The sequence below is a fragment of the Strongylocentrotus purpuratus genome, unplaced genomic scaffold (genome assembly GCF_000002235.5).
Source record: "Strongylocentrotus purpuratus isolate Spur 01 unplaced genomic scaffold, Spur_5.0 spur5_scaffold_19, whole genome shotgun sequence".
NCBI lineage: Eukaryota > Metazoa > Echinodermata > Echinoidea > Camarodonta > Strongylocentrotidae > Strongylocentrotus > Strongylocentrotus purpuratus.
In genome coordinates, this window is record NW_022145604.1 from 28,407,055 (window position 1) to 28,551,233 (window position 144,179).

The 144,179-nt window shown below is 37.6% G+C and overlaps 3 protein-coding genes across 3 annotated transcripts; all 3 read right to left on the reverse strand.

Moving 5' to 3' along the window:
* Nucleotides 1-1,711: 1,711 nt before the first annotated feature.
* LOC115926190 (fibropellin-1-like) lies at nt 1,712-30,429 on the reverse strand. The gene is made up of 25 exons (XM_030990790.1): nt 30,257-30,429; nt 28,632-29,333; nt 28,242-28,472; nt 27,489-27,642; nt 24,220-24,375; nt 23,738-24,017; nt 22,470-22,757; nt 21,616-21,760; nt 20,621-20,741; nt 18,410-18,543; nt 17,851-18,061; nt 17,100-17,296; nt 15,809-15,982; nt 15,118-15,354; nt 14,687-14,857; nt 13,455-13,661; nt 12,546-12,712; nt 12,026-12,122; nt 11,462-11,638; nt 9,788-9,961; nt 8,237-8,410; nt 7,450-7,626; nt 6,234-6,395; nt 4,511-4,649; nt 1,712-3,795 (listed from the first exon to the last, which is right to left on the reverse strand). Exons 1-25 carry the CDS (start codon nt 30,276-30,278, stop codon nt 3,567-3,569), a joined length of 4,926 nt encoding a protein of 1,641 aa, XP_030846650.1. The 5' UTR covers nt 30,279-30,429; the 3' UTR covers nt 1,712-3,566.
* LOC105440758 (sushi, von Willebrand factor type A, EGF and pentraxin domain-containing protein 1-like) lies at nt 30,380-64,412 on the reverse strand. The gene is made up of 13 exons (XM_030989884.1): nt 64,218-64,412; nt 63,493-63,696; nt 62,721-62,960; nt 61,331-61,519; nt 57,808-58,020; nt 47,487-47,738; nt 46,028-46,276; nt 34,646-34,967; nt 33,991-34,241; nt 32,601-32,762; nt 31,866-32,027; nt 31,015-31,172; nt 30,380-30,466 (listed from the first exon to the last, which is right to left on the reverse strand). Exons 2-13 carry the CDS (start codon nt 63,632-63,634, stop codon nt 30,380-30,382), a joined length of 2,427 nt encoding a protein of 808 aa, XP_030845744.1. The 5' UTR covers nt 63,635-63,696; nt 64,218-64,412.
* Nucleotides 64,413-65,793: 1,381 nt separating this feature from the next.
* LOC105444655 (P-selectin-like) lies at nt 65,794-91,043 on the reverse strand. The gene is made up of 14 exons (XM_030989885.1): nt 90,852-91,043; nt 89,397-89,508; nt 87,961-88,152; nt 87,121-87,321; nt 85,890-86,099; nt 84,626-84,832; nt 84,336-84,439; nt 74,762-74,921; nt 72,298-72,528; nt 68,718-68,903; nt 68,210-68,407; nt 67,570-67,714; nt 66,381-66,496; nt 65,794-65,993 (listed from the first exon to the last, which is right to left on the reverse strand). The coding sequence occupies exons 1-14, from the start codon at nt 91,041-91,043 to the stop codon at nt 65,794-65,796; spliced, it is 2,454 nt and encodes an 817-aa protein (XP_030845745.1).
* Nucleotides 91,044-144,179: the final 53,136 nt, after the last annotated feature.

Here is a 144,179-nt window from a genome sequence, read left to right on the forward strand (position 1 = left end):
ACAATTCGAAAGATGACAACAACAAAACTGGTCTCTTTACCTTTAGTTGCTTGTTGTAAGGTTTTCTTTTGATTATGCCATTCTGATAATTGCTATATGCTGGAGCTTCAAAACTGTTTACAACTATCCCTTTTTGCTAGTACCCAATCGTTTTTCTAAGAGTAATTTAACAATTGTAAAGAAATTAGCCTTGTTGAGAGAATAATGACGAAAATAATAATAATAACGAATATAATAATAATAATAATTATAGTATCAAAATAATTAAAAATGATATGCATAACACCAATAGTACTACTACTAATAAAACAAATTATAATAATTGTAGTTATAATTACAATAAAAATAATAGCAGTAATAATAATTATAATAGTAGTTCTTTTCGACAACTACTTCTACAAATATTACAACTTTAAATAATATGAAAAAACATTAAACTCTCTCTTACACATACACACACAGTAGTAATAGCAATATAACAACAAAAAAATCAACGTGAACATGTAGTATATACAGAGGCGTACGCAAGGGCGGTGTTGTTGTTTTTTTTTTTTTTTTTTTTTTTTTTTTTTTTTTTTTTTGGGGGGGGGGGGGGGGGGTACTGAGTAAAAAAATAAAATAATGTTCCTTAAACCCCCACCCCCCCCCCCCCTCAATGAGCGTAATATTGGTCAGCATGATTTTTTTTTTGGGGGGGGGGGGAGGGAGGAGGGGGAGGGGGGCACAAAAGAAGAACAAAATATTGGGCAAAAAATGTTGGGATTGGGGGGAGATGGAAATTGTCTCTTTGTCTTGTGGGATAAGAGTGAATACAGGGAAAATTATCATTATGTAAATATCACAAAACTGCAATCACAGCCCTTCCACCATATGCACTTCAAAAGACAGCAGTCGCAAAATACATGTAGGCCTAGTTTGATGATTAATGACTTTAAAAAGCACTCATCAGTATTAACAGCAAAGTGTATATCTCTGTGTACATAATATACCACTACCTAACATTATAACAGTATAACATTCAAGAAGTATTTTATACATAATTCATAATCATAAAATCAAGGAAATGATATTACAACCCATTACAAAAGACAATCACTGTCTCTCTCATATACCTACACCCACGCCCACACAAACACAAACGGCCAAACAAACCGAACTTCATCCCACTATAACAATACAGCATTGTTAACTTGTAGAAATAGGAAATATAACGATATCAACCTGATCAAGATGAACACAGGAATACTATTCATATACAAAGATGCAAGAAATTCAAATTGAAACTATTCCACATAGCAATTATTCCTCTTTGCTAGAACCTAATCGTTTTACTAAAATTCATCAAACAATTTTATACGATTAGCCTCCATGACAGAATTATTGAAAATAATTTTAAAAAAAAATAATAATAATAATTATAGTAGTAGTGATGATAATAATAATAATAAAACAAATGAATATAGTAATACTACTACTAAAAACAAAAATAATTATAGCAGTAGTGACGATAATAATAATAATAATAATGATATTTATAATGATAATCAATATATTTCTACTACCAAAACTACTACTACAAATAATATACAAAAATTACTGGCACTACCAGTAATACATGTACTAACAAAGATTTGATATAACAGCCCCTTTTTGTGTGTGAATATTATTCATTGCCTTCCTTTCAACATATTCATAGGAAACTAAATTACATTTTATAGAAAATATAAAAAACAAGCTCATACGTTTCAATGATATGACAAATAATGACAGAATGGAAACAATATAACATAAAATACCTCCCCCCCCCCCACCCCCAGAAAAAAAAACACCCTAAGTATATTTCTGTTTTGTTCTTAATACAGTTTGTTTATATCTCATTAAACAATTCCATAGAGAAAAAACAAAACAAACAATCCATTCTATAACGGTGAATGGAAACATAGGGATACTAATAATAAACAAATAATCAAGGAATGGAACAATATAACATGAAATTAAAGAAAACATTAAATATAAACACACGCACATCCTGCTCACTGGAAGAAAAAAACTCCAGTCAGTTTTAATATTTCTACCACTTCTGCCCACTTCTGCAAATGTAAACTTAGTTTAAGACCTTGTGTTGCTATCTCCTTTTTTTCATCCCTATATATTATGTACTTCAACTGGCAGAGGTATTATTAAGTTTGCTCTAGCCCGATAAATCATTTTTTTAATCAAGAAAATAACTGGTCTTAAAGCATCTAACTATTTGGGAGTTTCCTAAAATTCCGACATGGATATCCTACCAATCTGCATTTCTAAGTTCCACTAATTCTTACATCTTGATAGTATCATGACATCAAAACTGTACATAAAGGTCGGGTGACATCCAAATATAAGTTGATTCCTGTTGATGTGCAGGGCTTCATACAACTGATATTTTGTTATTCAAACATCTAAATATATTTCATTCATTTTTTGATATTTCTAAAAATAATTTTCTCAGACCTGCTAAGCTCCACCCTAAAAAAATGCTCTAGATCTGATTAATCTTGTGACATCATCTGTCAATCATTAGTGGGCTCACAAGAGACAGTTGTATGTAATTTCTCCCAGCTCAGCACATCCATGCTCACAAAAGAATTGCATTCTTTCATACAATCCCTTCACATTAACTTTCTTTTCCTGGTCATGATACAGCTCGTCTGACATAGCAACTCCTATGTTGGTATTGTATGCTCGATTGTACAAAATATGATTTGTATGCAGCCCTGCACATCAACAGGAATCTACTTATATTTGGATGTCACAGTTCCAAAACAAATGCGAATATATTTCTGCACTTTGTTCACAGAGAGAACACTTGTCATCACCAACAAAACCAATCTTAAATAAATACTCCTTTGTGTACATCGCCCCACAAAGTAATTTGTATTGAAATTCTCTTAGTTCCCTAATAAGACTGTCGTGACTCTAGGCCTCACAAAAATATCTCATATATTCTTGTTTGTGAAGTCAAAATCATTGTGGCCATCTCATATCTGTAAGCTATATAAATGTTGTAGATTTGTTACAAAATATTCCTTAATAAACACAATGACTCTCTCTCTCTCTCACACACACACTCACACAAGCACACACGCCAATACAATTGTAATAGCATCCCACTATACACATACATACAGCAGTAGATGCATACATATGTATGTGTGTTGAATTTTTATGGTAACTTTATGTTCGAGTTATCTATGGTAGGTTAGCCAAATGTAGTGGCATGAAAAGATGCATCCAGAGCACAAAATGCATAACTGTTGGAAATCGTAGTTTTTTCACACAGACGTAGGACCCCATTTTAAGAATATGCAGCTGGTAACTGCAGAAACCATCTGGATGTGGCTATACTGTATACAATCAGATATTTAAAAAAAATAGAATTAACAAACATCACTAACTAGTATGTCTTTTGCTCTCTGGACGCATATTTTGGTGCCACAGTTTGCTTAGTTACCTAAGTTTTGTGATCAATAGATATATTGTTTCACATAATTGTTGAAAATTCTGACTATCATGATGACATTAATTGTTTATTCGTCAACCTCAAAGTTTGTTCTGAAATTCTCAACTGGGGTCTGACAGTAGGGCGCTGATTCGTTATCAACTTGATCACAAGAGCTAGACATGAAGCCATGTTGTTCAGTATATACATTGTCCTGACCAATGCCTACATGGGGGTTGGAACTCTCCCTAGAATCTTCAATTTCATACATGGGAAGATGTGGTGTAGGGGTAATAGACGAAGACCTTTTGGTGTATCTGAAAATAGAATCATTCAAAATTAATTACATGTACTTAATCGATCATTTTAAACAGTGTAGATTTTAAAAGACATTCATAAATTCTGAGTAATAGACTACGAAAGCTTTATGCTACTATGTGCACATGCCATTAAAAAGTACTGCAAATGTATATACATGTGAAGGGTCTTGTCTCCATAATAACACATGTATTTCCTCAGACCTGTTTTGGTATATATTGTGTAATTGCATACAATTGCCGGTTCACAGGTATAAACATATAATTGTTGAAAGCTGGTCACACCAGCAGCCCCTGCAAGGAGAGCCCCAAATAGACCAATCAAAATGGTTCGCTGCTGCTCAGATGATGTAATGTATCACTAATCTATTACAAAAACAAAAGTAATTGGGCATTTCTATTAAACACATGTAACATAACAAATTTGAGAAAGACACAATAATAATAATATTCCGCTAAATACATTGATATAACGATGTGCCTAAGCGCTTTACAGATATAGTATTACCCCTGTCATTGGATTCAGGCTTACCCGCACACAATGTGTGCACATTTTCCACTCCCTGGGGAGCATTCCAGCCAGTTGCCATTTTACAAGCGCACACTTGCTCGTCCAACCACATGAACTTTTACATCCTACAAGGTAATGGTATGGAATTTTCTGAATCATTAACATTTCAAATTTCCTTCAAAATACATTAAACATCACATGTACCTATTATTTTTCTTTTTGTAGTAAGAAGCAACTGCAAGAGAAATGACCAAGAGGACTAAGATGACAACAACAACAATCACAACAATTGTGACTAAGTTGTTCCGGCCTGTAATAAATGGACTACCTCGTTCCTGTGGATCTGAAAGTAAAAAAAGAAAATATATAGCATTTATAGATTCATCAAAAGTATTGAATAGTATATGTACTTGTCTTCAATGAATTGTTGCAACAATCATGTTAAAGAGAAGGTTGAGTTCTGGGAAGAGGTGAAAAATAATTTGTGAGCATTACTCATTCTTATTATGCAAGTGTGGAAGAACATCAGTTAAGACATGTTCCCTGAAAAGCATGGCTCTTCAAATGCCTTCATATTCTAAATATGCATGTAACATCGTAAAAGTCCCATATACATCTTTCTGTGCAAGTGTTTGTAACTTTACCAAGATTTGGCCAAATTTCTTATCATTTTGATGATTCCAGAACCTTGCAATACACACAAATGCTAGATGATCAACCTTTTCTGGTCGGTTCCCCACCGTTTCTTTCACAATGCAATCGCATGACTAGAACTCAACTTCATCTTTAATGCCACATTTATGAATACTGGTATATAACATCTACATGTATACATGTATCATATTGTACAATATGTTCTTGGAACTTAGTACAACTACATATAAATAACCATAAAGAACTACCTGTAATCCCTTTATCATGTTTATACTCTCAATCAATTCAATTTAGTTTATTTGTTTAATATATGGAAATGTTACATGGGATTTTGTTGGCAAGCAATACAAATACATATATGAACAACAAAAACGGTAATAACCAAATATTAGTGAAAAATGTACATAGGCGTTGACATCTTAGACATTTAAGTAAAATTACCCATAGAATGAGCACTAAGAAAGAGTAAAATGAGAAAGAAGCTGATAGAGGAAGAAGGAAACGAACCAGAAGAAGGGGAAGGATATCTAGAGAAAGGGAAAGAGAGCTTATGTGAAGTAAAGAACAGAGAAGTAGGGACAGTTGTAAGAAGAAAGAGAGAATATCACGGAATGATAAAGGTATTGAACAAGACGATTATGAATTCCCACTATCAAATAAGTTAACACTTTCTTATATTGACATAAAAGTGCAACAGAAGACAATGAAGAAAAAGATGTGATAAGAAAGAACCAGGAAAGAAGGGGAAAAAAAAAAGGAAAATTGACATAGAAAGTATAAGAATGTATACATTTTTATATAGCAACATCATAAGCAGCATTAGCGTTCTATTGAAACATGACAAAACAACAGTATTATCCCTTTGCATAGTTAATGTACAATATCAGCAGAGGTACATGTACCAATTAAAGTACTCATCTCCAATCGATTCTATGTAGTGCATTTTGTCTGTTGTGGGGCTTGGAGCATCTCCAAACTTCCTCAATAAGAAGACAATTCAGTTTACTATAATCATAATAAACTAGAATGAACACAAACAATGGCTAAACTGTGTGTGCACCTACCTTGTACAACTTAAAATGAGGCAAAATATGTACGGCTTGAGATAAAAATGCATAGTACTGTGAATTTCTTTTTTAATCTACAATTTCTTTTGAGACAGCACAATATTCATTGTTAGTCATCGATTTGATGCCATGGTTAGGACTTCGGGTGTATGTTTTACCAGTCATAAATTATTGAAAGAAAATCTTTAAAGACTGCTTGTATATACCTGTACAGTTTGCAAGACTGTCTGAACTTTCATTAAGAGTAATCAGGTTGCTAGGACATAGGATGCAGGATTCCTCACGATGATTGGTCTGGTCTTGATAGGTGTTTAGAGGACATGGAGTACATGATGAACTTTCCAGATAGCTCCCTGGCATGCATGACACTGCACAAATAAATCAATTACATGACAAATGAATATACATTAGTTTACAAGTTGTTCACGGGTAACTTTCAAGATTATCTGCGACCTGATTGGTACAAAGCCACTGACATCTTTAAAATCCCTCATGAAAATGTGGTCCGCCAGACTTGTCAAGAAGCTTTGCTGCCCGTTACTGATATTCTAAACGCATCTTTTAGTCAGTCCCTTGTACCAGAGTGGTGGAAGAGAGTGCATGTTGTTCCTATTCCTAAGACATCTCAAGCATCAATCAATAACCTCAGACCAGTATCTTTGACTGATCATTTTGCCAAGATAGCCGAAATATTCATTGCTAAATGGACTTTCAGCAACATGGAGAGCACCATAGACCCAGCACAATTCGGGAACATGAGGGCTATATCCACCTCTCACTACTTGATTGATCTCATACAAATGATTCACAGCAATGCTGACCAGCCTAAAATCATTACTACAATGGTGACAACAAACTTCAGTAAAGCGTTAGATAGGATAGACCACAGTATAGCTGTCCTCAAACTGCTCCAGATGAACGTCTGTCCTGGTGCTGTAGCATAGATAGCGAACTTTCTCACCAAACGACAACAGAGGATGAAATATCAAACAACGCTCTCTGATTCGCTGAAAGTTTCTGCAGGGGCTCCACAAGGGACTATACTTGGACCTATTATTTTCCTGGCAATCATCAACGAGGCATGTAGGGAGCCACCGTCGTCTTACTGGAATGATCTGTGGATGACCCAACAATGCTAGAATGCAGATAATCCCCATCGCCACCTAATATCCAGTCAAGTGTGAACACATTCCACACAAAAGTGATACTAAATGATTCAGGATAAAACACTCTTTCATAAGATGTATAATACTTTACTGTTCATAGATGATTGTTAAAATAATTAGCAATTTTCTAGGTGTAAACTTTTTTTTTGACTCACACTGTATACACCCAAGCCCTGATTATCAACTCAGCATCAAAATAATAATCCCATACATAATGTCAAAAATCTATGATTGAATATATTTTTTGTCTCCTTACCAAGACAGTCAGTACTTTGTGAAGATCCATTCTGGATGGTAATCATTCCTGGAGCACATGGAATACATTCTTGTTCTTGGTGCACATCAAGATCTAAGAATGTGTTGAGTAGACACGGTGGGCATTGTGGATTGGTCTTGTTTGACAGATCCACGTAATGCCCTGCATTACACACCGCTAAAAAGATACATGAAATGTAAAATACATAAATGTACCTCTCTAATAGCATTTGATGACAACAGATTTTTCATTATGTTTTCAACGTAATTTGAACATATATGTAGGCTTACAATGGGCATTGGCACTCACTTATCAATCATTAGCCTGTTCGTTTCCCCTTGCAATGATACACCATTATCTGTTGGTTCTTGGTTCTCAACACTGGAAATAGATGCTTACATTAATAATTCATGCTTCCATTACCCAGGCAAAACAATATACACAAAATATTGGGTTTAAATCATACTTTTTGTACTCTTTCTTCAATGAAAAACCAATGAAAATGTCATCACATGTCCCAAAAATTGCATGTGATGCATTATTGATAATAATAATAATAATAAAAACGTTACTTATAAAGCGCTTACCACCGAAGTCTCTAATTATTTTTTATTAAAGCAAACCCATTCCATTACAAAATACTAATAGTAATCAGTGTGAAAGTGACAAATCCAGGTAGAGAGGATGAATATTCAGTGGGCTAACTTTTCATAAAAGACAACAGAAAAAAGAACAAGGTTAATTAGGCGGGAATGGGGACAACAGAATAAAGGTCAGAGAGACTCACCAACACAGTCAGAAGCATTTGTTGCACCTGGTTCCAGAGTTATGTATCCAGTGGGACAAGGGAAACAGCTTTCTTGTCCAGTTTCGTTTTGGTAAGTATCGAGAGGGCACTGAATACATGTAGTGTTACTAGGATCTGACCAAACATCTTGGTAATGACCAAGTGGACATGGTTCTGTATATTAAGAAAATAAGAAAGGAAGGAAGTGATTACAATCAGATTAAAAATCTTTAAGGAAATAGCATGCATTAATTAAGGTGACTTACAGAATGATCCAGAATGATTCGGACTCAAGTTTACACTTACATGCACATAGTTATGTACATTTACATGCCTGTTACTAATTATAGCTTATTGAGAAAGCCTTAACTTATACATGTATGTATGCTGACCTTTTTTTGGTCAATTGTTAACTTTGGTGAGAAGTTAAACGGTAAAGCCTGCTTATATGAATGTATATAGCAGGATTTTACTTCGGAGTCATTCCCTTATTCAGGCAAGCAATCACTGCATCTGTCTGAATCTAGAGTAGTGCTTTTTTCAGAACTGTGACAGTGTTTGTACGCTGACTGTTATGAATCTGCATGTTCAGTATCCTTGATGTACTCGACAAGACGTCTGAGCATCAGTCGCTCTTTGATCTTAGCATGAAACTGTACAGGTACAGGTAGAGGTGTTGTGGTCGAGTGGATATGTCACTGGAACGTGTCTCACATGGTCCGCGATTCCGAGTCTCACATGGTCTGCAGTTCCCAGTCTCGCTGCAGCACTAATGTCCTTTGGCAAGATATTAATCTAATTTTGCCACACTTGACTCAGATGAGGTAAATGGATACCTGGCAGGAATTAATTTCCTGAAATGCTACAGTACCATATTGGCAGCCATGCTAACACCTTGTTAATAATTGTGGAGGGCCAGGAGTGTCAAGTCTGACAGACATGAGTGCTATACAAGATCCCTCTTTTATCATTATTATTATAACAATTGAAATAGGATGATCTATAGCTTTGCAAACTTCTGTCCAATGATGCTTTATTGATGGCATCACAACTGTTTCTATTGGCAAATAATAGAATGATGGAATAATGTCCGTCTCTGATGGGTGCTCATGGCACTTGCTCTCTAACGACTCACAAATTCAATGTTTTGAATTAAGGTTATTTTCCAATAGTTTTTGTTGTCAATGGTATTATATTCTTGAGATGATGTTGTAGCTGGGAACAGGAAAGTCTTGAGGGATGACATGAACGTTGAAATACTCCTGATAGATTGTTGGAAGGTTATTCCATAGCTTAGGTCCAGAGAAGTAGAAGGCTCTGTCACCCCATGTTGTGCAACCTACTATCTAATTATTCTTAGTGATTTACTCGCGGGGAAGCACAAATGGCAAAATGATCAGAGATCTGATTACTGCGAAATTCTCAGTTGATCAAATCTGCGTCATCTACATGAGTGATCTTGGACTTAAGCATGAGGCCTAGCCTAAGCGTAGGCTTTGAAATATGCTGCATGAGATCATTTTAGGACAATGAAGCAGGCAGGGTACTTACCTATGCAGTAACTGATATCATCAGCTCCAGGATCATTTGTTATTAAGCCTGCAGGACATGGAGTGCATTCTGCTTGTCCTTCTTGATCTTGGTATGTATGTAGCAGGCAGGGTATACACAGGACAGCAGTGGTATTGGGCACAATGTAGGCGAAATTTCCAACAGAGCAGGTAACTGGAAAAAAATATTACGATAAATATTTAAAAATTATGATAATAATAATAATAATAAATTTAATTTATATAGCGCTTAATACAAATGTCTCCAAGCGCTTTACAAAGATATTATTACCCCGGTCATTGGATTCAGTGCTTACCCGCACACAATGTGTGCACAATCTCCACTCCCTGGGGAGCATTCCAGCCAGGCGTTACATGACGCTCAAAAACTGTTTGACCAACAATGACGGTCGCATCCTACCGGGTACCCATTTAACACCTGGGTGGAGAGTAGCAAGTGCAGGTTAATATCTTGCCAAAGGATATTAGTGCCGTGTCGGGAGTCGAACCCCCGACCTTCGCATCTCCAAGTCAAGCGCCTTAAACCACTCGACCACGACACTCCTGATACCGCTGAATCCAACAAACTGACCGGGAGTGCTGCAAAATGTCAAATATCCTGTATCTTTATGTAACTCCTCTTTCTACCCACTTGATGTGCCATAATACTGACTAAGATAATTGATTACCAATAATATTAAGACTATTAATTTTGCCTAAGTTCAAGGAGAATAAGATTGCAAGGTTTGATTAACAGCCCAAATAAAAAAAAAGCATGTTTGGCAGGTATACATGTACTTGTGATACATGTTATATATGCATTATATATATACTTGTGAAGGGACTGTAAAAGCTTACTGTAAAACTGCCCTTTGAAATTCAAATGCAGTGTAAATGTGTAAAAACATTTTGTTTGATAATGTCATGGTCAACAAAGTTAGCGTTCCACCAAAATTGTGTGTCCATTCCAGGTTCGAATTAAATATGTACATGTGTATTCATCCATTTTTCACTTCCAACAGGGTCTTTATACTGCATGTACATGTGTCTCAGAAAATTTGTTGTTGTAACAACAAATTTTCTGAGACACATGTACATGTAGTTTAAAGACCCTGTCGGAAGTGAAAAATGGATGAATTATATATCAACGGAAAGCTTATGAGCCATACATTACAATAATATAAATTATATGCTATTCACAGGAGTAACAGGTCTCTCTCAAAAAAACTTGAAATCTACAACTTTGAAAATCTGAACGTAATACTAAAAATAGTTAGCGACTTGACATCATCCACAATAACTTCACTTACATCAATTAAGTATGGTTCAATGCCTCAGCTACATAGGTGAGCCGATCGGGTCAGCATGTCATGTTGTCATCATAACTGCAGCAATTTGACCCCTCTTTACCCGTAATTTGGAGGGGTGCGGAAAACGAGGTTTTAATTTGTTTTTGTGCAATATTGAAAGGGTACTACTTTTTACATGACTCAAGCATAATTGCAGATCTTCTTATGTATGGTTACAAATTTCACAAATGCTAATAATAATGTTGTTGTACTCTTTCTACTCATTTCGCCGAGGTATGTTTACGGCTTCTACTTAAAGAACTCATTTTGTTTAGCATTGATTTTCCATGCAATTCTGGCATATCCCTGTAACCTGATTGACTTACCACAATTTGCATTATCAGACAAACCGGATCCTTGTGGGCAAGTAATACTGACATCTCCAGTACTTTGATTCAGGTCAACGCTAATGAGCTCACCATTTACCATCAATGAAAAGGATCCGTTTTCCAAAAGGTTCTCAAAACCGGTGTCTAATGCATCAAACGATTCTGCCACCGTAGCTAATAAAACAAGATAAAATACAAAAAAGCAATTATAGCATCTACACACGTTGTTTAATGGAAGTTAACTTTAATTGCTTTCCCTGATCATAACCGTAAAATGGATTGCATGTAAAAAAAAAAAAAAAAAGCAGTAAACAAAATATGTTGCATCCTTGCTTTTAAACTTTTTGTTTGTCCTCATTGTGTACTTTGAGTCTATGCTATATATCTAAATATGTACCTGTCCTGTATATAAATGCTATATTGGTTTATTCAATTTAAGATTGGGAAATTAAATACTAATTTTGTTCTCCAAAGGTAACATGCATCACTGGTAATCTACATTTTAAGATTTTTAACATCAACTCAACTTGACAAATCAAAGAAAGTACATTTCTGACTTACTATTGCTGTCTGTGTCATTGATATTGACAGTGAATGAGATGGTGATTGGTAGGTCTTCCGATGCTCGTTTTTTCCTTGATGAACCACAATTATTGACCTTGATGGTATTGCAACAGAGAAAGACGTGATAATCAATTGTTCTTGAGGGGAAAAAAGGTTTTTCAAAGAAAATTAGAAAATTGAAATAATTCAAACGAAAATGTATTCTTTAAACTGCACCACTTGAGGTAATAAGACCAAATACTTTACCTGTATGCCTCCATTTTTGTAAAATTACAAAATAGATACTCTGATCATCTTCATCAAAAAATGGGCTGTAAATGCCAAGTGGAAACTAGAAGATCTTGAACAAATGGTTCAAATGCTTGATGATGGAACTGTTGTTGCATGGCTTCAAGAAAGCTTGAAAATATAAAATTAATTCAAGTACTTTTTCACATCAAGAATACTTGTATTTTACAGTAGCATTGACCACATAGATTGTATCTGATTGAGAACAGCATTACATACACATACTTACCTGTACATTTGAGAGAGCACATTTCTTGCAGCCAATGCCATTACTGTTGGCCGAATAAGTAGATTTGAAGGACTCCATTAGATTTTCTTGATCTTCATCTGAATCACAGTTAGCACCTGGATAAGCGAATGTGCCTTTTGCCTCCACAGCATCGGGAGACATTGTCTCTTTAATGATAGCATTGAAATATCACACTGAATTGCAAATATCTGAAAGAGTTTTCCTTTCCTATCAAGTACTAAATCCCACAAGTTGTTGGGTTGCTCAATGAATCTAAACTTCTATGACTGCGTATTTATTATCGTTTCATTATGCTCTCTTTCTCCCTTTATTAAAAGCTCTTCCTTTCTTTCTCCTTTTCTCTCCCCCTTTGTTCTCTCTCTCTCTCTCTCTCTTTCTCTCCCCTCTCTCTTGTACAAATCTTCTGTTCTCCTCCCTCTCTCTTCCTCCTCTCTTTTATCCTAGCTCTAAACTCTTTTTTCTTTCTCTTTTCCCCTTTACTCTGCTTCTGTAAAAGTGGATTCATTGCTGTTTGTCCTGGTTCAATACCAGACTAAGATATTGATTTTGTTCACAGACATGAATTTTAAATTACTTTTGTTACGTTAAAATAAGCATCTTAATTTGATTCTTCTCAAATTTCAATCTAATGACGCGGGACTTTTTTTGTATCCCCCCCCCCCCCTTGTATGCAGTTGTTCATGTGCATGTAGAAAATACAGAGATAGATCTTCAGTGTAAATTTACAGATAATTCTTTGAGATGATACTTGAAACAAGTACAATGTACAAGTATACACATGTCTATTTCAACAAACAAGAAGTTTAAAAAAATGACAACAGCTGTCAAAAAAAGAATACATGTATTAAAGAACCCAAAGGGCAGAATCTACTATCAAACATAACTTACCCTTGCAAGCAGGCAAACTTGCTCTGCGGTTGTACTCATTTTCATGATTCCATTTGTAATCTGATTCAGGGCTACAGGAATACTCCGATTCCACAGGGCGAAGAAAGCTCATATCAGGTGAATTACAACTGACTGTGCACTTTTTAGTTTCACCTTCACTCCAACAATTAAGTGTGGCATTCTCGGGAGCCTGCAGACGAATGCAACCTATAAAACAAAAGGTCAAATAATGTCTGTACTGTCATCCAAAATCGCAATGAAACAGCAAATGTATTGGCAAACTAATTCTAAAGTAAGGGACAATAATTACAAGATAAGGGACAATAATTACAAGGTAAACAAAAAACAAATGAGTCCTGTGCATAGCTGCAAGTACAGCTACAATAGATGCACGTTGGTTAAAGACTTTAAAGGGGAAGTCTACCCTGATACTAGGTTGGTTTTAATGGAAGCAGACAAAATCAAAGTAACAGGTCAGTTAAAGTTTGAACAAAAACTAATGAAAAGTAAGAAAGTTATGATTTTTTGAAGGTGCAATCAATGAAACATGTATTGGCAACTCTGTGACGTATCTTGCGAGCTCCCCTCCCATTTGCCTTGCACTATGAAACTTCAAAATACTATATTTTCCTTGAAGACAATTTTCAATCATACCTTCACCCTAAATACAATTATTGCAAATATGTTTTCATACCTTTTCATACTTTCTGTTTCACTGATGACAACTTCAAAAGTACATTACTTTCTTATTTTTACTCGGATTTGCTCAAATTTCTGCTTTTATCAAAACCAGATTTACATCAGGGTGGACTTCCCCTTTAAAGGGATCCGGTAACTTTGTCTTAGATCCTTTAAAAAAAATCCTTGATTTAGCTCGTGCTGCAATTATAATTATAAACATTTAGGTCAGTCAGGAACCCCATGACTTTTACAAGCCGATCGCCTCTCTGATTATCAAGATATTAATGATTGAAAATCAAAATCAAATTTTGCGTTTGCCAAATGGTTTTCATAACACAGCAGTCTTTTGGGGGAAAACAAGTATGGTAAAAGCAGTCATTCAAACGTTTTTAATTTTTTGAGGCACTTCTTGATCATTTGGAAGCGCAATTTTTAGGGCTTCAATATAATTCCATATCACAGACACTGATAACACGTAGGGCAGTGCATCTCAGATTTAACATTGTTAAACGATCCCTTTAGACATAGAGAGCACAAGAGAGTATACGTACCTGGACAATCCTGAATATTACATGGTTCTTGTTTTGTATTTTCTCCATGACAAGGTTGTCCATAATCATTAGGTGGTGGGTTGGTACATTCCCTTGAAGTATTTCGAGTTCCACCTTCACACGGTACACTGCATGGACTCCACGGCAACCAATTACTCCAACCACCATTGACTGTAGAAAGAGAAATTTCAACAATAAATGATGAGAAATGCCAAAGTAATCAAAATAGAGTTTAGAAGATTTTGTAAACTATTCCTAATGAACTATTAAGGATTCTTTACATACGCTGAGGGTAAATTGGTGTGGTTTACTGTTGGGGTTCGTTAAAGCATAACTAAGCATACTGCACTTACATTTTCTTTTTATTCCGCATGGATAACTTATAAATAAGCAAATACTTGTAGGACTATTGTCCACTTATTTGTACTTACTGATTTCCAGCTCACAAAACTCTCCAAAGAATCTATCAGGACATGAACAGTGAGTTGTTCTATTCATGGTTGCACAGGATCCTCCATTCTCACAGCTCTCATTGTTGCACAGGTCGATAAACTTTTCGCAGTTTATTCCTTCATAATCTTCAAGACACAGGCAGGTATAGGAGCGAAGTTTGTCCATGCAAGTACCTCCATTTTGGCAGGGGGTCAGGCTTTCACATTCGTCAGTATCTACAACAAACCATATACAGAATGTTTAAAAAGCGACATTCATAGTGTAGCCTTGTTGGGGTTGAAGAGCTGGTTATTTCATAATTTTAAAATATTCACCAGGTAATTCCTATGGAGCCTTAGAAATAGACCCATAGAAGGTTTTGCTTGTCTCATCATCTCAAGTTCCAATGATTTTTGTCTGGAGATCTACTACTTCCAGCCTATTAACCCCCATTTTATTATCAACCGTTAAAACGTCTTATAGTTTAACTGCCATGCGCATTATATCATTTTATGGATAATAAAAAAATGAGGTACATAATCTTTTCATTGGTACGTGTAGAATATGATGTATTTTTTGAAAGACACATATTGTCTGTTAGGCGCCACTTGGGCCAAAACTCATATACTCTAACACAGAGTGAACGCTCGTCTGGCTATGGACAGACGATATGTGAAATGCATATTTTACCATCACACATTGAGGGAGTAGAGGAGGTTGTAGGAAAAGCTTGGTGGGAGTCAAAGTCTGTCCATGAAATAATGTTCCCATATAGTTGTGGCAAGCACTCTGATGTGACTCTAGACAACACATCATCTGAAACATATCCATTCCAAACGTTGATGCCAGTCATGTAAATAGAATCTACAAACAAATGAAAAAAGCATGTGTATTACAGTAATGTAATCAATATTACAACTCATCGCGCAAACATGAGATAAATTAGAAGGAAAATTTAACATCTGCCAAGGATTCAAAATGATTATTTTTTATTTTATCATCCCAATTATATCTCCTTTACAATCTACAAAAAAGAAAAAAAAATAATGAAAAATAATCATGATGGTAAAATATCACCCCTGAAGAATAAAGAAAAATATGAACTTCATTATAAAGGACATGAAATATATCTAATGCAGAGAATGACATTTCATAGAGTACCTGCATTTTTGTAACATTATCAATTAGCATTATCTTGATCAAATGTACTATTGGTGGACAGTCCTTTTCAGGGCTCCCCAATCCTTCCCCCTTTCCCACATGGTGCAACCGTAAGCCTACTGTATATATTCAGAATTATCAGCATTATCAGTATGTGCTTTGTATTCAGTCAGATGCAAAATATTGCTACTACTACTACCACTGCTACTTCTTCTACTACTACTACTACTACTACTTCTACCACTTCTACTACTACTGCTACTACTACTACTACTTCTGCTACATTGTGCATGTTTACGTAATACGGTTTTATAAAATGGTGTGACATAGATCCTAATCAAATGATTGGCTGAGAGCATACACATGACCATGTATTTATTATTCTTAACACATAGTTTTGGTAGTGACCAGCCATCATGCCAGGTGCATAATCAGGTGTACATCAACATGCATTTTTTTCTTCATCTTGTTTAATTTCTCAAAAACATTTTACATTTGAACACAACTGTAGTAATTCCACAAACGATGTGTAGGTCTATCTACTCTGGGTTTGACTTTGACACTTTCTATGATAATCAATGTTTTGGAATGTTAGAGATAAAGGCAATTTCTAGCAAATGACAAGGACTTGCATTAAAATGTTATAAAACAAGAATAATACATATCACACAGTTCAGGCATAAGTGTAATTGTCCTCCCTCTGTTACTTAGAAACAGTTCATACACCCCCAGCTATCCCCTTGGGTTTATAAGACTTTGTGTGGATAATCCCTAACACTGTCACTTATGTTTATTATTTGTATACTCATTTTGCATGTACCTCCCTGTTCCAGCTCATCAGTTCCAAAATAGAGATGCATTGTTCCTGACAAATTATACTGGCGGGAGTCATCATCTTGACTCATAACATGGGAGCCATCAACCGCAGCAGACCACCTTCCAGAATCACGGAATACCAGCAGCATGTGATGCCAGCCATCATCGCATACAGACAACGTACTGGATGACGAATTTTCACTGAAATATAAAACATTTCTTGATTGTAATGAATGAGTGAACCGTTAATCGTATTCTGACTGGGATTTTTGTTGGGTGAAAACATGTATGTAAAAGGCCTACTGCAAATTTAGGAAAAGCAATACATGAATAGAAGATGGTGATCGTTGTTCAATTTGGCCCGACACGCAGTTATAAATTGTCATGCGACCAGGGGGGTGTTTCATAAAGCTGTTCGTAAATTTATGCATGACTTTACGAACAACTTGTATATGAAGTGCCAGATAGGATGCCCAAAGTTTTTTCTGATATTTTCAATACCCTCAATTAAATTATGGCAAAAAATATACTTTGCATTAAAAATGTTTGTTATAATAAGAATGTTAATCTACATCTGCACAGTTCAACTTTAGTTGATGCAGTTAATAATGATTGAGCATCCCATTTGGCTTTTCATATACAAGTTGTTCGTAAAGTCATGCGTAACTTTACGAACAGCTTTATGAAACACCCCCTGGCCAGGGATGGACTAGGACTGCCATTTTGGAGAAGTTGGATCACAAATATGTACTCACCCGGTTTGTATAAATGCAAGACCGCAAGGATTTTGGACACTGAACTTGAAGTTACCAATCCGCATGTCCAAAAGTTGTTTATTCGGATATGCCATCTGCACTTTCACCCAGAATGATAATGTCAGATTTGGAGACCCATCGACCACAGAAGCAGAAAAACTAATGGATGCCATCTGATCATTGAGTCTAAGATCATAATTGTCTGGAATAACTAGGGTAAAAATGACAGAAACATGTAATTGAAAGAAACTTTTGATTTCAACATCATTCATTTTGAAACAGGCTGTAGCTGTATTATGAGTTCATGCTGTAATTGCTACAGACAATTTATCATATCTTGATTCCTATTGCAATAATTGAATATTCATTCTTCTTTTTTATACTGGTGTAGCCCTCTAAAACATTATCTTAGTCATCATCCCATAGTGGAATATTCCAGTGCTTTAATTCACCCTTCTATTACACAAGAAATAAACTACAGTGTACAACATTATCTGATGTACAGTACACATTAAACAGAGGCTACCAACAGAAACATAAACCTAGTATATGTATATACCTGTCTCACATGTGTCTCCTGTATAACCTGCAGCACATGTACACATGTACTGCATGAAGCCATCTGTGCAGGTGCCATTATACTTGCATGGGTTGGACACGCACGAGCTAACAAATTCTTTACACGTTGTGCCCCTGAAAGGACACAAAATGAAACAAAAACAAATCATATCATTAAGTCTAAATTAATGTTTTTTTTTATATGATGTCATGGCTCTGTAAACACATAGCATAGCAATTCATTGTATCTATAACAATGGTGGCAACAACACCCAAATCAATAGGCATCTAGACTTTCCCATTAGGGCCATGAAACATATTCTTATACCAAACAAATATTAATTAAATTCAAAGATAAATAAGAAGTTACCATGTACACTAACATACAAGCACAAGTATATCCCTGCATAAGACCATGAAGCAGCAGCACCAAAAATGAGACGTGTCTACTGGACAAATGACAAATCACCATACCAAATTTGAACTAAATCTGTAGAGAAATGTGGCCTGTGTGTAGAGGGTACACAAGACACCCGCTCAAATACGAACCATGCCTTATAAAGGGTGGAACATTAAGGACAGCATCCACAAAACCCATTGGGGTCTAGATTGAACCATGATACACTTATGTTCACAACTAGAAATATACTTGTCAAGAAATGTGGCCAGTATATTTAAAGTGCACACAAGTGAAGTAAAGTGATGCAGCAGAGGTGTTACACTGTACTGTTGGATTCAACTATTCTCCCCAGGGGAATACAATAATAAGACTAGATGAAATTTTGACTGCGCGCAGTCGAAAATGATGCCTCCGCCATAGAGCAATTTAAAAAATTCAAGTTTGATTGTAATCCATCTGTCGGTTTTAGTGATAATGCACTCACAAGCTATTTATAGGCATACATCATGAGCCCTGTGACCTTTGACCCCAAAATCTAATCAGTTCATTGGCTCTGTTAATTACATACAAGACAAAAGTTAGGCAGGAATCCATTGATTGGTTCTTGAGATAATGCGATCACAGCTATTTTTGCATACATAATGAGCCCTGTAACCTTTGACCTTCAACCTTGTGACCCCAAAATCCAATCAGCTCATTGGCTCTGTAAGATATATACATGACCTGAGTTTGGCAGAAATCTATCAACCGGTTCTTGAGATAACGCGATCACAAGCTATTTTTGCATATATAATGAGCCCTGTGACCTTTGACCTTCAACCTTGTGACCCCAAAATCTAATCAGTTCATTGGCTCTGTTAGATACATACATGACCCAAGTTTATCAGGAATCCATTGACCGGTACTTGAGATAATATGATCAGTAGCTATTTTTGCATATATAATGAGCCCTGTGACCTTTGACCTTCAACCTTGTGACCCCAAAATCTAATCAGTTCATTGGCTCTGTTAGATACATACATGACCCAAGTTTGGCAGGAATCTATTGACCGGTACTTGAGATAATGTGATCACGAGCTATTTTTGCATACATAATGAGCCCTGTGACCTTTGACCTTCAACCTTGTGAACCCAAAATCTAATCAGTTCATTGGCTCTGTAAGATACATACATGACCAAAGTTTGGAGGGAATCCATCAATTGGTTCTTGAGATAACGCGATCACGAGAACGGGACGTACGTACGGACGGACAACCAGAAAACATAATGCCTCCGGCTACTTTGTAGCGGAGGCATAAAAATGGATATCTCATGATAGCACATTACAAGATCCTTTAGCACTTTCCATAATTTAACATAAAAGGTTTTTTTTACTCAACAGTTAAAAATGCTCAAGTACAAATATCCTGCATCCTCACAAATATTCTTCTTTGTCCAGGCAGGTCCACACACCGGAGTTATCTGGTCACTCCCTTCTCCCACCTTTCCTATCCTCAGCCTTCTTCTTCATGATGTCAAAAGGTGAGTCATACTTCATTTCATACACCATCATGCTTATAGGTCTGTCTCTTCCCCTTCTGCTATCCATCTTCACTTTCATCATGGCCATCTCAAAGCATATTATTCCCCCTTAAAATGTGTCCAATCAGGCATTAGTCTATCCTTTTTACATACATTCTCTCCATAAACACTATCCCATCACCAGGAAAATGAAAAGATTCTTTTTTGTAATAACTTTGATAATAATGTTAAAAAATTATTCTGATGAACCTAATTTGAAATCTGATTGATTTTTATTTGTATGAGACTTACCGATAACCTTCTGCACATTGGCAATCAAACCGATCAGTTCCTTCTATGCATGTACCAAAGTTGACACAAGGGTCTGAGGAGCATTCCATAATGTCGACCTCACAAAACTTTCCCATGAATCCTGAAATAAAGTGACAAAACTATAATCTCTCTCTGAAGATTTCAAATATAAACACCCAAAACAGGAAAAAAAAAAGAGATTACTGTTACAAGAATAAGATGATCATTGTGCGGGGAGCCAATGAGGCTACTAACGCCAGCACTAGATTTGTTACACACAAAAGTACAATGTACTGGGATATGAAAAGAGTATGTTGTGCAGCTGGCCGACCGGCTAGCTTTTCGCTAAAATGAATGTAACCATAATAGGTCTTCTTAAATTGTCAATGAGAGAATTCTAAATTTGATTTTAAATGAAACAATAAACTAGACCACCAAACTAACCTTGGTAGATCTCTAATAACCATACAAATGTGGGTTTATTTCTCCATTTCACATTATTTTTTCTTGATCCTTAATATGATCTGCTATCTGTGCATGTGAACCTGTGTATGGGCAGAGATTTCTAATTAAAGTTCGGCCCGGCTGCTTGAGCAATGGTACAAAAATATCTAAGCACAGGTATGAAATAGGGAAATTCAAATGTTTTGAGGTTGATTATTGAAAAACCTTGTGCCATTGCTTTGCAAACGTATTCAGTTATACTACTTCTAAATGTAGGAATATTATCTAAGGCAAGGTATCACTCTCCCTGAAACTGTACGCTAAGTCAGTTGTGACACATTTTCTGGCATTTTGAGCGAGATATTATTACGTCAGTGGCTCAATTTGCTATTCACATCTCTGACCAATTGGATCCTAGCTGCAACTAACCAGGCATACACCAAGACAAATTACATTCCCTTTTTTTATTTCCCTAAAATTTTCTAAACCATGGAAAATCTGTGTATCCACGGTGGAATCTCATGCCTGAAAAATTGATACTTGTCACTAACCACTTGTGCAGGTACATGTAATACTTGATCTTCCATCAATACACGTTGCTCCATGCTGACAAGGATCACAAAGGCAGTCATCTATTTCCTGATCACAAAGGTCTCCAGTTATACCTTGTGGACATATACAGCTGTAGCTATCCCACTTTATGACAAAAACAAATGAAATACAGTGTATAATCTCTTTAATTGTAAAGGCCTTGGAAAGAGACAGGCAATAAAAGGTGCAGTCTATATAAACAACTATTTCGGTTCCTTATTTTTGCTAGCTAACCATACAAAAATGTATTCAATATAATGGTAAACCATTGGGCGGTAAAATACTGGATAGTCTATGTAATAGTTATGTAGCAGGTATTGGGGAAACTACTGTGAGTTGTTGCTGAAGTAGCTGCCACATGGTGCCGGTAAGCCTATGATGTGCCACCGTCCACCGTGTGGTAAGTTTTGTGCTGACGGTGGACCGAGGTGAGGGTACACGGCGGGGCGTTGAGCCATCAAATAAACATGGTGGGGGGGGGGGGGCCGTTAGCAAGACCCGGCAAAAGTTTTGGTGTGGGTACAAGCAGTGGTACAAGTGAGAACCCGGTATGAGGACGGTACAAAGACAGTATAAGGACGATGGACCGATTCAAGGCCGTTATGGACCTGTTTGTGGGGCCATGAGAACGGTAACGACGTGCCATATTTTGTCATAATTTAAATCAAACGGTATGGGCCCCTTGGTATATAGCAGGTGTTATGTTACAGCACCACGTGATGGAAAAAAAACACGTCTGTCTGACAGGTTTAAACTGTCAGGTAGAGTTTACTTATATCTTAGCTACTTCATATTTGAAGTCACTTAGAAATACCTGGTCTTCACATGTCGAGCCACTAGCACAGCGATGATTGACACAGTCATCAATGTCGACTTCACAGGAAGGTCCTGTAAAACCAGACAGACATTCACAGAGGAAACCATCTCTATTAACAGTGCACACACCACCATTGTAGCAGGGGTTGTTATCACATGGTGTTAACTTCAGCTGGCACCATAACCCATATCTTCCTTCAGTACAAAGACAGCTGTAGCTATTGATTCCATCGACACAGGACGCCCCACTTTCACAGCCATGACTCACACAGTCATCAATGTTTATCTGTTGAAATGTTTTTTTTAATGGTACAGTGTATAAGTTTCTCTGTGGTAAGGGCAGGAGTAGAAGGCAGACTTACACAAAAAACAATTTAAAAGTTAAATTATGTAAATAGGCCCTGTATTAGGCACTACATGTCCTTTGATAATAAATAATATGTACCAGTGTCAACACAGATGTAATGCAACAAGTATCTGGTACTTTGGCATACATAGAAGCTTTATATTATAATGCGATATGGTCTACACAAATGCAAAAAAAAAAAAGCAGATTGTTGATATGGACTACATGGATACTGTTTACAAAATGATGTGAAATTCATGTACATGAACAATTTTAAAAAGAGAGGAGAGGGAATGGGTAGTGGCCCTTCTTTTGAGAAAATGAAAACATGCAAGAAAAATTTAAAAGGTCAAATACTAGTATATTTTTTAAAGGTTGGCAGCATCCAGTTTTAAGCTAGGATATTATATATCCCAGGAAAAGTTCTCTGAATCCGAGTCAAAAGGATTATTTCAAGGAGAATATTTTCTTTAGTGCCTTTTTCCTCCAACTTCAACAGGGTCTCAATATATTTCCTGTAAAAACATGTCTACTTATCATGTCTATGGAAAAAGGCATCACCCCGTTTCTGAACAATTATATGACTGCCCTCTGTATTGTCAACTTTTTTCATATGCCTCATATTAAATCTCCCAGTGCCACATTGAATTTTTCCTGGGATACACATTATACCAATGGCTTCAAAATTAGTTAACTGTTTCCTGTGCAAGATTAATCTGTACCAGAGTTAAAATGATTGTCATGGAGCTCATCAAGACTGGAAATGGGTAAGTTTGTAAAGCAACTGTGTTGCACAAAAGCAATCCTTCCCTCAATCAATGCCTTTTTGGGTGGCAAAGGAGTGACTCTGCAAAGAAGCACATAAAGCACCTGAATTGTTCAGTATCTTTGTAAAGATGAGTACACCTGGCTATACTTACATCACACAGGTTACCGGTGAAGCCTACTTGACACTGGCAGGTGAATGTTCCCCATTGGTTGATACACCTTCCATCATTCTTACATGGGGATGGTGACATCTCACATTCGTTGATCTCAGACTCACATTCTAATCCAGTGAATCCATCCTTGCACACACATGTGTAACTACCGATTACATTCTCACAGCCTACAGTATTTCCACTTGTGCATGGATTTCGACGACAGTAGTCTATTTGCCTGCTGCAAGTTCTTCCCCGAAATCCTGGAGCACACGAGCAACTGCAATGTAGAAAGGAATAGACAATTAATAAAACTATCAAATTAGATTTAAATCGCTTATTAGAACAAAGGCATCAGCAGTCGGATGTTCATAGAAATGGGGGCCACTCCCAACAATTTATATGGAAGAGGTTAAATTTATGAAAATTTTTTTAAACTCAGCTATACTATGCTAATAACCCTTGTTATATGTTTACATTACCGATATTTTGTGTTTAGGTTTTCACAAGATCCCCCGTTCTGACATGGGTTGGCATCACAAAACTTGTCTTCACTGCATGTATGGCCTGTGTATCCAGCTTCACAGTCACAGGAGAAAGAGTTGATTCCATCAATGCATGTTCCATGCTCACATGGCCTATTTAAGAAGAGAAAGAATATGCAAGAGATACAAATAAATGTAATGAAGTAACAAAGCAACATGAAGAAGATGATTGATTAATGCTGTGTTTTGTCTATATGTAACAACAAAAGTTATTATAAATCAACTTTATTGATTGAGAGGAAAGATGGGGATTATTTAATTTGTATGAAAGTGCATATATCTGATTATGGTAACATTCATATATATTATGCAATTATTGTATTCTTGCCTGACTGCACATGAGTGTATTTAACATTGCCTTGTACAAAATGTATATATATATATATATGAGATTAAATCTATAGGTCCAGTTCAAGCAAATACTAATTAAAGCAGCAACAAAAATTGAAAATAAAAGAACAAAAACAATAACATAATAACGAAATAAGAATTCGTCACTGAAGACGAATGAGGTGGTCTGGACATTTTTTAAAGGATCTCTTTTGAAGAGATGAAGAGAAAGAGAGATGTATGGCAGTAGATAGATATAGGGAAGGAGAGAGGGAGACGGTGTATAGTCATATAAAAATACATGAGCTGGACAGAGGGATAAAAGAGGAAGCAGAATGCACACACTTTGAAGAAGAGAGGTAAGTAAGAAAACATGGTTGGGGTAAAATAAGAATACAAAGGGCAAAGGAAAGAGCTAGAGAAGATTAAGGAATGTCCAAAGACATAAAAGAGGGATAGCCAGAGGTGAGAGAGTAGAGAAAAGGAGAGGCAGAGACAGAGGAAGACAGATCAAGAGAAGAACAGGGAGGCAGAGCAAGAGAGGGAGACACAGAGAGGGAGGCGGTGAAAGAGAGAGAAAGAGAGAGAGAGAGAGATGCAGAGACGGAGCAAGAGAAGGAGAGGGTGCAGAACAACAGAGGAGAAGGAAAACAAAGCAAGAGAGAGGAGAGAGAGAGAGAGATGCAATGGAGAATGATGCATTCAATATTTCCAGCATAATTTCTTTTAAATATTTACTATATAGAGAGAAGTTATAGACATGTAAACAATTTTATGTCCGTGGGAGAGACGTGAACATTGCATATACCTGGGCTGAATAACGGGAAAATATAAACATCTGGGAAGGAGACTAGCATCATAGAAATGGGACGATTTGATATCGTAGCATACTAGGGAGATTAACTCTTTTATACAGTTATTGACTGGCAGGGGCTGTAATATAACATTATTTGGACCGCTGAAGGGAGTTATATTTCCCCAAGTGGTTATATTTTCCCGAAGCACGCAGCGCTGAGGGAAAATATGTTCACAAGGGAAAATATAACTCCCTTCAGGTCCAAAGAATGTTATATACCCTCTGCCAGTTAATAACTGTTATATTAGATAGCCTTGGTTTGATTTTTTTTTTGGGGGGGTGGGGGGTTCATATTTTTTTTTTCCGAAATTTTTTTTGGGACTATCAAAAGTTTAGAAAAAAAAGGTTATAACAAAAAAATTGGGGAAAAAAAAAAAAAATTGAAAAAAATAAATTCTTACGGTACCCAAAAAAGCATTTTTCGGGAAAAAAAGAAAATGTGGAAAAAAATAATTTCAAGGGAAAAAAAAATTAATGAAAAAAAAAATGACCCTCGGTAATGGTGTAATGTGTGTAATTGGTGACATACAGTCCTCAAGAGGGCGACATGCATTGATTAAAAATATGTTCATTTCACCAGCTGGTAAAATATAGCCGGCCAGGAAAATATAACAATTTGGATCCTCGCAATTGATATCACGTGACGAGCTCTGGACCAATCACATCTCGGTATCTGTCTAAGCTATCTAATATATGGGTTTAATACACGACAAGGAATCAGATTTCCCATAGGGTTGTATACAAACTATTGACATTCATCTCCCAAAGAAATATCACACAAAATTAGGCATTCTATACATTGTTTGTGATTGTTTTATGTTATGATAGTCGAAGAAGGTGATAAAATCAAATGGAAAATGGAAGCAAAAAAAAATTGACCCAACGGGAATCGAACCTTCAACCAGGAATGACTGAATAGGGCAAATGCTTTAACTAATGGATTAAAATATTTCTCATAGACTTTACAGGCAAAGTTGACAAAAGGACTTGGCATAGTCGCAATTTCAACTTTAAATTGTAAATTTAGTCATGTTCCCAACATCAGATCAAAAATCAAAAGGAATGTCCCCTATAGCCCATACTCTCAGCTATATATAACAACATTTGGGAGAAACTGGAGCAAAATAATTAAGCGTGATACTGCTCAAAGAACAATGTCATGTTATGTAGATTTATGATGTGAACGAAATTCACCTTCCATAGGCATAACACATAAATTAAGAAAATTCTGACATGTCGCCTTCAATTGAAATTTTGCACTATTATGACAATAAATTGAATGGCCAAATGAGACATGAAATCATATTTCCGACTTATACTCTTATCTATCCAAATATGAAGAAAACAAAATTGGGGTTCCCAAGCATCCCAAAGAGCTATAATGGATCTTGTATAGGTATGTTTTTGCCCATATATGCTACGTATTACAAGAGCTCGCGCGCATGGACATTAATCGTTAATGGACGCTCATTTTGTTATTTATGGTCATAAAGAGAAAAATGCTTAACATGGCCTGAAACATATGCAAAATGAATTTGAGACAATTTTGAGCATTTTTAAATTTTGCACGCACACTGGTGCACGTTTTTTGACCTGATATTGACCGGCATAAAATTAACTTTGAACATAATAAATATGAATGAAAATTGACTTTCCGTTTCTTAATGATATGAACCAGAGCAATATAACACTGAGCTCCCATCAGGAATCTATTTATTCAGATGGTCATATATCAACCAATACTTAAGCCATTCAACTGGGCCAAATTTCTTATTATTTTGCTGACTCATATACTTCATGATCAACTTTTTCTGATCGATTGCACATGGTTTCTTTCACAATGCAATCGCATGACCAGAACTCAACTTTATCTTTAACAAGAACACATTTGTGCCCTTATACAGATACAAGTTATGTGAAACGCAAGCAATAATGTACAGGCTGCAGCATACATGTATGTAGGATTATGTGAGAGTGTTCTTTTAGTAGATCATTGTCCGGAATACTTGGATAAGCTTACTCGCTTGCACATTCATCCTGATCGCCTCCGCAGTGTATTCCTTCAAATCCTGCAGCACAGTTACACCGATAGGACACTAGATCCTTCACACAGGAACCTCCATTTAGACAGGGTGAAAAAGCACAAGGGTTGATCTCATGCTCGCATAACAACCCTGTGTTGAGGAAAGCAGAAACAAGGACATGAACCTCAAAATCCTAAAATATGGTGCTTATTTTGAAATACCCCCTTTGGGCTGCACATATATCGTGTGTCACTCAATGATTTGCTATACTACAGTAAGAAACTTCCCTTTTTGCAAGATCTCGGCTGTGACATGACCGATTGCCGCAAAACTTTGCACAGACCTCGAAAATGGCATAAAGGACACAGATTCGTCATAATGTTTGTATGTAATTCTTATTTTTTTCATGTTATATTAATAATATATACAAATATAAATATACATTTAAATTGATAATCAATTTTTTTGTTAAAGGTCTTGGAGATATGCAAGTTCTAAATGTACCTCAAAAGCATACCGTATTATTACAGAAAAAGAAATATCTAGTTTTACGAAATTCTTATATATTTCCTTGTTTTTTCAAACTTAATTTTTTCTCTTTTTTTTCGTGGTGTTTTAGATTGTTATCTGAACCAATAATCAGTTGGAATAGATGATCATTACAGCTTAAATTTCCATTAGTCAGCTTTGTCCATTATATTAACATTATTTTCTACCTCTCTGATAAACTCAATACTGATTAAAATCACCTTGATATGCTGGTGAGCACTGGCATTGAAATGTAAGAGAGTCTCCGCTACATGTAGCTCCATTGAGACAAGGGTCTTGGGCATCACAGACAGTCAACACCTCTTCACATCTCTCTCCAGAGTAACCTACATCGCACAGGCAAGTGAAGGAAAGAGGTTCTTCTATGCAGGTTGAGTTCAGTCCACATGGAATGTCATCACACCATCTTATCTCCTCAGCACAGGTTTCCCCTTAAAAAAAAAAAAACATGTACACACTTGTTGACATTAATGATAGTATCCCACAGCAAATCTACCTGGAATTTGGTTTTGTTTTCATCTTTTAACTCAAAGTAAACTAAGATTCAGCAAGTGTTAAAATGAACTCAACTGAAAGGCTAGTTTACTTACCTGTGAATCCATCAGGACAGTGGCAGATGTAAGTTATAGGTTGATCCTCACAAGTAGCTCCATTCCTACAAGGATCTGGCTGACAGAAGTTGACCTCTGTCTCACAGGTCTGTCCAATGTATCCCTCGGTACAGGTGCAGTCGAAGGCCAAGGTGGTATCATCAACAGCTGTACATGTGCCTCCATTTATGCAGGAAGAGTCACTGCATGCTGTCCTGACTTCATCACAGAACTGTCCAGCATAGGTTACATGACATGCACAGACTGCTCTGTCTCCCAGGTCTTCACAAGTGCCACCATTTTGGCAGGTGAAATTTGCACACATGTCAATGTCTTCATCACATGTCGGACCTCTGAATCCAGATGCACAGGAACAGGTGAAACTGTTGACGCTATCATTGCAACTACCGTCGTTTAAGCAAGGACTGCTCTTACAATCATCAATGTTAATAGAACAGTTCACTCCTTTATATCCCTCTGCACAAATACATTTGTAACCAGCTGCGGAGAGCTCAGACATTACACAGGATGCACTGTTTTGACAAGGAGTATCAACACAGTAATCTATTTCCTTTGAGCAGGTTTCACCATCAAATCCAAACGGGCAAAAGCACTCAAAATGGCCTTGGCTACTCTTGCAGGTTGCGTTGTTCTTGCATGGTCTTGGATCACAATAGTTGATTTCGGTCTCGCAAACCGAGCCTGTTGAATGAACACATGTATTATTTTTATGTACAATTCATATAAGTTTATACTGTACACCAATTATACAAACATGATCTATATATCACTATATTTCATCACGAGCATCCTAACCGGATAACAACATACAAATGATGCATGCGATTGAGTTCATTATACAATTTATCCGCACTCAAGTGTAGCTGTATGCATCAATCCTTCAAAGCCATTAGGGTTCATATGAAGCAGAAACAGCCTCAACAAGAGTGGATGGATCCTGTAATGAAGGAATGAAAACATGCATCATTTGTGTATACATGATACTCCCAGATCCTTGTTATTTGATGTAAAAAGAATTCATTTCAGGATTGTTTTGTTTCTTGAACTATAGGTCAAATTTAAAAAATGAATATGGCATGAAAATTCCTGCCAGTTATAACTTTAAGAGATATTTAATAAAAACTTTAAAAACATAAGTATCCTGAAAAAAAGTTACTATGCTTCTGATACACATACATTCACTAACTACACAGTGAATGAGCATTTCCCGAGCGTGGACATTTTGAATAATTTCCTATTATTATGGAAATGCAGATAAAGTACTAAACATTAATCAGTTCTATTGATTATGGCAATGTGATCAATGTCCTAACCGTTACAAAAATAAATGCATCATGTTTCTGTTTCCTTATAAAACATTTTAAAAGCCTATTTATAAAATCAATCATCTGAAATTATGAGTCAAAATAACCGGTATGTCAAGATCATATCATTAAATGTAATTTGTTATGAAGTTCAAGCCTGATTTTTGTCCAAATCAAAAGCATTGTCATTAAGGCCTGCTGTATAGTAGCTTCATCAGTTGAAGCTCCCTACCCGTATCATATTGTATTTCAAGTTTTAGGTCAAACGTATTTGGGGAAGCAAACAGTTCATGTTTATACCTGTATATCCTGGAGCACACATGCATGTAAACTGATTGACTTTATCCACACAAGATGCTCCATTGAGGCAGGGATCAGAGTCACACGGTAGAATCTGATCACCACACGTAGGCCCTGTATATCCTAATCCACAGATACATGTGAAGGAATTAGTTCCATCAAGGCAGCTTGCATCATGTAGGCATGGCTCGCTCTCACATTCATCAATATCTGTAAAAACCGATGCAGAATGTTAAGGAAATGGTAGATTGTATGATGTTAAAATGAAAACCTTTGACTATTTTATTTAGTGCGCCAATCACCTAAAAAAAAAAGTCAAAGCTAGAATATATGAAATAAGACTTTACTTTACTTCACATTAACTTAGCACTTATTCAGATGACAATGAATATAGAAGGCATGCATGGGCAATTACACAAGAAGTAACCTTCTAAGCAAATTCGCTAATTTTCAAGTACGTTAAAAAATAGAGCACCGCCAGCATTGAGGTTCAGATAGTTTAAGTATGTGCGGTGCATGAATCTAACATGATGCAAGAATGCACCACACGCTAGATGTACAGGGGTGTATCACTATTATCATAATACCACATGTACGTGCACTGCAGGTGACTGAGGATCCATTAGATTGAGGTCACTCAAATTGGTGTTTGGATAATCTTATGCCAAGGGGACCTTCCCTCTTTTGAAAATGAATTCCATTTAACATTCAATATGCATTCATTGCTTAGAAGATGTTTTCAGGCAATCCTTACCAACACACATGGATGCATCAGTAGAACCTTTCTGCAGTGTTGTAGTTTCACCAGGACATTGATGACATGCACTTCGCTGAATTCCACTCTGATAAGTACCAAGCGGACATGCCATGCAAGGCACGAAGCCTGAAGGAGAGTACTCTCCAGCTGCACAAAACTCTGCACAATGTATACAAAAGGAATCACACAAAAATAATTTGGCTTGTATGAGTGAGTGAGAATGCCACATGCATATGAAAATCATGCCATTTCAAGCTTTCACGAGTGCATGGTTCTGGCACTTTACACTAAGCAATAATAGTAATATGGCAAAGACATAATTCCAGGGAAATGGGAGAACGCTGTTTAAAAATGTTGTTAATACCATCTCAAATGTTACTCTTAAAATATTTAAGTAAGGAAACTAATGTTAGTAAAAATATTAAAAAATAAATAAAAATAAATAAATAAAATAAATTATTAAAAAAAAAAAAAAAAAAAAAAAAAAAAAAGAATTATATGCCTCTGCCTCAGACATATTATCGATCAAGTGTAATGCTTTTAATCTGGCATGACTGTTGACTTATTGACCCTAAACCACCTAGAGAATGTTCGTTCATCTACAGTTTGACCTTGGTCATATTAACCCATTTTCAAACTGGACCTGTGGCAGTCAGCCTGTGCCTTCAAGAGATGTACACATGGTTTGATTATGGTGGTTCCACCTCAAAGCTATAGAACGTAATTGTGAGTACAGCATGATTGTTGTAAGATTATCCAAAATAAATTTTTCAGAAATTTCAAAAAGCTAAGGCAGTGTTCTGTAAAAAAAAAAAAAGCAAATGGCCCTAAGCCAAAGATACATGTACTTACCAATACATTCAAGAGATGAAGTAGAGCCTTTATTTACAGTTGTCGTGCCAACAGGGCAGCTGGTACATTCTGTAGCAAAGAATTCCTCTTGATAGGTTCCTATCGGGCAATGGTTGCATGGTGCTAGACCGGTGAACGAGCTATAACCAGGCTGGCAGATGTCTTGATGTGAAAGGATGAAATGAGAAAATATATACCGGAGGGAGGGTATTGTAAAAAATGTGTTCTAGACAAAAATAAGTTTTAACAAATACTTGTACTAAGCACCCTACTTTTCTGATGAAACCAAGCAACTCCTCTCTCACAAAGTGTACACAAAAATATGATGAGGTACATTTAATTTGCTAGCATGAATCTGTATGCACAGTAAGTAGCATACAACTAATTTTTGCAACTATTTTCCTATTTTATGTAGATTTAATACAACTGTTTGGTGATTTCCTTGAAGCCCATGTATAGTTTTTTTGTCACTGGTTACTGGTCTTCTTTAAAATAGCAAGGGACTCTACTTATAATAAGGAAGTGTTTATTTCTCTCTCCAGTGTAACATTAAACAATTTAGAATTACAAAATAATAATATGTATCAATTTGAAAGGAAATATGTCATTAAAGACCCAAAGATTCCACTGATCCCTTTCAAATAATAAAGTGTAGTAAATCTATGCTTCATATTCAATGATTATTTTCCTTTGAAATAGGGCATTCACAATTACAAATTCAGTGAATGTTTGTACCTATGCACTGGGTCACATTCTCGGATCCGACTGCAATAGTAGATTGTCCTTCGGGGCACTGATGACATGAGAACTGTCCATGTGTGTCTTGATATGTCCCTATTTCACACTGGATACATTCCTGGGTTTCATTGCCATAGTAGAAACCACTTCCACATGGTACTACATAATTGAACAGAGAATAAATATGAATAGTAGTAAGCATATTACCAAGAATATATAAATGCAGTTAAATTTTAAAATTCATTTGTTGTCTTACTAAAATGTATAAATTATTATTAAGATTTGTTTATATTACAAATGTAACTATGTTTTGTATACATTTTACATTGTATTCGTTATTATGTATTATATTTTGTTGGAAATGAAAAAATAAAAATGAATGAATGAATGAAAAGAGAGATTACAGAATACTAAATACAGGTACCGGTATATTGATTAACTAGAATTAAAACCCATCCATATTCAAATCAAAGGCACATGAATTCTGGTTAAATGCAAAAAGATAGCACACCTGTTGTTTTTTTTTATCCACAGAAGAGAAAAAAAAGAAAATAATTGAAACGTAAGTATATCACGTGTACGCTGCTGTAGAAGTATCCCATAATCCGATCATGATGCTATCTCTGATGGAATATAAGCGTATCCATCTCCAGAGGTGGACTTTCCCAGGACCCTTGTCTTCTCAGTTCTTGAAACGTTTCCGTACAATATCGTTATTAAGTGTTCTTGCATGGTCAAGCCATGCTATGGAAGGTGTGTATATTAGTTCGTTGATAACTGTACATGTGCATGCACTGTATTTGAGAATGGGCATGTGATGATGGCCTATGTAGCCATAGAGACTAACCTAAGTGTATGAAATCATTACATGCATGTATACATGATGTTTACTGCATGAACAAGAGGATGGGGACTGGGGGAAGGAAACAAAATCCACCAAGCAAGCTTTCATGACTTTGTGCATGCATTCAGCTTTGATTAACAGATACTATCTACCGGTATTCATATGCAAAATTTATGAAACTTTAGCCAACAAGTACTGTGCAAAATAAGAACCGTGACATGGGCAGCCAAAATTTCTCTATACCTGTATGTATTGTATACAATGCAAAAAGGTCAATATATGTGTATACCGGTAATAAATTTGCGATAATTTCAAGACCGTGTCAGTCATAGATATTCTTCATGCAAAGCCCCATCTACACATGCATTTGTGTATATAGCCACGATCCTAGGGAGAAGGGAAAGCCCCATCCTACCACCTGAGGGAGCACCAAAATAACAAACAGTATTCCTGCCTTTCTAGGATTAAAGAGTGATGTTAACGGGATATAAAGTTGCATTTTCTTCCACGTTTGGCACATACAGTTGTTACATGACATCTTACCACAGCGATAGACATCGTTGTTAGCTGTATAGGGAGGGACGCAAACCAATTCAACATATTCATAGTTGAATGAGCTCTCATCCAGTACAGCAGTGAAACCGTCGACACTAGAGCTCAGGTCCAGCTGGCCATCCTCAATGAGAGTCTCCACGAGACCAATCATTTTATCCTCTGCATCTAGCGCTGCATCAAAGTCCGTCTGACCTTCGCCCACGATCAAATTAGTTTCAAGGGAAAATCCTATGACGATTCTGAAGGAAACAAATTCTAAGTGAAAATGTATAAAATCCACAATGCAACTCAAAAGACAATAAAACTATAAAGAGAAAAATTACAACTTTCTGAAGTCAATACCATTTTACAGGAATAATCCACTGACAGTATGATGGATCATAATTTACGATGTGAAAAATACTAAAAATAGAGATTTTCACAATTTCTTGTTTTTGAAAAGCGCTACGGTATTGTAACTTCTAACAGGTAACTCAAAATAAATTGAATCTGTTGGGACTGCAAAAAATAGATCAATTTATGTAAAATTGGCCTTAGGAAGTGTAAATGTCAATAGTACTTTTTTCCCTACCAAAAAAATGCCATGCTAACCCTCCAAAAAATTATTGCAAATTTTATAAACTGAAATAAGGAATTTACGCACTCAAAATTAAGAGCTGATCTCTTATGTATTTTGAAGAAAGGATGTTGTAGATACAAATGCTCCTCCCATATGCCAAGGTCTACAGGTGTGTCCATCTGCCTTCGTCTACTTCTACGTTTGCGCCTTCGACGGCCAGAAGGACCACATGTCACTTGAACATTATTCACTGTGCATTCTTCGGTGCAGATTTCATGAAAGCCTGAAGAGTTGAATGCGTTTAGGAATGCTGTAGCGATGGCTAACTGTGTTTCATTCGTGCCACATGAATCACTGAAGTAGAATAATTTACTTGGAAGATTCAAATTATCCGCACTATGTGATTCTTTTAAGATAAAAATGAAAAAAAGAAAAAGAGTAGTTAATAATCTCTCAAATTTAACCATTTGACGGTCTGAAAAATAAAATTGCAAAAGATAAGAGTAAGTAGATATTCAAATTTCAATGAAAATGTACGTCTCTAAGATATTCTTGTTCAACAATGAAAACACAGAATGAGAACCAATGAGGAGCTCTGAATGTCATGACATGTTTCTTGTGATATGCTCTCACTCATGCGTGAATGCTATGATTCAAATTGTATATATTCTTAACCCTATCTAGCCTGGGGAGGGGGGCTTTAGAAGCCCTCCCCCTGTATACATTTTTCGCGATAATTTTTTAACGTAAAACAATGTTCTGCTGGAATTTTATGACTTTTTTCTTTCGAGTCTTGTGCACCATTTTTCGAAAAATCAGACCTACCGTTACAAATTTACGTGACCTTGTGCCTTTGCATGTCAGCCCCAAAATCGCTCTTTTTTGTGATTTGTGTACAAAACATATGGAAATCTCTTTTTTCAAAAAAAGAGATAAAACATTGGTTATTTGGTCTTGTTTATAGTTAAAGTGTTTATTCTGGGGGTCAAAATATTTAAATTATAGTTAGAAATGAAATAAAACAACAAGTTAAAAAAACTAAGAAATAAAAAAGAAATTATAAAAACAATAGATAACATGAGGAGTAACCTGGCTCTTCCAATTTCTGTTTGTTGTATTATTTTCCCAAATGGTCTTAAGAATATATGTAGTGAAAAACTAATGTTTAAATATGAAGAATATATGATTAATGGGCAAAAATGTGAATTGTATTACCTTATTTGCATAATTTACCATAAATATTAAAATGAGTGCATTTTTCAAAAAAAATCAAATCACCATAGTAATCTTTATGCTTCACTTGACATGCATGCAAACTTTCACAAGCCGACTTTATGGCAAAAAAAACTATTGATAAACATTGTGACATCCCAGGGTCAATCAAAAGTAATGCAAAATTAATGTGTCGCAATAAATGCCTGCTGCAGCAATTGTGCGCAGGACATGATAATACTGCGTTAGATAAACAATATGCCTGCCAATCAAGGTTTCCAAAAAAGTAGCTAAAGAATGGTAGGGAGCTGTCTTAAATTTACGTTAAAGTACTTAGCAAAAGGTTTCAACTGAATACCAAAATTCGCTAAGTATTTTATCTAAGCCAAAAACTAAGTAAAATACTGGACATATTTTGAATACCCGCCCAGCTAGGGCTTCTCGAAGTCCAGACCGAGGGGCATGTCAGTCCGGACCGCCCGGGCGGCTCTGTTTTTTTGTTTCAACTTTAACCCTTTGAGAGCGAGCCCGCGCACGGCGATTGTTTCCCCTGTGACGGAGCGATTTCGGTTACGTCGCCAGTAATGGAAAATTTGGCGATGCTTTCTACTTTCATTGCCCATTGCGCCTCATTCAGTCATTTTCGTGTATTTTAGTAAATGTAAAAATGTAAGCTCAGACTTTTTTCTTTCTAAAAATATAAGTTTTGTTCCTCGATAAAGGAAACGCGGCGTATCACAAATTATATTTAAAAGGAATAGTCCTAGGTCTCTATGAATATATAGGCCTACTATAGGCCTAATAATATTATTATATGAATAACTACAATACATCTATCGAAATGTGAGGAAAACAACGCCCTCTCATATTGCCCAGCGAAAATCATCCAATCACCGATGGAAAATCGCCATGTAATCATCTTCATCAACAAAACCAATAATCCAAAGCCTTGAATTAAGGCAAGAATATAGAACGGATTGACGCGCGCGTACGCATCCGTCTCCAGCTGTACAGGTATTTTCGAGGGCCTTTTTTTATCTGAACATTAACTTGGGGTAAAGATGACATGATATCACCTTTTCTCGATTTTTTTTCCATGTAACTTTATTATTTTTTTAATAGATGAGATGAAAACAAATCTTCTAGTAGTGCTACTTTACGGACACAGAATACACAAATATCCAAAAGCTTCTGAAAACAAGGGCATCTTCAACAAAACTTTGAAGACATCAACAAATGAGGCTTTTCTTTTCTTTAATGGTAGGTTATTTCAAAGAGTTCGAACAGCGCAAATGAAAGCTCGACCTCTAAGAATTACTTTTGTTTGTATGCAATGTAGCTCTAGGTTCAGCTTATCTTGTGTACTCTGGAACTATTATGTGAATATGGATGTGATATAAAAGATAATCATTTCATGTTGAACACAGAAATATATTTCATTCACCAAATTACCATTTTGCCAATTTGATCTCACGTTTCAAGCACTAACTCTGTTTATCTTATTTTCTGCTATCATACAAACTAGCTTATTACAAAGGTTGGATTGTCCTTTAAATTGTAACAAATAATACAATTATTTTCATTCATTACATCCACTAAATTAGGGCCATATTTCTTCTTCAGAAATATATTTTAATACCAGTATGACAAACTCTAAATTACACTTACTAGTACAGCCACTTGTTTGGTCATGAGGACGCCACACTCCTGATGTTCCACACACATAGTGATCAGGGATTGTAACACGCGTTCTTGGAAGGTCAAAATTTTCATTGCAAAATATATTGCAAATTTTTCCACCAATCCACCCATCACAGGCCAGAGCTCCATTTTTGGGGGGCTTCAAGCCTTCGCAGGGAATACCTGGTAAAAGAAAAGGCTGGCAATTAATAGGATGAAGTTATGAAGATTTTTACTTCCCGTAACAGAGTTTGATAATATTTCTTTCCCTTAACCCTTACTGTACTGGGCTATTTTGAACACTTCACTGACTGGGGTGGGGGGGGGGGGCGCCCCCCCTATGATCTCAGCCGTTGAATGTCCGATGAACACAAAAATGTGCATGTTTGTAGATATTTACGTAAGGAACCTTATGGTATAATTAGTTTTTTTCCTAATATGCAAATTTTTGTTGTTATAGCCTAATTAATTATGCAAAATGCTAATTTTATGCATTTTACAGAAAACTCTTCATATTTGTCTGTAGACTTGTGAGGAATCTTGAAAATGTATTGAATAAATGTTTCCTTCATCTCAAATTCATGAGGTTTCATTATTTTTATGATATTTGAAAATGCATAGGTTAATTTGCATAAATTAAGAATACGAAAATTATGCATTCATGAATATCAAGTCTGGAAATATACAGGGAACTAGAATCATTACAAAAATTGTCAGACTCCACTTTTAGAATGTTTTCATATGAAACTTCTTTTCTAACACAAAATAGTTATTTTTATGTAATTAATAATGATAATTTATGCAAATTTGATGTGATTTTCAAATATCGTTTTTCTTATGTATTATATTGTGTTTTATTAGGTGGTCTGTCAACGACAGATCACCTATTGATTTTGTTAGAATTTTCTTTCTTTATTTTTATTTATTTATTTGTTTATCAGGTGGGCTGTATATCGTACAGACCACCTTATAATTTCGTTAGAATTGCCTTTATTATTTATTTATTTATTCTTTATTTTTCTTATTTCTAACCACTTTTTTGTGGACAAGATTACGTGAAAATGGCTCAATCAAATGCCTTGAAATTTGGCACACATATGTATAGGCATATGTACAAGGCACAAAAATGTTTTCAACCTTGACCTTTACTGATGACGTCATCTAGGCGCCATTTTGTAAAAATTTTGGAAAAACAACTCATGATCATATCTTCATAACCAAAAGCTATTTCTCATTCATATTTATCATGATCAAGGTCAATATCCGTCCGGTCAATTTCGGGTCAAAAAAGGCACGCGCGTACGTCCGCGCGTCAATAAGGCGCGCAAAATTTTTAAATTCTCAAAAACGTCTTAAAATCATTTTGCATACGTTTTAGGCCATTCTAAGCATTTTATAAAAAAATCGCGCACACGCGCATGTGTGCGCGTTTTTGCGCGTAAAACTATTACACAACATAGAATCGCCATTTTTTTTTCTTTCATGATATTTCAGATCTTTTTACAAACAAATTGATACCATGTTTGTCTCTTTATGACTATTGATAACGGAATGTTACCGTTTAACATAAATTTCCATGCGCGCGAGCTCTTGTAATACATAGCATATATGGGCAAAAACATGCCTATACAAAATCCATTGTAGCTCTTTAGGATGCAAGGTGACCCCAATTCTTTTTTCATATTGTGATAGTATATAAATTGGAGATATGATTTCATGTCTCATTTAACCCTCAATTTTCTTATGACGTCATCATAATGGCCTCCGAACTCATAATTTCAATTTGCATATTATGACGTCAGCATATTTTTGGAAAATTGATTGTATCTCTGTAAATATTGATGGATTGTTTTCCAAATTTTGATATGTTCTAGCTGAGACAATTTTTTACAAATGCTGTGGTCACAATTTTTCATTTTGACAAAAGCATCATGGCGTATTTTAGCGATTAAAGGAGGCATGTCAATTTTTCACCTTTTGCGTGTATTCTCTATAGGACATGATTTTTTCTCAAAACTGGATTCTACATTCCCGTCTTTCGCGAGCAATATCTCTGTCGTTTTAGTTTCGTTTACGCTGAACTTTGAGTATGTTGTAGCTGAGACAAAAATCTATTTCAAATGTACCCTTTATTTTGTCTCAATTTTTTGTTGGATCAGCCCACCTATACTTGTTCCAAACAAGTATTACAAATCTAGTTTATTTTTATTTCTTCTGTACACTTTATTGTGTACACGTTTACTCAAAATCGACTTGGTCAATTTTCTTCGAATTTCTGTCAGTCATCAGGCCCTATAATATCAAGTTCCTAAAACCTTTTTGAAGGTCATGGGATCATCGTGACGTCATCCAGGCGCCATTTTGTAAAAATCAGGTCATTATCATATCTCGATAACGAGTTATCAAAAATCAACTATATTTAGTATACATCAATTTCAGGTCAAAGGTCAACTAAAAATGTCAACAATTTTTGCGTGCGCACCTCGACGCGCACATACGCGCGCATCAAAATTTTAAAATGCTCCAATTCGTTCCAAAATTTTTTTGCACACGTTTCAGGCCATTGTAAGCATTTTCAAAATTTGCGCGAGCACTTATGTGTGCGCGTTTCCGCACGTACTGACATTTTGCAACATATAATCGCCAAATTTTCTCTATTATCATATTAACCACATTTTCCCAAGCATTTTGATACCTTGTTCACCGTTTTCTGACCAGTAATCACGCAATTAGCGTCCGTCAAAATTAACAGTACGCGCGGACCTTTGCTATCTATATCCACAATACATGTGCAAAAACATGCCTATACAAAATTAATTGTAACTTTTCAGAATGGATGGATACCCCCCCAATTTTTTTCATATTAAAAAAGATTATGAGTTGGAGATATGATTTCATGTCTCATTTGACCCTCAATTAACTCATGACGTCATCATAATGGCCTCCGAACTCAAAATTTCAATTTGCATATTATGACGTCAGCAGATTTTTGGAAAATTGATTGTTTCTCTGTAAATGTTGATCAATTTTCTTTCAAATTTTGATGAGTTCTAGCTGAGACAATTCTCTACAAATGAAGTAGCCACGATATTTCATTTTGACAATGGCATCACGGCATATTTTTGCGATTAAAGGAGGCATGTCAATTTTTCACATTTTGCGTGTATTCTCTATGGGACATGACTTTTTCTCAAAACTGGATTCTACATTCTCGTCTTACGCGAGCAATATCTCTGTCGTTTTATCTTCGTTTACGCTGAGCTTTGAGTATGTTGTAGCTGAGACAATAGGGACTTTTAGATTTGCACGTCGACAGCTTTGACTGCAACGTGTGACGTCATTTTAAGGCACTGCGCATGCGTCACGTCGTCTCAGTCGGCGATCGAGAATGCGTCAACCTTGATTTTCCTAAATCTAGTACGGTACTAACTGTATATGCCGCGAGCGCATAAAATATACAGTTCCTCAGGTAGACAAAGTAACATACCTTCCCTGCTATTATGTCAAAATGTGTAGAACAGGTGTCACATGCATATTCACCTGTTCTACACATTTTTACATAATAGCAGTGAAGGGATGTTCTACCACAGCAATAGGCCATTTTCGTAATGACTTGTAACCAAGTTTCATGCATAAGTCATTGTGAAGTGCCTCAATACAAATTATTTCATTCACCTGGTAAGAATAATAGTATTTCAATAGACATAATCCAAACTGCATATATTAGTTGTTGCCAGGTTGGACAAACATTATGGTCCGAATTCACAAAGGAGGTTTGTCGACAAACCTCCCTTTGTTTCGCCAAACCTCCTTTTGTTCTTTACAAATCAGGTTTGTAAAAAACGCGTAAAAACGCGTCATATGACGTACGAAAACCAAGGTTTGTCGACAAACCTCCTTTGTGAATTCGGGCCTATGGCTTGACCTACCTAGCAACACTTGATATATGCAGTTTGCATTCTGATTATTGAATTACTATTATTCTTATCAGGTGAATGAAATAATTTGTATTGAGGCACTTCACAAAGACTTGTGCATTAAATCTGGTTACATTACGAAAATGGTCTATTGTTGAGGGTAGAATGAGGAACTGTATATTTTGTCCTCTTTCTTTGTCCGTCATGTTCATTGTGTTACTTCCTGCATGCATGTATATCGTCGAGTGCAATCTAAAAGATTTCTAATTGTAGTCAACATGGGCAGTTGAGTACGTTGACACGCATGAACAATCGGCGTTCGTCGTGTTCTCGTCCACTCATTCTAAAAGTCCCTATTAAGCTATCACAAGTGTGCCCTTTATTTTTCGATCAGATGCCGGGATCATGCTCATATTTCACTTGCAAAGTGGGATTTGAGAATTCCATTTTCCGTTTACGTGGAATCTCTATGGGAAATGTTTTGGTATATCGGTAACGCACTTGACTTCCGACCTCGAGACCCCTGGTTCGAGTCCAGGCGTCTCCAACAATTTTTTTCTTCACTTTTTTTTGTCTTTTTGACCTTTCACTGTACCGTTTCCTTTGAATATTAAAAGAAGTAGAATCGCAAATAATGTAATAAACTAGATGGAATTTTGACTGCGCACAGTCGAAAATGATGCCTCCGCCATAGAGCAATTTAAACAAGTTTGGAGTTTAAATCTCCAGTGGTTCTTGAGATATCATGATAACAATCTCAATGTATGGAATTTCATAAGTTGACCTCTGTGACCCTTGACCTTTGACCTACGTGCTCCAAAATCTAATCAGATTGTCTTCCTATGGTGATACACATATCATTAAGTTTGAAGTTTAAATCTCCAGTGGTTCTTGAGATATTATGATAACAATCTCAATGTATGAAATTTCATAAGTTGACCTCTGTGACCCTTGACCTTTGACCTACGTGCTCCAAAATCTAATCAGATTGTCTTCCTATGGTGATACACATATCATTAAGTTTGAAGTTTAAATCTCCAGTGGTTCTTGAGATATTATGATAACAATCTCAATGTATGGAATTTCATAAGTTGACCTCTGTGACCCTTGACCTTTGACCTACGTGTTCCAAAATATAATCAGATCGTCTTGCTATGGTGATACATACTATCCTTAAGTTTGAAGTTTTTACATCTCATGTGGTTCTTGAGATATCATGATAACAATCTCAATGTATTGAATTTCATAAGTTGACCTCTATGACCCTTGACCTTTGACCTACGTGCTCCAAAATGTAATCAGATTGTTTTCCTATAGTGATACACACTATCACTAAGTTTGAAGTTTAAATCTCCAGTGGTTCTTGAGATATCATGATAACAATCTCAATGTATGGAATTTCATAAGTTGACCTCTGTGACCCTTGACCTTTGACATACGTGCTCCAAAATCTAATCAGATCGTCTTCCTATGGTGATACATACTATCCTTAAGTTTGAAGTTTAAATCTCAAATGGTTCTTGAGATATCGCGCTAACAAACTCAATACAAGGAATTTCATAAGTTGACCTCTGTGACCTGTGACCTTTGACCTACGTACTCCAAAATCTAATCAGATCGTCTTCCTATGGTGATAAATACTATTCCCGAGTCTTAAGTTTAAATCTTAAATGGTTCTTGAGATATTGTGATAACGGTCAAACGGGACGGACGTACGGACGTACGGACGGACGTACGGACGTACGGACGGACGTACGGACGTACGGACGGACAACCCGAAAACATGATGCCTCCGGCACCACCTTCGGTGGCGGAGGCATAACAACCATATTTACTTTATTATTACCCTATTATCACTTGATCCATTACTTTTTGCGTGTAGTCCTGGGAGATGACTTTTTCTCAAATCTGGATTCTACATTCCTGTCTTTTGCGAGCAATATCGCCGTTATTTCCGCTTGGTTTTTGTAGATTTTGGAGTATGTTGTAGCTGAGACTATATGCTATCTAAATGTTCCCTCATTTTTTTCAATCAGATGTCATCATGGTCTGTTGATGATGATCATCAACATCATCATCATCATCATCATCGTCATCACCATTACTATCAAGATCATCGTGACGTCCTCGTGACAAATTAAATTCTAGTTTCTTATTATATCTATTGTTTTATTTCTAATGTATTCTTTTGTTCTGGAATACATCAAGTTAAGCCTCGGTCACAAATGCCATTACGAACTGCTACGAACGCCATACGAACAATTTTCAGACAACGGAAATTCGGAAGACAATGGAAAAACAAGGAGATTCGTACGAAATTATCGTTCGTACGAACCTTTGTGACCGTAGCATTCCTTTGAGAAACATATAAAAGCAATTTGATATCAATTCATATCTCGCCCTTAAGAAGAAATACATCTACACCTGTATTTATACAGTGCGTCCCAGAAAAAACGAAACCAAGAATTATCGATGTTTTATCATAATGTAATCACAATTATAATTAATAAATGACACATATTTGGAAAGCTTAGATCTTCCTCTTTCATTTGATGCAACTCACATGACTCATATCTCACGCATGAGTGATTAAAAGCAATTTGAAGAGAGGAAACCAAGAAGTCATTTGGCGGGCGATATCTGAATTTTAAAAAGAAAATCATATTTCTAGAAAGTTCAATTTCTGCCCTTTCAAATGACACCTCAATCAGGAAAAATGAGCCAGGAATAACAAAGTTCTGTTTGTTTAAAGTAAGGCTTGCATTTCCATAATTTGATCAAACGAGTTCGTTTTCACTGGCTGCCTGCCGTACCAACGAACAGAGTTGACAAAAGACTTAACTCCATTTTGTTGAAGATCAGCCATGCATCAAGTCTTTCGTCTTCTTTGTGCATGGCTGATCTTCAACGAAACAGAGTTAAGTCTTTTGTCAACTCTCGTTTGTTGCTACGGCAGGTAGCCAGTGAAAACGAACTTGTTTGATCAAATTATGGAAATGCAAGCATTACTTTAAACAAACAGAACTTTGCTATTCCTGGCTCATTTTTCCTGATTGAGGTGTCATTTGAAAGGGCAGAAATTGAACTTTCTAGAAATATGATTTTCTCCTTGAAATTCAGATACCGCCCGCCAAATGACTTTTTGGTTTCCTCTCTTCAAATTGCTTTTAATCACTCATGCGTGAGATATGAGTCATTTGAGTTGCATCAAATGAAAGAGGAGGATATAAGCTTTCCAAATATGTGTCATTTATCAATTATAATTGTGATTAAGTTATGATAAAACATTGATAGTTCTCGGTTTCGTTTTTTCTGGGACGCACTGCATAGCACTTCTTGATGACATGCGCATACTAATTGTTATGTAACACCTTACAGGTATATCCGATTTCGACGAAAATTATATCAAAATGTGCGTAAGACTTGAGGGGAAAAAGTAATGAAATGACAATTCAAAATTCCAAGCGGTTGCAGCGCAATCTTCAGAAATGTCGAGTACAGTAATGTCGAGTACAGTAAGGGTTAAAAAAATAGTAAAAATTTAAACAACTATATTTCAGTTATAGTTTCAGTTTAGCCTATTTCACATTTCCACTTATTGTTTTAAACATTATGAAAAGGAGCTCTATATACTTTCATAGTGGAAGTCAATAACAAGCTGTACATTTGAATGTAACAATCATACAGAAATTCAGACTGTATACAGAAGGTAAAATAATAAAAGAGGAAATTTCTTTTTTTTAAAGCATGGCTTGTAAAAATAGATTTCCTAAATATCCTTATGAATAATATCCCCTAAATCCATTCACAATGCATCCATAATATCAGCAACATGTAGAATAGAAACCATCCAAAGGGCCCTATTTGTGAGTTTATTACATTATGAAATGAGACACGAGTTAAAATAACTCCCTCATTGTTTTATAGATTAATTCATAATCGTAAAACACCTAACAAGAACCAAGGAAAATCATAACAGCAATCTTATCAAAGTAAGAACAAACATAGGAAAACAGCCTGTATCATATTCTGATGCATGCATTTGGAATGCTCTGTCTAATGAAATTAAAAAATATTCATCAACAAAAACTTTTGCCAAACATTTAAGAAAGAACTTGTAAAATAATACAATTTTATAAAACTTAATCATTGATCCATCTGTTGTAAATGTTGTATAATATGAATAGAATCATTATGGCATATTTCAATCAAATTGAATAAATAGCTTTAATGACCATAGTGTATTTATGTTTGAGTTATGGAATTAGTTTGTGTTCTTTGGTGCTTGAGATAACGCGATCACAAACTATTTTTGCATACATAATGAGCCCTGTGACCTTTGACCTTGGATCTCGTGACTCCAAAATCTAATCAGTTCATTGGCTCTGCAAGATACATAAATGACCCAAGTTTGGGGGGAATCCATCAATCGGTTCTTGAGATAATGCGATCACGAGAACGGGAGGTAGGGAGGGACCGACGGACAACCCGAAAACATAATGCATAAAAAGTATATATATATTATTGCTAAAAGGATTGAGAAAATGACACACTGACCACTATCTAATACAAGGGCAAGTAAATGGTTGTATCATACACACTCAATGGAAACTAATAATTCAAGATAGGAGCGTACAAAAATCATTGAATAATTTACCTTTGACACTTATAATGAAGCTGCAAGTAGTCGTCTTGCTGTTGTCTTGGTTTGTAGCCCTGCATTCTATTAAGTGATCCTTGTCAACAGCTAAGGTGGCCATGCCGTTGTCATAGTTACATGAAATATCAAGTGGATCTCCCGTAGGTTCAAGGAATTCAGGTGGATCCCATGTGACCTCTTTTTCTTGTTGGCTGGTGGAGACTTCTGTGTTATTAGGACAGGACACCAGAACTGGGGAAAGCTCATCTGCATTTGTTTTATAAAGAAAGAAACTAGAGTTAAAAAGCGCATCTTTAATCCTTTTATTTTCAAGAGGTAAAATTTAAAGATACCAAAATTCCTTTTATACAATTAGTCATCCGATCAATCATTATGATACTGATGAAAGAGTACTATGAATATACAGTAGGCTTGCGGATGCACCATGTGAGAGAGAGGGTGGATTGAAGAGTCCTGAAAAGGACTCTCAGTAATCTTTCTTGAGGGTGTGCAGTCCTGAAAAGGACTGTTGGTGTAGTCTTGAAAAAGACTGTAGGTTATCTATCTTAGCTTATAGTTATAAGGAGAACTATGGAGAGGATGGGTGGTGGGAGTGCCTCGACCTTTCGAACAGGTTGACTATCCGTCGTCAGGAGGTAAAAAATTAAAGATACCAAAATTCTTTTTATACAATTAGTCTCCTGATGACGGATAGTCAACCTGTTTTAAACATCGAGCCACTCCCGCCACCCATCCTCTCCATAGTTCTCCTTATAACTATAAGCTAAGATAGATAACCAACAGTCTTTTTCAAGACTACACCAACAGTCCTTTTCAGGACTTCATACCCTCAAGAAAGATTACCAAGAGTCCTTTTCAGGACTCCTCAATCCTCCCTCTCTCTCATATGGTGCATCCGCAAGCCTACTGTATATCTACATCACCATGCAAGCCGATACTTACAAGCAGCATACTACAAATATGTAGATATAATGAGCAAGAGTGCCAAACACGCCGTATAGTATATTGTTTGTACCACAATTATAGGGATATCCAACCATTGAACTTCCTTTTGGGCATATGTTCTACTGAAGATAAGTCAGTTCGTAGGTACAATCTGCGCATAGTCAGATCAAAGGTCATTTGTACCAAAATTGTAAAACCCATTGAGATTAATACAGGATTATCGCTCACGAAAGTTACATGTATTTAGTCATTATTCATTTACACTGTATTCACAGAGTCCACATTCTCTGATACACAAGTGGAAGTATTCTTCTCAAACAAAAGGTATTCATAAAGTACCTCCATCACTTTGGCAGTGATTATTCTAATATGCTCAAAGTGGGATCTTACCATGTGTGAAAGATCTGTGAATATTTGGGGGTCATTTGTACCACAACCATCTACCTTACGAACGGGTCTATATCCATCAAGCAAAATATATTCATTAACTTACCTGTACATAATTATTTACCTTGAACATAAATGGGAAACGAGCAGTTGACAGGATTGCTTGCATTATCAGAGAATGTATAGATAAATGTAGTGTCTTGAGTCAGGTTGTATGGAGATGTCAGATCAGATGGTGACGTTGTGACAATGAGGCTGCTACCATCTAAAGAGTCAGTAGCAGTAGGCGGAGTAAACCACACTTGTACACCCCAAGCTTCAGTCCGAGTGACAGTGATGGGAGGCGGACACGATGTCAAGATTGGTGCTGTAATGTCTGCAGATTATCAAAAATAGTTTGATTTCTGTAAATTTAGTGGAATGAATTGAAAGCATTTACATACCTACCGTATGCAAAAACGATTAGACAGTCCAAAATTTTCAGATAGATGATTTAATGACAAACCTGATGAGAATTGCATTTTGGATCAAAACAGAAGTCAAAGAAACCTGTTAACTAGCAAGAGTGAATTGAAGTATCTAAGAACACTCGCAACAGATGAAGTTTACAAGTGGAAATCTAGCGAGAACTGCAAAGGCATCAACAGTTCTTTCAACCTTTTCACTACAGATGACTGAGGGACTAAAACGTCATATGCAGTTCTAAAGTTAGATTAATGAGCAAACTGGAGACATCTGTATTTCTGTTTATTTCAGACACCTGGACCCTCCCAGCAGAGCTGCAGTGGCGAATTCAAGCAATGTGGATACTACCGGAAGGTTTGTAACATTTCTTTAATACAGAAATCACTTAAGCAATGGACTATAGAATGTAGTGGATTCGAGGAGACTATTGGCAAATCTGAAGCCCTCTTGACAACATTTAATAAACGTACTGCAAAATGACATGGACATGTTACATGGGAAAATGGCATTGTAAAATACACCTTTTACAAAACTTTACGAGGGATTGGGAACTAGATGGGATAAGCAATCGAGCTTGTCTTCTCGAACACTTCAAAAAGTGGTGTCCCAATGACCACTAGGTTACATGCAGGGCTCAAATTAATTTTTTGCCCACGGGGGCTCTTCCAAAATAAAAAGAGCCCCCGTGAGCCTTCTCACGGGGGCGCTTTTAGTGCTGACGGGGGCTCTTATTTTAATACAAATTTCCATTGAATTGGTACCCGTGAAACTCCTTGGTATTTTATCATTATCATTTATCTAAGTCGGTATTTTTCCTCTTAGAAATTTACTTGTTACATAGCTGTTATTGACTTTTATCCCCGTGAGGACATTTTCTCCATTTCTTCCCGTTCTGCACATAATTTCCTCCTCATTATTCGGAGCAACCTTATTTACATTCTTTCTTTACTTTTAGTCTTTACCATATCCTTCCAAAACAGAGGGGCGGATCAAGCTTTTTGCTAAGGGTGGGGGGGGGTACCCAAAATACGATGTGGAGCATCGTCCACGAGCCGCGTAGCGGCGAGGCGATTTTTGTTGTTGCTATTTTGAACCCCCGTAAGTGGTGTTTTCCTGGCATCTACTAACATGCGGATCATCGTCCACGAGCCGCGAAGCGGCGAGGCGATTTTTGGGTGCTTTTTTGAACCCCCGTTAGTGATGTTTTCCTGGCATCTACTGACATCTACTAATACTGTGTAGGTCTGGACACATGATAGCATTTTTCTGTGCACATCACATTTTTCCTTGGCAGCGGAAGGGGGGGGGGGGTCAAACCCCCTAAACCGCCTAGATCCGCCCCTGCAACATCTTATGCCTTCTTCCTCTTCTCAATATTGATTTACTGGTCGGGTTACATTATTTGCTGGTCTTTAAGAATCACCAGATTTCAGAGGATTCAAACTTTCACAACGAAAAACTTCTCCATGTTTCAGTCCTTGCGCGATTGTCGATCACCAGCTCCAGCAGATATTGGGCGTCAGCGTGCACACCGGTACTACCAGCGCAGTATAGCCACTGTGCTGACGGCCGCACCGCGAGCTTCCGTTGTTTGTATCGGGAATACTCGTAGAGATGGTAGAGAAAGCGCCATCTAAGTTCTATTTCATTGGTTTAAGGTTTGAAAATTAATACTCAATATTGTGTTAAAGTTATATCAGAAAAGATAATCAGGTGGGCTGTATATAGTACAGACCACCTTATAATTTCGTTAGAATTGCCTTTATTTATTATTATTAAATATTTTTCTTATTTCTAACCACTTTTTTGTGAACAAAATAACACGAAAATGGCTCAATCAAATGCCTTGAAATTTGGCACACATATGTATAGGCATATGTACGAAGCACAATAACGTTTTCAACATTGACCTTCACTGATGACGTCATCTAGGCGCCATTTTGTAAAATTTTACGAAAATCAACTCATGATCATATCTTCATAACCAAAAAGTAATTCTCATTCATATTTATCATGATTAAGGTCAATATCCGTCCGGTTAATTTCAGCTCAAATAATGCGCGCGTGCGCGTACGTCCGCGCGTCAATGCGCGCGCAAAATTTTAAAATGCTCAAAATCGTCTCAAAATCATTTTGCATACGTTTTAGGCCATTCTAAGCATTTTATAAAAAATCGCGCACACGCCCATGCGCGCGCGTTTTCGCGCGTAAAACTATTACATAACATAGAATCACCATTTTTTTTCTTTTATAATATTCCACATATATTTAAAAACAAATTGATACCATGTTTGTCTCTTTATGACTATTAATAACGGAATGATCGACCGTTTAACATAAATCTCGGTGCGCGCGAGCTCTTGTAATACATAGCATATATGGGCAAAAACATGCCTATACAAAATCCATTGTAGCTCTTTAGGATGCAAGGTGACCCCAATTTGTTTTCATATTTTGATAGAGTATGATTCGGAGATATTGTTTCATGTCACATTTGACCTTCAATTAACTCATGACGTCATTATAATGGCCTCCGAACTCAAAATTTCAATTTGCATATTATGACGTCAGCATATTTATGGAAAATTGATTGTATCTCTGTAAATAGTGATTGATTTTCTTCTAAATTTTGAAATGTTCTAGCTGAGACAATTTTCTACAAATGAAGTAATAACAATTGTTAATTTTGACAAAAGCATCATGGCGTATTTTTGTGATTAAAGGAGGCATGTCAATTTTCACATTTTGCGTGTATTCTCTATGGGACATGATTTTTTCTCAAAACTCGATTCTACATTCCCGTCTTTCGCGAGCAATATCTACGTCGTTTTAGCTTCGTTTACGCTGAACTTCGAGTATGTTGTAGATGAGACAAAAAGCTATCTCAAATGTACCCTTTATTTTGTCTCAATTTTTTGTTTGATCAGCCCACCTATACTTGTTCCAAACAAGTATTACAAATCTAGTCTTAATTTTATAATTCCACGGGGGCGATTTTTAATTTTGCAATCGCCCCCGTGAGCAACCTGACGGGGGCGATTATGGAGCTCACGGGGGCGAATCGCCCACCGCCCCCGTGTATTTTGAGCGCTGGTTACATGGGATGATGATGGTGATGATGACTATGAATTATACAATTCTCGCTATAGCCAAACCCCCCAATACCCCAATGTTGACCTCTTGGACGTTCCCCTATACAAATTTAAGTTCGTCGCGAACTCGTATTATGCTCGTGGTAAGCTTAATAAGATCGTTTTTTAGGCTTTAAGCTCGTAACACGCTTCCAGGACGCTAGTAACGATCTTACAAAATGTTGGCGAGCTCGTGCACAAGTTCGCCACGAACTCGCGGGTAAACTGGGGAGCTCGTGGGCGAGCTCGGGGGTAAACTGGGGAGCTCGTGGCGAGCTCGTGGGTAAAAGGGGGAGCTCGTGGCGAGCTCGTGGGTAAAAGGGGGAGCTCGTGGCGAGCTCGGGCGTAAACTGGGGAGCTCGGGGGTAAACTGGGGAGCTCGTGGCGAGCTCGTGGGTAAAAGGGGGAGTTCGTGGCGAGCTCGGGGTTAAACTGGGGAGCTCGTGGCGAGCTCGGAGTAAACTCGGGAGCTCGTGGCGAACTCGGGGGTAAACTGGGGAGCTTGTGGCGCGCTCGGGGGTATATTGGGGAGCTCGCCACGACCTTGGGGGTAAACTGGGGAGCTGGTGGCGAGCTCTCCGGAAAATGGGGGATTTCGCCACAAGCTCTGGGAAAATGGGGGAGCTGACAGGAAAAAGGGGGAGCTCGCCACGATCTTGCTGGTAAACAGGTGATCCAGCTCCCAGGAAAACAGTTGGGTATACAGTGTGAGTCCAAAAAAAGTTTACACCTAAAAAATTGCTAATTATTTAAAAAATCATCTGTGAACAGTAAATTATTATACATCCTATGAAAGAGTGTTTTATCCCGAATCATTTAGTATCATTTTTGTGTGGTATGTGTTCACGCTTGGATGAACAGGAGGCATTGTATGCGAGAGTGCAAAAATCGACTTACGCCAAAGTTGCTTATGTGATGTTTGAATAAAACAATTGCGATATGGGTATTATTTCGGTCATTACAGATCAACATAACAATGAATATAAAATATCAACAAACATTGTTAGTGTGTGTGCGTGTGACTTTGCTTCTGCAAAAAACATATGCAATGCATTTCATTTGATACATTCAATTCATTCTCTCACTCCGCTGATCCCAACATAATACATACTGTAGGCATCACTTTGGCGCAAGTCGATTTTTGCACTTTCACAAACATTGCCTCCTGTTCATCCAAGCGTGAACACATACCACACAAAAGTGATACGAAACGATTTGGAATAAAACACTCTTTCATAAGATGTATAATAATTTACTGTTCATAGATGATTTTTAAAATAATTAGCAATTTTCTAGGTGTAAACTTTTTTTTGACTCACACGGTATACATGTATATATGTATTTTTAAGTTCCCTTCAGGATGCCAATTTCTTTTATTTATTCTATTAATATATGTACATGTATTTTTAAAATGTCTTGGGCCAAGGAAAATAAGTTCCTACTTCCTAGTTTCTTGTCTCCACCAGCATCCTTTTTATGTAATTTTTGTTTTAATAAAAAATATTTATCTGAAGATATCTCTTACCTGAAATAATTAAGGTAAACAAATGCATACTTTATTATTTTGATACATTTTTGAGCCTCTTTGTCAGAACATACATTGTATATGCAATTACATTGAAAGTTCAGAAAATTTGTGTTGAAATTGAAACAATAGCTTTTTCATGCTGAAGTAACCTGTCAAATTACTTGTAAATTTAATTAAATTCTTTTGAAACTTTGAAACATTTATTTGCAGCATACCAGATTGGGAGGAGGGGGGGGGGATTGCCATTTATTCTGACTGTATCATATATTTAACACCCTGAAATGTCATTATCAGGTATTACATAAGAGCACACACACACACACAGTGCTTGATTCAAGGTCATCTCCCTGTTTCTATCTTGCTCTCTCCTTATGTACATAGGATTCCCTCTGCTTAGACACAAATCCTTATTCCTCTCTTCTCCCCTCTCTCACTTTCGTGTCTACTCTCTCTTGTGGAATTACCACTGGTAGCATTCCTGATAAGAATGAATTGATTTGTTATAGGCCGTTTTGGTCAGTCTTTTTCGATCTTGCTTTTGTGGAGAGCAGACATGGGTTTTGAATGGTACTGCAGCTCCTCTGTTTAAGGTAAGAGAAAAACAAATTTCTCACACAACAAATGTTCTACTTGTGTATTTATAATAAGACTATAGGCCAATGGTTAGGCCTACCTCTCTTATACATTTATGAAAGAGAAGTGTAGAGTAATGATTAATGAGATAAAGTATTTATTCTCTTTCTAGTGAGATATCTTTTCATATATTGGGAAGTTTGTTTCTCTATCTATCTAGCACATAGTATATTCACTTCATTAAAGTAACATTAGATATAATCAATGTGATAAGGTTATATTCATGTAAATAATTCCTGTATCTTGACTGACAAACCCTATCTTTTAGGCAACATGAGAGCACAAGAATGCATTTGGTCTGAATACTGAAAACTAGTTTGCTAGCGGATATAAAGAAGGGATTGTTCTATTAGTATATGTACATGTATCATTACTTGGTACCCTGGGTTGGTGAATACACTGACAAGAAGAGGGGGATGTTATATAGTTATTGTATGAATACCGCTTTATTAGTTTGGATCTTTGTAATATTATGAGTGATTAGAATGATGGATAATTACCAAAAGGGATAATAATATTTCTTCAAAGGCAGAGTATTATACAGTGTAATTACTCACATATTTAATTTCATTATACAGTGTAATTATATAATTTGGGAATCATTTATTCATTCATATTGTTGTGTGAAGTTGTGAACCCTGCATACAGGTAACATGCATTATACAGGGTTTGTATTGATTCTAATAAAGAGCTACTTGTTTTAAGTTACATTTTATGTTATATCTTTTCTTTCTGTTCTTTGATATATTAGTGATTTAATTGATATCCCAGAAGTAATGAGCTTTTAAATTGCCCTAAGAGTATCACTGTATTCTTCACCAGCTAGCCAACTGAATTGTCCATGCATGGCCAGCCTGCAGATCTTACCAGGATATTGAAAGGCTGATAAGTTAGATAAATATATATATATGCTTGCCAATAGCTCAACAGGATCATCAAGTTCACCTCTATATGTAGACACAAATTTGTTCTCAATGCCAACCTGCTGTTAAGCACGCCATTAAGCTGGCAGCCATTTTTTCCACGAGATTGTCGACGAACTCGCTGACGAGCTTGTTGACGAACTCGTTGACGAACTCGCCGACGCACTCGTTGACGAACTCGCCGACGAGCTTGCATATTTGGAGCACGCCAACGAGCTCGCCAACGAGCTCGCCAACAAGCATGCCAACGAGCACGCCAACGAGTTTGCCAACGAGCTTATCGGCCGGTGACGAGCTCGCATATTTGGAGCACGCCAACGAGCTCGCCAACGAGCACGCCAACGAGCTCGTAGCTAATTTGCATATTTGGAACGAAACGAGCTCGCTGGCGAGTTCGTCTGCGTGCTCGTCGACGAACTCATTGGCGACCACGCTGACGAGCTCGCGTGTAAGCGTACTCAAATTTGTATAGGGGTTATTTCAAACTACTTCCGGTAATTATACACACTTCTGGTGTATAAGGTGGATGTATGCAGCATGTTACACTTATTATACATAATAATAATTTAAAAAAAAATAAAAACGTTACTTATAAAGCGCTTACCACCGAAGTCTCTAAGCGCTATACACACAAAATATACTGATATACAATTACATCTTATACAAAACTAAAACTAAAAATGCAAATACACCTACAAATTACAATACATATGGAATACACATCAAAGTGAACAGAGTTAATTAATCATCGAACGCAATTTTGAATAAATGTGTCTTAAGACTAGTTTTGAATAGGTTAACGGTTTGACAGTTTTTTACATTTAAAGGTAATCTGTTCCAAAGTTCAGCAGAAGCTTTGCGAAATGAGCGATTACCATAAGAGAGAGTTGACACAGAAGTAGATACGAGGTTTAATTGTGAAGATGACCGTAAATTGCGTGAGGGTTTGTATTAATTCCTCGATTAATTCTTGCAGATAAATTGGTGCCAATTCATGAATGCATTTATAAGTTAAAACTAAGATTTTGTACATAATGCGGTATGTCACCGGCAACCAATGCAATTCGCGAAGTACTGGGGTGATGTGTTCACAAGAACGTGTGCGTGTTACAAGCCTGGCAGCAGAGTTTTGGATTCTCTGGAGTTTTGCAATGTGCGACTCCGGAAGGCCATAAAGAAGGCTGTTGCATTGATCAAGACGGCATGTAATAAATGCATGTATAAGCGTTTCGGTAGATTTTTTATCAAGAAAATTTCTAATACGACCTATCTTGTACAAGGCATATGAAGCTGAGCGACAAATATTTGTTATATAATCATCCATCCTAAGATCATTTTCAAAGATGACACCAAGGTTACGTGCACTTTTGACAGGTTGTATCGGAACATTAGCAATTTCGACAGATGGTAAATGGGAGGACTTTCTGAATCGAGATGTTACATGTATAACCTCAGTTTTATCCTCATTCAACTTCAAATCATTAGCAGTGGACCAAGCTTTGATATCATTTATACATCTTTCAAGTTTAGTAATAACAGAATGGTCGGAATCACGTTTCAAAACAACATAAACTTGGGTGTCATCTGCATATATCATTCGGCCTAAACCATGCGCTTCAATAATATCTTCAAGTGGTGCAGTGTACAGAGTAAATGATAAAGGGCCGATGACGGATCCCTGAGGAACACCTTCAAGTGGAACATGAGGTTTGGATAATGAGTCATTAATGACAATAGATTGTGAACGATTCATAAAGTAGGTTTTAAACCAATTCAAGGCAGTACCTGATACACCATATCTATTACGTAAGCGATCAAGAAAAACATCATGACTGATAGTATCGAAAGCCGCAGAATAGTCTAAAAGTATTAAAACAGCTTCATCACCTTGGTCCACAGCTAACAACAAATCATTATATACACGTAAAAGAGCAGTTTCAACGCTATGAGAAGATCTATAAGCAGATTGCATTTTACTACACAGATTGTTTGATGATAGATAGCCCTGAATTTGAGAAGCACAAGCACGTTCAATTGTTTTAGCAAGAAACTTAAGGTTGGCAACAGGCCGATAGTTTTTCAAAATTTCACAATCCAAATTTGGTTTCTTCAAAATAGGAGTGATTTGTGCCGATTTCAAAACATCAGGAAATTGACCACTTTGAATAGACATGTTTATAATTTTGGTAATGACTGGTAAAAGCTCATCTAAACAGTTCTTAAGCAGCTATGTCGGCATTGGATCGAGACTACATGAAGTTGATGGAGATTTCATTATTATAACTCTGACAGTATTTTCTGATACTGGTGAAAATTCAGGAAATGAAGAATTGCATGAATCAAGCATGGATATGGAAACATCCGTTTTGGATGAATCCTTAAGAACATTTTTGATACTCCGAATTTTGTATGTAAAAAAGTCAGAAAAACGTTCAGCAAGTGAAAGATCAGAATCGCCAGAAGGTAACACCTTGGGTACTTTTGGTGTGCACAATTTGTTGACTTTTTGAAATAGCTGCTTTGAATTACAACCTTCAAATTGTTTTGAATGATCGTTTTGTTTAGATTGTTTGATCATGCGATTATATTCATAACATTGGTTTTTGAAAATTTGTCTGTCAACTTCTAATTTAGAAGCAATCCAACGTCGCTCAAGGCGTCGTAAGATCCGTTTCATTTCATGTAATTTTTCATTGAACCAAGGTGCGTTAGGACGACACCTGATTGTGCGAGTTATTAAAGGTGCGTGTTTGTCTTTAAGAGTCATATTGACAAACCAAGTTGTCCAATTCAGATGCGGGAGATTTATACAGAAGTGAATTTAATATATCAGTGCGAAAGACATTAATATCAATATCGCGAAATTTACGGAAAGAGATTTTGATTTTTGCTGGTTTTGTGCAGTATACATATCCGAAAGCCTTTTTTTCGGCTGCTTCTGACCTCCTTGCACGATTTTTCACAAGTCCATGATTATTCCAGAAGAAATACTCAGGGAATACCACTGCATGTTCATCATTTTGTAATTGTTCTTTCTCAAAATGCTGCATAAAAAGTGGCGATCGTGTAGTGATTTCAAACTTGTCTTGCCTTCCGAGCAACTTTTTCCCTGTCATGCGCTGTGCAGGGATTGTTGGGAATTTTACCCAAGTCAACCTCTCTCATCCAGGGATATCTCTGAAGGTTTTTGGTTTGTTATCGTGAAACCAGCACACAGCAGATTCACAGTATCGCACAATATTCCAACTGACAATTCAGTTTGTAAAGGTAGAAAATTGCTTACGATATACAAATGGTGATTTGGTGATCCCCTCCTTACAAGCCATTGCGGCTTTTTTGGGACACCCTTTTCTTTCATTTATTTGTATTACTAGCTCTTATGGATGTATTACTCTGTTATTTTGATGTAAACATGAAATTATGCATGACATACTGTTAACTTTTTTTTTTTATTGTACATATTGGAAGATATAAATGAGAGCTATATGCTCTCTCAATCAATCAAATAAAGCCGAAGACGAAGTGACAGGTAGCATGTAGGCAGAAAGCTAGCTCGGTGGCTACCGCATCGGCCCGGCCAAGACTGGACAGTACCCACAAGTACACAGCTGCATGAAATGGACTGTAAGCAACTACAGCACCAAGCTATCTCAGAGTGCATTTGAAATCGGGACATGAAATTTACATCCATGCATTTTGGGGCATTTTGGCGATAGCGGGAATTTATCATCACGTATCTACCTTTTTAAATAGCAATGAACTCACCCAAACATGCTAAATCTTCTGATGAGCCATTAATGAATCTGTTCCATTGACCATCACTTCCACAAACAATCGACGATCCATCGCCTTGTAGATCTCTACCAGTAGGGCAGTAAGGTGTGCACATGGTACCTACACTCACGTCATCTGGTCCAGCGCATAAAGACGGATTAATGTTGACATGCTCGGGTAATTCTAGAGGATCGCACTGGGTGGCTGATAAAAAAAGAAAATAACTAAGAATATCATCTGTTCAGAGCCAGCAGGGCTTTAACTCTGTGTTACATTATATGACTCAACTCCCTTCTGGCTCCAAACAGATGATACATGTATAGTATCATAAACATATAATATAAGCTGGAAATTAGTAAATATTGAGAGCAGCAGACATCAGTGTTTCCTTTCCTGAAGAAAAAAACATTCCGAGTAAATGATAAAGGGCCGATGACGGATCCCTGAGGAACACCTTCAAGTGGAACATGAGGTTTGGATAATGAGTCATTAATGACAATAGATTGTGAACGATTCATAAAGTAGGTTTTAAACCAATTCAAGGCAGTACCTGATACACCATATCTATTACGTAAGCGATCAAGAAAAACATCATGACTGATAGTATCGAAAGCCGCAGAATAGTCTAAAAGTATTAAAACAGCTTCATCACCTTGGTCCACAGCTAACAACAAATCATTATATACACGTAAAAGAGCAGTTTCAACGCTATGAGAAGATCTATAAGCAGATTGCATTTTACTACACAGATTGTTTGATGATAGATAGCCCTGAATTTGAGAAGCACAAGCACGTTCAATTGTTTTAGCAAGAAACTTAAGGTTGGCAACAGGCCGATAGTTTTTCAAAATTTCACAATCCAAATTTGGTTTCTTCAAAATAGGAGTGATTTGTGCCGATTTCAAAACATCAGGAAATTGACCACTTTGAATAGACATGTTTATAATTTTGGTAATGACTGGTAAAAGCTCATCTAAACAGTTCTTAAGCAGCTATGTCGGCATTGGATCGAGACTACATGAAGTTGATGGAGATTTCATTATTATAACTCTGACAGTATTTTCTGATACTGGTGAAAATTCAGGAAATGAAGAATTGCATGAATCAAGCATGGATATGGAAACATCCGTTTTGGATGAATCCTTAAGAACATTTTTGATACTCCGAATTTTGTATGTAAAAAAGTCAGAAAAACGTTCAGCAAGTGAAAGATCAGAATCGCCAGAAGGTAACACCTTGGGTACTTTTGGTGTGCACAATTTGTTGACTTTTTGAAATAGCTGCTTTGAATTACAACCTTCAAATTGTTTTGAATGATCGTTTTGTTTAGATTGTTTGATCATGCGATTATATTCATAACATTGGTTTTTGAAAATTTGTCTGTCAACTTCTAATTTAGAAGCAATCCAACGTCGCTCAAGGCGTCGTAAGATCCGTTTCATTTCATGTAATTTTTCATTGAACCAAGGTGCGTTAGGACGACACCTGATTGTGCGAGTTATTAAAGGTGCGTGTTTGTCTTTAAGAGTCATATTGACAAACCAAGTTGTCCAATTCAGATGCGGGAGATTTATACAGAAGTGAATTTAATATATCAGTGCGAAAGACATTAATATCAATATCGCGAAATTTACGGAAAGAGATTTTGATTTTTGCTGGTTTTGTGCAGTATACATATCCGAAAGCCTTTTTTTCGGCTGCTTCTGACCTCCTTGCACGATTTTTCACAAGTCCATGATTATTCCAGAAGAAATACTCAGGGAATACCACTGCATGTTCATCATTTTGTAATTGTTCTTTCTCAAAATGCTGCATAAAAAGTGGCGATCGTGTAGTGATTTCAAACTTGTCTTGCCTTCCGAGCAACTTTTTCCCTGTCATGCGCTGTGCAGGGATTGTTGGGAATTTTACCCAAGTCAACCTCTCTCATCCAGGGATATCTCTGAAGGTTTTTGGTTTGTTATCGTGAAACCAGCACACAGCAGATTCACAGTATCGCACAATATTCCAACTGACAATTCAGTTTGTAAAGGTAGAAAATTGCTTACGATATACAAATGGTGATTTGGTGATCCCCTCCTTACAAGCCATTGCGGCTTTTTTGGGACACCCTTTTCTTTCATTTATTTGTATTACTAGCTCTTATGGATGTATTACTCTGTTATTTTGATGTAAACATGAAATTATGCATGACATACTGTTAACTTTTTTTTTTTATTGTACATATTGGAAGATATAAATGAGAGCTATATGCTCTCTCAATCAATCAAATAAAGCCGAAGACGAAGTGACAGGTAGCATGTAGGCAGAAAGCTAGCTCGGTGGCTACCGCATCGGCCCGGCCAAGACTGGACAGTACCCACAAGTACACAGCTGCATGAAATGGACTGTAAGCAACTACAGCACCAAGCTATCTCAGAGTGCATTTGAAATCGGGACATGAAATTTACATCCATGCATTTTGGGGCATTTTGGCGATAGCGGGAATTTATCATCACGTATCTACCTTTTTAAATAGCAATGAACTCACCCAAACATGCTAAATCTTCTGATGAGCCATTAATGAATCTGTTCCATTGACCATCACTTCCACAAACAATCGACGATCCATCGCCTTGTAGATCTCTACCAGTAGGGCAGTAAGGTGTGCACATGGTACCTACACTCACGTCATCTGGTCCAGCGCATAAAGACGGATTAATGTTGACATGCTCGGGTAATTCTAGAGGAAGGCACTGGGTGGCTGATAAAAAAAGAAAATAACTAAGAATATCATCTGTTCAGAGCCAGCAGGGCTTTAACTCTGTGTTACATTATATGACTCAACTCCCTTCTGGCTCCAAACAGATGATACATGTATAGTATCATAAACATATAATATAAGCTGGAAATTAGTAAATATTGAGAGCAGCAGACATCAGTGTTTCCTTTCCTGAAGAAAAAAACATTCCCGAAATCAAACCTGGAACTATGGCCTAGAACACCAATCCCTTTACTACCATAGGGCCTCAGGAATCTCTCATGCATGTCATGGTCAAGATGACAGAAACATGAAGAAAGGAAAGAAACATCCATACAATTAATTACATTTGCAAACAGCTAGACTAATTTAGTTGTTTTTCTAGATTTAGCAATGACAATCCTTTCTGTTACATTTGCCTATCATTTATACCATATATCATACATTTTTTTCTAGTGAAAATATTTTTAATAATAATGTGAATAAAATACAAAGCGCACACTATGTTTACAATGGAAGAACCTGGGGACTTCATAAAAACACAATACAAAATAGATTGTTACTCATAGATTCGATCAGTTTTTAAGGAAAAAAAAGAAGAAATTATTGGAGCAGCCAAAAGGCATGCACTAGGATTGCCCTTTGTATCAATTAACACCTTACCGGTATGTAATGTCCATACTAACAGTGTCATAGATAGGTAACTGAGAAATATCAATAAGTTGACCACATTAGAAAAGAGGTGGTCTATTCACCATTGAATAAGGTCTTTACCTTCACATCTCGGTGTTGTTTGTGCAGTCCAGCTCGTTGTAGTTCCATCAAAATCACATGTGACCGTGCTAGAACCAGTCAAGTGATAGCCAGGATTGCAGGTTATGTTGCACTCTGCACCCCATATTGTATCACACACACCAGCAAACTGGGCAAAAGACGGCAGCAGATACGAACGGCATCTGTGAACTTCATCATTAACATTCGCATCAGAAAAAACGGTTAAGTGTCATATAAACATATTTTATCAGAAATTGGCTTATCATGCAACGCAAAGTGAGATGTTTCTCCATGGTAAACATAAACATGATAAAGGCTGTAATTCTACTAGAGTTTAAAACTGAGCTCTTGTTCAAAAGTAGGATTAACAAGGGAAGTCATGCAGTCTTAAGTTTTTTTGTTTTTTTTAAACGTGATCAACTGAATTCATAGAATATGGACCAATTGTTACAAGCTTTATTTGTAATAATCATATGATATTGTACATGATAAATATAGTAAGGTAGTTAAAGTGACTCAGTAACACTGCCTCAGATTTCGAAACAAAATCCTGCATTTAGCTTATGCTGCAAGCATAATTATAAACTTTTAGATCAGTCAGGAATCCCATGACTTTTACAAGCTGATAGCCTGTCTGATTATCAAGATATTTATGATTGGAAATTGAAATTTCATTTTTCATTTTCCTAGCGGTTTTTATAACACTACAGCCTATTGGGGAAAATGAGTATGGTAAAACTGGTCACTCAGAGCTTTTACTATTTCTAATCATTTTGAAGCGCAATTTTTTTAGGGCTTCAATATTATTACACCATATCACAGACACTGATATTACGTTGGGCCAGGCATCTCAGAATTAATATTATTAAACAATGCCTCTAAGGAAGATAAACCTCTGATCGTGCATGATAGTAAGTTTTAATATGTTCTTTGTTTTTTGTTCTGTTCTTTTGTTCTCGTTTTCCTGTATGTGTGTTTTTAGCGGTAGGCTTTTATATAAGGAACTTCCCTCCTTTCTGCCTATCCCAAATGCTCTTATAAATCGCCATTGTATTTGTTATCACTTTCTTGTGTTTTTGTTTTATAATTTTTTTATAACTCCATTCTGTATTTGTATGTTTTAAATGTTTTTATGAAGAGTGTTGAATAAACTTTGAATTGAATTGAAAACATAACTCGAGTCTGGACCTGTTTTTGTGATGGTGATCTTGTCTCATCAAATGCGACATACACCGTTTGGATTTGGTGTCTTTACCAAATCCGCCAGGGGAATCTCATCTAACGTGTCCTCATTACCTGTCTGGTAAAATCTAAATCAGAATTAATTCTGAAGTTGAAATAAGTTTACTCTACTATTTAAGTCCTGTTAAATACCAGTGTATACACTTACCCTGTACTGCAACGTCAAATGTACATGTTTTGCTATTTCCTGTAGCATCTGTGGCTGTGCACCTAACCTCAAAGTCACCTTCTCCTGTCAGACCTTGTTCTTTGTTACATGTAACGGTAGGTTCGTCACCACTGTTGTCCTCAGGTGTTAGAGTCCAGGAGATGTTTACCATAATTTCCCCAGGTGAAGGGTTGAAAGTCAGATATGGAGGACATGTAGAAAAGGATGGGCGTTGTATGTCTGTATAAAGAAAAAGTGAGCAGGGAAAGTTTGCCTACACTATAGAAAAATGTACTTCAGCTCAATGAACAAAATGATAAATAATATCATCAAATCACCATCATTTATATAATATATTCTATCTATCTATCTATCAGGCTATAGTTCATCCAGACGTTGGACAAAGCCCTCCTCATAACATTTCCATTCTCTTCTGTCTCTAGCTGTCCTAGTCCAAGCGAATTGTATATCGGATTTATTTGGGGTATTTTTGTAGTACAGTAATGATTTGTCATGGCTTGTTGATTTGGGTGCAGGCATTGCAAATCTTACATGCAATATACACATCAAAACAGCCCCAAGTACTTTGAATGTGTTATTGGACTAACATCTATTGATTCAATAAGCCATTGAGGACTTTCTCACTCGAGTGATTATTCAAATAGCTTCTTGCTGCATCTAGTGTGATAGTGATTAACCAGAGTCCCGATCCAATGAAGAATGAATCCTTTTGATCGAACAGGATCCTTGACGAAGTATGATTATGTCTCACCTTTGCAAGTTGTCCCCTTGAGTTCTCCTGGAGCCCACTGTCCATTTCCCTGACATGACAGCACAGAGAAGTTAGGAGGATCAAGCTGGTAACCTTGTTGAGTACATGATACAACACATGACTGTCCAAAGAGAGGAGCCATTGAACATTCCTCTGGAGTGACTGAGCCCCCGTCTGGAACTTCTAGGACTGAACATGGTGCAGCTAGAGTAGATAAACAAACACCCTTTATGTTTTTAAATGTACAAGGCTTCAACATTTGTTGATATGGAGCCTCCTTGAAAATGATAAAATGGTGTGTTTTACAATCTTTTTTCTCCTGTTTTGGGGTTTGGTAGAATGGAAAACATGCCTAAAAATCATCATTATCTAAAAAACAGGTGATTAAGTCCTGGGAATTACATCTAGTACAGTACTTAGTAAAACATTCAGGTGAATATCTAGAATATTATCTGTTTTATTTGTATAGATACAGGTATAAGAAATGTATAACTTTATATTACGGTATAGGTCTAGTCTAAATAATCTGAGGCACCGAAGTAAGTTGCCCTCAGGCTTTTCAGGTTACCTACTTACACCTGGGTGGAGAGTTGCAAATTTATAGTTAATGCCTTGAAACATGAAGTTACTGTTGGGCTTGGATTCAAATTCCCAACCTTATGATTGAAAGTTACTGAACCTCTAGAACATATACATGACATTTCTACACCTGGCACCTCTCTTACCACTGCAATTGAAACTATTACTGGTCCAAGTTTTATCTGCCTGACAGATTGGGCTGCTATCACCATTCCCTTCAAAACCGTACAGACAGTAGAATATACACTGAGTGCCGTAAACTTCCGTGTTTGGTGGGTTGTTAATGCAGCCAGATTTCACAGCATTTTCTGGTGTTGTCAGCGCTGGGCAGTGGTTTGCTATATTTAGAAAATGTAGTCAAGTCTCATGTAAGTAATAGTTGAACAGTCTTGATGGTTAGTGTACGTAGCACGGCCGCTGAGAGGGCCGGTTGCACGGGGTTGGACCCAAAAAAAACATGTGCCCAAAATTCAAACAAAATCAAACAAATTAATTCAAACAAGTTGAGGCTCAGCACATATGAGGACAAATGAGTAAATGGGCCATTTGCAACTAAGGGCCCTGGCTACATTAATTCTGACAATGATAATGATGATAAAAATTTAAAAAATGTTCTTGTTATTGATAAAGGATGCATTGGAAATTAACTAGTCGATGGGAAATTGAGAGATCATCAGTAAGCAGTAAACAAATTATATATTACGATTCTTGTATATAATTAGAAACCCTAATTTGATATTAATTTCTTTGATAAGAAATGCATTAATTTCTATCATACATTATCAGTATTAGGCGATGTTGCTGCATATCAAGTTTAAATTGATTCCTCTTGTAACTGCCCCGCAATGTCTAATCTTTATCTTTCATAGACAGATAGAGTGTTTATGCGACAAGAAATACCTCTTTTACCAAAAAGTATTCCCCAGCAAGTATACAAATTCATACATAACGGGCTCTTCAGACTTCATAGATTCAACAGCCATTGAAACTAGATGGAACTTCGACTGCGCGCAGTCGAAAATGATGCCTCCGCCATGGAGCAATTTTACAAACCAAAACAGAAGCAATTTTAAAATTTTAAGTTTGATTGCAAGGTTCTCAGAATATCGCGATTACAAGCTATATTTCATATACATGTTTGACTCTTTGATCTTTGACCTCATGACCCTAAAACCTACTCAATTCATGGGCTCTGCAAGATACATACATGACCTAAGTTTGGTGGGAATCCATCGATGGGTTCTTGAGATAACGCGATCACGAGCTGTTTTTGCATACATAATGAGCCCTGTGACCTTTGACCTTGGATCTCGTGACCCCAAAAACTAACCGGTTCATTGGCTCTGCAATATACATACATGACCCAAGTTTAGCGGGAATCCATCAATGGGTTCTTGAGATAATGCGATCATGAGCTATTTTAGCATACATAATGAGCCCTGTGACCTTTGACCTTAAATCTCATGACCCCGAAATCTTTCCACTTTATTGGCACTCCATGATACATACACGACCTAAGTTTGGTGGGAATCCATCAATGGGTTCTCGAGATAACGCGATCACAAGAATGGGACGTACAGACGGACAACCCCAAAACATAATGCCTCCGCTACATTGCGGAAAACCCTATAATTTGGATTAATTTATAAGTACACAAAAAACTTCACAAAAATATCCCCCCCCCCCCCATATAATAATTCTATGACTTGAATGCCTGTTGGACTAACCTTGACATAATGGTTCGGTACCGGTCCAGCTCGCTGGTCCATAATTACCGCTCAATTCACATGTTCTTGTTTCTGATCCTACAAGGTCGTATCCTTCATTACATGAGAAGGAACACTGAGACCCATACACAGGACTAACAGAGCAGTTCACAACAGATCCATGAAAAGGAGCTTGAAGCCGAGGACATCGGAAAACTAAAAATAAAAACAAAATGAATGCAGACATTAAAGGAAAGCAATGCCTAGGGTGTAGACAGTGGCATACATAACCATGCTGAATGTACATACGGTCTGCGTTCTCTGAGCTAGATTTGCAGGCACTACGGACTGACTGCATATAGGAGCTGATAAAGGTAAGCTGTCTGGCCAGAAATGGTAGACCTAAAGAGAACATTGATAAAACTGAAGAGAGACCAAAAAAGGGGGAGAAAGACAGGAACTGACCACTCCTCCAGGATATTCATAGGCCCAAACCTATATGTGACTCTATGTACAACATTTATTGCTGCACTATGACGATTTTAACAAAGAGAAAAATATCAAATCATTGGAAGTAGGATTGCTTTAGATATATATTTGTACCTGTAACATGAACAATAACGTCACAAACTGCCAGATTTCCTTCAGAGTCAATAGCATTGTAGGTCAATCTTGTTGGGGTCTCAGGAAACTTGTTTTCTATTGGTATCATTGATTTCCTGAAAAGGAATAAAAATATTCAAACATGAATAAGTGTACGATCTTTAACCACATATGATGTACTATTAAAATTAATCTAAGATAAATTTTATTCCTCTAATTCTCAACTAAATGATAAAATGGTTCGCAAAATAATTTTGTCTGATGGAACAATAGGCTTACTGGTTTTCACTATAAAATTGTAATAAATTGATGGTATTACTGGTTAATCATCTAAATTGTACCAAACAAACAAGCTGTTCTTGTACACGGTGTGTTAATTATGTAATTTCTCCTCATACATTTATGCCTTGTAAAGGCCAGATTTCATATCCATTCGGTGATATTCAAGCTTTGCATTGGAAAATCAAGACATGTTATTGAATAGTAATGGCCAGGTTCCAATATACTTTAAGATAAAACTTTAAACAGATAATATGTAAAGAAGTGGAAGCACTTTCAAAAAGGGCGATTGCATGCCACTTAAATAAAGTAGACATCGAAAACTAAAGTCTATGACTTATCATAAATGATTTGAATTGTACTTTATGTTTTCAAATTTACACCAATCTTTGAAAAGAAGAAGAGCCCTGAAAAGGGGTGGAGAGTTCCGCCCCTGGTACCTCCACCATGAAGAGTATTGCTGATATTTCACTCAATAAAGGATTTATATGTATTATGTATTGGACTAACTAAAGTAAGTGTTCCCCCGCATATTCAACTTTAAAGACCCACTGCACTACTTATAGCTACTTGCGCCCTCCATATAGCAAACGATGCCTGTTCGTCCCCCATGATCCTGTTTTTCTTATGTTGATTGAAAGCTGCTTTAATGAGATAACCACCTATCAGTGACCTTGCATAGAGGTCTAATCCCCCAGGCCAAACTAGTGCAGACAGGCTTTAAAAGAGCATGGGAGAAAGAAGCAAAATCTAATGTTTCTCATATTTTAACAAACGTGTCAAACAAAATAGATCATTATACACACTAACTGAGAAACTGACAGGCTGTCACTCCATCATTTCTAAGAGACAGTTACTAAGAGACTATTAAATGGTCAAGAGCCAAATAATGCAGATCTAGGCAACTTACAGTGTCAAAGTGAATTCACCAGAATTGTCAGACACTTCAGGTTCCAAGTCACTGATTTCATGTATAGAGGCATAGGTGTATCCTTTATCAGCATTGGAGTACTGATTCGTCGGACAAGGAGGTGAGAAAACAGGTGCTTCATTATCTGAAAATACAAAGACGAGCAAAATAGCTTGCTTAACTGAGATCTGATGGAAAGGGAAACCTATATAGAATTACCTGGTGACATATTTCTTTTTGAAATTTGATGGAAAAATATGGAAATACTAACAAAAAGATTGTCAACTTTTGCAGCATTTTGTGTGAGTTCCGAAGAAAACAAATTAAATTACCGACAAGGGTTCAGAAATCATCATTTTGAGAGAAGAATTCATGTGAGTAAAAAGGGATACCAACTGATTGTATGATATTTTGCCTTCCAATTCAGGCAATTATCTTAACTATCTTGCCATAAATAGCTCTAGTATGTAGCACCATATGAGGTCTAGATTTTTGCTGTCCATTTCTTAGTGACTGATCTATACAAAAAACATAGGTAGAATATGAGAAATCATTGATCGAATAACACATTCACTTTTTTGTAATGAAATGTGCAAAAACGTTGGACACCCCAACATACTTTTTTTGCATGGAGTCTTACCTGTACATGTTACTTCTCGTATGTCATTCCAAATCTCCGTATCTAGGCATGTCTTTTGGTAGACCCCATTCTGTAGGTACCCATTATCGCATGAGAAGGAGCAAAGGGTGTCAAAGAGCACTCCATCAGGATGAGTACACATCTCCGGTGTCACAGAACCATTGTTAGGGGAACTCAACGGAGGACATCTTACCTGGACTATAATAAGAAATGCATTGGATATAAACAAAATGTCAACAATATACCTCTCCACTTATCGGTAGTGCTTTCTTTTCTCCCACTCGCACCCCTCCCCATGCATCAACAATATTGCCATAATTGATCTTTACCATTCTGATTACCTTCTGGTAATCTTCTGTCTTACTACTTCATCTTGCTTCTATGTGGAAAGTAACCCTTAAATGTACAAGTCCATAATTCAACAAATAAAGGACTAGTATGTTTTTTCCGTATTTTTATGTCCATGCATATCCTAGCAGTATTCCACATAAAAATAAAAATTCATTACCATCACATTGAAAATCTTGTCCATCAAATTTGCGATTATCCTGACAAACTCTGGTAATAGACTTCAATCCTTCACTGGTCTTGAATCCATCATTGCATCTGAAATAACATGGATCTCCATAGAGAGCAGATATCGGACAACCAGAAACAGAACCACTGGAAACCGATGGAATGTCACATTCAATTCCTTGATAAAAGGAAAAATGAGAAGAAATATGTTGTACAAGCCGGTTCAAAATAATTACACAGTAAGACACAGAAGTGCTCAGAAAACATACAGAATGTGCGATGACTGTTAAGAAGGAGAGATTAACGGCAACAAACTACTCACACTCCATAATGTTGTGCCCCAAATTTGAGGAACATAAAACAAAGAAAAACCCTCATGAATGCTTTATTGATAAAAAGAGCAATACACGCAAACTGATAACTTTTTCACCTTTTCGTACTTGTAGTAATTTTGTGACTACTCCGGAACCGCAGCAGATATAAAGTTTTCCTTTCATGACTTTTTTCTTTCGAGTCTTACGCATCTTGTGAAGAAAAAAAAATCAGAAAATCGGACATATGGTTACAAAGTCACGTGACCTTTTGTCTTTGCTTGTCAGCCCGAAAATCACTCACTTTTGTGATTTGTGTACAAAACCTATAGAAATATCATTTTTCCTAAAAAGAGATAAAACATTGGTAACTTGGTCTTGTTTAAAGTTTAGGTGTTTGTTTTGGGGTCAAAATAGTTCAATTGTAGTTAGAAATGAAAGAAAACAACAAAAACAATAAAATACATGGGTTAAAAAACAATGAAATATATAAGAAATTATCAAAACAAGGAACAACCTAGCTCTTCCAATTTTTGTTGTATTATTCCAAATGGTCTATCTAATATATCGTCGGCCTTATGCCAAAAGGGCCTTAACCCGATTTTAGGCGTTATTGAGTTATTAACATCACCTTGTAGATTTCATCATTCTCTTTAAAATGATGTGCTTCACTTGTTGTAATTCGATTAATTTATGAATATAATTATGAATTTCAAAGGACCCTTAACGCGTATCTCATCTTTTTCCTTACGCCAAAAAGACCTTAACCTAGGCCTACACGGCAATTTGTTTTTAAATCAATGACAAATTAATTTGTAATTTACATTTAATTCAATAAATATCAGTAGAAACACCATTAAAAACATTATTAGTCTACAATAGATACAATGTACTTAGAATAATCACTGAAAGTATATGTCATGAATTTAGATCATGAATTCTGAGTGAGATTTAAGTTAGATGTGGATGCATGAAATGCAACTGACTCATAAAATATGCAGATGTCAACGGATGGGACTGTGATAAAAAATAAACAACGAAAAAGTTGTCCTAAATGTACGATCTCTAAAAAATAACTCCACCGTAAGCTGCATTTTATTAATAAAAATGTTCAGATATCAAAAATACCTTTTCTAAAATCAGTTTTATCAGTTTTCATGATCCAGTAGCTGTAGCAGGGGCTTTCTGGTAAACCAAACGTGTTGCGAAACAAGAAAATATCTGTATGACAGAAGGGCGCTAACTACGCGCGCGTACGATAACCGCAGGTTAATTAAGGCCCTTTTGTCAGAACGCCCCCCCCCCCCCCCCCCCGGTAAAAACCTGGTCTGAAAAAGCCTGGTTAGAATATGGTTACGGTAAGTGTTCTATTTTCTTATACGTTTCGTTTTCTCCCTCTTTCTAAACCAAAATGTTAATGTATACAAAAGTGAAAACGGTTATTACTGTAGGGAAATAATTTCAATTACGGTATATAAAATTCAATTCAAAGGTAATGGCAATGAGAATCTGCATATAACTACAAATATCACACATAACTTGAGAAAACAGTACCAAAAAAAACCCACGAGGATCTGGTATAATTTCAATACATGTACACTGAAATGACCTTTAAAATGTTATACACTGATGTTTTAGTCAAAAACAGACCCCACATGACAAATTTCCTTTACATTATTTTTTTCGAAAGATAAATTAATGGTGCTCATGGCCTAATGTTTTATTCGAACATACTTACTGATACATGAGCTTTAAGTAAAGTCGTCTGAATAACATATTACTTGTTGATTTCATATTTTGCAACATGTATGCAGCTACACCACCGAAACAAACTGTTGTTCTTCCCTATATCAGTCAAGCCTCTCACAAGATTCAGTGTATCCTTCAAGCAGCAGACATCCAAGTTCGACACAGTTCCTCCAACAAACTCCATTCGATACTCCACTCTCACAAAGGCAAGCATCCAAACCACAAGAAAGCTGGAGTCTACAAAATACCATGCGAACGTGGAAAAGTCTACATTGGTGAAATGGGGAGAAATCTGGAAACAAGACTCAAGGAACACAGAACCAGCTTCAGACTCAGCGATTGGGAATAGTCCGCCATCGTCAAACACGCCCAGCAACACGAACACACCATCGAATGGAATAACAGTCATCTCATCTCCATAATGAAGCACTGGCATACACGACGAATCCGAAAAGCCATCGAAATTCACAGCCACAACAACGTGCCCCAAAACTCAGGATTATACATCAACGACATCTGGAAACCCCTCATCAACAAGTACCCGGTGACTCCTCCTCCACCACTACCTCCACCACCCGCCGAACCCTCAAAGCAGCCGCCAGCCTTGCAGCTACCATGCACAGCAGACTACAACGACGCCTACGTCTGGGACACACACAGCGTCTCGCCGACAGCACACCCCAGCTATTCTCCACTCCTGACGACGGATAGTCAACCTGTTCGAAACGTCGAGCCACTCCCGCCACTCATAATAATAATAATAATAATAATCCGTTTTTTAATGTAGCACTCAATACACCGATCCAACGATGTATCTAAGCGCTTTACAGATATATTATTACCCCGGTCATCGGATTCAGGCTTACCCGCACACAATGTGTGCACATTTTCCACTCCCTGGGGAGCATTCCAGCCAGTCGCCATTTTACAGGCGCACACTTGCTCGTTCAACCACATAAACGTTCGCATCCTACCGGGTACCCATTTAACACCTGGGTGGAGAGTAGCAAGTGCAGGTAAATATCTTGCCAAAGGATATATTGCCGTGTCGGGGTTCGAACCCTCGACCTTTGCATCTACAGTCAAGCGCCTTAAACCACTCGACCACGACTCATCCTCTCCAAGCGCTATAGTTCTCCTAAGAACTATAAGCTAAGAAAGATAACCAACAGTCTTTTTCAAGACTATACCAAACAGTCCTTTTCAGGACTACAAACCCTCAAGAAAGATTACCGAGAGTATTTTTCAGGATTCCTCAATCCTTCCTCTCTCTCACATGGTGCACCCGCAAGCCTATTGTATAACATGTATGCAACAAAATGTTATAAATGAAGCAGTAAGCCTTTGTCACTATCGAAGAAATGTGAACAGCTATAAATCATTTTCATTCAAAATAATTAAAATAACAATAATAATAATAATAATAACAATAATAATAACTATTATAATAATACAAATTAAAATGCATGTCAACAAGATGAAGAAATGAAAATGTGAATATCAATTACTTACGGTTGCAGGATGGGAGTGTATCAGTCCATACTCCAACAGTAGTAGTTGAACTTGATCGATTACAAACGAGTGAAACTGATTCATCTTCAGTTTCGACTGAAAGTTTATAACCTGGCTTACAAGAAACTAGGCACTCAGATCCATAGATGGCCCCTCCTGTACAGCTACCACTACCAGATTCCATCGTTAGTTCACCATTTGGTGGGACAAACAGCGGAGGGCATCTAGTCACTGCAAACACAAAATACAATGTACAAATTTCAGAGAAGGCATAACTACATGTGTCAGATTTATGATAATTCTAAAAAATAATACATAGGCCTACGATGTAAATTCTCATTTGGGAAAGGTAGACAGAGGCGGTCTCCCCCCTTAATGTTCAAATAAAACTATATAATACCACATAACTAGATGGAATTCGACTGCGCGCAGTCGAAAATGATGCCTCCGTTATAGAGCAATTTTACAAACCAAAACAGAAAAAAAAAATTGAATTCACGTTCAATGGTAATCCATTGACAGGTTCTCAGAATATTGTGATTACAAGCAATTTCTCATATACATATATGACCCTTTGATCTTTGACCTCATGACCATAAAATCTACTCAGTTCGTTGGCTCTGCAAGATGTTCTGAGTTAAATAGTAATCCATCTGTCAGTTCTAATGAGAATGCGTTCACAAGCTATTTTTGCATACATAATGGGCCCATGATCTTTGACCTTTGACCTTATGAACCAAGAATCTACTCAGTTCATTGGCTCTGCAAGTAACAAACATGACCTAATTTTGGCATGAATCCATCAATCGGTTCTTGAGATAACGCGATCACAAGCTGTTTTTGCATTCATAATGTGCGCTGTGGCCTTTGACCTTTGACCTACGTGCTCCAAAATCTAATCAGATTGTCTTCCTATGGTGATACACACTATCATTAAGTTTGAAGTTTAAATCTCCAGCGGTTCTTGAGATATTATGATAACAATCTCAATGTATGGAATTTCATAAGTTGACCTCTGTGACCCTTGACCTTTGACCTACGTGCTCCAAAATCTAATCAGATCGTCTTCCTATGGTGATACACAATATCACTGAGTTTGAAGTTTAAATCTCCAGTGGTTCTTGAGATATCATGATAACAATCTCAATGTATGGAATTTCATAAGTTGACCTCTGTGACCCTTGACCTTTGACATACGTTCTCCAAAATCTAATCAGATTGTTTTCCTATAGTGATACACACTATCACTAAGTTTGAAGTTTAAATCTCCAGTGGTTCTTGAGATATCATGATAACAATCTCAATGTATGGAATTTCATAAGTTGACCTCTGTGACCCTTGACCTTTGACATACGTGCTCCAAAATCTAATCAGATCGTCTTCCTATGGTGATACATACTATCCTTAAGTTTGAAGTTTAAATCTCAAATGGTTCTTGAGATATCGCGCTAACAAACTCAATACAAGGAATTTCATAAGTTGACCTCTGTGACCTGTGACCTTTGACCTACGTACTCCAAAATCTAATCAGATCGTCTTCCTATGGTGATAAATACTATTCCCGAGTCTTAAGTTTAAATCTTAAATGATATTGTGATAACGGTCAAACGGGACGTACGGACGGACGTACGGACGGACAACCCGAAAACATGATGCCTCCGGCACCACCTTCGGTGGCGGAGGCATAAAAATGATTAAAATCCTTTACATCATAACCTAGTTAATATTTACAAGTCCTGTGAATGATGGTTGGTGAAACTTGTATTGTTCTTTCTACAATTAATATAACTAACTTAACTTATTGTACAGAACTGGCTGGTAATGACCTCTTCTTTATATTTCTGCAGTCAATCAGAGCATGTTATTGTTTGCATGCTTCGTTCCTTTAGTCTCTGTTTTTATTGTCAGACTTCATTCTTGCAGTCTAATCTGAAGAGTGCAGGAGAGCTTTTCTCTTCAACACTATTCTTCAATTTTGCAGTACTAATCATGTCTAATAGATAAGTTATGAAATTACTTTGTTTTTTTTACCTGACTGCTAAGAAAGCATGCAGGTACTTGTAAGTAAGCAACCAGGGGACCAACGGCTGTAATTCCTTTTTAGCTGCGGGGCTTGGTAATGAGGATAAATGCCTTACTAAAGGGCACTTGGGCATGTACTTGGTTTCAAGCTCGAGACCTCTTGGTTACGAGACCACTGATTTACCATTGAGCCATCACACCTCTGCCTATGAATAAATCCTATAGTACTGTCAATTATATTAAACAATATGCCTGCGATTACCTGAATGAACATAATATAAGGATTAACGATCTTAGCATATTTTTTTGATAACATGGTTTAGACCTCATGGTGAAAAGAGTAAGATCGGGGGATACACCACGCGTATATCCTCTTTGATAGCCTCCTATCCACATGAACAGGAGGCAAATCAAAGAGGTAGATCTTTAATTTGTTACAAACCTTTGATATCCAAGTCGAATGAACAAGATCCCCAGTTGCCTGCATTATCCTCTGCTCGGTACTCTACAGAATGCTCTCCTTCAGAAAGATTACTACCAGACAATAAGTTTGAATCCACCTTGAATAATTCCGCTGTCAAAGTATCTCCAGCATCTGTGGCCTAGGTTTAACGAAAGTATTTAAAATTTCTAAGCAAAGCTCTTTTATTTCGTATATAATTTCATAACTCAAATTTTGTTGTGACTGTCGTAAATCGCACCCCTAACGCACCCCTATGAAGGACTTTCATTTTGCTACGATGCGAATTAGAAGGCGCCAATTTGTGCTTGTCACAAATAATAGTAACAAATTGGTGCTAATTCAGAATCATATTCATACTGTGACCCGTAAATCCGACGTGGAGGTACCTACTAAAACATACCAAAAATCAACAAAATCTTCATCAATTGTTCAAATAATGGTCATGATTTAAAATTTGTTATGTTTTCTTACATATTTCGTGTCAATTTTCTAATCTGTTTTGAAGTATTTCCCCCAAAAGCAAACAGGTGCGTAGCCTTGGGGGGCGATGGGGGGGGGGGGGCGATGGGGGCGGTCGCCCCCCCCCCCCAAAAAAAAAAAAAAAAAAAAAAAAACGCTGGCCAAAAAAAAGAAAGAAAAGAAGAAAGGAAGAGGACGTAGGAAGAAAAAGGATTAAGAGTCGAGAACGGTACAACGAATCGTCTTCTTTCTCCAATAATTTAATAACGTCAAAGCTTCCGCGCTTCACGCTGGGGGGAACTGAATTCAGATAAGGATTAAGAGTCGGGAATGGTACAACGAATCGTCTTCTTTCTCTAATAATTTATGAAATGTCAAAGCTTCTATGCTTCGCGCGGGAGCGGGGAAACTGGATTCAGATAAGGATTAAGAGTCGAGAACGGTACAACGAATCGTCTTCTTTCTCTAATAATTTATAAAACGTCAAAGCTTCCGTGCTTCGCGCGGGAGCGGGGAAACTGAATTCAGACAAAGATTTACAGTCGAAAACGGTAAAACGAATTGTCTTCTTTTTCTAATAATTTATGAAACGTCAAAGGTTCCGTGCTTCGCGCGGGAGCGGGGAAACTGAATTCAGACAAAGATTTACAGTCGAAAACGGTAAAACGAATCGTCTTCTTTCTCTAATAATTTAATGAAACGTCAAGGGGGGGGGGAACTGAATTCAGACAAAGATTTACAGTCGAGAATGGTACAACGAATGGTCTTCTTTCTTCAATAATCTAATGAAACTTCAGAGCTTGGGGAGCTTAATTTAAACAAGGATTAAGAGTCGAGGACGGTATAATGAATCGTCTCCTTTCTCTAATGAAACGTCAAAAGAAACTGAATTCAGATAAGGATCAAGAGTCGAGAACGGTCCAACGAATCGTCTTCTTTCTCTAATAATTTAATGGAACGTCAAAGGGACGAAACTTCCCCCTCCCTGCACCCACCCCCTAGGTAGCGAGCTCTGCGTGCTCTGTAAGTGATTCGCACACTTCACGTGCTCACTACCGCCCCCTTAAATGAAATCCCCCCTACGCGCTTGAAAACAAAGAATTATAATATACATTTTCTCACATGATTCACGGCAAACCCCTGCACAATTCAATTGCATACTGTCTAGCGTAGTATTGACGGTGGTCGGCATGGGGTGCTGGCGCGACTGAAGTTAGGAACTCTAATCTCAGACCCTCAGATCATCAGGCGCGGATCCAGGATTTTCCAATAGGGGGGGGGGGGGGCGGAAGTTTGAAAATTGCGCCGACCGTTTTTTTCAAGGTCATATTAGAAGCACCATACCATTACAATTGTTGACATTTTCATCGGGGGGGGGGGGGGGGGGGGGGACTATAGCCTCTTATCCGAAAAAGTAACTTTCTGGTTTCACAATTCGGCGAGCGATTCGGCGAAAGATATCAAAAAATCATATGCGGGTAGCTCGCTAACCCCCCCCCCCCCAATGACGCGCGAAGCGCGGAAGTTTGACCTTTCATTAATTATTAGAGAAAGAAGACGATTTGTTGTTCCATTCTCGACTCTTAATCATCTCTGAATTCAGTTTTCCCCCTCCCGCGCAAAGCGCAGAAGCTTTGACATTTTATAGTTTAATGAAATTATTAGAAAAAGAAGACGATTCGTTGTACCATTCTCGACTCTTAATCCTTGTCTGAATTAAGTTCAAGTCCCCCCCCCCCCCTCCAGCGCGTAGCGCTGAAGCTTTGACGTTTAATTAAATTATATGGAAAAGGAGACGATTCTTTGTACCATTCTCGACTCTTAATCCTTGTCTGAATTGAGTTCCCGCCCCCCCCCTCCCGCGCGTAGCGCGGAAGCTTTGACGTTTAATTAAATTATAAGGAAAAGGGGACGATTCTTTGTACCATTCTCGACTCTTCCTTGTCTGAATTAAGTTTTCACTTGCCCGCGCGTAGTGCGTAAGCTTTGACGGTTTATTAAATTATTAGAGGAAGAAGACGAATCATTTTATCATTCTCGACTCTTAATCCTTGTCTGAATTAAGTTTTCCCTTGCCCACGCGAACCGCGGAAGCTTTGACGTTTCATTAGATTATTAGAGAAAGAAGACGATTCGTTGTACCGTTCTCGACTCTTAATCCTTGTCTGAATTGAGTTCCCGCCCCCCCCCCCCTCCTCCCGAGCGAAGCGCGGAAACGTTGACGTTTCATTAAATTATTAGAGAAAGAAGATGATTCGTTTTACCATTCTCGACTCCCAATCCTTGTCTGAATTTAATTGCCCCCCTCCCGAGCGATGCGCGGAAGCTTTGACATTTCATTAAATTATTGGAGAAAGAAGACGATTCGTTGTATCGTTCTATATTACACCTACCATGGATAAATCACGGCCGGGAGCGTCATAATTTTGTGTTATCGGGCGAGGGCCGGGGCCGGGGCGTAGCGACCAAGCGAGATTTTGCAATGTTGAATGCTGAAATTATGCGTTCTAAAAAATCCCTAAGCCCGATATGTACGTTCTTTCCGCTATATTTATTTCTAGCTATATTTCTAAATTTCCTGGGAGACTTGTCCCCATATCGGGCCCAGGATCGCCGCCCCTGTCCATGATTACTACCAACATGAGTTCTAATACAATCACAAGCGAGTCGATACGAGCTGAATCCAAATGAAGGGCAAAATAAGAGTTGTGAAGCGGCCCTACCGTTAATTTAAAATTTGACTGTTGAGTATATAACTTCTATTTAAAAGACATCCAAAATATTGTGCCCTTTTCAAATTTCTCACTAAAGAGTGATGACCGCAGGGGCTGTTCTTAACGTTTAACTTTGAATCCGCGGCTCGAGATTTTATGCGGCCGGCCCGGCCCCCCTCTATTCAATAACGTTTGCCAATGAGCCTTCTGGAATGTCCCCTAATCTCCCGATTACAGTTTTCCCATATTTGTCGTTACTGTCACTTAGCGCCATTTCCTTGTCTTTCCCCCTTTCTCACCGACTTTTCTTTTCCCCACCCCTCCCCCCTCACCCTCTCAGTGTTATCTAGGGTACGCACATGTATGTTCCCTCTCTTTAAAAGCACCCCTCTGTCTCCGGTGTGTAAAGTCAGTACGGGCCGGATTTTTGTGTATTGCGGGCCGGACTTTGTTTCGTGAAAAGTAACTCTTTATCGGAAATTTAGGGAACACAATTTCGGTCCCTCCGACCCCGGAGTTGGAGGGGGGGGGGGCTTTTTATTTATCTTTTCTCTTCTATTTTCTTTTCTCTTCTTTTTTCCTTTCTCTTCTCCTTTCTTTTCTCTTCTCCTTTTTTTTCTCCTCTTCTCCTTTCTTTTTTTCTCTTCTTTTCTTCCTCTCTTTTTTCTTCCTTTTTTTGGCGCCGCCAATAGGGGGGGCCGCGGCCGTTTCGGCCCCCCCCCTGGATCCACCACTGGATCATTACAGCCCTTAACTTCGTGCAGGCGCGCTTGCACCCCATCGTCAGTACGGTATGCAATTGTATTGTACAGCAGTTTGCCGTGAATCCTGTGAGAAAGTGTATAGATCTATCACAAGTCTTCGGTTTTAGGAAAAATCGAAGACGAAAGCTTCGATCTCACTTCTCGCGCTCATGCGTGTGTAAGATCGCGCCTATATAGCTAGCTAGCCTGATGATGATGTACGTATCTTCGCACCGTGCCCTTATTCATATGCAGCTAGCCGGGTCGGCCCGAGCCTGCCCCGGCCCCGAAAATGGATCGGACGAACCAGCAGCGAGCCCGAGTACGTCATCAGTAACACTTGACAATTCAATTGATCGAGAACACCAAAGATTTCACGGTTCTGTGATTTGTTTTTAGAGAGGGCCTAATATCACTTCATACAGTAGAATAGAATGAGAGGGATTATACAAATATAAAGTGAGTTTTGAGAGTGAAAAATGACTTGTGATTAACAACTTAAAGTTGAACAAACACTTGATGCGGCTTTGTCTCAGAGAGTGAGCACGTGCGGCCCTCAGCATTTCGCTCGATCTACGTACGCCTAGCCAAGCGGCCCACGTTCGTTGGCGAACAATCAGGTATTCCATGTTAATAATTTTCTTTATCTCTCTGTTAATAGTCTGTATGATTTTCTCTCTCAATATTGCCTTTAGCTATAATGTTAAAAAACTCTATAAAGTATGCACCAGATCACACAATTTCACCTTGAAAAATAAAAAAGCTCCACACCCTCCCCCACTCCCTTGCTGCACTCGGTCGGGCTTGGTCGCTTCGCTCCCTCGCGCTAACGCTTCTCGTATAATCTCACTCTCAACTGTTTTATAATGTTGGCAGCTCTGTAGTATGGATATGATTCTGAATTAGCGCCAACAAATTTTCCCCCGAGTCCAAACAGAAATTCTGACATAGGCACTAGGCTTGTTTGGTTATAGTTTCTGATTGGCGCGTCGACATCCATTGTGAAAGTGAGCTGGGACCATGCTGGCGCTCTTCCGGGAACGGGTGAGCTCAGGCCGGCACAGTGCTACTGCTAGTTGAGTTACATAAATCGAGACGTTAAAAGAAAGAAAAAAACTCTCTTCCCTTCAAATTAGAAAGGTAGGTTAACTTCAAATAGTAGATCCTATTCTTTATTCGCATTATGTTATTTATGTTGAGACACAGAGATGGTAAAAAACCACTAAAAAGTAGCATTTTGAGGACTCAAAATATCTTGTACCTGTCTATAATTAAGACGCAACCCAGACTTTCTAATTTTTCCAGAGGAAAAAAAGTGCGTCTTATACACAGAGATTTACGGTATGTGATATGTTTCATCAACTATGTTCAAGCGACATACTGAGTGATATTTAAGCAAACCTAACATTCCTGTCCAACTCATCAGTGTTCCTGAAAAAAATCCAAAATTTAACTATAAAATAAAGTAAAGCAAGTAAATTTTAAAACACTTCATCAAATTCTATCGTTCAGATATAATGTATGTAAAAGGAAAATTGTAAATGAAAACTTATGTGCTGTTCTTTTAGAATGCCCCAAAGTTATCATTCAACTACAAGGAAACTACTTCCAAAGGAAAACATACAACAGTCTTGCATTGCAATATGGCATGTTTTTTAAAATGAACTGTGGTTGAATAACATTTCAGAAGTTATATCAAATGCCCTTCAACATAATAGTCCTTGATTATATCTGATTGTAGAGATTTCAGGAGATGAGGTGTAAAGTGAATATATATTTCTATTTGAATTATATGTTGTTAAATGTATTTACGAACGGACCAGGGTGGCTAGGAGAGGACTGACTCACCCGCCTAGCTAGTTTTGAGCGAAACTACTTCATGATGGAAAGCCACAAAAGCACTAGGGTTAAAGCCCCTGCCTCTACTAATTTGCCACTTCTTTCCGGGGGCCTACAGAGAGTAGTGCAGCATGATGTGCCAACTCATAAGCCAATTGGAAGAGATGGTGTTGATAAACCACGGAAAAGAGATGCATTACAAACAACAAAAAAGACAATTGGAATAGGAACCTGGAATGTGAGAACGTTACATCAACCAGGGAACCTTGAAATCCTACTTCACCAACTGAACAACTTTAAATGGGAGATAGTAGGTGTATCAGAAACACATTGGACTGACAAGGGAGAGTTTACCTCAGAAGGGTACAAAATACTATGCTCAGGAAATGAAACTCTACACAGAGGGGGTGTAGCACTAATTCTGAACAAAACAGCCCAGAACTCACTCCTAGGATATCATCCTATTTCATCCAGATTGATCACTGCCAGATTCCAGACTCAAGCAGGTGCCATCACAGTGATCCAAGTTTATGCCCCAAATACAGCTGATAATGAAGAACTAGTAGACGAATTCTATGACCAACTTCAAGAAGCAATCAATTCTGCACCAACGAAAGACATTCTGAGAGTGATGGGGGATCTAAATGCAAAAGTGGGAGACGATTACCCACAATGGAAACAAGTTCTAGGCCAACATGGGTTTGGAAAGGCAAATGCCAGAGGAGAGAAACTACTCAATTTTTGTGCAGCGAATGATCTTGTTATCAACAATACCATGTTTAAACAAGCAAAAGCAAGTAGAAAATGGACATGGGAATCACCTAATCAAAAGACTCACAACAGGATAGACTTTATAATGATTAACAGCAAGTGGAAAAGCTCAATAAGCAACTCCAGGAGTTTCCCCAGTGCTGACATAGGCTCAGATCACCAGTTAGTCATCGCAAACTTACGACTGAGATTTAAAGTTAGAGGAAAACCCAAGTTTCTAAAGCGATATGATGTCTACAAACTCAAAGAAGCAGATGTCCGCTCAAATTATGAAATAGAAATTGGAGGAAGGTTTGGCCCACTTCTAAATGATGAAAACACAGATGTGGAAAACCTATGGGAAGGCATCAAGTCAGCATACAGCGAGACATCGACCAAACTTCTCGGAAACAGAAAGAGCCAACCTCAGGACCCTTGGATAAGCGAGGAGGTGCTCCAACTAAGTGATCAAAGGAAAAGGGTAAAGCAGGAGAAGTTAAGTGATCCCACAAAGAGAGCCCACTATAATTTCCTCAACAGGGAAATAAAGAGAAAAAAAAGGATGTAAGGACAGATGGATTCAAGATATATGTATAAAAGTTGATAAGGCACACCAAGCAGCTAAGTCCAAAGAAGTCTACTCAACAATCAAGAAACTCACCAGGAAACCAAATATCAAGATGCAAACACTAAAGAGCAAAGATGGACAAGTACTGACAGAGATAGAGGACGTAAAAAGGAGATGGAAAGAGAGTTATGAAGAACTCTATAACAACCAGAATCCCATCAACAAGGATGCAACTGAGGGAATTGCACAGATGTCTAATATGGAGGAAGAGCCCGAAATACTCAAAGAGGAGGTCATTAGTGCCATAAAAAAGATGTCAGATGGAAAGGCCCCAGGCTATGATAGTATAACAGCAGAGGAGTTAAAAGCATCCGGAGAGAGGGGCACTGACATCCTTCACAAACTCTACAACCTAATCTGGAGAAAAGAATCTTTCCCAACTGACTGGGGCAGAGCCATTATAACACTCATATTCAAGAAGAAGGATAAGCTTGATTGCGGAAACTACCGGGGAATCAGCTTGCTTAGCCATGCAGGAAAAATATTTGCATCAATCCTTCAACGAAGAATCTTGAAGAAGACAGAAGAAATTTTATCAGAGTCCCAGGCAGGTTTCAGACCAGGGAGATCAACCATAGACCAACTGTTTACACTAAGACAAATTGCAGAAAAGCACCTTGAAAAGAACAGAAGTCTATTTTGTTGTTATATAGACTTCAAGAAGGCGTTCGATTCTATATGGCAGGAAGGACTTTGGAAAGCTATGGGATTCTTTGGCTACTCAAATAAGCACATCTGACAGACTGGTTTCAAACAACTGTGGGTGTACGCCAGGGCTGTGTATTATCGCCACAACTATTCAACATAATCCTAGAAATGGTTATGTTACATGCCACCTATGACACCCCTATTGGAACAAACATCCAAGGCCATCTGATCAACAACCTCCGTTTCGCCGACGACATAGTTCTTCTTGCATGCAACGAGATAGATCTCCAATCCATTGTAGATCGTGTACACCAGTGGAGCTAAAACTTTGGCCTCAAAATCAATATTGCTAAGACAGAGGTCCAGGTCATCAGCAAACAGCAGCAATACATTAACATCAGCATAGGTGGAACCAAACTACTACAGGTGGAAAAGTTTGTTTACCTGGGAGGTACCATCACTCAATCAGGAAAATGTACAGAGGACATAAAGAATAGGATTGGAAAAGCCCTGGGTGCTGTTCAAAGTCTTCACAGCATATTGACAGCCAAAGACATTAGAGACGTCACAAAACTTGAACTATATAAGGTACTCATCCTATCCATCCTTATGTATGGATCAGAAACATCGACACTGAAAAAAGAAGATGAGAACAGGCTCCTTACCTTCGAAATGATCTGCCTCCGAAATATCTTGGGTGTAATGAGACTATAGATAAAATAAGAAACACAACAATTCGGAAGACTCTAGGACTGGATGAAACCATTCTGGACAAGATAGCCAAAAAACGACTGCGATTCTTTGGCCACGTCAAAAGGATGAGACCATCACGATACCCAAAGATACTCCTAACTTCAAATATTCATGGTGATAGACCCCGGGGCAGATCAGCCAAGAAATGGCTTGATTGTGTAAAGGCTGATTGTGCTAATAGATGTCTGGGATCCCTCACAGAAGCGACCAGAACGTCACAAGATAGGAAGATCTGGCTTGAGGTCATGAAGCAGAAGTCATCATACATCTCCCAGATGGTGCGGAACGCTTAGGTCAAGGTCAAGGTGGGTCAAATGTATTTTATAACCGAATAAATACCTCTGAAGAGGAAATTATTTTAAAAACATCAGTGTTCCTGAGATGCAGTCCCCACGTAAGTTATTTCAACTCGCCCATCCAGTCGGCCGGATGTACTCACGTATCTAATATCACATTGACACACCCTATACTTTACACACTTTATTATTATACAATACACCACACTGCTTCACACTACATCACATTACAACAACACTACCATTTTTTCTTAGTCGATTAATTGATTCTTTGCTCAATTCATGTTTGTTTTGTAATATTTTTCTTTCATGGTTAATATCGCAAACAACTTTGTTACGTTTGAAATCTGAGAAGCATCATAGTCAATTTCAGCAATGGCACTGGTTAACCTTGCTCTGTCGATTTCCTTCTCTTTTTAAAAACTTCTTTGATATGTTGCTGCTTTTTTTCTGTTGACTTTAATTTGTTGATTTGCTTATCGTTGTTTATCATTTTGTTTGCTTTGGAAAAATTTAAGATGAAAAAAGCCAGGAGCCGAGCACGAGCTTTCAACCAAATTGTGACCTGCGTCATGGTTACATCATGTACAATATACAGATACATGTACATGTACATGTAAATAAACATAAAACGGTTCAACCGACACGCATTAACACATATCAATAGAGAAGGAGTAACCCACTCAACCTCAGAATAGTTTGCTTTGCTGTCAAATCAATTACCTGAACAGGCTCCCATTTGTCAGCAAGAAATGTTGCCTCCAGCTGGTTGTAGTCTGCATAAAGAATCTGATCTGAAGGACACGTAACTTCCGGGTCAGTTTCATCTGGAATAAACAAATAAAACAAACAGCAATTGAGAAAAATATATAATTCCTTGTATTTTACAATACATGTAACACAACACAACAACAAAACAATGACAATGATTTGGAAACGTAAAACAGAAAATGCAGATATCAGTCAGGTATATTTTGCACATGGCAAAAACAATTGAATGATTAAGGACAAACCTTGACAGAGCTGATCAATGCCATTCCAGGATTCATCCTCCATACATCTACGAGTGATGCTGTACTGTGGAGTGTAGCCAGGATTGCAGGATGATTTGCAGATTGTGTTATAATGTTGTATGTGATTGACGTTGGTGCTTGATCCATCGTTTGTACATGATATGATTTTACCATTGACCGGATCAGATAGTGGTTCGCAAGTTACATCTAAAAATAATGAATTGATAAACATTTAAAGATATTGGACATAGTCTATGTATACAATATACATGTTTCATTTATAGAGCATTGTCATGTAGAAAACAGAAGAAAGGAAGAAAAAAATGAAGGGAAAATTAAGACAGGTATGATGAAATAATCTCACTGTTGATTAAGACAAATTCTAACTCTACATTTTTCTTTCTTCAGGCACATAAATCTAGGGATCACACTCCGTGCACATGCATGCACAGACATGTATCTCCATTGTGGCAGATATTCAGAAGATCGTACAATAGGAAATTGCTCATGAAATAAATTTGATGCTGAATATATAATTATGGGGTGTCAAGAAATCCATATTTTTGCAATACTTCTGCATTTTTGGTAGAAAATACATGTACAATCAAAAGTATGCCCATGATTTGTTCACTTTTTACCTCAAGTGATACATATAAAATTAGTGTCCCACTGAAGATAATTATTAGTACTCATGACAAAAAAAAAGTGAAAACAATAATAAACTCTTTATTTATTAATGATGGTGTTCCTTCAAAAATATGATTGCGTTTTGTCAACCATGTAATTGCACATTAATTTGTTCACCTTAAGGAAAAAAAAAGTCCCATATAGATCACAAATCTGGCCAATATTTCTTTACCTATCACTCATGAATTATGTCTTTGCTTTATGTCTTTGGTTACTATATCTTTGGACCAGATAGCCAGACAGTATAAAATGTAAATAATAACCTAAATAATAAGACATATTTCTAACATGCCTAATACTAAGTTTCTGGGCCAAACCTAAAAAGTCAATTTCACACTGGACATTGATTTCAGTTGTCAATTCATGTGTCCCCCTGTCTTCATTTTGATTACAGACCTATCCAATAATATATTTCTCTTTTCATTATTTTTTTCTTCTTCAAATTAAATTATAATTAATAAGCAGTGGTACGAAGGAACTTACAAAATGAACATCCAGATTTAGAGATGGGAAATAAATCAGATGTTTCATTTTTACAAATCTTTGAAGTAAGTAATTATCTTCTGGTAAATCTTACCTGTACATGTGATTGTTCCACCGCCTTCCCAGTAGCCTTTGTTCTGTTCATTTGCAGCACAGGTACGTTGGAGAGGATCACTTTCGTTAACCGGTTTGAAACCAACATCACAGAAGAGAGTGCAAGTGGTTCCGAACTGCTCTTCTTGGAAAGGGCATCCATTCTTTCCCCCATTTTTGGGTTCAGGGAGGTATTTTTTGCATTTGATAACTATCAAATTCAATTTGGAATGAAGAGATGAAAAAGGAAAATATATCAAATAAATACACATACAATAAAGAGAGAGATAGACAAAGACAGAGACAAATACAGAGACAGAGGAACTTCTGCTTCGGCATATTAAATAACAATTTATACATAAAAGTTGAAATAAAAGTATTGCTTGTTTTACAATTTGTGTCAAAAAGGCTTTAAAGCATATTATCTTTTGACTGAGAATAATAAAGTGGGTCAATCAGAACACCCCCTCCCCCTTCTCCAAATAATCTTTGTTGCAGATGAGGTGTGCTATTGTGACGTCAGAGGCAAAGTTTTGGTTATTTAAGTTTAGCCGTAGAGGGCAGTAGCGAGTTTGTTGGGCAAACTAAATCACATTGTTGTAGTGTGTTATCGGCACTCAAAGTGCACCATTTTGGGGGTATTTTTACACTAGCCCAATTTCTTGTGAGTATATTCACTGACCTCCATTTGTTTTAATATAATGACTATTGTTGTGTTTGATGCTATTGGTGATAAAAATGGAGAAATATAAGTGGTGCATAATCAAGTAAGGAAATTGTTGCACACGTATGTAAATTCACGTTGTGTGTTGGAGTGCTGTTGTGTATAAAGTCATCGGGTTAGAAAGAAGCTCAGTAAACGTAAAGAAAACAGATATGAATATGACAGAAATTGTGTATTATTATTAGTTTCAGTGGATTATGTTAGAAATGTATGCACAGTATGCGCAAATTATAAGATCAAGTTTGAGTTTGAAATGGAGTCAAACACAGCATCTCATCAATGAATTGTTCGACTGTTCCAAACTTGATCTTATAATTTGCGCATTACTTGAAAGAAAAATTCGCTAAACGGCATGCTGCAATTGGCAGCGATTGAAGAGCAGTTGTATATGTCATGGGGGTGGGGTAGGTGGGGGTGGCCTTCAATTTGTGTAACATCTCTGGAATGACCCACACCATAGTATTGCTTTGACTTCTTCTGAATCAAATGTATGTAAGATAACAATTACGTTCACCTTCACATTCTGGAATGGGTTGGAGCCATGATCCATCGAGGCCACACTGAATGACTTCATCACCATTGAGTGCGTATCCTTCGGTGCAGCTAAAGGAACAAGTCTCGTTGACTGGGACATCAGGGGAATTGGCACACAATGTGTCATCACTAACTTTCAAGATCCCGTACAAAGGTGGCCTGTCACAAGTTTGCACTGCAAAGAAAGGGATTGGTTATCTTTGTCTCAGATTCCTGGATTTAGATCATGCTGCAACCATAATTATAAACCTTTAGGTCAGGCAGGAATCCCATGACGTTTACAAGCTGATTGCTCGTCTGATTATCAAGATATTTATGATTGGAATTTCAAAAAACATTTTCCCAACAGTTTTTATAACACTACAGTCTATTGGGGGAAATGAGTATGGTAAAACTGGTCATTCAAAGATTTTTACTTTTTGAGGCACTTCATGATCATTTTGAAGCACAATTCTTCTTGGGCTTCAATAAGTACACCATATCACAGACGCTGATAACACGTAGGGCCAAGCATATATCTCAGTTTTGGCATTGTCAAACAATGCCTTTAAGGCAGTGAGTTCTAGAAATTATGTGCAGCTTCTGCAAAAACTGTTGCAGTTCTCGTCCTTGATTCGATCATCCCATATTGCAATGAGATGATAATGGACAAAGATTATCTCCCAATACAGGGCATGTAAAAAAAAATATAGAAAAATAAAAAAACTTTCTTCAGAACTGACTTCCATGGAAATAGACTCCTGATATATTTTGTTTGAACTTATAACTCTTCATTTTCAGTTTGGGAACATGTATTTCATGCTGAATAACTAACCTTCACAAATGGGCATGTCACCAAACCATACACCCTCATGAGTCTTTGGGGGAACTGTACAATGCAGTACACTATCCGTAATCATGTACCCCGTGGAACACTCGTAAAGACACGACGAAGAAACCCTTGTTTCGCAAATACCAAAAGAAAATTTGCCATTCAGAAGTGCAGGTGCTGGAAGACAGTGGATTTCTGCAACAGAATAGAAAACATCACAGAACAAATGTGAATCTCGAAATGGTTGGAATCGCTTTTATCATTTTTGCGTTCATAAATATAAGATGTTGTAGTCTTCAGTGGACTAAATTCTTGATTTAGGATGCAAATTTCGTGATTTTAAGCATTGACAGGGTGATTATGTTAGTATTGAATCTACTTTACTTCTCTTTTGCAAAGGGTATGTAATGTTACGAGATGAGGTGTAATACCTTAGTTACACCGATGCCAGACCGACATAGGGGTAATGTAATTTTTTAGTCGGTCTGTGGAGAAGCAACCAACGAAGGAGAAAGTGGACCCACCCTATGACACGTCACAGACTATAGAATCAAATTCACGGAATACATGGAATAACTCTGGCAAGGTTGTATACGAGAGTGCAACGGACCGCTCTGAGGATGTCTTCAGCACCGACATGTATGAGGATCCTACGCTAAGCGACACCTCCCCGCCTCAGCTACCACCAAATGTTGAAAGTCTTCTCAAAGCCATAACCTAAAGATTTGAGCAAATGCTACACAAGTCTGTCGACAAGGTCATCTGTTGTAGCGTAGTAGTGGCGCCTCAGGTTACACTGTGTGAGAGCTCTCCATGTTTTCATTAACTTTTCCATTACTATTGATTTTGTCAGAATTTTCTTTCTTTATTATTATTTTTATTTATTTCACCCCAACTTTTTTGTGCAGAGCATACGGTAACTCCATGATCTGTCAAATCAATTTCTTTCAATTTTGGCACAGTCATAGGTCAATGTGAGAAGATGTGTCTCCAATATTTTCACGTTCATTAGGTCATCGTGATGTCATCCAGGCGCCAATTTGTGAAATTTTCTGAAAATCAATTCATGATCATATTTTCATAACAGAAAGTCAATTATCATTCATATTTATCACGATTAAGGTCAATGTCCATCCGGTTAAATTCAAGTCAATAAACGCGCGTGTAAATCTGTGCGTCAGTGCGCACGCACATTTTTTAAATGCTCCAATCGTCTCAAATTAGTTTTGGATATTACGTGTTAGGCCATTTCGAGCATTTTGAGTCACGTAATCGGCAACCACAGCAAATTCTCCCATCCATCATGTTGCTTAATGCAATGTCACTTTCTAACAAAGTCGATGACCTTCTAGCAGTGGTTGATACACTGTGTAAGGATGTTCATTTGATTGCAGTGACGGAGACATGGTTTTCAGAAGAAAACCTGCTTCTGCACGTACTCTTCAAGGATATGAACAGTTCCATCATGATCAAGAAAGCACTGGTGGAGGCGTGGCACTTTATGTACGTGAGGACATGAATGCTACTCGAGTCTTTGATGACATTGTCCCTCTACATCTAGAAGTTCTGAGGGTCAGGTTGAGATCATATGTCTTCCAACCATAGATAGGGAGGAAGTCTACAAACGGCTCAAAAGGTTGAATGCATCGAAGGCTGGACACATACCCCACTGATGTCCCCATTTGACTCTTAAAGGAGTTTGCGTATGAACTGTTATTAACCCTGCCCATCATCTTCAATAACTGTCTTAACAATGGTCACTTCCCAAGCTCTTGGAAAACTGCATCAGTGTGTCCTGTTCCGAAGACATCACCAACAGTCACAGAGTACAATCAGCTTCGGCCAATTTTGATCATACCGATTATAGCACATGTTTTTGAAGGCTTCCTGGCAGAATGAGTGATGGCTGATATCAAACACCAAATCGATCCAAAGCAATTTGGTAATATGAAAGGCAGCTCTGCGTCACATTACCTAGTCAGCCTGCTTGATGATCTCCAACGGGGCTTAGATAAGCCAAGTCATCATGCCACGATTTGTACAATCGACTTCATGAAGGCCTTTGACCTCATCGACCATACAAAGGCTCTACAGAAGCTGATTCAACTGGATGTGATAGGTTGTTTTCTCACGCAACGTACGCAGACAACTCGATATTGCGGTACATTGTCATCTGAGCAAGAGCTATCGTGTGGGGTTCCACAGGGAACCAAACTTGGTCCGGTAATCTTCCTAATTATGATCAACGATGCCGCCGAGACTAGCTCGAAGAGATGGAAGTATGTTAATAATAATAATAATCATTTAAAGTCCACTCCAAATTTTATTAAACCGAAAATGGAAATTCTTTTTGCCCAATTGATCGTGAGCCCGGCAGCCACTGAGCAGCGCCAGATCGACGTTGCTCTATCCCCTTATGTTGAACGCCAAACAAGGTAGCAGCAACTCCCGTCTTTTAACGTCTTTTGGTATGACGTGGCCGGGGTTCGAACCCACGACCTCCCGGTTGTGAGGCGGACGCTCTACTGACTGAGCCAAAACACCTGTAAATGTTGATGACGTAACTATTGTTGAAGTTGTCCATAAAGCAGAGTCAGGTCATTTACAGTCTCATGTGGATGCTCTTTCTGCATGGAGTGGGTTGAATTCAATGAAACCAAACCTGAAAAATGTAAGGTGATGTATGTAAGTTTCCTGGTAATGGTCCACCTTCACCAGTGATTTGAAGATTGAAGAGGAATGAAGTTCCAACCAATGATTATGTGCTAATATACACAATGTATATCAGACCATTGATGGAATATTGTACACCAGTGTGGAGCAGTAGCCTGACAACACAGTAGTCAGATAGCATAGAGCGGGTACAGCGTAGGTGTCTCAGGATGATATCATACCCTGATCAGCATCACTATGAGGAACTCCTGAGCAGTTTCGGCATTCCCTCCCTTGCCAGGCGATGAAATGACTTTCTCAGTTACCAACTTTGCCAAATCAATCCTTGTCTCCTCGCGACACCGTGATTTGCTTCCAGCTGAACGGCAGCATTTCTCGCAAGGTGGGCTTAGGAATTCCAACCACCTACACATTCCTTATGCAAGAACTAAACGATACAGAAAATCAAGTGTCCCCACACTTGTTGAACTGGTCAATGCTCAGTTGTAGATTAATGTATCCTATATTTATGTATTTGTAATAAATATTTTTAGAGTTTTGGGTTTTGTTACTTTGTTAAACTATATTTAAGATCGGTCCCAAAATCAAAATATCGTGCACATATTCTTCATTTTTCTAAGAAATTTAGCTTTGATCTACTTTTTAAAAAAGTTGTTCTTAAACTACCGTGTATAATTCTGCTGTAATAACTCAATTGTAACTTAACTTCAGTTTACAATGTAATGTGAAAACTAAAAAAAACTAGAAATTTAATTCGTCATGGGGACGAATTAGGTGGTCTGTCTTCAAGTCTTATGAGAGATTATAATATTTACTATATTGAGAAAGGGAGAAGTTATATAGACATGTAAACAATGATGATCATCATGATGATCATGATGATGATGATCTTGATAGTAATGGGGATGACGATGATGATGATCATGATGATCATGATGATGTTGATGATTATCATCAACAGACCACGATGACATCAGACTGAACAAAATTAGAGAAGATTTAGATAGCGTATAGTCTCAGCAACAACATACTCAAAAATCAACAAAAACCAAGCAGAAATAACAGCGATATTGCTCGCAAAAGACAAGAATGTAGAATCCAGATTTGAGAAAAAGTCATCTCCCATAAGGATTACACGCCAAAAGTAATGGATCTAGTGATAATAGGGTAATAATAAAGTAAATATGGTTGTTTATTACATTATTTGCAATTGTACGTGTTTTAATATTCAAAGGAGATGGTAGAGTGAAAGGTCAAAAAGAAAAAAAAGTGAAGAAAAAAAATTGTTGGAGACGCCCGGACTCGAACCAGGGACCTCGAGGTCGGAAGTCAAGTGCGTTACCGATATACCAAAACATTTCCCATAGAGATTACACGTAAACGGAAAATGGAATTATCAAATCCCACTTTGTATGTGAGATATGAGCATGATCCCGGCATCTGATCGAGAAATAAAGGGCACACTTGTGATAGCTTATTGTCTCAGCTACAACACACTCAAAGCTCAGCGTAAACAAAGATAAAACGACGGAGATATGGCTCGCGAAAGACGAGAATGTAGAATCCAGTTTTGAGAAAAAGTCATGTCCCATAGAGAATACACGCAAAATGTGAAAAATTGACATGCCTCCTTTAATCGCAAAAATACGCCATGATACCATTGTCAAAATGAAATATCGTGGTGACTGCTTTTGTAGAGAATATTCTCAGGTAGAACATATCAAAATTTGAAAGAAAATTGATCAATATTTAAAAAGATACAATCAATTTTCCAAAAATCTGCTGACGTCATAATATGCAAATTAAAATTTTGAGTTCGGAGGCCATTATGATGACGTCATGAGTTAATTGAGGGTCAAATTACACATGAAATCATATCTCCAACTCATGCTTTTTCCAACCATGATATAAAAATTGGGATCAATTGATTATCTGAAGAGCTATTTTGATTCTTAAAATGTCATGTTTTTGATCAAATTTGCATTATATTTCCCATAGCAGCACGCGCGGATTTTGAACTTTGACGCGCGCTCACGGCCTTATGAAAGGTCAAGAGTGACTGAAATTAATGTAAATTGTCATTTACGGTAAGAGGAATCTAAATCATGTAAAAAAAATTAAATTTGACTTTTTACGCGCGCTGTGAGCGCGCGCAACGCGCGCGGGGACACTTACGGACGGAAAATTTTGAAATGCTTAAAATGACCTGAAACGTGTGCAAACAAAATTTGGGACGAATTGGAGCATTTTAAAAATTTTAAGCGGGCGTACGTGCGCGTCGAGGTGCGCGCACGAATTTTGTTGACATTTTTAGTTGACCTTTGACCGGAAGTTGATGTATACTAAATATGGTTTATTTTTGATTACTCGTTATTGAGATATGATAATGACCTGATTTTTACAAAATGGCGCCTGGATGACGTCACGATGACCCCATGAACTTGAAAAAGGTTTCGGGAACTTCATATCATAGGGCCTGATGACTAGCAGAAATTTGAAGGAAATTGACCAGGTCGAGTTCGAGTAAACGTATACACAAAAAAAGTGTACGGAATAAATAAAAATAAATAAAGAAAGAATAAAGAATAAAGAATAAAGAATAAAGAAAGAAAATTCTAACGAAATCAATAGGTGATCTGTCATCGACAGACCACCTAATTATAAGAATTTGTGTATGCTCATAGGCATTATACATCACTTTATATGATATGCTTTAATGGTATATTTGTAATGTAATAATTCCATTCAATATAATTTGACCTAATCTGTCCCAAAACAGACGAACCTGCATGTATACTTTTTCAGTTTATGGAGCTCATTTTAACAATTGCAATATAATTATTTCCTCTCTATATTGTTTTAGATTATGATTAATTGCAATAATTGGTTCAACATTTCAAGTTACTTTTATTCATCCATCTACTAGTAACATCATTAGCAAAATATGTATATAGCTTGAGGTATGAACAATTATGATGACTTTATTTTTTATCATTTTGATTGTACATGTATGATCATCCTGCGTTTATGCACATTTTATTTGAACATTGCATTATTGGTCCTTTAGACTACTGCATTGTAAATTGTATATGTTGAATTGTTGATATTAATAAACCGATATTGAATTGATTTGAATTGAATCAAGATGCTTCAAGTTGTTGAGGATAGTTTTGCAGCTTCTCTGGAATTCGAGCTCAAGCGAATAGATGAGCTCTTTCTTCATCGTCAGCGCGTTGAATCAGAGTTTTCTGAGTTAGAGGCTGAAGTATCTAAGCTAAGAAAAGAAGTGAGCGAGCATAATGCCTAGGTCAGATTTGCTCTACGGCTAGGATACGGTGGTTGTATGCCCCTGAAATCTAGATATTCTTACGGCGGCCGCAGATAATCTGCTGTGGCCTCAGGGTCACCCTAGGGCGTATCCCTATCTTTACAGGCCATACGGGTCGCCGTAGGATTATTACTGTTTACATTTCTAGGTTCGCCGTAGCAGCCATGCCGTAGAGCGGTTCCATGGCGACCGTATATCGGTCATAGTGTAGCCTTACGTTTGATATACTCCAGGAGTGAAGCGAAAGCATTAGTCTGGCCGCACCTTGCGGCTACCTTGCATCTGCCTTAGTATTTGTCAAAAAGCTACGGCTGCCGCAGGGACGCCCTAAGGCGACCGTGCGTCATCACTTCAAAGGCCGTACGGCAGTCGCAGATTTCCTGTCTCCACATTTTCAAAATACGCCGTGCGGCTACCTCAACATATTTGAACGCTACCTTATGTGACCGTGGGAATGCTGCGGCGGTTCTATAGTTGCTATTGGCCGTAGATATTTTAGACCGCACGGTCGCCGCGGCAAATGTGACCTAGGCATTAGGAAGCAGCTAACAAAAATGAAAGATTCAGTAGGAGAAACAACATCAGGTTGGTCGGCATCTCCGAAGCTGTAGCTAACCAAAAGGATGACTGCATCGGGATCGTTGAAGGAATCATTGGCAGCAAGTTTGCAATCAAGTAGTTGTGGATTTCCTGCTGGTTACTGGACACCTTTCCCCATAACTTTGTTGCAATTGACCTGGTCATTACATTTGTATATCAATTTACCTTTACAATGTGGAGTGAGAACTAGATTGGACCACTCTCCTTGCTTGGAATTCAGTCCGCTGCTTTCGCATATGGCATGGTCATCGCCCTCAAGGTAGTATCCAGCAGAGCAGGAAAAACGGCAGAAAGAGCCTCTACGAGATCCATGGCTGCAAGAGGCATGTAGACCTACTTGGAAAGGTATAGGCTCACAACGGATCTCTGCAAAGATAATATTGAAACCAAGGAAGAAAAGATAACAATCTTAATCCTTTGAGAGCGAGCCCGCGCACAGCGATTGTTTCCCCTGTGACGGAGCGATTTCGGTTACATCGCCAGTAATGGAAAATTTGGCGGTGCTTTCTACTTTCATTGCGCCTCATTCAGTCATTTTCGTGATTTTTAGTAAATGTAAAAATGAAAGATCAGACTTTTTCCTTTCTAAAAATGTAAGTTTTGTTTATCGTTACGAAAAATAAAGTCTGTTATTTTTGAGGGGAATTGCCGTCTTATTTTGCTGAAGCTTCACGTCTTTCCTTTTCTATACACTCACAATACAAATTGCGTAAGCACCGCCGCACGCGCAGATCGGTCGATATCTCCATTCATTTCCCCATTGTCAATGATTGTCGTCTGCTAAAGCTCGGCCGATTATCAACCGAGCCATAAATAATAGGCCTAAGCCTTCGTTTTACATGGGTTTTCGACACATTTTGTAACTACATATTCTGACCAACATTATGCTATGATCTACACTAAATAATAATAATAATACATAACATTTATTAGGCGCTTAATACTGATGTTTCTAAGCGCACAGTGTTCTGATTAAGAGAAGACTATAACCCGTAGAATTAAATTAGAAGAAAAAGCAAAAATACAAACGTAACATAGATAAGGTAAGAAAAACAGTGGCAATCAACTAAATAAAGACAAATATGGTGCGCACCTCCATTGACCGACGCACAACTGCAATTTACAATTTGAAAAGATAGGTTTTGAGTAGAGATTTGAATTGAGATACAGAGGGGGCGCAGTGAATAAAGGCGGGCAGTTTGTTCCAGAGAGCGGGGGCAATAACTGAAAAGGCGCGGTCACCATACCGGGTGTTAGTGCGGGGTCCAGGTGTTAACAGTAATGTGGAAGATGAACGAAGTGTTCGTGACGACGTACGGGAACGTAAGGATATGAGATCGGAAAAGTAAGAGGGGGCTAAGCCATTGATAGCTTTGTAGCACAGGAGAAGAATTTTGAAGGATATGCGGTGGTGAATTTTAAGCCAATGTAGTGAGTTCAATATTGGAGTTATGTGCTCTGATTTACGCGAGAGAGTCACAAGCCGAGCAGCGCTATTCTGTACCCTTTGAAGTGGGACTAGATGTGACTAAATGCCCTTTCTTTTAAGTGTGCAAATCAAATATAGGACTATTTGGGAAATGAATTTTGAGATGAACATAGTTTTATTCTCGAAAACAAAAATAATATTTACTTTGAATGCTTTCGACATTGTTTCTCATAATTTGAAATATTAATTTTGTTTTAGTTTTTGCCTCCCGCTTAATTTTGTTTATTTTTCTCTATCTATACATCTCTTAAAACCCAATTTTGATATGAGGTTGCTGTATCAATAAAATATTTATTTAATTTTTGTACCCATATTTGAATTGTTTTGTTTGTAATGGAAAGAGCTAAATCAATGACAGAGATTACAACAAAATCATAATTCATCACAATCATCTCTCTCTCTCTTCTATCGATTTATCTATCTATCTCTGTCTGTCTATGTCTGTCTCTCTGTCTCCCTCCTCCCCCTCCCTCTCTGAATACGTCAGGAATTTCGTGAAATTGGAATTGTGCTTCAGTGTGTTTTATTTCCGCATCGCGTTGTTGTTGTGGTTTTTTTTTTAAAGGGTGTGGCTAATAAGGAGTTAATCGCCGTAGTCTTGGTAGTCTTTTATTTATTCGAAAATAAATGATATTGAAAATATAGTAATTCATTTTATGTTATGAAACAATAAAGAAAGAAGTGCAAACAACGTGAGAATTCAATTTATTTGTCTTCGTCCCTATCTGTGTTCTCGTTCAACATATCGTGTAAATAAAACTTTGATAATCCTCATTTCAAGATTAGTCCCGTAGATGGCATGTACATGTAAACCGGTACATGAAATGATGATGATGATGCTTACAATATTTTAATAAAATAGTAATGATAATAAAAATTATTTTTCTTCATCTTGCACTCACTTTTCTTCATTGCCAGAAAACTTGTTTTTATGTTGCCTTGCATTTTTTTTCTTCAACAATGGTAGCATCTTTGCCCGGAAAAGTCTCATATTCGTGGCTATACAGCCGCAGTTGCTCAAGACAAGAGTGATATTCCGTGGGGAGAGAGAGGAAGAGTAAGGGGTCGTTTTTCAGAACATAACATTTGAACATTTCATATGCCCGCTCAAACCAAGACCGGCTTTAGGTTGATCAAGATATTTTACTCAAACCTGCTCTAAAATGGTTACATGCCCTCGTAAAGGTATATAAGTTAGAGTGGTTGTTTGTATTGTCATGTAGATTGACCTATTGACCTACGTTTAGGCTTACATCCTTTGCTTTCAAAACGCTAAACTTCCAGAGTAGTTACTTCTTTACAATCTTTCATAAAAGAGGTCCATACATGAATGATTCGCTAAATTTTATCGGTCAAGTTTATAAAATGAACAACGTATTGTCATGTTAATACCCTACATCGATAAGGCTTAAATTAGTGTATGATGAAAAAAATGCCACACCGGTAGGGTAGATAAATATAAATAAGAAATCAGGGTCGAAATCGAACTGATAATACGACCCGTAATACGAATATCTGAAATGCGGAAGGGTGCATACTGAACTTGGAAGTAGCGTCAAGCAAGAATCCTGGCAAGAATATACAACGGACGCACGCGTACGCGTCCGTCTCCAGCTGTACGGGTATTTCGGGCCTTTTTTCAATCCGAACACTAAGTTAGAGGAAAGTTGAAATGATATCACTTTTTCTCGATTTTTTACTACGTAACTATATTATTTTTTTAATAGATGAGATGAATAAATATATCTAAATAATAATTCAAAGAACTTTAGCACATAATAGCTAATAATAAGCTGGAAAACTTTGTCAACATATTAGGGATACTATCTCCGTTTCTGTAGAAGCCCGTCGTCACAGACTTAACAACTCGCTCGGCTTCTGATGAAGCCCATCGTCTCCAAAGTGTTAAGTTAATATCTTGATTATGTTCCATCAAATCTTCATAAAAAAAATGCAACTGGCTACATGAGGTGTCGTGGTCAAGTGGATACGTCGCTGGACTGTCGATCGCAAGGTCCGCGGTTCGAGTCCCACCGCAGCACTAATGTCCTTTGGCAAGACATTGATCTACATTTGCCAAACTCAACCCAGGTGATGTAAATGGGTACCTGGCAGGAATTAATTCCTTGAAATGCTGGAGCGCTGTATAAACGGCTGCTAGGCTAAAGCCGGGGTAATAATAAATGTGCCTCGGAATAGAATTATCTAGATAGATGGCTGAAATGCCTATTATTATTATTATTATTTATTTATGATATTATTTGATCGACCATTGATAATATTCAAGTGCCCTGGAAGATATTTTCTGCCAAATTTGTGACTACCGGTAGGCACCGCAAAACGGCTTGTCTCAAAAGGGTGCGGTGCATTGAGAACGGATATTAATCGCGGGGGGGGGGGGGGGGGGTTTCTTGAAAGGATGCGTTAACTTGTCTTCCACATCAGTCGTTTATAATAGAATTTAAGGAATACAAATTTAAGTCGTTTCAATTGAAATAATCAAAATTGAAACAGATTGAAAATAAAATCAGGCAGATCAGGTGTTTATAAGAATTAAATTAATGAATAACATGAAACACAATCAAATGAAATATTAAAGGAGAAAAAAGTGATGATGATTAAACTTTAAGCCTTACGAAAGGGCGTGAGCGCATTAACTTGGTTTTGAACCCAAATTTGTTTTGGCAAAATTTTAAAAAAATAAAAAATAAAAAAAGCATATGCACCTCTACAGATTTTCTCCTTCAATTTGTTCTTTAATCAAATTCAATTCAATGTAAGATTTTAAAAAATACAATATAAATGTGTGTCTAATTAAAATAGAAGAAGTAAAAAGGCGACTAATTTCTATTTGTTATTTCATTTGCAAGGACTGTTAACTATGCAAGACTAGTTTACATTAACAAATTAGTTCCATACATAGAAAGAAAGGGATATTTTTGTTTGTTATTTTAATAAATATACAACTGATATGCAAGACTAGGTAAACACGTTTATTTGACATTTTTAAATATTTAAGTTAATTATTTCATTGTGTTTTTTTGTTATTTATTGATTTTATTCTAGTAAACGCCTGATATGCAAGACTACATTTGTTAGATTTTCTATCTGTTTCAATTTTGATTATTTCAACAACTTAAATTTTGATTCCTTAAATTCCATTATAATTAAACGACTGATGTGGAAGTCTAGTCAAAGCACCCTTTTGAGAAAAGCCCCCATTCCCAACGCTTATCTCGAAAGGGTGTGTTAAAGTGATTTTCGTTCTCAACTCACACCCTTTAGAGACAGCTTTAGAGTATAATTTTTTTGTTTAAATCTAAAAACAAATTGGAAGCACACACCAATCTGACAGTAGGGGCATTTACACTGTCTTCCAAACACGCCAAAAAATGCCAAACCGGAGCCTGAACGCGATGTTACCGAGGGCAACTACGCTTTACCGGCAGAAATGCCAAGCCCGAAACATTCCAAAACGAAGTGTGATCTTTTGGCGTGTTTGGCAAGTATAAACGCTCGTAGTTGTAACATCTTGATGTTAGGTCACATGACTTGAGGTGCGGGGCTACATGTTGTCCTTGAAGAAAATTATAGAACGATAAATACAAAGAATAACATGAGAGAAGGTGATTGAAGGAAGAAACAAAGAATAACATAAGGAAAGACAGAAAGAGAAAATGATAGAAGGAAGAAACAAAGAATAACATAAGGAAAGACAACAAGAGGAAGTGATAGAAGGAAAAAACCAAGAATACATTAGGAAAGACAGAAAGAGAAAGTGATAGAAGGAAGAAATATAGAATAACATAATGAAAAACAGAAAGAGAAGGTATAGAAGGAAGAAACAAAGAATAACATAAGGAAAGACAGAAAGAGAAAGTGATAGAAGGAAGAAATAAAGAATAACATAAGAAAAGACAGAAAGAGAAGGTGATAGAAGGAAGAAACAAAGAATAACATAAGGAAAGACAGAAAAAGAAAGTGATAGAGGGAAGAAATAAAGAATCACATAATGAAAAACAGAAAGAGAAGGTGATAGAAGGAAGAAACAAAGAATTACATAAGGAAAGACAGAAAGAGAAAGTGATAGAAGGAAGAAACAAAGAATAACATAAGGAAAGACAGAAAGAGAAAGTGATAGAAGGAAGAAACAAAGAATAACATAAGGAAAGACAGAAAGGGAAAGTGATAGAAGGAAGAAATAAAGAATAACATGAGGAAAAAACAGACAGAGAAGGTGATAGAAGGAAGAAACAAAGAACAACATAAGGAATGCAGAAATAGAAAGTGATAGAAGGGAGAAATTAATAATAACATAAGGAAAAACAGAAAGAGAAAGTGATAGAGGGGAGAAATAAAGAATCACATAATGAAAAACAGAAAGAGAAGGTGATAGAAGGAAGAAATAAAGAATAACATAAGGAAAGACAGAAAGAGAAAGTGATAGAAGGAAGAAATAAAGAATAACATAAGGAAAAACAGAAAGAGAAGGTGATAGAAGGAAGAAACAAAGAACAACATAAGGAATGCAGAAAGAGCAAGTGATAGAAGGGAGAAATAAAGAATAACATAAGGAAAAACAGAAAGAGAAGGTGAGAGAAGGTGATAGAAGGAGGAAATAAAGAATAACATAAGGAAAAAACAGAAAGAGAAGGTGATAGAAGGAAGAAACAAAGAACAACATAAGGAATGCAGAAAGAGAAAGTGATAGAAGGGAGAAATAAAAAATAACATGAGGAAAGACAGAAAGAGAAAGTGGTAGAGGGGAGAAATAAAGAATCACAAAATGAAATACAGAAAGAGAAGGTGATAGAAGGAAGAAACAAAGAATAACATAAGGAAAGAAAGAAAGAGAAAGTGATAGAAGGAAGAAACAAAGAATAATATAAGGAAAGACAGAAAGAGAAAGTGATAGAAGGAAGAAACAAAGAATAACATAAGGAAAGACAGAAAGAGAAAGTGATAGAAGGAAGAAATAAAGAATAACATAAGGAAAAACAGAAAGAGAAGGTGATAGAAGGAAGAAACAAAGAACAACATGAGGAATGCAGAAAGCGAAAGTGATAGAAGGGAGAAATAAAGAATAACATAAGGAAAAACAGAAAGAGAAAGTGATAGAGGGGAGAAATAAAGAATCACATAATGAAAAACAGAAAGAGAAGGTGATAGAAGGAAGAAACAAAGAATAACATAAGGAAAGACAGAAAGAGAGAGTGATAGAAGGAAGAGACAAAGAATAACATAAGGAAAGACAGAAAGAGAAAGTGATAGAAGGAAGAAACAAAGAATAACATAAGGAAAGACAGAAAGAGAAGGTGATAGAAGGAAGAAACAAAGAACAACATAAGGAAAGACAGAAAGAGAAATTGATAGAAGGGAGAAATAAAGAATAACATGAGGAAAGACAGAAAGAAAAGGTGATAGAAGGAAGAAACAAAGAATAACATGAGGAAAGACAGAAAGAGAAAGTGATAGAATGATAAAAACAAAGAATAACATAAGAGAAGGCGATAGAAAGTAAAAACAAAGAATAACATAAAAGAAGGTAAAAGAAGGAAGAAACAAAGAATAACATAAGAGAAAGTGATAGAATGATACAAAAACAAAGAATAACATAAGAGAAGGTGATAAAAAGAAAAAACAAAGAATAACATAAAAGAAGGTAAAAGAAGGAAGAAACAAAAAATAATATATGGAAAGACAGAAAGAAAAAATGATAAAGAATATAATAATATTAATCATAGGTTTTGCATCTGAGTGCCGCGCATGCGCATTACCAACTGAAACACACCAAAACATCACTGAGTTTTTCAGTCGGTGACGTTTCAGCACAAGTGTAAACGGGTGCGCGAAACATCGCGATTTTAGGAAATGAGGTTTTTGACAGTATAAATGCGCCTAGTGGTATTTTTGGCTCTGTTTTGTAGGTCTACCTATGTTTGTCTGATTTTGAGTCTGTTGTGATAGATTAGTTACAACAATCTCAGGGAGTTCTTAATGCGACCAGTTTGTAATCCGTGACTGTGACTGGGGCTTTATTGCTTTACTTTTCTTCAGAGCAACTTGCTGTTCATTTTGATTCTCTTTTCAAGTCCTAAAAGGAAAGCTCTCCTTCAGAGATTTAGAGGAGGCCCAGGGGTATAACATTCTTGTCTGAATCATGCAAAATCATGCTAATGTATGCACAATTGTATGTATCAAGTGATATTATATTCATTGACACTATAAATATTATGATAACTTATGCAAAATATATGCAATAATTCAATATTGCAAGATAAGAACATGAAACATTGAAAAGGTATCACTTTCTAAACATGGCCAGGAACCACAAACCATCAAAGAGTCACCAGAAACTATATTTTGGGGTTTAGGTCTGATTTTCAAAGAGGGGATTTCCCAGCTTCACTCAAATTATATATTTTTTTAGTCATCAAAATTAGATGTTCAATGTCTCCCCCCCCCCCCCCCATCCCTGCCTCGAGAATTTGACCCCAATTATTTATTTTGTACAATACATTTATTAACCTGCTTAGTGTAAGATGATTAGAGACATGGATTCAAATGATAGACTAGTATCATTCTCTAAAAAATATATTCGTAAAGGTTGGAATCTCATCAAATGATGAGTTGGGGTGGGGGCAGAAAGGGGGGGGGGTGAATGTATCGATATATATGGCAATTGTCACCTCCCATCTAGGCAGCAATGAGCTAGAATAACGACATATCCAAGTATGATGCTAGTTGCTGGAATGCATCTTATCTGGTGTATTTTTCATGATGAATGACTTATTTACTGTATTAAACTAGGTGTACTTTCTAAATATTTACAATTTGGTCTTGTCAAATTATTTAAATCTTTAAAAGGAAATATAAATGCCAATGCCCAACTCTTTTTGTGTGTCTCGGAGTCCCTCCACTCTCCTTATGGACTTTGACCCAAATTAGATTTTACAAGTATTGCCAATGCATGTACGTCATTAGTGAAAATACATAATTCCAGTACATTGTCTTCATTAAAAGTTGTGATTTACCCAGTTTGATCAAAAGGCTTCCAACCAATCACAAACCTATAGATTTCTATCTATTTGGTACGCAGTGGCATCTCTATGGGGGTAGGGGCACGTGCGTTTGAAGAGAGCAAAAAAGGGGGGCACGCAAAACGTAAAAGAGAGATAAACGGGGAGATGAAAGGGGAGAAAAGAAGAAAACTTGTGATCCCATTGAATACATGCGCCCCAAGATGCGAGGCTAAATGCATTAGTAATATAATTTTGTTAAAGCTAGGTCGTGACTCGCAGAAGAAGGTTGCACAGGATCTCCTAATTTTGCACACTAATATAGATATAGTTTATAATTAGCAGTTTTTAAATGGCTCCAAATTTGACACCAAAATGTAATTCCCTTTGCTTTGCCCCCTTTTCTAAGTTTCACCAGCCTTTTATGAGATATTGCACCCTAAATAACTGAACTTTTACAATGGGATTCAACTTTCTCAAAAGAAAATCATCTTTTAACCTTTGAAGAAAAATTTAACTGAAGAAAATTTGAAAAATCTTATCTTTGGGTGACTGCGCTATATTCCTTGACCATCGTGTTCGTTAATTTTGTCCAACATTTAAGTAGAAATGAATAGAAAACCACTTATCAATGATTAAGATACGATAGTATACATAGACCTACAACTCGATCGCTTTGCTCCCTTGCAAAATTCCTAAGCTGGTCGCCTTATTCACTTGCTTGTGCAGTTATGTAGATAAGTTGGGGCAATATGGGGGGGGGGGGGGGGGGCAAGTTACATTGATTACTCTAGGCGCCACTGTTCATACAGAGTTGTGAATTGATTTCAAGTTATTCAAGATAAAGGTGGTTTGGAGTTAGTATCACAACTAAGATGGGACCCAGAATTCAAAAGATAGATGTGATTTAAAGATACTATGTCCCTTTTGCAGCCAACATCAAATTCTGTAGAACTTTGCAGGAATTGTCAATATGTCATGTATGTCCTATCTGTGAAATTTAAACGTTAGCAGTGTCCTAATATTCAAATTATGCAAGGAAACCGGTTTACTTGCTAGACTTCACTGTCAGACACTATTGAGTGACTGACTGGCTTTTTCATCTTTGGTAATAACATACATAAAATGAGCTGTAAAGGGTACATTAGCATTTGTCTACATCAATAACCCACTTCTTTTAATGGCCAAAATTTAACTGATTCAATCTTTGCGCAGCATAAAATGTACGACCATTCGGTACAATGGTCTGAAAAATCTGACTATTACTTACTGGCTCTATAGCTCCTAAGTCGATTCGACAACTAATAGTCGTTATTTTCCCACTTAAAGACATTTTCAAGCCCACTTTTTTTGAGGGAAGTTATAAATTAGTATTGTTTTTCAAATGCTGTTGGAATTTAACCTTTTCATTTTTTGGCCTGCAAATGGGACATAGTACATGTACCTTGAAGCGCAATACGAAATTGGGAGATACTGGATGGTTTGGGTTCAGAATTTGTACGCCACTCCTCTTTTTTCTTCTTTAAAATGAAAGACATCAATTGCAAATACTAGATGACAGCATCCTCCGCCGAGTAGTGGCGCGATCCTTAGTGATTGCAAGACCCCCACTAACCGCGCTAGAATAGGGTCCAGACCAATTGCTCAATGTGACGTCAAGGGTCCAAAGTTCACACACAAGTGATTCATAAGTATTCATGAAGTCGCCGTCAATCAAACTTCGCTCGCGATGTTTTATGTTTTACACGTGGGATCCTAGTCCAGACAAAAACCTAGCGACCTTGCGACAGGGTCACAAGATCAAGCCTTATTACGTAATTTTGATAGCGCCCAATAGCATATCCATACACGTCCTGCTGTGTGCTATGTGACATTTCCCTGCCTTATGCACAGATTCCTAGCTAACTATACTTCGCTGTACGAAACGCTTTCATTTAGCGTTCGGCAGGATTCAACGTTGTCTATTTGCAAGACCCTATTACAAAGCTATAAGCGTCATTTTTAAAGACGTGCACTGGAAATTGATAAATATTGGAAAATATATAACTTTAAATAATAATTGTGCATTATTGTTTTCATTTTAAATATATTTTGTTTAGATATCAAATCAATATTTCACTTTTTTTGTGAAATTATCAGCATGCGTTTATGACAATATTATTTTGGTACCTAAATACAGAGGGTCAAAGTCAAATATCATGCTTATATAGGTCCATGCTTAGTTTTTGAGATGCTTGCCACTATCAAACTAAGCATAAGTTATTTATTAAAAAGATTTTATCATATCACACAATATTTCAGAATTTTTTATTTTTTATTGGCCCTTTTGACGAAAAATCGTATTTTGTTAATAATATTTCAAGGGAACCTTGAACCACCATGAGTTTCGTGTCATATTACAGTAGATCAAATTATCTACATTTCAATACCAATCTCAACGGAATTGAAATTAATTAACGACGCAATTTTAAAGAGATGGTTCATTGAAATGTGGAAAATGGGCAAATTACACCTCTACTGATTGCTGAGAACATTAACAAAATGAGCAAAGTACTTTTGAAGCCCTCACTGTTGTGAGGAATGAATTAAATGCAATTTTGTTACCCTTTCCTGAACCCACTCACTAAGTGAATTGACGGCGTTATTTTACATGCGAAACGATGACGTCACAATATGAACTACCTACATCACACAATCGGGACAATGTTGGATACCCATTGCAATTTTCAGATATGGGTTAACGTTGTTTGTATATTTACCGCCAGTGGTGATATTTCCTATTTTGGGGCATTTTGAACGAGATACACTGAATAAATGATACTTTCTACAAATGTTTGTTTGATTTTGATATTTTTTTCCGTCACATTTGAGCATAAAAATCGGAAAACTAATCACACATTCTGAGGGCACTTCAGCGTGTATGTGTCTGATCTGGGAAGGCAAAGGACATTTTGCATGCTGACCTAACGACTCTTTTGGAGTAAAATAGGCGACAAATTTACATTGAATTGTCCAGATATTCATTACAAAAATGTGTGATTAGGCTGATTAATTTACATTTTTGATAAATTAAGTCGTATAGGACCTGATAAACCGAGAGAAACAGATCAGTCCGGTTCGCGATTCACGGCTAGCTCGAGCGCCGGGCTACGGGCTAGGCTGGCTAGCAAGCTGCGCTAGATGTGATGCACGCATAGAGGTCAGTGTATTGCACACATAGTACATGCACAGAGTACGCACGCACAGCTACCAGCTACGGGAAACTTGAACGCTACATCGACGATATATTCACTCGCTTTTTGCAAGTTATATACCATTTATCTAGACTAACGTCAGATTAAGAACCAAAACCATGCCATGGAGGAGCCTTCTGGAGTATACTCAAGTATATTTTCGTCCATATCCATATTTCCAGGGGATTTTGATGAAGGTAAAAAGCGTTAGGTATAAATGGGTACGGTACTCGAGAGTCAATGCAATACATGTGAATAGCACGCAAACTGCATCTCGCACCGTCGTCAATCATTTCAGCTGAGCTGCCGCTGTTCATATTGTGTCGTCACTTCAAAAATCAGCTGACTTACGATGTTTTGGGGGCGTTGAGTGGGTTGATTTTTCGTCAAGTTCAATCAACTTTTATAAATTTCGCTCGAATGTTCAAGTTACACAAATGTAATGATTTTACTCAGTGTAATTTTTCGATTGCAATGATACCAAATTCAGTCAAGTTTGAAATCAATAAACCATCTCTTTAAGTAAAAGAACATGACTTTGGGGTGATTTTTTTTCTCTAAAATTGCATTCTATCCAAAAACGTTATTACCCATATATCAAAATTCGAAGTGCCTTTTTGCGAAGTTTCCAGGAAAATTCGCATGTAAAAAATGCATGAGCAATGTAATTGCAATTTGCATTGAACCAAACTTCTATTTTTGTTTAATACAGATCTTAATCTTTTTTTCCTTTTTTTTTTGGATTCCATATAAAAACAAAAAAATCATGAAAGTTGCGTAGAAATGGCTTGCATTTCACACATCTGATAATGTGTTTGAATTGAACCTGAAATAGGCATTTTCTAGTAAGAAAGTACATCTCCAAAGTATAAGTCTGAATAATACAATTATAAACTGAACTAGAATGTAGGATGACTGTTACGGAGAAAACGGAGTCATCCATTACTGGTAAAATAAATCATCATTCACAATAGAGCAGTTAAATGATAATCTCAGATCAACAAAAAAGACAAATCCACGAGAGTATTGGAAATTTTGGAAAACGAAAAAAGTAATAAGGCCTCACAAATGATTTTGTACATCTTTCGTAATTTAAATGTTGCTCAAGTTAAAACAGGAGCACTAAGTACACCATCCCGAAATAGTGTCAAAATTGGACATAAATTATGAACTTTGCCGTTTGAAATATATGTACAATACAGTGTAGGTGCATGTCAATGTAATAGAGACACAATTAAATGCAATCGTAATCACCAAGCAAGATGCATGTACAGCGCTAGTATAGTTCGAAAATTTGGAAGTTGGATATGCAATGCCGCTATTGTTTCTAGTAGTACGTGTAGCTATGCCTACATACAGCGTTTGCACCATGGACTTATAATACACTATGCATGTATATAACACAGCAGTTTATATCTTCAGACCTTATTGTATCTTTAGAGGAAATAATGTTAAAGAAGAAGTTTTAATGGTCATTGTACATCTAATTTTAATTTGAAGATTAATTCTGATGCAACATAGCACTTTTTTAAAGAATATAAAATCATTTTATCACTAGATCAAACCAGATTTTCCCAATCCTACTTCAAAATGCTGTAAAGCAAAGACTAGTACTTTGGCTGAGAGGCGCGGCCAATTTAATTGCTTTCCCTGAAAAATCTCAGGGAAAGTCGTTAGCTTTGAGCAATTGGTCTGGACCCTATTCTAGCGCGGTTAGTGGGGGTCTCGCAATCACTAAGGATCGCGCCATCACTCGGCTTAACGTTTATAGTCGGCGAATAACAAAAATCAATATAGGGTCCAGAACTGGACTACTACCTAGTCTACACTGTCTCTTCCACCTTCACTTTATTGTGGTATCGGGCCATTTAGCAGCTTGTCCTAGGCAGTTGTGAGGGAGATCCGAGTTGAATTTTTTTCATTGATTTCCCTCTCTGATTTTTCACAATGTGTTTGCACAAATCTTTGGTTCTTGTAAGAGTGTGTAGAGTTTGATATTATCTCCTCCATAAGGCGCTCCAGCTAATCCAGGACATCATTGATGCTGTGGATGCAATCGGTGCATAATCACATATAAATCTTAAACCGCGTCTCTGATCTAGGACTGAAATACTCTGGAACTCCTTTTTTAGTGTATAGTCGTCCGGTACTAATCTGTCATATCTACACCAAGTTCTTTAACAATTTTCTTGGTACCTGTCACTAAGTGATTCAACTAGCAATCATACCAGGCCGAAAATGAGAGGATCTCCCAGCTCATCCAAAAGCCAATTGAATGCAACATCATTATGATCATAAAGATTCAATTTCAACAAATCAAAAGGAATACTAAAGGACTTTAAGTTATTAATAAAAGATGTACTGTATATGTGATGTTATATCATTACATACCAAATTGTAACCTATAAATTAGTTGAAACTAAATGCCATCTCTGCTAATCCTCTTCGTTATTTCTTCATTTCAATTTTAAAACTTGTTTTTGTGTGTATAGCTTGCATATTGGCCCCTTTCCCCTTTATATAATAAGCCCCTGATCATTACAAATCTCTTAAATCGTTTAGACCCTGTCTGTCTTATGAATCCAAATCTCATGTTATTTCACCAATGACTTTAACCGGTTTCTCGTCCCTCAACAAATCAATCAATCAATCAATCATGACAAAGAAAGATGAATACCGGTACTTATATTTTGAGGTATTGAAAAGTTACGACTGTACCAATATACATGGGAAAATCAATCATGGAGAGTAAAACTTTTGAGAAAGAGGGAAAGGAAGCAAGAAGGATATGGTGTTGGCATGTACGTGCATATATGCTTGCCCTTAACAATCTAGGCATAATTGATTAACACTGATTTTTCTAAATTATATTGTTCTTGGCACTAATATCTACAGATTGTTTTTAACTGGGGGGGGGGGGGGGGTAGATGGGCGTGCCACACGGAAAGGGGTAGTCCAGATTCAGTCCGTTCGTTCTTTTTATCCCCCACCACACACAGCGCGGTCTCTCTACTGATCGCGCAATCCCCAAATTTCCGTCCACACGAACGTCCAGACGAATCTGCCAGTGTCGGGGGTCAAAAGTTCGCGCTAATGTATGCTGACGTAGTGCCTTCGCTTATGCCCCAATGAATATGCATTAGTAACATCGTCGAGCTTTGTTTGTATTAGGATTAGGTCAGCCCTGCCTGAAACCTTGGACCATGCTGAAACTCTACACGCACTGCCCCGATGCAGTGGAAAACACATTGGGTGGAAGTCCATGGTTTTAGCCACTTACTGGTGTTTGGCCTACTACCAGGGAGCCCAACTCCCTGATCTCTTCACATGCATGCAAACTGTATTCTTGTCTGAATTCAATAAGATTCTGACTTGCAATCACTGCCATTATCTCTTGTTGCATGAATAAATCAGCAGTAAATTTAAGATTGTGGTCTCCTGCATTTGTCAATTAAGTTGAAATGATTTGTAAACCGTTGAATAAAGGTAGAATTATTATATAATTTTTTATTATATTATATGATCATCGGCCTATATATATTTTGACTTTTATTAAAGAACCTCGTTTAACGAAATAATGATACTATAAATTATAATGATATGAAAGTCACTTAATTCAACATAAAAACGCTCAGGCATTTGACACGGCACATAAATATGTCTCTATACAATTCTCTTTCGTTCATGACTCGTACTCGTTGGAATGATGAGCCACAGACAAAATTTATTTATATGTATTTGTTATACGGGGCAAACTTTCATATTTTCTTTGGGGTATATTGAGCTAGTATTAGGAATTTGGACCACCAAGATTAATATCATTCTTACGTGTTTTTTTTTCCCGAAGGACGGGAAAAGGGGAAATCTTGTTTGGGAACATGATGATCTGAACAGGGGGTCGGAATACTTTAGGTGTCGGGAGGGGAAAATAAGAACGAACATCAGTGGACGAAAGACATTCGTGGTTTAAGAAGAAAAAGAGTGGGCCTATTCCCAATTCTTTTGGCTTATTATTTTATTTCCATCTATAGAGAGTGAGCAAAGAGCGGCAAAAAGTCTAATGGATGGTCCAATACGATTTACTTTTGGCTGTGAGCGCGCAAGTGACATCAATCAGATTGTACGAGAAGTTTGAAGTCCTAAATGATTTATTTGCAAAAGTTACTTTCATTAAAACTTTTAACCGTATATTCGATTAAATGAAGCTTTAAACACTTAAAACAGTTTAAGTCTGAAGAAGGATTTAGAACTTAAGAGAGTATGCGATACTGAAATATTGAGCCTCATGATATTCATTATTAAATCTGAAAGGTTTGTGCCCGGTTGAAAAATCTCTTCGACTTAAAATAATAAACCATTCGCGCTTAGAAATAAGTCTTATTTTGTAGAGCATTATTCATGTTAATATTATAACGGAAAACCTAGTCTGTGAACAGTATTGTAAGTGTTGCCTTGTTTCATTCACTTAGACTTTTATGAGGCAATATATTGAGTGGGAAGTGGTGAAAATAGGAACGAACAGATACATGTATCTGCGGACGAAAGAGACGGATGGAGGAAGCCAAGAATATGTAAATTATATCTATCTTGGACATGTTTATTTTGACGTTCGTAGAGCATAGTTCATGTTCCAATTAAAGGTGGAATAAACCTAATTAGCGAATAATAATAGGATTATTAATAATAATGATAATAATGACAACAACAACAAAAAACGATTAAAAATAAGTAATGATAGCAATAACAATGATAATGATAGATGTTCATCATTTATCTTAATGGTGTAATACTGTTCTTTATTTAATCAATGTTGATTTTCATGTTTCGATATGGGCATCAAGTATCCATGTGTTTGTTGTAGTAAGCCAGTGAAACGAAATCAAAAAGCTCTTCGGTATGTTCAAAGTACGGGGAATGGGTTCACATTAAGTGTGACAGAATTCCACGAATAAAAAGTCATGTTCATACCATCACACCCAACTGCAAAGTATGATGATTAAGCAGTATCTTGGGCAATTTAAAGAGAGAAACAAACGATGAAATCATCCCTAATAATCTAATCACAATGTATAGGGTACAATATGGCAATAATTGTATATTTGTGCTTTGAGGTTTCCCTTTGTAGGTGCCCGTTTTTCCGTAAAGTACCCTTTTTGTTGGTGCCCCCCTACTTTGGAAGTTGCTCCGCAAGGCACTTGTCCACGGTAAGAGGAAACTGTTAAATCTCGAAGAACAAAACCTATATAATCTCACATGGCTATACTCCCCATATAATGTCTACAATTTCCATTTGGTATTTTTAAATTCATAAATTGGTTGTAAATTGCTCTGAAAAAAAGTCATAAAATGCACTAAAATAAGGCTTATACTGCACCGGAGAGAATCTAGGATCCCAGAGCTTCCAAGGCCCCTGGACCCCAGCATAAAGGGACTTCACACATCGCGCTGGTGATGTGATTTCAGGGTGAGAGCTTCCGAGTCAACGCTCCTTCCCCAACTTCAAGAAAGCTTCCTACGCCTATAATCTACAATGTCTATTTTTATTAGGAACCTATAATCCACAAGCACCATTTTTTAATATAGGTTCCTCACATTTTACTTGAAGTTTTATTTATTCCACATTTTACAGAAAAACAGTTTATATTCTTTCAATTTTTTATCTTTATACAGGCGTATATTTTATAAGAGTAGATTTCACACAAGAAGAAAAACAATTAAAGATTTCAAATCAAATATAATGTACGAAAAATAAGTACGAAATTTCAAAATATGTAGATATAACGGGCAAGGTAGAACAATGTAAAATGTGGGGAGCCTAAATAAAGAGCATAGCTTGTATGTGAATAGGCTCCCGTACTTAATCGGACATGTGAATTGAGTTTCTTTGTAACTTGATTATATACCATTACCATAGCTATATGATTTCTATTTCATATGTCTGTCTCTATACTGTAAAATGTGGAGAGAGCAACAACAAACAAACTTGAAAACTTGAAATGCAGGAAAACCACAGGTTTTTTAAAGCAAGGATATCGAAATTCACGACGTTGGATGGAATTACCCCCTCCGACCACTTTCCTGTTCGGTTGCTTCGCTACCTCGCGGGGTCACATTAACGATGCCATCCAATTTCTAAACACCCCTTGATAAAAATCCTTACAGGTATGGACGTGTGACCATAGTTCGCGTGTGCCCTCAGTAATTCGCTATCTCAAAAATCGGTAAGATTTCGAAAATCTAATATATAGGCCTATAGTGGAAAGAGGAACATAAATTAACCAGAGATGAAATTTTCTTTGGAATTGGGTGCGAAATTGAGAAAATATTGACAAAAGATCGGTAAATTTTGCAGTCATTATTTTGTGTCCGTTCCGAAAAATTATCAACTTACCGATAAGGGTCTGGAAATCTACATTTTGAGAGCAGATATCCTCAAAATTGTGAGTAAAAAGTGCTCCCAAACTGGTTGTATGATATATTGCCTTGCAAATTACGATATTATCTTGTTTTTTTTTATTAATTGCGTTTTTGATAAATCAGCTGTAAAGCCCCGTGCGCGAAGTAAGGTCTCGTTGTTTTTATAACGTTTTTAGTTGCAGAGCGCACGCCGATCCGAAATTAAAATGATGAGTCATCTACATAATTATGCAGGAAACAATAATTGTGATAAATATGATCAAAATATAGGTAAAGGGTAGGAGAAACAAGAAATGGTGAATTTCCATATTGAAAAGGGATGGAAATTACCCATGTTAATATCAGAAGCTTAACTTAGGTAAACGATGTTCAGTATTTTTTGACAAAATAATACATACGATTTGTTCAGTTAGTCCGAAACATAGTTAAACGATGACATTGTATGAATCAAATCAATTATGTGCCTGGATAAGTGTGGTTAAACATAGAGGCCGGTTAGTTGGAGGAGGAGTGGCTTGCCACATAAAGGAAAATATATCTTACTTAAGAAGAACGGATTTGGACTGAATGTCACAAGATTGAACTGATGTGTTTAGAAGTAAAAAGGCACCAAAGCAGTCCTATTTTGTAGATATAGATCCATCCAGTGATGCAACTCTTCAATTTTCTTTAATATACTATAACAAAATATAAATGATGTATTTTCTGTCACAAATTCTGTCACTATTGTTTTTGGTGACTTTAATTGTAATATGATGACCATTGTCTGTTATGCGACCTATCGTATATAATGCTCGCCATGCAACCAAAACCTTCGACAAATACCATTTCCTAAAACAGAATACAAAAAAATGATCCTTTTTATTCACCGGAAATTGCCATTGTCTGTCCAGAATTGCAAGTCACAATTTCAAGAAACAATGTAAACATTTCTCTAACATGCTTTAAAAAAACACGACAATCTGATTACTGTGGGGGGGGGGGGGGGGGGGGGTTCTCGCCGTGCATCTCATGTGTGCTCCATATATAGTTTAATCAAAATGTACAAATGTTTTTTTTTTATACATTGAATTGTATTCATGTTTTCATTCATGTTTTGTTTTTATGTTGACTGATTTTGATTGTATCATGTGGTGAGGGAGGGCTCCGTTGGAAAGCAGTTCTTTTAACTGAATCGGAATACCCTTCACTGTTTTATCCATTGTAATAAATAAAACATAAATAAATGTTAGATTCGAGAGTCATTCAGTCCCAGTTTCGTATAGCTCCATATTTCAAAGCTTCGGCAATCTTCTCCTCCGTAAAACGATGATGATTATCCACAGACGTTCTTACAGATTATGGTTAACAAACGATGATAACAACAGTTCCAAAAATCGTGAAATGTAAATGTAAATCTCAGAAAACCAACTCGATAAAGCCAACCCGAAGAGCACAGTTTGTGTAAACTCGATATCAGGCGTCAGGACGTCAGTATTTATAGTCCAGTTTGTTTTCAATTTGCAATAGTCAGTTCATGTTTTGCTCCACAATCTTCAAACTTTAATTTCTTTCAACAAACAGAGGATTTTTGTTTATAGAAACATTTGAAATGCATTAACGTAATAAACACTCCACCCTAATTTTTTAAAATAAGTATGGAATCCTTATAATGAGAATAGTAGCTTCGTGACGGCGGCGGAACATTACGTAATGCGCCAAAGTGATTGTCAGGTTTTTCGTCCAATCAGCGTACATCGAATGTGTATGGCTTTGTGGGCGGAGTTAATCTCCCCGGAATTCCGGGGGAGAATGGCAGATTCGTCTGGACCGTATTCAGGACCCAGATTTAGAGGAATGGCTAGGTCTACTTTCAACGATGAGGGTGTGTAATTTTATCAGCTGATTGGGTGCGCTAAACGAAAACGGTACAGAGGCTGGACTAGGAAAGGGGAGGTGCAAGTTATGACCCTATTACCAAGTGAGTACATTTAAATGTTTCACAGTGTAAATCCTGTCTATTATCTTAATACAAGTTTAATTTATTATGTCTTGATAATCGGTTTCCGTCACACAAATGTAGATTAGATCTTGATTGATGACTTATTTTTCTGGATTATTTTTAAAATTAAGTTTGCTTTTGAAATACTGATGATGCTTTGCATCAGTATCTCTCGCTATTGGATTATGCCAAAATTTTGAGATAAAAATTTTGGAGGGGGGGGGGGGGCGCCAAGAAGTAGCCACTTGCAGATAATTTCACCATAGACCCCGTTCTCACTCACTTTGAAAGCGGTCTTAGTTAGACCGCTCCAGAGGAACGGGTCTTGAACGGTTTGCGAGCGTTCACACTCCGAGCAGTTTTTATGGCTCAAACCGCTCCACGAGTCAAAGTGGTCTTGTTGCTATGGCAGCTCAGGTCAGCAGGTCAATTTTTTCGTGCGCGGAATACAAACCGTATGTACCGTACTACATGTTTCGCACGGAAAGTCACTAGCTCACTTCCGCTCAAAGTACGCTTCCGTTCACATTGCACATTAGAGCGGTCCAAACCGCTCTTAATAAGACCCGTTCCTCAAGACCACCTCCCGAGGTGGTCTTCTGGAGCGGTCCAGAAGTCCACTTCCTGGACCACTTTGACCGTTCTCACCCACCTAAGAACTGCTCCTGAGGAACGGGTCTTAGTTAGACCGCTCCAACGAAGTGAAAGAGAACGGGGTCATAGTCTACCAAGAGATTATAAATGCTGTGTGAAGAATATTTGATTTTTTTTTTGTTAGCAACTTACTTTATTAATATAGCTTTGGACTAAATGCTCTAATTTTGTTTTAGGAGAGAGGGAGGGTCACAGAAAGGGGAAGGGTGCAAATTTTGAACCCTGCCACCCATTATCTTCATATTCAGACTAAAGATCATGACTATCACCTGTACCCAGATCCATATTACAAATGCTGTGTGCATGTGAAGATTATTTTATCTATTTTTCGTTTGCAACTTGCTTTATTAATATAGCTTTGCACCTATTGCTATAATTTTGTTTTAGGAGAGGGGGAGGGTCACAGAAGGGGGGAAAGGGTGCACATTCTGAACCCCTCCATCCATTATCTTCACGATTCAGACTGATAATCAAGACTATCACCTGTATCCAGAACTCATTTTATGTATCACTTGACAGATAGCCTGCATCATTTCTGAACACACATCATGTCCTACACAACATACTGTCTCCATTCCAAAATTACTTTTGATGGGTGGGGGGGGGGGGAGCATTTCAATGGAGGGAGGTACGGGGTACGGTGAAAGATTTGAACCACACCATGCACTATGAAAATGTTTATGACGGCAAATTGTGTCTGTCTTTTGAAACAGGTCTTATTTTATGTATTATTTGACCTTTATCCTAATTTGACTCTGAAAATAGTAGTCATCAAAGTAGTCATCTGCTTGGTGATAGCATCTTCTAGCGATATATTCCATTGTTCACGTCACTATGTTACCGTTGCTAAGGAGAAGAAAGGCCCTTAGCAGCCAAATTTGCTATTTTGGCTAATAACAAAGTGTCAACTTTAGAGCGCTATAACTTTTTAGATAGAAAAATAATAGCCTAGAATTTGAATATGATATCAACCATGAAACTAAACAGTTTTTTAGCAAATTTAAAGTCAGTTAGCATCATAATCAATTAAATATGGAGAAATATGTACTTTGGCGCAATTCATATTTTTGAAAAAATTGTTAAAAAAATCAACAACAAAAAAAATCACATTTTTGGCTCAAAATTTGTATGCAAATCATCCTGACACGTATTAAATGAGATATCATCTTGTAGGAAATGAAATTGTCTTTCATATGACAACTTACACATGGTAAAATGAGGTGCTGTTAAAATATCCCCAGAATTGTACAACAGTAGTTATACATGCACAGTGGCGGATCCAGGGGGGGGCCGAAACGGCCACGGCCCCCCCCCTATTTGCGGCGCAAAAAAAAAAAAAAAAAAAAAAAGGAGAAGAGAAGAAAAAAAGGAGAAGAGAAAAGAAAGGAGAAGAGAAAAGAAAAGAGAAGAGAAAAGAAAGAAGAGAGAGGGAGAGAAAAAAAAAGAAAAGAAGATCCCCCCCCCCCCCCTTTCACCTCACTCCCACTCCGGGGTCGGAGGGACCGATTTTGTGTTCCCAAAATTTCCGATAAAGGGTTACTTTTCACGTAACAAAGTCCGGCCCGTAATACACACAAATCCGGCCCGCACTAACTTTACACACCGAAGATAAAGGGGTGCTTTCAAACTAAGAGAGGGAACATACATGCGCGTACCCTATAGATAACACTGAGTGGGTGGAGGGGGGGGGGGGGGAGAAAAGTCGGGTGAGAAAGGGGGAAAGACAAGGAAATGGCGCTAAGTGACAGTAACGACGAATAAGGGGAAAAACTGTAATCGGGAGATTTGGGGTCATTCCAGAAGGCTTGGGAAACGTTATTGAATAGAGGGGGCCGGGCCGGCCGCATAAAATCTCGAGCCACGGATTCAAAGTTAAACGTTACAAACAGCCCCTGCTTTTTGAAAACAATTGAAAAGGCACAATATTTTGGATGTCTTTCAAATAGAAGCTATATACTAAACAGTCAAATTTTAAATTAACGGTAGGGCCGCTTCACAACTCTTATTTTGCCCTTCATTTGGATTCAGCTCATACCAACTCGCTTGTGCTTATATTTGAACTCATGTTGGTAGTGATAATGGACAGCGGCGGCGATCCTGGGCCCGATAGAGGGACACGTCCCCCCGGAAATTAAGATATATAGCTAGAAAGAAATATACATGTAGCGGAAAGAACGTACATATTGGACTAAAGGATTTTCTAGAATGCATAATTTCAGCATTCTACTTTGCAAAATCTCGCTTGGTCGCTAGGCCCCGGCCGTCGCCCGATAACACAAAACTAAGATATGACGCTCCCGGTCGCGATTATTTCATGGTTGGTGTATATATAGATCTTTTTTTCCCCTTTCATTTCTACTGATCTAATTGTATGCTATCACAATCATGATTGTTTCATTTTCCCGTTAAAGCATGCGTAGCTAGGGGCGGTAGGGGCAGTAAGAGGACACAGGACGAAACTAGATGGAATTTTGACTGCGCGCAGTCGAAAATGATGCCTCCGCCATGGAGCAATTTAAACAAGTTTGGAGTTTAAATCTCCAGTGGTTCTTGAGATATCATGATAACAATCTCAATGTATGGAATTTGATAAGTTGACCTCTGTGACCCTTGACCTTTGACCTACGTGCTCCAAAATCTAATCAGATTGTCTTCCTATGGTGATACACAGTATCATTAAGTTTGAAGTTTAAATCTCGAGTGGTTCTTGAGATATTATGATATGGTGATACATACTATCATTAAGTTTGAAGTGAAAATTCTCCAGTGGTTCTTGAGATATCGCGATAACGATCTCAATGTATGGAATTTTATAAGTTGACCTCTGTGACCCTTGACCTTTGACCTACGTGCTCCAAAATCTAATCAGATTGTCTTCCTATGGTGATACACCCTAATCAGTCTGGTTTTAGACCTAAACATTCAACAGCTACTGCCCTTGCAAAACTTGTAAATCAATGGTCGTTGAATATTGATAACAAAGAAATTTCTGGAGTTGCCTTCATAGATCTTCGTAAGGCTTTTGATACTGTTGACCATGAGCTACTTCTACATAAACTAGCTTGTATAGGTTGTAGTAATAGGACTATTTATTGGTTCAAATCATATTTAGGGGATCGACAACAAGTGACCCAATTCAAAGGAGCCAAGTCGCATCCATCAACCATCAAATTAGGTGTGCCACAAGGTTCAATTCTTGGTCCCCTTTTATTTTCAATATATGTTAATAGTCTACCTGAATGTACTCCTGAAGGTATCATAGATATGTATGCTGACGATACGACACTTACCGTCAGTGCAAATGATGCAACTGTTGTGGAAGAAAAATTAACTGTTGCGTTAAACAGAGTCATGGCATGGATTAAGGAAAATCGTCTTGTTCTTAACACTGAAAAAACTTGTGTCATGTTAATAGGCTCTCCTGCTAATCTAAAGAAAATTGAATCTTTCACCATTTCATTAAACGGCAATTTGATCAAAAGAGTTCAATTCACCAAATGCTTAGGACTTTTGATAGATGAAGAATTGAAATGGTCTAAACAAATCGAAAACGTAAGTAAACTTACCCAGAAAAACATTAGCATGATAAAGAGAGCAAAGAGTTTTTTGCCTCAAAAATCCTTAAAGTTACTTTATAACAGTCTAGTGTTGCCACGATTAGATTACTGCTCTGTTGTATGGTCGAACCGATTTCATTCTCATACAACTAAGCTGCAAAAAATTCAAAAGAGGGCCGCAAGAATAATATTGAACAAGACATATGACACACCGTCGGCTGATTTGTTCACAAGTCTTAAATGGATGACACTAGACAAGCGGTTTGAGTTAAGTCGCGTTATGATGATATATAAATGCGTTCATAACTTAGCACCCTCTTACCTTCAGGTAGGCTTAATCAATCCTAATGATGTACATGAGCATCATACAAGGCAAATAGACAGTGGATGTTTACGTGTGCCTAGATTTCACACTGATTGTTATAAGTGTAGCCCAATTGTTTCTTCCATATTTGAATGGAATAAGCTAGATAATTCGTTGAGAACGGCTTCCTCTGTCAATTCATTTAAGAGATTGTTTAAACAAAGTTGTAATTTGTGAATGGCTCAGCCGTACATACACTACGTGCATGTTCTGTAATATTTACATGTCTTATTCACATAATTGCGACTTAATTAATATTTTCCTATTGACATTACTGCTTACTAGGTTAATGATATATGTTAATTTTGCAAACGAGTATTATTTTTGTAACTGTTCTGTATAAATGTTATAAACGGTGTAAATATGTTCATTCAGGGCCCCATGGAAGACCACTACTTGCTGGTGAATGGGCTACCCTGTCAAAAGATCAGAAAATAAATAAATAAATAAATACACACTATCATTAAGTTTGAAGTTTAAATCTCCAGTGGTTCTTGAGATATTATGATAACAATCTCAATGTATGGAATTTCATAAGTTGACCTCTGTGACCCTTGACCTTTGACCTACGTGCTCCAAAATCTAATCAGATCGTCTTCCTATGGTGATACATACTATCCTTAAGTTTGAAGTTTTTACATCTCCAGCGGTTCTTGAGATATCATGATAAGAATCTCAATGTATGGAATTTTATAAGTTGACCTCTATGACCCTTGATCTTTGACCTACGTGCTCCAAAATCTACTCAGATTGTCTTCCTATGGTGATACACACTATCATTAAGTTTGAACTTTAAATCTCCAGTGGTTCTTGAGATATTATGATAACAATCTCAATGTATGGAATTTCATAAGTTGACCTCTGTGACCCTTGACCTTTGACCTACGTGCTCCAAAATCTAATCAGATCGTCTTCCTATGGTGATACATACTATCCTTAAGTTTGAAGTTTTTACATCTCCAGTGGTTCTTGAGATATCATGATAACAATCTCAATGTATGGAATTTCATAAGTTGACCTCTATGACCCTTGACCTTTGACCTACGTGCTCCAAAATGTAATCAGATTGTTTTCCTATAGTGATACACACTATCACTAAGTTTGAAGTTTAAATCTCCAGTGGTTCTTGAGATATCATGATAACAATCTCAATGTATGGAATTTCATAAGTTGACCTCTGTGACCCTTGACCTTTGACATACGTGCTCCAAAATCTAATCAGATCGTCTTCCTATGGTGATACATACTATCCTTAAGTTTGAAGTTTAAATCTCCAGCGGTTCTTGAGATATCATGATAACAATCTCAATGTATGGAATTTTATAAGTTGACCTCTGTGACCCTTGACCTTTGACCTACGTGCTCCAAAATCTAATCAGATCGTCTTCCTATGGTGATACATACTATCCTTAAGTTTGAAGTTTTTACATCTCCAGTGGTTCTTGAGATATCATGATAACAATCTCAATGTATGGAATTTCATAAGTTGACCTCTATGACCCTTGACCTTTGACCTACGTGCTCCAAAATGTAATCAGATTGTTTTCCTATAGTGATACACACTATCACTAAGTTTGAAGTTTAAATCTCCAGTGGTTCTTGAGATATCATGATAACAATCTCAATGTATGGAATTTCATAAGTTGACCTCTGTGACCCTTGACCTTTGACATACGTGCTCCAAAATCTAATCAGATCGTCTTCCTATGGTGATACATACTATCCTTAAGTTTGAAGTTTAAATCTCAAATGGTTCTTGAGATATCGCGCTAACAAACTCAATACAAGGAATTTCATAAGTTGACCTCTGTGACCTGTGACCTTTGACCTACGTACTCCAAAATCTAATCAGATCGTCTTCCTATGGTGATAAATACTATTCCCGAGTCTTAAGTTTAAATCTTAAATGGTTCTTGAGATATTGTGATAACGGTCAAACGGGACGGACGTACGGACAGATGTACGGACATACGGACGTACGGACGGACAACCCGAAAACATGATGCCTCCGGCACCACCTTCGGTGGCGGAGGCATAAAAAGGAGAAGACAAAGAAACATTTTTGACAAGTCTAAAACGGTACAACAAATCATCTTCTTTCTCTAATAATTTAATGAAACGTTAAGCTTCTGAATTAAGCTTCTGAATTCAGAGAAGGATTAAGAGTCGGGAATGGAACAACGAATTATCTTCTTTCTCTAATAATTTCATTAAACTATGATGGGTCAAAGCTTCCGCGCCTCGCGCGGAAGGGGGAGTATGAATTCAAACAAGGATTAAGAATCGAGAATGGGACAACGAATCATCTTCTTTCTCTCATAATTTAATGAAGCGTCAGAAGCTTACGCGCTACGCGCGGGAGGAGGAAAACTGAATTCAGACAAGGATTTAGAGTCGAGAATGGAACAACGAATCATCTTCTTTCTCTAATAATTCAATGAAACGTCAAAGCTTCCGCGCTTCGCGCGGAGGGGGGAAACTGAATTCAGACAATAATTAACAACCGAGAACGGTACAACGAATCGTCTTCATTCTCTAATAATTTAATGAAACGTCAAAGCTTCCGCGCTTCGCGCGGGAGAGGGGGGGGGAGGGGGGGGGGACTCAATTCAGACAAGGAATAAAAGTCGAGAACGGTATACTCTTTCTCTAATGATTTAATGAAACGTCAAAGCTTTCGCAGGGTATAGAAACTGAATTCAGACAATGATTAAGAACCGAGAACGGTACAACGAATCGTCTTCTTTCTCTAATAATTTAATGAAACGTTAAGCTTCTGCGCTTTGCGCTGGAAGGGGGAATCTGATTTCAGAGAAGGATTGAGGGTCGAGAATGGAACAACAAATTATCTTCTTTCTCTAATAATTTCATTAAACTATGAAAGGTCAAAGCTTTCGCGCTTCGCGCGGGAGGGGGAAAACTAAATTCAGACAAGGAATAAGAGTCGAGAATGGTACAACAAATCATCTTCTTTCTCTAATAATTCAATGAAACGTCAAAGCTTCCGCGCTTTGCGCGGAGGGGGGAAACTGAATTCAGACAATGATTAAGAACCGAGAACGGAACAACGAATCGTCTTCTTTCTCTTAAAATTTAATGAAACGTCAAAGCTTCTGCGCTTTGCGCGAGAGAGGGGGGGGGGGACTCAATTCAGACAAAGATTAAGAGTCGAGAACGGTATACTCTTTCTCTAATGATTTAATGAAACGTCAAAGCTTCTGCGCTTCGCGCGGGAGGGGTTATGGAAACTGAATTCAGACAATGATTAGGAATCCAGAACGGTACAACGAATAGTCTTCTTTCTCTAATAATTTAGTGAAACGTCAAAGCTTCCGCGCTTCGCGCGGGAGAGGGTATGGAAACTGAATTCAGACAATGATTAAGAATCGAGAACGGTACAACGAATCGTCTTCCTTCTCTAATAATTTAATGAAACGTTAAGCTTCTGCGCTTCGCGCGGTGGGGGAAACTGAATTCAGACAATGATTAAGAACCGAGAACGGAACAACGAATCGTCTTTTTTCTCTAATAATTCAATGAAACGTCAAAGCTTCCGCGCTTCGCGCGGAGGGGGGAAACTGAATTCAGACAATGATTAACAACCAAGAACGGTACAACGAATCGTCTTCATTCTCTAATAATTTAATGAAACGTCAAAGCTTCCGCGCTTCGCGTGGGAGAGGGGGGGGGGAGGGGGGGGGACTCAATTCAGACAAGGAATAAAAGTCGAGAACGGTATACTCTTTCTCTAATGATTTAATGAAACGTCAAAGCTTTCGCAGGGTATAGAAACTGAATTCAGACAATGATTAAGAACCGAGAACGGTACAACGAATCGTCTTCTTTCTCTAATAATTTAATGAAACGTTAAGCTTCTGCGCTTTGCGCTGGAAGGGGGAATCTGATTTCAGAGAAGGATTGAGGGTCGAGAATGGAACAACAAATTATCTTCTTTCTCTAATAATTTCATTAAACTATGAAAGGTCAAAGCTTTCGCGCTTCGCGCGGGAGGGGGAAAACTAAATTCAGACAAGGAATAAGAGTCGAGAATGGTACAACAAATCATCTTCTTTCTCTAATAATTCAATGAAACGTCAAAGCTTCCGCGCTTTGCGCGGAGGGGGGAAACTGAATTCAGACAATGATTAAGAACCGAGAACGGAACAACGAATCGTCTTCTTTCTCTTAAAATTTAATGAAACGTCAAAGCTTCTGCGCTTTGCGCGAGAGAGGGGGGGGGGGGGGGACTCAATTCAGACAAAGATTAAGAGTCGAGAACGGTATACTCTTTCTCTAATGATTTAATGAAACGTCAAAGCTTCTGCGCTTCGCGCGGGAGGGGTTATGGAAACTGAATTCAGACAATGATTAGGAATCCAGAACGGTACAACGAATAGTCTTCTTTCTCTAATAATTTAGTGAAACGTCAAAGCTTCCGCGCTTCGCGCGGGAGAGGGTATGGAAACTGAATTCAGACAATGATTAAGAATCGAGAACGGTACAACGGATCGTCTTCCTTCTCTAATAATTTAATGAAACGTTAAGCTTCTGCGCTTCGCGCGGTGGGGGAAACTGAATTCAGACAATGATTAAGAACCGAGAACGGAACAACGAATCGTCTTTTTTCTCTAATAATTCAATGAAACGTCAAAGCTTCCGCGCTTCGCGCGGAGGGGGGAAACTGAATTCAGACAATGATTAACAACCAAGAACGGTACAACGAATCGTCTTCATTCTCTAATAATTTAATGAAACGTCAAAGCTTCCGCGCTTCGCGTGGGAGAGGGGGGGAGGGGGGGGGGACTCAATTCAGACAAGGAATAAAAGTCGAGAACGGTATACTCTTTCTCTAATGATTTAATGAAACGTCAAAGCTTTCGCAGGGTATAGAAACTGAATTCAGACAATGATTAAGAACCGAGAACGGTACAACGAATCGTCTTCTTTCTCTAATAATTTAATGAAACGTTAAGCTTCTGCGCTTTGCGCTGGAAGGGGGAATCTGATTTCAGAGAAGGATTGAGGGTCGAGAATGGAACAACAAATTATCTTCTTTCTCTAATAATTTCATTAAACTATGAAAGGTCAAAGCTTTCGCGCTTCGCGCGGGAGGGGGAAAACTAAATTCAGACAAGGAATAAGAGTCGAGAATGGTACAACAAATCATCTTCTTTCTCTAATAATTCAATGAAACGTCAAAGCTTCCGCGCTTTGCGCGGAGGGTGGAAACTGAATTCAGACAATGATTAAGAACCGAGAACGGAACAACGAATCGTCTTCTTTCTCTTAAAATTTAATGAAACGGCAAAGCTTCTGCGGTTCGCGCGATAGAGAGGGAGGGGGGGGGGGACTCAATTCAGCCAAAGATTAAGAGTCGAGAACGGTATACTCTTTCTCTAATGATTTAATGAAACGTCAAAGCTTCTGCGCTTTGCGCGGGAGGGGTTATGGAAACTGAATTCAGACAATGATTAGGAATCCAGAACGGTACAACGAATCGTCTTCTTTCTCTAATAATTTAGTGAAACGTCAAAGCTTCCGCGCTTCGCGCGGGAGAGGCATACCTGCCAACCTGAGACAAGAGAAATTAGGAGTAAATTTTTCTGGATGGACTACGAGGTCGCGAACCACCGAAGGATTGGGGTAGTAGCCCGTAGATGGGGGGGGGGGGGGGGGGGGGGTACACAGGACTTTAGGGTCTATTTTTTTTTCTCTCCATTTTAATGGTGCAAATGGGCCTTTTCCTTCAACCTTTTCGCCCCACACATAAACAATTTTTGTATTCTTCTTATACTTCTGATTATGAACAGCACGAGTCTTACCCATTTTGTCCTTCAAAAATGGAGAAACCAACGAAGAAGAAGAATATAGTAGTAGTAATCCAAAATAAATCCGAGGAAGTCCGGTAAATAACAAGCTTCCACGATCGCAGTCATCGCACAAGCATTGAAGAAAACACGCCAATGTATACAGTGTTTATGCACGGTGTATCAACTGCACATGTAATATAAATACACGTGGGCTATACGCATGCAGTTACTATGCAACAACGCTGCATGTAGTGTATGTATTAGTACAACGTCCGCACACACTTTATCGATATAGCTTGCGCACGTGCTTCCATGTACTAGTACATGCAGAATCCCGGACAACTCGCCACAAAGACAACCCGCCCCAAGACAACCCGCCACAATACCCTGGACATCCCGCCACAATACCCTGGACAATCCGCCACAATACCTGGACAACTCGCCACAGCCTTTTCGGACAACTCGCCACACTTTTTTCCCCTCATGATTTCTAGATCTAAAATCCCTCATCTTAGATGAAATTGTCATTTTTCATGATTTTCGTGCTTTTATAAACACAGTTATGAAAGGAAACATGGAAATTGTGAGTATTTTGAGAGCTGTTCTAAAGAATAAAGATGATTTTCCTTGCGCTTGCAACAAGAATCTATTTTGGACGAACCCAAGCCAGGCGTACTACGACTACGAGTTACGACTACGATTTTTAAGTTCATGTCTCAGGAAACTTTTAATGGTAGGAATATGCTGCTATGTATCTTTGGCGTATCTTTACATTCTAATATTACCTGCCCCCCCCCCCCCCCATCAGTACGCCAGTGCTTCCAGTATCCTACCATAAAAAAATTCTGGGACAGAAAAATGCAGCTGTTATAGACCTCTAGATCAAAAGTATATTATTGTTACAAGGGAAATCAACTTTATTCTTTTTAATGACTGTTTATAAAAGCACGAAAATCATGAAAAATGACAATTTCATTTCAATATATATTATTGTTACAATTAGGGAAATCAACTTTATTCTTTATTCTTTGTAATGACTGTGTTTATAAAAGCACGAAAATCATGAAAAATGACAATTTCATTTCATTTTAGATCTAGAAATCATGATGGGAAAAAGTGTGGCGAGTTGTCCGAAAAGGCTGTGGCGAGTTGTCCAGGGTATTGTGGCGGGTTGTCCAGGGTATTGTGGCGGGATGTCCAGGGTATTGTGGCGGGTTGTCTTGGGGCGGGTTGTCTTTGTGGCGAGTTGTCTGGACCCCGTACATGCAGTACATGGATAATGACTGCGGAACTAACGATCACGTTCGGGCTGCGCTGTGTATATCTTCTATGAGCACGAGCGCGGATATCGGCGTGATCTGGTTATCAGTGCTGTGTTATGCTTTAGTCTTAAGCAACAGTCGTTTGTTTAAAAATAATATTTAAAAAAAAAAAAAAAAAAAAAAAAAAAAAATTAAAAAAATTAAAAAAATTAAAAAAATTACAAAAAAATCAAAAAAATCGGAGTTTTGAGGCATGCACTCGGAGTTCGGAGTTGGTATGAAAAAAGCGGAGGAACTCCGCCTAAATCGGGGTGGTTGGCAGGTATGGAGAGGGTATGGAAACTGAATTCAGACAATGATTAAGAATCGAGAACGGTACAACGAATCATCTTCCTTCTCTAATAATTTAATGAAACGTTAAGCTTCTGCGCTTCGCGCGGTGGGGGAAACTGAATTCAGACAATGATTAAGAACCGAGAACGGAACAACGAATCGTCTTTTTTCTCTAATAATTCAATGAAACGTCAAAGCTTCCGCGCTTCGCGCGGAGGGGGGAAACTGAATTCAGACAATGATTAACAACCGAGAACGGTACAACGAATCGTCTTCATTCTCTAATAATTTAATGAAACGTCAAAGCTTCCGCGCTTCGCGTGGGAGAGGGGGGGGGGAGGGGGGGGGGACTCAATTCAGACAAGGAATAAAAGTCGAGAACGGTATACTCTTTCTCTAATGATTTAATGACACGTCAAAGCTTCCGCGCTTCGCGCGGGAGGGGGTATAGAAACTGAATTCAGACAATGATTAAGAACCGAGAACGGTACAACGAATCGTCTTCTTTCTCTAATAATTTAATGAAACGTTAAGCTTCTGCGCTTTGCGCTGGAAGGGGGAATCTGATTTCAGAGAAGGATTGAGGGTCGAGAATGGAACAACAAATTATCTTCTTTCTCTAATAATTTCATTAAACTATGAAAGGTCAAAGCTTTCGCGCTTCGCGCGGGAGGGGGAAAACTAAATTCAGACAAGGAATAAGAGTCGAGAATGGTACAACAAATCATCTTCTTTCTCTAATAATTCAATGAAACGTCAAAGCTTCCGCGCTTTGCGCGGAGGGGGGAAACTGAATTCAGACAATGATTAAGAACCGAGAACGGAACAACGAATCGTCTTCTTTCTCTTAAAATTTAATGAAACGTCAAAGCTTCTGCGCTTCGCGCGAGAGAGGGGGGGGGGACTCAATTCAGACAAAGATTAAGAGTCGAGAACGGTATACTCTTTCTCTAATGATTTAATGAAACGTCAAAGCTTCTGCGCTTCGCGCGGGAGGGGTTATGGAAACTGAATTCAGACAATGATTAGGAATCCAGAACGGTACAACGAATAGTCTTCTTTCTCTAATAATTTAGTGAAACGTCAAAGCTTCCGCGCTTCGCGCGGGAGAGGGTATGGAAACTGAATTCAGACAATGATTAAGAATCGAGAACGGTACAACGAATCGTCTTCCTTCTCTAATAATTTAATGAAACGTTAAGCTTCTGCGCTTCGCGCGGGTGGGGGAAACTGAATTCAGACAATGATTAAGAACCGAGAACGGAACAACGAATCGTCTTTTTTCTCTAATAATTTAATGAAACGTCAAAGCTTCCGCGCTTCGCGCGAGAGAGGGGGGGGGGGGAACTCAATTCAGACAAGGATTAAGAGTCGAGAACGGTACTCTTTCTCTAATGATTTAATGAAACGTCAAAGCTTCTGCGCTTCGCGCGGGAGGGGTTATGGAAACTGAATTCAGACAATGATTAGGAATCCAGAACGGTACAATGAATTGTCTTCTTTCTCTAATAATTTAATGAAACGTTCAGCTTCTGCGCTTTGCGCTGGAGGGGGAAATCTAAATTCAGAGAAGGATTGAGGGTCGAGAATGGAACAACGAATTATCTTCTTTCTCTAATAATTTCATTAAACTATGAAAGGTCAATGCTTCAGCACTTCGCGCGGGAGGGGGAAAACTGAATTCAGACGAGGAATAAGACTCGAGAATGGTACAACAAATCGTCTTCTTTCTCTAATATCAATTAATGAAAGGTCAAAACTTCCGCGCTTCGCGCGGGAGGGGGGGGGGAGAGCAGGGGGGGAGGAACTAAATTCAGACAAGGATTAGGAGTCGAGAATGGTACAACGAATCCTCTTCTTTCTCTAATAATTTCATGAAACATTAAAGCTTCTGCGCTTCGCGCGTAATGGGGGGGGATGGGGGGGGATGGGGGGGGAGGGGGGAACAGCGAGCTGCCCGAATATGAATTTGTTATATCTTTTGTCATATATTTTGGTGATAAATAACACTTTCACAAAATACATATTATCCTCAAATTTTTGCTCGCTCGCTTCGCTCACTAGCCGTATTGTGAAACCAGAAAATTACTTTTTCGGGCAAGAGGCTTCAGCCCCCCCCCCCCCCCCCCCCCCCCTGATGAAAATGTCAAAAAAATTACCGGTGTGGTGCTTCTAATATGACCTTGTCAGTATTGGTATGTTGAGTTGAAAAACGGTCTGCGCAATTTCAAATTTCCGGCCCCCCCCCTATTGGAAAATCCTGGATCCGCGCCTGCGTGCATGACCGCCATTTTTTTTTTAAAAGCTTATTGGAAAGGTTGTCCACTACATCTAGAAACACATTGAGACCATTCAACTTTTTACAAACAGCCATGTCTCAAAACCCCCGAATTGGGGTTTTGCCCCCTGGGTATGGCTATGTGGCAGTTATTCCAACACACCAGCCTGACCAGGATTCAACAAAATTCAGATACATACATGTATAGATTATATATAGTGCTTTATTTCAGGACATGCATGACATACGAATTGTGTCGTTTCATTCATAAATAAACTGCCTAAATCTGAAAGTGCGGGATTTACTGACATGTTAGTGGCACCGTATTGTGAAAAAGGAAACCACCATTCAACTGTCATGTGCACCTGTTATGTTGGTTCCGAAACAACGATAGTCTTTGCTATCGACGGGAATGGGGAGATGTGAGTTTGTGAGAAGGTTTGCCATTGTGAGCATACCTGATTGTGAGGTACAAGTTCCGCCCTACTTTGTTTGATTATGTTAGTTCTATGGGTATACATTTAATAGTCTATAAATTGGACAGGACTAAACTCTCTGATGATGATGATAAGAATGATAAAGCATACCTGATACGATCAGCAGAAATCCACACGTTCCCCGATTCCCTGCGCCGTCAGTGGCTGTGTAGGTCACAGGATGATAACCCGCTTCGAGTGGATGAACTCCTGGGAGCGGTTCCGACGGCCAAGAGATGATTGGCGGCAGTCCACTATTGTCATTAGCAGTAGGAACAGACCACACAAAGACTGATTCACTCGCGTTAGCAGCGATGAAAAACCGACGGATTACAGGCTGTGGCTCACAGTCAATAAATACGGGATTGTCTGTATCTGCAAGTGTACGAAATCAAAATATGGTGTAGGCCTACAATATATAGGAGGCCTAGGTATAATCTAGAGGCTAGGGGTTCAAACAATTATGAATGAAAAAGATGACTTTCAATTCCATGCTTTAATTAACCTAACACTAACTATGACGTACTCAGGGGCGGATCTAGACCGAATTTTTCTGTCTCTTTAGTTCGTTAGCCTCTGATTTGGGTAAGGTCGGCTCTCTCTTTCTTTCGTTCGTTAGCCTCTGATTTGGGTAAGCATGGTAAGGTCGGCTCTCTCTTTAGAGACAGAACAGCCCTATAGTATACGCTGAGTGGCCGCGCGTTTGTACTAAGAAACGTTACACAAAACTTGGCCAAACTTGATCCCTAATTTTGATATTTTACCGGATGCGTATCCGATGCATTTAAAGTCCTAAATTAGCTAAATGCTTAACTACTTCGGTTCCACTTACCAACTTGACTGAAATAATCCGTTTAATGGTCCATTTTTAGGAAATTATGGGTCAAGATCGACATCCATGAAGAAAATCTTGCAGCCGAGTCTCATTCTTTCTAGTCTACGCCGAAGGCAAAATGATTATAACGGAAAAAACTGTGCATGTCATTACGAACTCGTAGCTACGAGGCTAACGAACGAAAGAGACAGAAAAATTCGGTCTAGGGCGGATCTAGCTTTTTGCTAAGGGGGGGGGGGTGACCAAAATAATGACGATGCGGAGCATCGTCGACGAGCCGCAAAGCGGCGAGCCGATTTTTTTGGGGGGGTGTTTATTATCGGATGGGGAGGTGGAGGGGTATACAGCCGTGTTTTTCAACCGGTCGGTGCAACGTACAGCCTGTGGGTGCGTGCCGCCTTCATTTTCAGCTTCATCAAAAAACGTATTCTGGAATAACGTCAACTTCATGAAAACAAAGTGAATCTGAACGATGTGTATGTCGAGTAGCAAATAATATTTGTAAGATAAGTGCCTTTCTTCTCGCGCACTTTGTTCTCTCAACTTCATGAAAACAAAGTGAATCTGAACGATGTGTATGTCGAGTAGCAAATAATATTTGTAAGATAAGTGCCTTTCTTCTCGCGCACTTTGCTCTCTCAGTTTAGAAACAGTGTGGTTTAATTTAGGCAGTTGCAATCCTCCCATATGTGACTCGGGCACCTTGCTTTCCTCATATCGTCATAATATTAATATGTTGGCAGCAAGGTGCCCAGATCATGGGCGCCAATCCTTACACGATACCTATTGTTCAGGGGGGGGGTGAATAGATCACCCCCCCCCCCTGGACAATAGGTATCAATTACAGATTTACGCCCGTGGCCCAAATATATAGCCTAATCTAGTCTATAGTGTTACTTATATATCGAATTTCAAAATGAAGATTTTAACCACAGTATAAACAGGGATATGTGAGTACAGTGAGTTATACATATCCCTGGTATAAACAGTGTGTTTTCCTTGCAAAATTAAAAGAAAAAAGAGCAACAGGATTACCGAATATCCTCATATTCGGTTCGAGGTGCCAGAATATATCATTTTATATCATATCATGTTGACAGAATTAGATTTTCGTCATAATTAAATTGTAATTTCTTTATGCTCGCTCGAATCTCGAGTCGCTCGCAAAATTTAGAAACCAGATACTAGTAGGCCTATGTATTCAGGCAAGAGGCCCCATGTGAAAATGTGTCCGTACGCCCAAGAATATAGTGTAAGAGTGAAAAAACGCTTGCCTACAATATTGTGTTGGCATTCTAACTCTAAAGTAAAAGTGTAACAAAATGGGTTGTAACTAATCAAGCGTGTCATGAAATATGAAATATGCGCACTTAACAATATCACACTTATTTGAAACGGGCCTAATCGAGGTAAAAGAGCGCGTGGTTTAATACTAAAATTACCTTGACAAGCTTCCATAGGTTTTGAAGACCAATGCTCACTGCTAAGGCAAATCAGAGTTGAATGAAATCCTGTACCAAGACCATAGCCAGCTTTGCAGGAATATGTACAGACACTGCCGTATTTATTGCTTTGTGAGCATGAGACATCGCCATTTTCAGGATTAGCGAGTGATGGGCAGATTATTTCTGTAGACAAAAAATAAGAATACGAAAATAGTTAACGTAATAAATAATAATCTTTAATAACTAAAACATAATAATTTTACACTGGAGTTTTTTTTAGACTACATTGTCCTATGAAAGGAATTGTTAGTGAAATGTATATTCACTCTCAAAATAAAGTTGATATTAAAATCTGAAGTTAGATAACACATATAGTGTAAATACAGTGCGTTAAAAAAAGTGTACCCAACTCAGTGGTGGCACCTTATTAAAAATGATTAGCCAATATGATTATGAAATCTATTTCATAATGAAGAGTTATTTGTTTTCTGCCCCATGATATCATATTCATAATATTCTACCACTGAGCACCACGGTCTTTAAAAAGTATTGTCAAAATCGCCTTGGAACGAACATGGGTCATAATGCATGTGCTTCTTTGGTCTTAAATCCGTTTAACTGAAAGTTCAATTATGCCTCGTGCTTCAGTGCTTTTGTTGTTTAAAATGAATCTAGGCTTTCTCAGAACCTTTTTTCCAATCCATAGGATAACCTTAAATCATTTTGAACAGCCTACTAACGTCTTGTCTCATGATATCTAAGTTCTCTATGCTCACTTGTCCGCTGCGCTATAAGGAGCACAACATGTTTATCCCGAATTAAAACTCAGAGGTTACTAAACGCATTTTCAGCTTTTGACCCACATTCATTGCTTCAGCCCAAACTTGGAACAAGAGGATTTTGACAAAACGTTTTGAAAAGCCTGCTGCTCAGTCATCCATGGGAGCACAATTATGAATAGGGTTTCATTATACAAGGTATTAGTTACCCTTTCCCCATTACATATGATTTAAGGTCACATAGGATTCAAATACCACAGAGGTTATAACTTTTGAATTAGAGGCTACCAAAGTTGGGTACACTATTTATACGCACTGTATACAGTCCCATCGGTATGTGCCCATTTATTTATGTAATTTTAGGAACAATGATATAATTTGCATTGATTTTGATAATTCTTAAACCTCACACAAGATGTTACTTTACTATGTAGAGCCCTAAATGGGAGACCGAGTGTATAGCTATTACACGGGTACGTTGTTACAGAAGCATTTATTTTTCTTTAAACAATAGCTGTACAAGAGATGGAGCAATGGGATAAAGTAGATGAAAGCGTACCAACAATAACCACTTGCCATGGGCGTCAAGCCTTACGTAATACCTATTGTTCAAGGGGATGAATGAATAGATCATCCCCCCTGAACAATAGGTATCAATTACAGATCGACACCCATGCCACTTGCGTAGTTTGATGGTGGTGGTGCGTTTAGAAACGGAGGCAGGTAAAACAAAAACAATCACTTGTCTGAGTAAATTTTTGATCAGTTCGATAATCTTATTTTATACCAAAAAGTGTGATGTTCCATTCATTAAATGAAATATTTGAATTTATTATTTTATAGGGTTAAATTCTATTGGCATGGATATGAGTGCGTCATATTCAAATTAATTTTCAGGGGTTAACCCAAAGTAATTGCAGAATTTTATATTCCACCGCAGCACCTTTCGGCATAATCCTCTAAACAATAAACTAAAAGTTCATAAAAATTAAAGTAGTTGAAAGCAATTAAATTTGCATGATACAACTTAGTTATTGCCGTATCAACAAATTAGTATTTCCCTATATTATATGCGTTAAATAACTAAGTATAAAGGGTTTTAGGCTTAAAGTAATTTTAAGGTTAGTTAACACAATGAACACATTGTCAGATTCATTCCATTAGTTAACATCGACAATGAAAATAAATTCATTTATTTCATAATTATTTTACATCTGAGTATCCGATTGATATAATTAAAATGCCCCACATTATGTTCTTAATGTTACTAAATATGGTAGACACAAAGGATGTCAAAATTGTGAACCCATGAAGAAAAGAGTGGCAACAACTAAAAAATGTAGACCTATATGGAATTTTTATTCTGACTATTGGGATTCATTAGTAACATGTGAATGAAATAATTCGTACTAAAAGCAAAGAGTCTAATAAAAGCTATTAAGTTCAATGGTCTTTAGCCAAAGACGCAGCGTCAAAAGGCAACGATCTAAATGTTAAGCGCGAAGCGCAAAAGTAGCAATCTGCAATGCACATCAAACAATCCTGGACAGTGTAAACATAGATGAACTCTGTGACGATTTCGTGATGAGATCGGAGACAAGGAGAAAGATTTTCGGACTTTAGTATGACTTATAAAATAGTTCACTAGTTGTTATGTTGTTTCCGTTCACCCTCTTTAAAATTCACGTCATTGTATCTTTATTTTATTTTTTTCACTCATTTTATTTCCTAAAACATTTTTCATTTTTGGAGAAAGATTATTATGTCACAACTTATTTTCAGTGGGGAAACTGAAGTCAGACAAGGATTAATATAGAGAACAGTACAACGAATCGTCTTCTTTCTCTAATAATTTAGTGAAAAGGGCAAAGCTGTTAGGGGGACAACTGAATTCAGACGTGGATTAACAGTAATAATCAAATGAAACGTCAAAGTGCACGTTAACAAATCGTCTTCTTTTACTAATAATTTAATGAAACGTGAAAGCTTCCGCGCTACGCGCGGAATGGGCGAAAATGAATACAGACAAGGATTAAGAGTAATAATTTATTGAAACTGAATTCATGAAGGACACGATACAACAAATCGTCTTCTTTCTCTAATAATGTAATAAAATGTGAAAGCTTCCGCGCTTCGCGCAGGAATGGGCGAGAATGAATTCAGACAAGGATTAAGAGTCGAGAATGGTACATAGAATCGTCTTCTTTCTTTAATAATCTAATGAAACGTCAGAGCTTCCGCGCTTCGCGCGGGGGAAGGGGAACTTGATTCAAACATTAAGGATTAAGAGTTGAGAATGGTACATCGAATCGTCTTCTTTCTTTAATAATCTACTATGAAACGTTAGAGCTTCCGCGCTACGCGCGGAGGAAGGGGAACTTGATTCAAACAAGGATTAAGAGTCGAGAACGGTCCAACGAATCGTCTTCTCTCTCTAATAATTTAGTGAAACGTCAAAGCTTCCGCGCTTCGCGGGGGGGGGGGGGGGACTCCCCCTCCCTGCACCCAACCCCCTAGGGACTTCGAACGCTTCGAACGCTTCGCGTGCGCACTACCGCCCCCCTAAAATGAAATCCTGGCTACGCGCTTGGGAGGGGTGCAACTTGCCACACGCTTCTACCTCTTGGTTGCTTTGATCCATTGCCGAAAATATTTTGGCACCTATCATCCCCCCCAACCACGGATACAAATCGACACCCTTGGTCTTTACTCCTGTTTTTGTGTGTATTTATTTTCATAAATCGACCCCGGGAACCTTAAAATAAAAAAATGTACATAGAATGACCCGACAGTTCAGGCAGGTACAGGTCAGGCCTGTAATCCTTCTTCCATATCAAGCACATTCAGGAAATTATCCTGGAAATGATGTATCTACCGCCCAAAAATTAGTTGAGCAATCAATAAGGAGCAATCAGGATTTTTTATGTTTTAAAGGTTTAAAATAAAAAAGATTTGCCAATGAAATAAAATAGCAAACATTGCTTGACGTTTGAACACACCCACACAAAACAAACACAACAGCATGCACACAGATTCAAATTAAACACGAAGTGCACCGACGCTCAATGCATTTGCACATTTGCACTTTTATATAATGAACATATATTCTTAGGCGTATCGTGAAAATGGAGATTAAAGTCCGGCCCGTTTGCAAATTGAATTGAATAAATTGAACAAAATTATACAAAAACAGAACGTGAGAGTTTCATCAAAATCGGACGGGAAAAAGGGAATGGAACTTTGAAGTTACGCATAATTTCATTAAGAAACTTATATGTATAACATAGGCCTAAGGATGTGCAAATTAGCGAGTTGATGATGATGTTATCCCCTGACTTTTCTCCATCCGTTTTGTACATAAATGTAACCAAGATATCACTTTTCTGGAATGGGAATATAAACCATGGCTTGAATCCTCGTGAAATATGTGCACAATCACCATTACTGCAATTCGTTGTGCAATGTACTATAAAGGAAAACATTATTTTAGAAAGGTGTGTCAAAAAAAGAGATTTGAAATTGTATTAACGAAAATTATAGGGAATAGTGAGGGGGTGACATCATCAACTCGCTAATTTGCATACAGCCTTTGTGATACATATCACCATTTTCTGAAAGTTTCCATAACTTTCTTATTTTTCGTCAGATTGTGATGAGCCTTTCACGGTTTTGTTGGTTTATTTTGTCTCTATTCAATTAAACTTGCCAATGGGTTGGACTTGCCCTTTAATGCGAATATTTCCCTCCTATCTACTGTAATTTTTTTACATTCTTGCAAATAACATGAATAGAGCGTACGTTCGCAAACTGTTGCTGTGTCAGACGATGATATCCACTTCACTTTCTTCTCTCCAATTTGGGTGCATGTCCACTCAGGACTACCAATCAGTTTGAAACCTGCTGAACAGTAGTAGCGACACGTAGTCCCCAAGACCAGGTGCTCTTTCACTTTCGGACAGTCAAGGTAGTGAGGATAGGGATGCGAAAGGGTTTCACAAGTTGCAACTGCATGTTACAAAATTAAATCAATTATAAGTTAATATCAGTGGCGTAACCAGCTTTTGAAACGGCAATCAACCAAAACATTAAATATAAGACATAGGCCTGCATGCATGTGAACATGCATGTACAACGACGAGTGGGAGTAAGCGCAATAGCCCATTATCCTGTCTGTACCATGGCCTACTATTTTCTTATCCCTTTAAGTCATCATAGTTACCGAAAGTTACCGAAATAGGCCTAAAAAAAAATACCATTTTTAAATCGCACAAAGGATAGGCATTCTATGATGTTATAATCGTGCCAGAATTTGGAAGGACCCCTGTGACACCACCTTCCCTACACTCCCCACTGATTAGAATAATTAAAAAGGCGTTTTAGTAAGGACTGTTTCTCCACGTGAAAATGGTGAGTCACATCTCAGATTTACTGGTCCATAGCAGGTCACAATCGACGCTTTCCTGCTTTGGAGTCGCCTGCACACTAGGTCAGGCACGATTTTTTTCCAGCTTACATAACGTGTTTTATTTTTTGTTTGGGTTTTTTCGTAGAAAAGGGAAACATGAATCAGCATGTGGCATGGAAATATTAAAAAAAAAACTATTATGGAGAAAAAATACCGCAGACCTAAATGAACAGATTGTATTATTTAACCTACCTTCGACAATGAATCGGACTCTACATATGTTCTTGTTGCGACTAGGGGCCTTGTCTGTTGCGTAATAGACATATTCATGGCTACCATCTCCAAACTTACTTGGCAGGTAAGGTCTAAAGAATAGGTTAAGATAAGAAGTAATTGAGATTAAAAGACAACAAAAATTTCCTGTTCATGTGTCGTGCATAGATTGTTTTATATATTTGAATAAAAGTACTGCGCAAAGGCCAAGTCACTCCTTTCCCACACAGAAGTTTCTTGTAGAAGGTATAAGTCCACCCGCAAAAGACTGTCCGACTAGAAATTCATTTAAAAGCAATCCTACCTTTCTAAACATGTCGATTGTGTGACTTCAAAGAAGAAAAATAAAAGTTGAAGGATATTAAGATGACATAAGATACTACGGTGGCTATTCTTTCGATTTCATTCAAATAGAGCTAACAAAACTGTTGTGGCTCCGACTACGATGAAGATTTTACACGTATACGTTAACACTCCAAGTGAAGTACGTTACCATATATACCATGATTAATATTACTGATACATGATACTTACTTCGTAACGTCAACGGGATTGCTTTTTTCATCCTTCGCCTTCGGCGTTTCCCAGAATTGATCTATTGGCTTCACAGCTACTTGCGTTTCCAATTGTGTAACTGAGTCTGGCTCATTGCACTTAGCAAAGTCACCTTCATATTTTGGCGGCGTTGTATCTGCAAATGAGAAGTGACTTTTGAGACTAGTGTTGCGATATCATCTCTCTATAATGCTTCGGGGTCTGATCACTTGACCGAAGGCCCCCTAGACCGAATATTAAACGTTCCGCGACACTGCACGTGTGAATAATATACCTCAATTAGCTATCTATCTGCGCCTTATTTCGGCTGCGTATGGTTGACAAATATATATATTATTTTTGTCCAGTTCCCAAGACAATAAATACATAATTATAAAGACCTTAGTGCACATGAATTCATTATGACACTTATTTAATGTACTCATTGCAGCTGTGGAAGTGTTGTTGTCATTAATTTTAAATAATATTAAAGCCCCTTAAATTGTTGGGAGCCACAAATTCGCCACAGATTTGATGGCAACATAACAAAAAAATACATATTTGGGGTTTTCTGCTATACGCAGAAAACATAAATGTTGTATTTTTTCAAAAATATTCGACTTCAAACACATTTGTTTTAAAAATTCTTTCAGAAATGTGTCTTAAATGACATCCTCTTTCACATTATGATACAATTTAAGTTAAATTTTGCCATCAAATCTTTGGGGGTCCCAACACTTTAGAGGGGCTCTAAAGGTGCCCTTTAAATGAATGCTCGATCTTGGTGATAAAGGTTTGTTTTACCAGACAATCAATATCCACGTGAACTAAGTTTACTACATGTACAAGAAGCATTATTCGGTAGTTGTAATACAGACGAGATGTGAAGAAACAAATAAATATGGGCATTGCGGTTGCTAGATTCAAGCAATGACCTTTCCCCCCTTTTAGTAACAAGTTCATATCAATAAAGTGTTTTAAAGCACTATAAAAAACAGGGCTGTCAATTCCTCACGCATTTGGAAGGAGTCTCAAGCCACGCTCATTCTCCCGCCGTCCCACCAGCCCGTCACGATAGCGGGAGATTCCCGCGACCACGCCCTTCCTCCCGCTCTCCCGCTTGGATGTAGAATCTCCCGGTTTATGAAAAAACCTCCCGCCAAGCATGGTAACGCCAAGCATGGTAACCATATTTTTCTTTGCTGAAGGGGGGGGGGGTGAGTAAAAAAATATATATATACAAAAACGATATTATTAAGTGCTCTCACCCTAAGCAGCTCCCCAAAATTGACAGCCCTGATAAAAATTGATATGCTTAGTAAATAAATAAATACCTGGAGGTGGCCCCGGACGAGGCCCGGGTCCTCTAAATATACAGCGACCGAAAAAATTAAAAATGAGGCACACGTAGACACGTACGACAGTCGAGACCAAGTTGACAACAGGATCGATAATCTTCCGTTTGATCCAATTCCCAACTTTGCTGAAGAAGCCAGCTTCTGTAGAATAACATTAGAAGGAATATATTCTGCATGATTTTACAACAATCATTCTATTACAACTGCCACTATTTAAATTGGTGTTAAAAGCATATCCATGAAACAAATTAAACTAATCGTTGTCTCTCTATTTAATACAAATGTCGTATCGGGTTCTAGGACACCTACCCAGGCGCGGATCCAGGATTTCTTAGGGGAGGGGGCCCAACTTTTTTTTTGTTGCTCCTGAAAATTTGAAAATCGCGCCGGCCGAAAAGTCGCTCAGTGGGGGGGGGGGGGGGGGGGGGGGGAGGGGGGGAATGGGGGAGGGGGTAGTAAGCACTATTTTTTTTTTTTTTTTTTTTTGCTCCCGAAAATTTGAAAATCGCGTCGGCAGGAAAATCGCTCAGTGGGGGGGGGGGGGGGGGGGGGGGGGGAGGCCCAACCCCACAAAAAGGTAAATGGGGGGGGGGGGGTAGTGAACACATTTTTTTTTTTTTGGTTCTCGAATTTGTTTTCATTTGCACCCCCCCCCCCTTGGGCGCCGGGGGGGGGGGGCCCAACCCCACAAAAAGGTAAATTGGGGGGGGGGTAGTGAACACATTTTTTTTGGGGGGGGGGTTCCTCGACAAAAAATTCATTTGCACCCCCCCCCCCCCCCCCCCTGGATCCGCCACTGCACCTACCTCTTGGACATCCACCACCGGATAACCACCCCAGTCAACTACCCCATTAGTCTAGTTCTGGACCCTATATTGATTTTTTTCAATCGCCGACTATAAACGCTAAGCCGAGTGATGGCGCGATCCTTAGTGATTCCGTGATTCCCACTTACCGCGCTAGAATAGTGGGGATCACGCAATCACTAAGGATCGCGCCATCACTCGGTTTAACGTTTATAGTCGGCGAATGACAAAAATCAAGATAGGGTCCAGAACTAGACTCACTATGAACATAATGGACAAAGAAAGAGGACAAAATATACAGTTCCTCAGGTAGACAAAGGAACATCCCTTCACTGCTATTATGTAGAAATGTGTCGAAAAGTTGTCACATGCTTATTCACCCGTTCTACACACTTTTACATAATGGCAATGAAGAGATGTTCCTTTGTCTACCACAGCAATTGTTGAGGGTAGAATGAGGAAATGTATATTTTGTCCTCTTTCTTTGTCCGTCATGTTCGTAGTGACTACTACCCCATAGGAAAACCACCCTCTAGGACGACAACCCCCGGTACAACCCCCGAAAATATCATCAGTATGCGAGCGAAAATCAGCAAGGTTAATTGTTCGTTTTGATCTTTTTGAACAATGAAAATGTTATCAATATTTACTTTAAAATAGTTCCCCCATGCTTATATACCATAATTAGAAAGGGTGATGATAATATAGCATATAAGATGTGAAATACATGAGAAGGAAAATATCATTTTAGTTTATGTATAATACTTTACACAAATAATCAATATGAACAATAATCAATTGTAATTTGGGGTATCAAGATCTACCAATAAGTATGTACATGTAATAAATCATCTTGGGCACTAGTGCGCTTTGAGCATTTCATTTAAATTGGATTAGGCCCCTTACAAGTTTTATTTCACTATTAGGCCAAACAAAATAAATCTTTTGGTTGTCCTCGATTGCTTTTCTGGAGTAGGGGTGGGCGGGCGGATTTTTTTTAAATTTTTTTTTGTTTAACTTCATTTTTTGTGTGTCTTTTTTTTTTCTATTTTTTTTCCCTCATTTAAAAAAAAAAAAAAAATAATAATTTGTTTCCATGAAAAAAAAATAATTTGGATGTCAAGCATTCAAGCAAACAAAGTCTATAAAATATTTTAATATGGTAAAAGACAAGTTAAATGTACAATGAATATCAAGACCAACACAGAAAGTATTTTCGGCTTTGAAATACAGCACCTTTTAAATCTCCATTGTACTACTTATTGCTACTTGCGCCCTCTAATCGGTGACCATTGCTCCCCCATGATCCTCTTTATCTTATGTTAACTGAGAGCTGATTTTATGAGATAACCACCTGTCCAGTGACCTTGGAGGGTGGACTAATCCCTCCTGCAAACTAGTACAGATGGGCTTTAAAATGAGTTTAAGAATGCTCAGAACCTGATTTGAATGAACGGCATTTTGACATAGAAATATAAAAATGGTAAGTTTAATAAATACAGAATTGCGTACTGAAAAGACCAAACTGGCAACGGGACGCATTTTGATCCTCGCAAATGCATAAAATGGTATTTGGCATTTAAGATGGCTCCCCCCCAAAAAAAAAAAAAAAAAAAAAAAAAATTAGATTAAAAAAAAAAAAAAAAAAAAAAAAAAAAAAAAATATTGAATTAAAAAATATTGAATTTTTAAAAAAAATGAAAAAAAAAAAATAATAATAATAATAGGAGCGGCCCGAAAATGACGAGCGGGCGGTCGAGGACAACCAAATGTTTTTTGTTGTTGTTGGCCTTATTGAAACTTATACTATCATTATTATTATTGTTACTGTTATCATCATCATCATCATCATCATTTTTGTTATTATTAAAATAATTATCACTATTTTGGTGAGGTAAAGGGTAATTCCCACTAAATTCCCACATTATTTTTCAAAAATTAATTCGAACAAATCAGATTCATTTTACATCTAGGATTGTCGTACTAATAATGCAATTTACCATTATTGATAATGTAATACAACGTAAAGCGCATAGAGACATACCTTGTATAATGCGCTATAGAAATATAATTTATTATTATTATAATTATATTATTATTATCATAATATCTTGTTTTTTAAGAGCTCTACACTGCGTATCAAAAAAGTGTTCCCGACTTTGGCAGCTATGAGACCTTGAATCATAGAAAATAGGGTATCATGGGACAAAAAGCAATTATTCTTCATCAAGAAATCAATTTCAAAGTCATATTGATTATGAAGTTTTAGTAAGGAGTTTCCAAAGTTGGATACAATTTTTTTTTACGCACTCTATTATACAGAATTTTCACCTCTCACAAAGTTGGGTGCTTAGATTGATTGAAGAAAACTGACATACAGCAGGAGTGACATATAGACAACGTTGTCATTATACTTGTTGATGCTTCTGTAACACACTACAAACATATACGTGTAGCTGTAATGATTAGGCCCTACAGAAGCGCTTGTCTCTGAGTGACCGGCGGGGTAGTAATAATGGGCAGGTCCAAGCTATTTGAATTGTGACGTACGGGACATTCAGAGACTTTAAACAAGAAATAACAACATATGAAATTATTTATATGGCTATCTTTTGGTATGAGTCTGTGGCTATTATGGGCTAGTTCATTTGTGGAAAGTTTTAGTTCTGACTCATTTTTTAATTAATTTTTAATGTAATTAATGTGCAGCGTGACGTACGGTTCACAGCGTCCCGTACGTCACGCAGCACATTAATTACATTAAAAATTAATTGAAAAATTTGTCAGAACTTTCCACAAATGAACTAGCCCATAATAGCCACAGACTCATACCAAAAGATAGCCATAAAAATAATTTCATCTGTTGTTATTTCTTGTTTAAAGTCTCTGAATGTCCCATACGTCACAATCCAAATAGCTTGGACCTGCCCTAATACAGAGGCTTTCGTTTACGGCTGATAGTCAACGAAATGGAGTTAAGTCTTTTGTCAACTCTGTTTGTTGCTACGGCAGGCACCCAGTAAAAACGAATTCGTTTGTTAAAATTATGGAAGTGCAAGCACTACTTTAAACAAACATAACTTTGTCATTCCTTGCTCATTTTTCCTGGTTGAGGTGTCATATGAAAGGGCAGAAACTCAACTTTCTGGAAATGTGATTTTATCTTTGAAATTCAGATACCGTCCGCCAAATGAATTTTTGGTTTCCTCTCTTTAAATTCATTTTAATCACTCATGCGAGAAATATGTATTATATGAGTTGCATCAAATGAAAGAGGACCAGAAGCATCAGAAGCTAGACCAGAAGCATAATTTGTTTAAAGTTAGATTTACTTTGATTATGTTTGAATATTTTCTTTACCATGGCAAGCTTTTACCGAGCACTCAGATTTTATCAGATAAAGTGGCCCTTTTGACGAAAATAGTATTTTGTATACAATATATATTACAAGGAAGCCTTGAACCACCGTGAGTTGGGTGTTTTTTTAAGGAAAAAAAAATTATATAATCGTTGAAACCAATTTTAACGGGATTGGGATTAATTAACATCGCAATTTTGAGTAAGAAATCTTACTTGTTTTGGGTGATTTTTCAATTAAATTGAATTTCATCACAATACATTTCCCTTATATCAAAATCGAAGAGGTGTCTTGATTTGTAACTTTCTAGGAATTTGCCCATGTACAAAAAACAATATTTTCTGCAAAGGAGAAGCTTATGCCTTTTTTCCACTGAAAAGTTGTAGCAATCTAAAATTATTGACTAGACTTCCCCCAAAACTAAATATTGCCCACAATGTGTATCAATTGCACATGATTGTATTAAAGAGAAGATTAAGTTTTTGGGAGCGGTGAAAAATAATTTGTTGAGCGTTATCATTGTTATTATGCAAGTGTGGAAAAAATTCAGAGAAAAAATATTCTCTGATAAGCAGGGCTCTTCAAATGCCTTCATATTCCAAATATGACAAGTAACAGCTTAAAAATGAGACCCGATTTTTATGCCACATATGTGTGTGTAGTCCCATGTACATCTTTATGTGTACAGTGCTTTTTACTTTACCAAGACTGGGACAAATTTATTATCATTTTGATGACTCCAAAAACCGTGCCAATTTGATGTCTAGCTAGATAGGACGGATACCTTGGAGCTGTGTGATAAATACTTAGTTTTGACGGCCTAATTCCATTTGGACTGAGATTTTGAAAGTGTTGGCTGAAAGAGTGTAACATGCTGAGCTTCAAGAGACTGAGGAAATCGAGTTCAGAAGAAAAACCCGACGAAATGGACCAACAGAAGATATCAAGTGAAAGT

Coding starts and splice junctions, on each gene's coding strand:
- LOC115926190 (XM_030990790.1), bottom strand. CDS start 30,278: ATGTGTGCTCCAGGATATACAG. Junction 21,761..22,469: donor GCTCGACATGTGAAGACCAG/GTATTTCTAAGT, acceptor TTTGTCATAAAG/TGGGATAGCTACAGCTGTAT. Junction 4,650..6,233: donor CAGTCTTGCAAACTGTACAG/GTATATACAAGC, acceptor TTTTACTTTCAG/ATCCACAGGAACGAGGTAGT.
- LOC105440758 (XM_030989884.1), bottom strand. CDS start 63,634: ATGGCTCCTCTCTTTGGACAGTCATGTGTTGTATCATGTACTCAACAA. Junction 46,277..47,486: donor GTTTCCCATTTATGTTCAAG/GTAAATAATTAT, acceptor AAACAAATGCAG/ATGAGCTTTCCCCAGTTCTG. Junction 34,968..46,027: donor CTTCATTATAAGTGTCAAAG/GTAAATTATTCA, acceptor TTATCTTAAAAG/AATCACATAGTGCGGATAAT.
- LOC105444655 (XM_030989885.1), bottom strand. CDS start 91,043: ATGTGTAGGTGGTTGGAATTCCTAAGCCCACCTTGCGAGAAATGCTGC. Junction 68,904..72,297: donor TACACTCCCATCCTGCAACC/GTAAGTAATTGA, acceptor CCTTTTATCAAG/GAATTGAATGTGACATTCCA. Junction 68,408..68,717: donor ACAAGATTTTCAATGTGATG/GTAATGAATTTT, acceptor TTCTTATTATAG/TCCAGGTAAGATGTCCTCCG.